General features: G+C 42.6%; 2 protein-coding genes across 3 annotated transcripts; one reads left to right on the top strand and one right to left on the bottom strand.

Moving 5' to 3' along the window:
* Nucleotides 1-22,380: 22,380 nt before the first annotated feature.
* On the bottom strand, nucleotides 22,381-37,837 carry gpatch11 (G patch domain containing 11). The gene is made up of 8 exons (XM_078399092.1): nucleotides 37,742-37,837; nucleotides 35,270-35,478; nucleotides 33,007-33,048; nucleotides 31,803-31,923; nucleotides 28,424-28,514; nucleotides 26,778-26,885; nucleotides 25,668-25,749; nucleotides 22,381-23,491 (listed from the first exon to the last, which is right to left on the bottom strand). Exons 1-8 carry the CDS (start codon nucleotides 37,795-37,797, stop codon nucleotides 23,436-23,438), a joined length of 765 nt encoding a protein of 254 aa, XP_078255218.1. The 5' UTR covers nucleotides 37,798-37,837; the 3' UTR covers nucleotides 22,381-23,435.
* On the top strand, nucleotides 37,651-127,037 carry heatr5b (HEAT repeat containing 5B). 2 transcript variants are annotated; one of them, XM_078399091.1, is made up of 36 exons: nucleotides 37,651-37,706; nucleotides 44,553-44,773; nucleotides 53,492-53,703; nucleotides 55,309-55,417; nucleotides 59,470-59,619; nucleotides 60,097-60,268; nucleotides 62,756-62,913; nucleotides 64,844-65,093; nucleotides 65,934-66,089; nucleotides 67,367-67,617; nucleotides 70,077-70,188; nucleotides 70,997-71,149; nucleotides 72,375-72,474; nucleotides 77,369-77,478; nucleotides 79,888-80,051; nucleotides 85,335-85,510; nucleotides 88,245-88,350; nucleotides 88,460-88,650; nucleotides 89,358-89,517; nucleotides 89,601-89,790; nucleotides 90,587-90,756; nucleotides 92,097-92,241; nucleotides 94,537-94,716; nucleotides 96,222-96,473; nucleotides 98,002-98,183; nucleotides 100,067-100,135; nucleotides 101,710-101,889; nucleotides 103,566-103,800; nucleotides 109,830-110,069; nucleotides 111,224-111,351; nucleotides 113,161-113,308; nucleotides 114,023-114,295; nucleotides 119,564-119,788; nucleotides 120,732-120,883; nucleotides 121,954-122,167; nucleotides 126,254-127,037. In XM_078399091.1, exons 2-36 carry the CDS (start codon nucleotides 44,648-44,650, stop codon nucleotides 126,559-126,561), a joined length of 6,147 nt encoding a protein of 2,048 aa, XP_078255217.1. In that variant the 5' UTR covers nucleotides 37,651-37,706; nucleotides 44,553-44,647; the 3' UTR covers nucleotides 126,562-127,037. The 2 variants fall into 2 exon arrangements, with proteins under 2 accessions (XP_078255217.1, XP_078255216.1); XM_078399090.1 differs by lacking the exon at nucleotides 37,651-37,706 and adding an exon at nucleotides 37,981-38,150.
* The last annotated feature ends 4,675 nt before the right edge of the window (nucleotides 127,038-131,712 follow it).

Raw genomic sequence — 131,712 nt, 5'->3', positions numbered from 1 at the left:
AGTTGGGGTGTAGTTGGGGTGAGGGGGTGTAGTTGGGGTGAGAGGTGTAGGTGGGGTGTAGTTGGGGTGAGGGTGTAGTTGGGATGAGGGGTGTAGGTGGGGTGTAGTTGAGGTGAGGGGTGTAGTTGAGGTGAGGGGGTATAGTTGGGGTGAGGGTATAGTTGGGGTGAGGGTGTAGGTGGGGTGAGGGGTGTAGTTGGGGTGAGGGTGTAGTTAGGGTGAGGGTGTAGTTGGGGTGAGGGGTGTAGTTGGGGTGAGGGGGTGTAGTTGGGGTGAGAGGTGTAGGTGGGGTGTAGTTGGGGTGAGGGTGTAGTTGGGATGAGGGGTGTAGGTGGGGTGTAGTTGAGGTGAGGGGTGTAGTTGAGGTGAGGGGGTATAGTTGGGGTGAGGGTATAGTTGGGGTGAGGGGTGTAGTTGGGGTGAGGGTGTAGTTAGGGTGAGGGTGTAGTTGGGGTGAGGGGTGTAGTTGGGGTGAGGGGTGTAGTTGGGGTGAGGGTGTAGTTGGGGTGAGGAGGGGGGGGTAGTTTGGGGTGAGGGTGTAGGTGGGGTGTAGTTGGGGTGAGGGTGTAGTTGGGGTGAGGGGGTGTAGTTGGGGTGAGGGTGTAGTTGGGGTGAGGGGGGGTAGTTTGGGGTGAGGGGTGTAGTTGGGGTGCGGCGTGTAGTTGGGGTGAGGGGGGGTAGTTTGGGGTGAGAGGGGGTGTAGTTGGGGTGAGGCGTGTAGTTGGGGTGAGGGGTGTAGGTGGGGTGAGGGTGTAGTTGGGGTGAGGGGGGGTGTAGTTGGGGTGAGGGGTGTAGTTGGGGTGAGGGGTGTAGTTGGGGTGCGGGGTGTAGGTGGGGTGAGGGGGTGTAGTTGGGGTGAGGGGGGTGTAGTTGGGGTGAGGGGTGTAGTTGGGATGAGGGGTGTAGTTGGGATGAGGGGTGTAGTTGGGGTGAGGGGGTATAGTTGGGGTGTAGTTGGGGTGAGGGGTGTAGTTGGGGTGAGGGATGTAGTTAAGGTGAGGGGTGTAGTTGGGGTGAGGGGTGTAGTTGGGGTGAGGGGTGTAGTTGGGGTGAGGGGTGTAGTTGGGGTGAGGGTGTAGGTGGGGTGTAGTTGGGGTGTGGGGTGTAGTTGGGGTGAGGGGTGTAGTTGGGATGAGGGGTGTAGTTGGGGTGAGGGGTGTAGTTGGGGTGAGGGGTGTAGTTGGGGTGAGGGGTGTAGTTGGGGTGAGGGGTGTAGTTGGGGTGAGGGGTGTAGTTGGGGTGAGGGGTGTAGTTGGGGTGAGGGGGTGTAGTTGGGGTGAGGGATGTAGTTGGGGTGAGGGGTGTAGTTGGGGTGAGGGGTGTAGGTGGGGTGAGGGGGTGTAGTTGGGGTGAGGGGTGTAGTTGGGGTGAGGGATGTAGTTGGGGTGAGGGGGTGTTGTTGGGGTGAGGGGTGTAGTTGGGGTGAGGGGTGTAGTTGGGGTGAGGGGTGTAGTTGGGGTGAGGTGTGTAGTTGGGGTGAGGGGTGTAGTTGGGGTGAGGGGTGTAGTTGGGGTGAGGGGTGTAGGTGGGGTGTAGTTGGGGTGAGGGGGTGTAGTTGGGGTGAGGGATGTAGTTGGGGTGAGGGGTGTAGTTGGGGTGAGGGATGTAGTTGGGGTGAGGGGGTGTAGGTGGGGTGAGGGGGTGTAGTTGGGGTGAGGGGTGTAGTTGGGGTGAGGGATGTAGTTGGGGTGAGGGGTGTTGTTGGGGTGAGGTGTGTTGTTGGGGTGAGGTGTGTAGTTGGGGTGAGGGGTGTAGTTGGGGTGAGGGGTGTAGTTGGGGTGAGGGGTGTAGTTGGGGTGAGGGGTGTAGTTGGGGTGAGGGGTGTAGGTGGGGTGTAGTTGGGGTGAGGGGTGTAGGTGGGGTGTAGTTGGGGTGAGGGGGTATAGTTGGGGTGTAGTTGGGGTGAGGGGTGTAGTTGGGGTGAGGGGGTGTAGTTGGGATGAGGGATGTAGTTGGGGTGAGGGTGTAGTTGGGGTGAGGGGTGTAGTTGGGGTGAGGGTGTAGGTGGGGTGTAGTTGGGGTGAGGGGGTGTAGTTGGGGTGAGGGTGTAGTTGGGGTGAGGGGTGTAGTTGGGGTGAGGGGTGTAGTTGGGGTGAGGGTGTAGGTGGGGTGAGGGGTGTAGTTGGGGTGAGGGGTGTAGTTGGGGTGAGGGGTGTAGTTGGGGTGAGGGTGTAGGTGGGGTGAGGGGTGTAGTTGGGGTGAGGGGTGTAGTTGGGGTGAGGGGTGGGGTAGTTTGGGGTGAGAGGGGTTGCAGCATTGAGTCCGGAGGATTGTTGCTGGCAGCAGTAAAGCTGCCTTATGTTCATTAAAATACTTTCTTTCTTTCTTTCTTTCTTTCTTTCTTTCTTTCTTTCTTTCTTTCTTTCTTTCTTTCTTTCTTTCTTTCTTTCTTTCTATCATTTTATTTCCTACATGTTAAAAAACTTCAATTAAAAAACAAAATAATTACATCAATTAAAAAACAAAATAAACAAAAAAACAGAAGAAATACAAAGAATTTCATCCATTACTTAACGTCTTTACATGTGCGAAAAGGAGTAGGAAGAAGTGTGAACTTATTTAATCCTACCCCCATTCCTTAATCAATATTTATCAAGTATTATCTATAATAACTAATACCTAAAATACATATATAACTACATATATACTCACTCACCCCTACAATCATATGAATATACCTATTTACACAATAATGGCTATATTAACTACATCTGATATATATACATACATTAGGCCAATCATATATATACATATACCCGACCATTTACATACAAAATATAAATACAAATATAGTCACCCACCCGTATAATAAGTCAGATATTAATACAAAAATACTCATACACCCTTATATATTCATATAGATATACTTATTTAAATAATGATGTGTTATTATATGTAGACCCCTGGTGACTGTTAATCCCCCTCCTCACTGTACCTAGAAAAAATCATGTGTTTATATTTGTTTTTAAACTGGATGATGTTTGAACATTGTTTTAATTCCGCATTCATTCTGTTCCATAGCTTTACTCCACTGATTGATATAGAAAATCTTTTCATTGTTGTTTGAGTATTGCGAATCTTGAAATTTAATGTTCCCCTTAAATTATACCCCCCCCCCTCTCTTTCATAAAACATTTCCTGTAAGTTACTTGGTAGCAAATTGTTTCTCACTTTGTACATGAATTGAGCTGTTTGATATTCCACAATGTCATAAAATTTGATTATTTTAGACTTTATAAATAATGAGTTGGTGTGTTCACAAAAACCGACATTATGAATTATTCTAATGGCTCTTTTTTGCAGTATGAATAGTGGTTGTAGTGAACTTATTTATGTACTTCCCCACACCTCTATACAGTAACTTAAATAAGGTGAAACTAGTGAACAGAACAGAATGCAAAGTGATTTGTTATCTAGGAAATGTTTTGCTTTGGTCAGAACTGAAATGCTTCTAGATACTTTACTGTGGATATGTTTAATGTGAGATTTCCAGCAATTTTTTTCATCTATTATCACCAGAACCAAGAATGTTAGTGTCATCAGCAAATAGGATGAATTTCAATATTTTTGATAATTTACATATATCATTGATGTAGATGATGAAGAGTTTAGGACCCAACACTGACCCCTGGGGGACTCCACACACAATGTCCAAACATCCAGACTGATATTCTCCCATCTTCACGAATTGTTTCCTGTTCTTTAAATAACTTCTAACCCACTCTAAAGCCAACCCCCTAATCCCATATAGTTCCAATTTATTGATTAATATTTCATGATTTATTGTATCGAATGCTTTTTTTAGATCAATGAATACCCCAACAGCATATTTCTTTTTATCTATAGAATTTGTGATTTGTTCAATGAGTTCAGTTAAAGCTAGTGATGTTGACCGGTTACTTCTGAATCCATATTGACTATTAGAGAGTAAATTGTGCTTATCTATGAAATTGTCTAATCTGTTGACGAAAAGTTTTTCCAGAATTTTAGAGAACTGGGAGAAGAGAAACAGGTCTGTAATTTGTGAAGTGGTGTTTATCTCCAGTTTTATACAGCGGAATAACTTTGGCTATTTTCATATTATTGGGAAATTGACCGGTTTGTAATGATAAGTTAAAAATGTGTGTTAGTGGTTTAGAAATCCCATCAATTACCTTTTTTACTATTTTCATATCTGTCTCATTATAATCAGTGGATGTTTTATTTTTGCATTTATTAACAATATCTACAATCTCCATTTCTTCTACCGGTTTAAGAAACATTGTACTTGGATTCGTTTCTATAAGATTATCATTAGATGTCACCGGATCTGGGATTTTTTCTGCTAAATTAGGTCCAACACTTACAAAAAAATTATTAAATTTATTAACCACGTCATCCATGTTATTTAGAGTCTTATCATTTTCTATAAAATACTGCGGGTAATTAATCTGTCTAGAGTTATTTCTAATTATGCTGTTTAATATATTCCATATACCCTTAATGTTGTGTTTATTGTTTTTTTATTTTTATTTTATAATTCTATTTTTATTTTGATTTTCCAGTTCCATACATTCCGCAATGATACACATTCTCATTCACCTTAAACCCTCCGTAGTTAACAAATACTGCATATCCCAAACTAAATCATACCACAGGTATTGGAAGCACTACAAGGATGGGTAATGACTTACTGGACATTTGATCATATCCAAAACTCAACTACACACAAAAACAAAAACAACTAAAACCAACATTTGGGGTATACCTCTATAATATTTCATCACTACTTCTGGAGCGGTATGAAATCAAGGAAAATGAGATAGGACACGGAAGTAGGATATAAAGATCCGCTTTAAACAAATGATGGCCGTACGGGCATGATGTACAACATCCATTTTTCCCACCTTTTCAAAAATATTCCCTGTTGCAATCTTAAAGCAAAAGTTATCCTTTCCATTATAAAAATATCATATACAATGTTAATCCAGTCATCCACATTAGGTTTTCCAGGTTTCAACCACTTCCTAGTAATAGCTTTCCTGCTGGCAGCACTTAAGATCTGGAAAAGATACTTATCTTTAATAGAAGCATTTTGTACTGGTAAAGCACCAAAATATAAAAACTCAAATTTAAATGGAATATCCATATAAAAAACTTTTTGTAAAACTTTATGAATCTCCTGCCAAAATGGGATCACTGATACACAAGACCAAAATATGTGAAAATGGTTTACCTCAAGGCACCCACATTGTCGCCAGCATGAAGAAGAATTTGTGTAATGCCTTTTTTGAACTGGTGTAATAAAAAACCTAATAAGGGTTTTCCAGCAAAACACCCGCCAAACATTTGAACTTGAAGTTTTCCATTGTATCTCACATAAGCTCTCCCAGATTTCTTCCTTTAGAACCAGATTACCTTCCCTTTCCCATTTCTGTTTTACATACAGTGAGTTGCTTTTTCTCTGCCGTAAACCCTTGTATAATTTTGAGATGGTTTTCTGTTTTGAGCCAATAGACAATAGACAATAGACAATAGACAATAGGTGCAGGAGTAGGCCATTCAGCCCTTCGAGCCAGCACCGCCATTCAATGCGATCATGGCTGATCACTATCAATCAGTACCCCGTTCCTGCCTTCTCCCCATACCCCCTCACTCCGCTATCCTTAAGAGCTCTATCCAGCTCTCTCTTGAAAGCATCCAACGAACTGGCCTCCACTGCCTTCTGAGGCAGAGAATTCCACACCTTCACCACCCTCTGACTGAAAAAGTTCTTCCTCATCTCCGTTCTAAATGGCCTACCCCTTATTCTCAAACTGTGGCCCCTTGTTCTGGACTCCCCCAACATTGGGAACATGTTATCTGCCTCTAATGTGTCCAATCCCCTAATTATCTTATATGTTTCAATAAGATCCCCCCTCATCCTTCTAAATTCCAGTGTATACAAGCCCAATCGCTCCAGCCTTTCAACATACGGTAAGCATCAATAAATACATTTAACAAAATATTATCCCATTTTACTTCTGCACATTCCTTTTGTATTTGATCTATTTGGGCGGCACGGTAGCGCAGCGGTAGAGTTGCTGCTTTACAGCGAATGCAGCGCCGGAGACTCAGGTTCGATCCTGACTACGGGTGCTGCACTGTAAGGAGTTTGTACGTTCTCCCCGTGACCTGCGTGGGTTTTCTCCGAGATCTTCGGTTTCCTCCCACACTCCAAAGACGTACAGGTATGTAGGTTAATTGGCTGGGTAAATGTAGAAATTGTCCCTGGTGGGTGTAGGATAGTGTTAATGTGCGGGGATCGCTGGGCGGCACGGACTTGGAGGGCCGAAAAGGCCTGTTTCCGGCTGTATATATATGATATGATATGATATATAATGGCGAATTTGAAGGTATCTATAGAAATCATCATTATTCAAACCAAATTGCCTCTTCAGATTCTCAAAGCTGTTCATAGACCCCTTATTGCTTCTACTCTGGGGCTGTAGAGAGCATCCTGTCCGGCAACTTTACAGTCTGGTTTGGGAACAGCTCTGCCCAGGACAGGATGGCCCTGCAGAGAGTAGTGCGTTCGGCAGAACGCACCATAGGAACTACACTCATCCCCCTGCAGGACCTATACATCACGAGGTGCAGATCCAGAGCAAGCAAGATCATGAGGGACCCCTGCCACCCCAGTAACAGACTGTTCCAGATGCTACGATCAGGCAAACGCCTCCGCTGTCACGCTGCGAAAACGGAGAGGATGAGACGGAGCTTCTTCCCACAGGCCATCAGGACTGCCAATAGACAATAGACAATAGACAATAGGTGCAGGAGTAGGCCATTCAGCCCTTCGAGCCAGCACCGCCATTCAATGCGATCATGGCTGATCACTCTCAATCAGTACCCCGTTCCTGCCTTCTCCCCATATCCCCTCACTCCGCTATCCTTAAGAGCTCTATCCAGCTCTCTCTTGAAAGCATCCAACGAACTGGCCTCCACTGCCTTCTGAGGCAGAGAATTCCACAACTTCACCACCCTCTGACTGAAAAAGTTCTTCCTCATCTCCGTTCTAAATGGCCTACCCCTTATTCTTAAACTGTGGCCCCTTGTTCTGGACTCCCCCAACATTGGGAACATGTTATCTGCCTCTAATGTGTCCAATCCCCTAATTATCTTATATGTTTCAATAAGATCCCCCCTCATCCTTCTAAATTCCAGTGTATACAAGCCCAATCGCTCCAGCCTTTCAACATACGACAGTCCCGCCATTCCGGGAATTAACCTAGTGAACCTACGCTGCACGCCCTCCATAGCAAGAATATCCTTCCTCAAATTTGGAGACCAAAACTGCACACAGTACTCGAGGTGCGGTCTCACCAGGGCCCGGTACAACTGTAGAAGGACCTCTTTGCTCCTATACTCAACTCCTCTTGTTACGAAGGCCAACATTCCATTGGCTTTCTTCACTGCCTGCTGTACCTGCATGCTTCCTTTCATTGACTGATGCACTAGGACACCCAGATCTCGTTGAACTCCCCCTCCTCCTAACTTGACACCATTCAGATAATAATCTGCCTTTCTATTCTTACTTCCAAAGTGAATAACCTCACACTTATCTACATTAAACTGCATCTGCCATGTATCCGCCCACTCACACAACCTGTCCAAGTCACCCTGCAGCCTTATTGCATCTTCCTCACAATTCACACTACCCCCCAACTTAGTATCATCTGCAAATTTGCTAATGGTACTTTTAATCCCTTCGTCTAAGTCATTAATGTATATCGTAAATAGCTGGGGTCCCAGCACCGAACCTTGCGGTACCCCACTGGTCACTGCCTGCCATTCCGAAAGGGACCCATTTATCCCCACTCTTTGCTTTCTGTCTGTCAACCAATTTTCTATCCATGTCAGTACCCTACCCCCAATACCATGTGCCCTAATTTTGCCCACTAATCTCCTATGTGGGACCTTGTCGAAGGCTTTCTGAAAGTCGAGGTACACCACATCCACTGACTCTCCCTTGTCAATTTTCCTAGTTACATCCTCAAAAAATTCCAGTAGATTTGTCAAGCATGATTTCCCCTTCGTAAATCCATGCTGACTCGGAATGATCCCGTTACTGCTATCCAAATGCTCAGCAATTTCGTCTTTTATAATTGACTCCAGCATCTTCCCCACCACTGATGTCAGACTAACTGGTCTATAATTACCCGTTTTCTCTCTCCCTCCTTTCTTAAAAAGTGGGATAACATTTGCTATCCTCCAATCCACAGGAACTGATCCTGAATCTATAGAACATTGAAAAATGATCTCCAATGCTTCCACTATTTCTAGAGCCACCTCCTTAAGTACTCTGGGATGCAGACCATCAGGCCCTGGGGATTTATCAGCCTTCAGTCCCATCAGTCTACCCAAAACCACTTCCTGCCTAATGTGGATTTCCTTCAGTTCCTCCATCACCCTAGGTTCTCCGGCCCCTAGAACATTTGGGAGATTGTGTGTATCTTCCTCAGTGAAGACAGATCCAAAGTAACGGTTTAACTCGTCTGCCATTTCTTTGTTCCCCATAATAAATTCCCCTGCTTCTGTCTTCAAGGGACCCACATTTGCCTTGACTATTTTTTTCCTCTTCACGTACCTAAAAAAACTTTTGCTATCCTCCTTTATATTATTGGCTAGTTTACCCTCGTACCTCATCTTTTCTCCCCTTATTGCCTTTTTAGTTAACTTTTGTTGCTCTTTAAAAGAGTCCCAATCCTCTGTCTTCCCACTCTTCTTTGCTATGTTATACTTCCTCTCCTTAATTTTTATGCTGTCCCTGACTTCCCTCGTCAGCCACAGGTGTCTCTTACTCCCCTTAGAGTCTTCCCACCTCTTTGGAATAAATTGATCCTGCAACCTCTGCATTATTCCCAGGAATACCTGCCATTGCTGTTCTACCGTCTTCCCTGCTAGGGCCTCCTTCCAATCAATTTTGGCCAGCTCCTGCCTCATGCCTCTGTAATCCCCTTTGCTATACTGTAATACCGACACTTCCGATTTTCCCTTCTGCCTTTCCAATTGCAGAGTAAAACTTATCATGTTGTGATCACTGCCTCCTAATGGCTCTTTTACCTCTAGTCCCCTTATCAGATCAGGATCATTACACAACACTAAATCCAGAATTGCCTTCTCCCTGGTAGGCTCCAGTACAAGCTGTTCTAAGAATCCATCTCGAAGGCACTCTACAAACTCTCTTTCCTGGGGTCCATTTCCAACCTGATTTTCCCAGTCTACCTGCATGTTGAAATCTCCCATAACCACCGTAGCATTACATTTTTGACACGCCAATTTTATCTCCTGATTCAACTTGCACCCTATGTCAAGGCTACTGTTTGGGGGCCTATAGATAACTCCCATTAGGGTCTTTTTACCCTTACAATTTCTCATTTCTATCCATACTGATTCAACATCTCCTGATTCTATGTCACCCCTTGCAAGGGAATGAATATCATTCCTTACCATCAGAGCAACCCCACCCCCTCTGCCCACCTGTCTGTCTTTTCTATACGTTGTGTACCCCTGAATATTCAGTTCCCAGCCCTGGTCCTCTTGTAGCCATGTCTCAGTGATCCCTACAACATCATACTTGCCCATGACTAACTGAGCCTCAAGCTCATCCACTTTATTTTTTATACTACGCGCATTTAAGTACAACACTTTAACTTCTGTATTTACCTCCCCTCTCACATCGTTCACAATTGGCCCTGCCCTTAATTTCTTTTCCCCTCTAGAACTTCTGTTCCCATTCTTCCGAGAGTCTTTTGCAATATCTCCTGTATTCCCTTTTACCTCATCTTCATATTCACAATTTGTTAACCCCTCCCCCCCACTACTTAGTTTAAAGCCACAGGTGTCACACTAGCAAACCTGCCTGCCAGAATGTTTGTCCCCCTGCTGTTAAGATGCAACCCGTCCCTTTTGTACAAGTCACCCCTAGCCCAGAAGAGATCCCAGTGGTCCAGAAATCTAAATCCCTGCTCTCTGCACCAGTCCCTCAGCCATAAATTCATACCCTCTATCTCTCTGTTCCTGGCCTCACCAGCACGAGGTACCGGTAGCAGTCCAGAGATAACCACCTTCGACGTCCTACTTCTCAGTGTTTTTCCCAACTCTCTAAACTCCCGCTGTAGCACCTCCTTCCTCTTCCGCCCGACGTCATTCGTGCCCACTTTTATAACCCCAGAGACTAAATTTTTGTCGACACTAATAGTAACTTATTAACTTTATTTATATGCTGTAACTGTAATTCTTTTTGTGCACAACCCGCAGGCATTGCCACTTTCATTTCACTGCACATCGTGTATGTGTATGTGACAAATAAATTTGACTTGACTTGACTTTATGTAAAAATGTGCAATATGATGTCAAACCTTGAGAACTCCATCTTTTAAAACTAGTGTCCTGTCTTTTTGGTACAAAATCTGGATCAAACGTGCACCATCTCAAAACCTTCACAGCATCCCTCAGATGATTTTGGGTAACGACCTTATTCCATACCTTTAGTGATAATCGAATCAATGAGTTTCCCAAATTAATTAACTTATTTGTTAACTCCTTATCTCCGATTGCAGCCTGAATCGGAAATTCCTCTGTTATAGCAATCTCAATCTCCTTCCATCTAGCACAATAGTCGGGGTTGCACCAATAAATTAATGTTCTCAGCTGAGCAGCTGCATAATAGTCTTTCAAGCACGGGAGTGCAACCCCACCTTTATTTTTGGTCAGTTGTAACCCCTGGTATCTGATTCTTGGTCTGTCCCTGCCAAATATACCTCGAGATTTGTTTATCCCATTCTTGAAATTGTTGGTCTGATATATCTAGTGGAAGTGATTGAAAGAGATACAACAGCCTCGGTAACATAACCATTTTGACCGATTCAATACGAGATCCAAAATTAAGATAAGGTATTAGGTCCCACCTCCTAATGTCTTCCCTGATCTTATTGTTCAATGGGAGGTAGTTAAGCAAGTGCAGTTTAGTCAGATCTATTGGAATATTTATTCCCAGATATCTCATGGATTCAGCATCCCACCTCAAATTAAACTTTTCCCTTACTTTTACTGAGGGGTTATATTTGAAACTAAGAATTTGTGTTTTTATAACATTTAACTTATAGCCAGAGAAGGATCCATATCGTTCCAAAACATAAAATAACTGTAACAAAGACTGTTCAGGGTCTGACAAATACACCAATACGTCATCGGCAAATAAAGAAATATTTTGTTCCCCTCCTTTCATTACTATTCCTTTGATATTATTATTCTGGATAATCCTCTGACTCAAAGGTTCGATAAAAACCGCAAATAAAAGGGGGCTGATTGGACATCCCTGTCTTGTTCCTCTTTCTAGCAAAAATGGTTTTGAAACTACTCCGTTAATTTTAATTCTTGCACTTGGGCTATCATAAAGAGCCTGTATTGTTTTAATAAAAGTATTGTGAAATCCAAATCTATCTAAAGCTCTAAGCAAAAAAGACCAATTTACACAATCAAAAGCTTTTTCAGCATCTAACCCAACTAGGACTGCTTCTAAGTTAAATTTTGTTATGTGGTCAATTATGTGCAATGTCCTTCTAATATTGTCTTGGGTTTGTCTCCCTCGAACAAACCCTGTCTGATCTAGGCTAATAATTTGTGGTAGCAAACACTCTAATCGTTTGGCTAGTATGTGAGTAAAAATTTTGTAATCCTGGTTGAGTACGCTCACTAGCCTAAAATGACTGCATACAGATTTATCTTTTCCCTCTTTCGGAATCAATGAGATTACTGCCTCCTTCCAGGAGGGGGGTATTACGTTCTCTTTGAGAACCCAATTGAAAGTGCGTTGTAACGTAGGGACCAATGAGTCCACCATTACCCGGTACCATTCTGAAGGGAACCCGTCTGGGCCCGGGGCCTTATTTGGTTTAAGATGCACTATAGCAGACCTAACTTCTTTCTCTGTTATTTCAGCTACAAGGGACTTACTCTGTTCACTGGTTAATTTTGGCAAATGAATCTCATTAAAGAAATCCTCCATTTTCTCCCCACTGATTTGAGGTTGTAAATATAATCTTTTGAAATATATATCAAAACAATTTTGTATTTCCTTCAATTTATAGTGTGTAAAATTAGTTACAGGGTGTTTTATTTTATGAATTGTATTCTCTGCCTGTTGTTTTTTTAGTTTATAGGCTAATAATTTACTGGCTTTTCCTCCCCCATCATAATATTTCTGTTTTACAAAAATCTACTTTTTTTCTATATCTTTTGTATAAATATCATTTATTTCATTCTTCTTCTTCACAAGTAGTTCTCGGATTTTTTGATCATTTGTATCCTTATGGTTTTGTTCCAGTTGTTTCAGTTCCACTTGCAGCCGATCTAACTTTTCATGTCTAGCTTTCTTTATGCGAGCACTGTATCCTATTATCTTGCCTCGAAGCACCGCTTTACATGCATCCCACAGTATCAGAGGTGAAACTTCGTCATTGTCATTTAGTTCCAGATACTCTGTAATATCGTTCTTAATCTGTTCTTTCATATGAGTCAGTACATATGTATTTAATCTCCATAAAGTGTCTCTTTGGTACCGATCAAGAAGTAGTTTTAAATACACAGGACTATGATCTGAAAGGTCCATGCTCCCCACCTCGCAGCTTACAACCCTATGAAGGTCTTTTACAAAGGTAAGAAAATAATCAATCCGAGAATATGCCAAATGTGGATTAGAAAAATATGTGTAGTCTCGTTTTGACAAATTTAGTTCTCTCCATACATCAATTAATCCAATATCCTTCATTGCCAAATTAATTTTTTTATTTATCAATTTCGGCTGAGCTATATGAACATTTGAAGAGTCCAGTTTAGGATTTAATCTAACATTAAGATCCCCCCACAGATTAATACTCCCTGGGTTTCAGATATTATCAAATCAAACACTTGTTTAAAAAATTTCCAATCCGAGTTGAGAGGAGCGTAAATATTTAACAGAGTAACCAATGAGCCGCCTAAATTACCTCTCATGAAGATATATCTCCCCTCTGGATCTCTCTTTTCAAAGGTGGGATCAAAACTTATATTGCTAGAGATTAATATTGCCACCCCCCTCCTATGACCAACACTATATGATGAGGAGTACTGATGTTTAAAGCCCAGTCGTTTTAGTTTAGCATGCTCTGTTTCAGACAGGTGTGTTTCTTGTAGAAAGGCCACCTCGACTCTATCTCTCTTTATTTTGGTTAATATCTTGCTTCTCTTAATAGGATTGATAAGGCCATTCACATTATAAGTTACTATTTTAACTGCTTGCATTTAGTGTCCAATAAGTAGAAGAAATAAAAGTACATAAACCATACCAGCTCCAGTATCCATGCACGAAACAGCCCCCAAAAAACAACTACAGAACAAAAACACAATAATAACACTAAAGTAAATAAACGGACTTCCAACTGTGGGGTCCTGATTTTGACCCTATTAAAGCCTTGATGGTGAGAGGGCTTTGAGGTGTTGCCTCTCCCCCTGACAGGTGGGAGAGGGCCGTCTTCTAACGGTGGCTCTTCCGTTCCAAAGCTGTCCATCTATCCGGCTACCCGGTTAGAAGAGTCCACCCGACATATACGTAATATCCGTGTTCATAGCCTATACCATGCTCGTTTAATGTAACGAGTAAAAACAAGGCCTTAAAGTCTGTCCTCCGATGGGAGACGGGTCCTGAAACTCCCCAACATCAAAACTCGACTCACCCGCTTCCTTTGGTCACCTCTGCCGTTCGAACCTTTCGGTTCAGTCATTATCCCGAGTCCTGGCGTCTAAAAGCCTGTAACTTTTCCTTGAAATCCACTTTCCTGACCGTTCTCTCCCGGTTCCCCGGTCTCCCGGCACTACGCCACGTGAGATGCTGGATCCGCTCCAAAAGGGACTCCGGGTGTTTGATGACCGACACCGGGAGTCCCCTCTTCGCCATATCCTCCGTCGCCTCCTCCGCCGATCCATATACCACTGTTCCCTCCTGGTAGAAAACTCTTAACTTGGCCGGAAATGGAGTTTGAAATCTGATTTTCTTCTCCTTCAGGATTCTTTTCGCTTCAGTGTATTCCCTCCGGTTTTTTTTAACACATCTGGCGCATAATCGTGATCCAGGTTAACTCTCTTCTCGAGGTATTGAAATCCTCTATTCTGCCAGGCCAGTCTAAGCAGCTCCTCTTTCATCCTGTAACTTGACAACTTGGCCACCATGGACCTCGGTCGGGCATTCCCGGGCGGCTTCGACATCAGAGCTCGGTGTGCTCTCTCTACCCGTAGTTCAAAGGCGGCCGGGAGCCCCAGTCCTTCCCGCAACAAACTTTCCACAAAATCCACCATTGACGGGGAGTTCTCCTCTGCTCCCTCTTTAACTCCATGAATTCAGATATTTTCACGTCTGGAGCGGCTCTCTATATCCGTCAATTTGGCATCTAGGTATATTTGGAGTTGCAGCAGCTCCGTCACCACGTCCTCTGCCACCTGTAGCCTGTTTTCAGCCGCGTCAATCCTCTCTTCCGCCTCCCCGATTCTGGTGTTCGTCTTAGTAATTTCTTCCCGAATTCCGTTCAGCTGCTCACTATTGTCCTTTCTAAACTCTCTCAACTCTTTCAATATGAGGCTGAGGTCCGCTCTCTCTCGTTCCTTATTTGGGTGCATTTGCTTATCATCGTCCTCCCTTGCACTGCTAGCTGAGGAGGCTCGGCTAGCCCCTTTTCTAATAGTTTATTATAATATTCTTTCTTACAATTTCTCATGATATTAGTTAACTTGTTTTTATATTTCTTATATTTATTTTCTGCTTCTATAGTTCTATGTTTAATGAATTCTCTGTATAGTGTGTTTTTCTTTTTGCAGGCATTTAGCAATCCTTTTGACATCCAATGATTGTCTTTATACTTTATTTCTCTCCATATTGTTTCATTGGACAATTTTTATCATATAGTATTTTAAATATTCTTAAAAATTCGTCATAAGCTTTATCAATATCATTTTCTTTATATATTAATTCCCAGTTTTGTGCAAGTAAATCATTTTTAAGTGCAACCATGGACTCTTCTGTCCTAACCCTTCGGGATTCTTGTTTATTGTCCTGCTTATTTTTTCCGTAGTTGCTGTTATAAACTGTAAAAACTGGAAGGTGGTCACTGATGTCATTTAATAATAATCCTCCTACTGTATTGTTATCTATATCATTAGTAAATATATTATCAATTAATGTAGCACAATGGGAAGTAATCCGACTGGGTCTGGTGATTTTGGGATATAGGCTGATACTGTACAATGTATTGATAAATTCCTCAGTTATTTTATGATTATCTGGATTTAGCAATCAATATTGAAGTCGCCGCAGATAAACATAACTTTATGTTTTGTTTTTGTAAAATGTTCCTCCATCCAGTCTTTAAATGTGTCTATATTAGACCCTGATGTTCTATATATACAACTCACAATTACATTTTTTTTTCCCATACATATTTCTATTGTAACACATTCAAGTACATTATCTACCACAGTTGAGATTTCTTCCACCACCTTATAATTATAATTCATGTCTACATAAAAAGCTACACCACCACCATTTTTGTTTTTTCTGTTCATATAAATCAGTTCATATCCTTTAAGTTCAAAATCCATGCCCCTTACACTGTTGATCCAAGTTTCTGATATTGCAATTATGTTAAAGGGCTGTGTAAATTGATTTAAATAATCCTTGATGTCATGGAAATTAGCATACAGGCTTCTACTGTTGAAGTGGATTATTGAAATGTTGTTTTCGGTTTTGAATGTGCTATTGTACTGTTCATCAGTATAATAGTGACAGTCGTTGTTGATGTTCAAGAAAAAATTGTTTTCTGGATCAATGTCATTTTCGATATCCTGTGGCTTATGATTAGTGTATAGATGAGTAATTAACTCCAGATCATCTAGTTCAGCAATCCGTGTTAGCATGTGATTAGCTTCAGGATATGGGTGAATTGTGTTTGTAGTCATATGAGAGTTTTATGGTTCAGCATACCTGTTGTGGATTAGATGTCTCATGGTAGTTTTGGTGTGCTGGTACGTGGATGAATAATCAGTTTGTCATGGCGTAGAAAAGCGATATCCCCCCTCCCTCTGGCAGCTCTCAGCTCTGGCATCAGATCTTTCCTCCTTCGTCTGACAGCGTCCGTGAAGTCCTCGTTAATGTATATTTTAGATCCCTTAGATACAGACTTTTAATGAACATAAAAGACAGAAAGACAGAAAGGGACAAGGCAAGCTTCCTGTGGCTAGTTTAATTTGTATCAATCAAATATAGCAACTTTATGCTATCCACTGGGAAAGCAAACAGTTCTTTTCACAAAATTAATGCTGCAATTTGAACTATACTTTGAATGCTGCAATTTGAACTATACTTGGCCTCCACAGCCTTCTGTGGCAAAGAATTCTACAGATTCACCACCCTCTAACTACAGAAATTCCTCATCTCCTTCCTAAAGGAACATCTTTAATTCTGAGGCTATGACCTTTAGTCCTAGACCCTCCCACTAGTGGAAACATCCTCCCCCCATCCGCTCTATCCAAGCCTTTCACTATTCAGTAAGATTCAATGAGGTCCCCCCTCATCCCTCTAAACTCCAGCGAGTACAGGCCCAGTGTCGTCAAACGCTCCTCATATGTTAACCCACTCATTCATGGGATCATTCTTGTAAACCTCCTCTGGACCCTCCAGAGCCAGCACATCCTCAGAGATGAGGCCCAAATTTGCTCACAGTACACCAAATGCAGCCTGACCAGCGCCCTATAGAGCCTCAGCATTACATCCTTGTTTTGCAACCTCTGAAGGCACCAGTGTAGAATATTCCTGAACCATCAGGTCAGTAAAGTTAAAATGACTGACACCGGAAATTCAGTCTTAATGCGCAAGTTGCTCAGTGAAGAAACCTGCTGAGTCACCCAGGTATGTGCACGACCAGTGGTTCTCTTGGTATGCATTATTAAACAAGGCACAAGGACATGACTAAACAAGGCCATTGAGTCATTTGGTGTTTATATTTCTTTACCGTTGTCCTGCCGTTTGTGTAGTCAAGTCAAGTCAATTTATTTGTATAGCACATTTAAAAACAACCCACGTTGACCAAAGTGCTGCACATCTGACTAGGAAAAAAAGAAACATACAGTGGCAGGCAGCCAAACACAACGGCGCGGCCATCTTGAACAAAATGTTAATTCAATCACCCACAGTCCAACAATAAAAGCACTAAACAGGCACCCAAATTACCCAACCCCAAAAACCCCCCAAAACACAGTCCAACAATAGAAGCATTAAATAGGCATTCAAATCACACACCCCAAAACCCCCAAAAACACAGTCCAACAATAAAAGCATCAAACAGGCACTCAAACCACCCAACCCCAAAAACACACAAAAAAGAAACATCCATCACAGTGAGTCTCCACCAGTCCTCTCTCTCCTCACTGTGATGGAAGGCCACAATGTCTTTCCCTTCTCCTGCTGTCCTCGCCCGCAGTCAGGTTGTTGTGGTTGCAGGCCGCACCGGACGGTCCACAGCGGGCCGAGCCCAAGGCGCGTCGCGTCGCGTCGCAGCCGCTCCCGCAGCCTCCGAAGACGGCCGGCTCCGCTGATGATAAGTCCGATCCGGGGCGGGCGAACACGCTGCTGCCGCTGTTGTTGCACGTCGGGGCGGTCGTGGCTCCCAACATTGAAACCCCCGCCCAGCAGAGAAATATCCCGCGGCCATCTTAGGCCGCGCCGGACGGTGAAATGTCCGCGCCCGAAGCCCCGCGATCCGGGGCGGGTGAACACGCTGCCGCTGCCGGAGCTCCCGATGTCGGAATCCACGCGGCCCGAACCTAAGGCGAGTCGCAGCCGCTCACGCAGCCTCCGAAGACGGCCGGCTCCGGTGATGGTAAGTCCGATCCACGGACTTGGATGGTAAGTCCGATGGAGGCCGCCAGCTCCAGGAGTTGGGCCGATGGTAGGCCGCAGCAGGAACGGAGACACGGCCCAGAAAACAAAGGTCGGGTCTCCGTTCTGAAGGGACACATATTTATAGTGTTACAGTTTCCCCCTCCCCCCCACATACACACATAGTACACAAACACAAAAACACCACATTACAACTACAATTAAGACCAAAAAAACCCAACAAAAACACAAAGACAAATGGACCGCAGGTGAGCGGCAGCTGCTAGGGCAGTGCCGCCATTTTGTAGCTGCCTTAATCAGTGAAGTCAGCCCCCTGAGGTTGAGAATCAGGGCAGTGTGCATCCTGCAGATGCATTTGTGGCCTGTCCATAGAAAATCAGAAAAAAAATTCTCTGGCTTTATGACTCTTTGCCAGAACATAAAAGATTATGGACTTAGTTTTAGTTTAGAGATACCTCATGGAAACAGGCCCTTCAGCCCACCGAGACTATACGACCATCGATCACACTAGTTCTATGTTATCCTACGTTCTTCCCCTCTCTTGTACACTTTAGGGACAATTTTCTTATTTTCAGGATTATTTTACTTTACCCCAACAAAGCCAGAGTTAGGCTGCAACAGTAGTTCCGTGCGAAATTATGTGCGTCACACAGAAACAGTGGATTTGAGTGAGTGCAACATTGGTTGGAATAGTCTCAACCCGAAACGTCACCTATTCCTTTTCTCCAGAGATGCTGCCTGACACGCTGAGTTACTCCAATTTTTTGTGTCTATCTATGGGTTCACTGAGTGTTAAATTCCACAAAGAGAAATATTCCCTGGACTAGTTTAAGTGGTTGAAAGATTGTAATAAAGCCTAAATAATTAAAATATAAGATTTCACATTTTTTTGGTGCTCTGAAGCATCATTGTTTTTTGTACTGCTCGCCCTTTGGAAAATATGCAAAAATGGTCAGAGACATTTAAAACATTCGGATCGTTTACACCTAGAGCTGCATTGAAGCCAGACCTGCTCAGTTCCCACATGGACCAGGCTCAGACACTTTGCTGCACATCAGTATGAATGCCCTTAGACACCTTCCCCTTGGCTGCCAAGTGGCAACAAATAGGGAAGCATGGCAGCAATCTGGAAAGATCAGTGATACGCAGGTTGAGAGTCACTGTGATCTTTGATGGGGAGAGCAGGCCAGGCAGGAGTTCAAATATCAAGATCTTTCTGCAGGATGTCCCACATCACAGTGACGAGGCTTTGGAAAACCTGAGTCTGTCAATACATCGTTTATCGGAGAGGCCCATGTGGGACATGGTGTCCGTGGGAGGAGTTGGCTGCGCCTAACGGCTGCGGCTCTCTGGCAGTCTGTTGTCTTTTTTTCTTGTTTGTGTCGGTGTTGGGATGGTTTTTGTTTCTGTTTTTGGCTGTGTATGTGTGGTGGGGGTGTGTGGTGGGGGTGTGGGGTGGGGTGGGGGGGTGGGAAACCTTTATTTTATTAGGTCTCTTCCCCGGGGCGCGGCTTGGCTGCGGGCCTTAACATTGCCGGCGCAGCTCGGCTGCGGGACGTTTCAGTGCCCGGTGCGGCTCGGCCGCGGGACGTTTCAGTGCCGGGTGCGGCTTGGCCGTTGGACTTAACATCGCCCGGTGTGGCCGCGGGACGTTTCAGTGCCCGGTGTGGCCGCGGGACGTTTCAGTGCCCGGTGCGGCTTGGCCGCTGGACTTAACATCGTCAGCGCTGTTCGGCCGCGGGACGTTTCAGTGCCCGGTGCGGCTCGGCCGTTGGACTTAACATCGCCCGGTGTGGCCGCGGGACGTTTCGGTGCCCGGGGCGGCTCGGCCGGGGGGCCTTCCATCCCCTTGCGGGGGCTGTGCGTGTCGTTTGCCTCGGTAGGGGTCGAGCTGCCTGTCCGTGGGTGCGGGGGGAAGAGAGGGGAAGTTTTGTTGCCTCCATCACAGTGAGGGGGTGTTTGGAGTCACTGTGATGGATGTTTGTGTTGGGGTCGGGTGTCCTGTGTTCTTTTCTTTTTTGCTGTATTTTGTGTGACTGCTGAAATTTCGCTCGGTGTTGTGCCGAGTGACAATAAAGTGTTGTTATGTTATGTTATGTTATGTGATAACAGCGGGAGGAGGTTCCCTGGATGGGCAGGTCTGTGCCTTCTGCCCAGAGGTCCCCGGCTCCCTGACCGGCCACACCCACATCTCCAGTACTGAACGTTACCCACTGAGTGAGCATCTCTTAGGGTGAACGCTGGGAAGAGGTCAGCTGTAGCCCTCTTCATGGACTTTGGAAGTGGTCTGAGCAGTATATATTGAGTTCTGAACTGTTCGGTTAAGTCTCCCGCTGCCACCAAGAGAATAGCAATGAATGGGACGCAGTGGCATGATGTGCTCCTGGTTCTCGAGGAGGGTGTATCCAAAAGCTTCATTCAAGGGTGGAAGTAGGTGTGGCACCTAATATCATTAGATGCACACATGATTCTGTTAATACACTATTTCCATTTTGCACAAATGTTCCTGCCCAATTTCCCAAATTGATGTTATTTTACCTGCAATTAGAAAATAATTATGCACAGGAACAGGCAGCCAATCCAATTCTTGCTCCTGGCCTGGGAACAAGTATCTCAGTGATTTATTCATCCAGTGAATCACCCTCTGATTACAATATTAAACATTTTTATGGGTTTATTTTGTTCTGAATGTTACTTAATAATCTAAGAGAATGTTTGATTGCATTCTGTTACCTACCACCTGCAGACGTGTAGCTTTAATGACAAATAGCAGATTGGCCTTATTTATTGTTCGTATAAAATTACTCTTGGCAGCTGCTGCTTCATTTGAGGTGTTAATTTCTGCACTCCATCAGTCAGATACAGCGGCTCCCTCGGGTTATGAATGACCTGACTTATGGAAATACAATTTCACGCAAATTCTCTCACCCATTTTTCAATTTGGTAATAATAATTGTAAAATGTTTCATGTTATACGATGCATTTCCAGAGTACAATCTGGATAGTTATAGAAGAGGAGACATGGGGAACTGTAGATGCTAGAATCTTGCAAGAATACCAATTGCTGGAGAGAATGGATAGGTGACGTTTTGAGTTGGATTCTTCTTCAGGATTCTGAAGAAGGATCCTGACCTGAAACATCATCTATCCACATTCTCCAGAAATGCTGCCTTACCAGCTGAGTTATATTCCAGCAATTTTTTAGAAAAGGACATTCTTTTGACTTATGGAGACATCAGCTTATGGACGGTTCTCAGGAACAGAATGCTTACATAACCCCAACGCTGTTTTTTTTTTGTAATTTAAAAAACCCTTAATGTCAGCAATCAATAATTTTGATCTCCCTTCTGCTGTGCCAAATGGAAATATGATACATCCGGTAAGACAATTGTAATTGTGGAGGACATTTAACTCTGTAGAGAATGGTCATAACCCTTTGCTGTATTATTTGCTATTTTTAAAATTTATGTATATTTAAGTTTTTGCTTTGATTATATCTTATCACTAAAGATCACATTTCAAAAAGTACCTTATTGCCTTTGAAGTACTTTGCAATATTCTCAGGATGAGAACGTACCACATGTGCAATTTTTTATTCTTTAAATCCAAGTTTATAATTAACCTGTTCTCTGCCGTTTTCCCCCCCACTATTTGCCATGGTATACACGGGGTGGCACTGAAGGGGTTAAATTCTACCCAAATACACCATGTGTTTTTGCATTCAGGTTGAACTGTTAATCCATCAAACGGCACAGACATTATACTAAGGAAGATAAATATCTGATTATTGTGGTGATGGGGGAACTATTGAGCAGGTCACCAGGAGAACTTGCTCTTCTCTAAACATCAATTGTACCTGAACGACTGACACATCACGAATTGATGTCTTGACCTCTGCAAAACATCAATGCTTCAACACTGAAAGAAAATCACATATTTATAAGTAGAGACAAGGAAAGCAGGAGCAACAGAGGTCCCGACCTGAAATGTCACCTATCCATATTCTCCAAAGATGCTCCCTGACCTGCTGAGTTACTCCAGCATTTTGTGTTACTTATATTTATAATCTACTTTAAGACCTCAAGATGTCCTAAAGTGTTTAACAACCAGTCTGTAGTTGCTTCTGTAATGTAGAAAGCATAGCAGCAAGATTTCACGACAACAATGTTACATTGACCAGAAAATATATTTTAATAATTTCGACTGAGGGATATTTTTGGTTCAGACACAAACCTATACTGTTGTTTGTGGTAATGACCAAGGGCTTTTTTATGCCCACTTTGATTTACTGTCACATCCAAGATTCAGCATTACTTTGCATAGTACCATACAAATCAGAGGCACAAGTACACCCCTCAGGCTCTCAAACCTCTAGTGCCATGGCTGATTTGACTAACATCAACTCCACATTCTCATTTGTCGACAGTAACCTTTGCTTATCAATAAAGGTTTGTTTAATTCAGATACCAGTTGTAAATGTGGCAATAACTCTTGGCAGGTCGATGAGGGTAGTGGAGTAAAAAGAAACAAGCTTTAACTTCCATTGTATCTTTCATAAATTCAGGATATCTCAAAGATGTTCACAGCCAATTATGTATTTGGGGTTATTTGTTATAAAATAGGACATTTAAAAGTCAGAGTCCCTGCCATATTACATTCTTTCTGTTACTATTCAGGATGCACAAGCCATGAAAGAAAAAGGTGTTTATTTGTAAAACATAAATATACAAATTTAAATGGCAAAAGTACAGTAGGGAATAGACAGCTGCAGTGGAATTAAAAAATAACCAAATTAATATACATTAATCGAGTCCAACAATCATTTGAGTGTTACTCTTTAATAAAGATGGAAAAATTGTCAATCAGGAATCTGAAATGTAATACTCACAATTAGTCTGAATGACCTTGATACAGTAAAATGGAGACAAGGAACTGCAGATGTTGGTTTATAAATAAAAAGCACAGTGCTGGAGTACCTCTGGGTCAGGCAGCATCCATGGAAGACATGGACAGATGCTTTCGGTCAAAACGTTGCCTATCCGTGTCCTCCACAGATGCTGCCTATTCCGCTGAGTGCTCCAGCACTTTGATTTTTTTTTACTTGACCTTGATGCAGGCTAAGTTTGATGAATATTATAATTACATTACCACTTCCAAATCCCTCAGTGAATAGTTCACAGGCAAATAAAGCTACCTGATATGGATCAATAAATATACTGAAATATTAAAAATGGATAACAAAGATATACTGTAGATACACACCTGCCTGTTGGTCAGAAAACTTGGGAAAATTAGAGACAGTTGTGGAATTTCAGCAGAATTTACATTGTTTATCTTTCCGCAAATTTCTTTTAAAATGGAAGCTGAGAAGACCTGCGTACTTTATGAGCTTGTTTGCATTCAGAACATTACTTAATTCCAGCTTCAGCAAACTTGCTCCGGAGACCATCAAGTGCTGCCATTGGCATTCTGAATGTTGTTGGGACAGTCAGCAATGGTCAGCTGAACAGTTTCCTGGGCAGTTACTGGACAGGTCCTCCTTACCTGGAATTCAAAATCAACAACACCATGTTGTAGAACACATGAGGAAAAGAAAGAATTGCATTTCTGCAACAATGTTCACAGCCTTCTTAGCTTTATGTTTATTATTAACACATGCACTGAGCTACAGTGAAAAACTTTGTTTTGCATGGTATCCGGTCAGATCAGATATACAATCAAGTCAAACTCATGTACAATATATAGAGCAAACGGGAAGATAGAGTACAGAATATAGTTTTGAGCATTGTAGCACATTGCAGCGCATCAGTTTCACAGACAAAGCATTAGAACATTTAGAAATGGTGCGAAACTTACAGGTCGAAAAAAAAAATTAAAAAGTGAAACGATATGATGTGATGGTGGTGAATCCTTCTCTGGGAAGAGCATGCAAAGAATCACCTCACTCCGGCGACATCTTTCCTAAATATGTCTCAAGACATTTTGCAGTCAATGAAAGATGCAATGTGCTAGAGTAACTCAGCAAGTCAGACAGCATATCTGGAGAACACGGATAGGTGGCGTTTCAGGTTGCTCATCCGTGTTCTTCAGAGACGCTGCCTGACTTGAATTTATTAATGACTAAACTACATGTACAAATACTAGTATTAAACATATCTTCTCCTCCAACAAAAAAACCCGCTGCAGGAACAAGAAATACAGATACATTTTGTGTTGGGACCATATTCCAGTCTGAAGAATGGTTTCAAACCGAAATGTCATCTGATCATTTCCCTCCACAGAGGCTGCCTGGCCTGCTAAATTCCTCCAGCAGTTTGTTTTGTTTTGCTCGCGATTCCATCTCTGCAGTCTCTTCTGTCTCCAATGTCTTTTCCTATCCATTGCACCCATTCATTATCTTAAAATTCCTCCATTGGATCACTTGAGGTTTTACCAGTCAGTTCAATAAGTGATAGCCTCTTGCTTCTGGTATTAACACTTTAATTGTTAATGCTGTTGCAGTGTCATAAGAGTCACACAGTATGTCAACAGGCCCTTCGGCCCAACTTGCTCATGACGACCAAGATGCCCCAGTTACACCAATCCCATCTGCGTGCGTTTGGCCCATTTCTTTAAACCTTTGTCCAAATGTCTTTTAAATGTTGTCCTAGTTCCTACCTCAACTATCTCCTCTGGCAGCTTGTTTCATCCACCCACCTGTGTGAAAACGTTGCTGTTAAATCTTTCCTTTCTCACATTAAACCTACGTCATCAGTTCTTGATTCCCCTACCCTGGGTAAAAGTGCAACTAAGTTAGCTATTCCAACTGCCTGTGCATATTTTATAGTAGCAAAGCTCCTCAATGTTTGATCTATGTTTGGCAAAATATTTCAGGTCTTCACTTCTCCCACTTTCAGAAGGAGCTGCAGTGCTTTATTGCTTGAGTAAGGTTGTATGCTAAAGATGCAGCGATATTGTGCAGATGAGAGGAGAGGGAGGAAGCAATGTATCAACGATCATGGAATCAGCAGGTGGCGAGATGAGTGGCATGGAAGGTGAGGATCAGGATAGCCGATGATGGCTGAAATGTGGAAGAAGATGGAGTGAGGGCCATAATAGTGGAAAACACCACATATAGCGAGTGTGACAGATGGGAGAGCTGGGAAGTGAAGCAAACTTAAATTACAGCTGAGATATGATGTGCTAAATTGCCCCCCACCGCTCCTCCTTTTGTTGTTAACCTCCAAGCTTCTGTCAATAGTTTCTGATCACGGCCATGTTGACAACCTCTACCACACAGCTTTTCAGTATTGCTGTGTTCACCAAAGTCTGGCCTCCTGTTCCTTCCCCACCAATGGTAGTCTTGCTTCTGGCTACCTATACTATGTGTTCTATCAACAGTCTTTAAAAAACAATGAAAGTACTTAAGGACATTCCACAGTTATGAAAGTCACTAGTAGATTTTTTAGTGAGTTTAAAACATTCATCACAAACAATCCTTTCAAAGCAGGTGAAAATCATTTGGATTATTTGTTAAATTGTCTCAGATGCATGTCAAAATATGGTTGTATAATATTTAAAGTGGTATCGTGCCTTTAATGGACTGAGGGGCCTTCCTATGACTTAAAAAATGCTCTTAAACCATCAATAAAGATCACAAATCCATTACTTCAGCAAGGGAATAACAAAAATGTGTATTAATCTATAAACTTTCCTTTGACAGCCACAGCAAAATGTTTACCTTCGTAAGAAACTGCACACCAAATACAGTAGAAATAGGTCTTTCTGAGATAGTCTGTCACTGCCTGCAGTTTTTCTTCGGTCTGCAAACAAGAAAGTATTGTATTAATTAAAAATGCTATGCTCTTTACTGCAATCAACAACCTGACAATTTGAATGCACTTGATGTGAGATGGAGCCTTGCCCTGTCAAGTATCCTGCTACGGTAATGATTTTGTGGACACAAACATTAAGATAGAAGCCTAAAAGCCTTTTCCCAACAACCATCGGGCTAGTAAACACCACAACCTCCAAATAATGACCAAACTCCCTACAACTACCTAGACTTGCCATTATTTTTGTCTTTGCACTATTATTGATCATTAGCTTTAAAAAAAAAAATGTACTGAACTTTTTTTGATATCATGGTGTTTACCGAGTACCATGTTTACATAATCTGTTGCGTTGCTTCAAGTAAGCATTTCATTGTTCTGTTTCGGGACATGTGACAATAACACATTCTTGACCCGACACTTTCTTGGCATCCTGACATTTATCTATATTCACTATGTTGTCTAAAAGTCTCCAGAATTAATTCTCTTCCAACTTTTGTACTGACCCAGCTGATTTATTACTATCTTCCTGCAGCCACTTACTTAACTTTCTCTCTACCACCAAACTGGCAATTTTGGGATCATAAGCAAATTTCTTCATTGTAGCTCTTACATTTAAATCTAAAACATTTATATACAACACAAAAACCAAGTCATCTGGAACATACTACAATCCCCAATGACCATTAATTGTTCCTTTTTCAAACAACACAAATTCTTAATCCTTCTCTCCACTTTCCTTTAGATTCCATTAAAAATTTCTTCATCAATCTTCTACGCAAATTTCATGGTAAAAATTATGAGTACTAAATTAAATGTTCTTCATTGGCACATCACAATAACTAAAAAAATTAATAATTAGTCATACAACCCTCTGATCTGTTGACAATTGAAATCAAACTGGCAAAGTTTGGAAAATTCTTCAAGGTGATTTCTTAGCATTGCACATTCAATATTACACTTATTCTGCAAATAGCTTAGTACGAACAGTAAGAAGTATAAAGTAAAATTTGCCATACAGCTTCAAGCTTCCTAATGTCCTGTTCATCCTGGTATGTATCCTTGTCATCTTCCTCCTCCTGATCAGTGGGCACCCAGTACCAAGTTTGCTCTGGGATATCTATACCCTGTACAAAACAGTGAGAGGGACATTTGGAAAGACATGAAAGCTAAACAAATGTACGTTCTTGAACAAATGAACATTTACGACAAGTAATTTAACTACCTGGGTGCACATTGTTTTCCAGTATGTTATAATACCATGGCTGTGCTTGCAATGGGATGTAAATAAAAGGTTAAAAAGACCGGAGAATTTGTAATTTCTTGGTGTCCGAGGGGGCTTTTGGACCTGAAAGCCAGCACTTGGTTCGTGGGTATGCTCGCAAAAAAAGATGCAGAAGATGGAGGGAAAATTATTTACAGTAAATTATGAGAGTTTTATCAGCAAGAGCAAACATGTAGGAATAGATTTTGTCTCTTCTAGCAAAGAGTCAAAAGTGTTTTATTGTCATTTATGTCCCAGATAGAACAATGAAATTCTTACTTGCTGCAGCACAACAGAATATGTAAACATAGTACACTGTAAATAATAATAATAATCTATTGTAGTTCAGAGTTTGAGTAAAAAGGTGCTGCAATTTATGGTGCTAAGGGTAGGTTTCCATTCAAAAATATATTTATTTGGTATCTTTCAAAAGTTCAGTTCATAAAACTCTCTGCAGCTGATGAATTGAATATATTATTCAGCCTTTGGGATGTAGGTGCACTGGCAAGGCCAGCACTTTGCCCAAGCCTAAATGCCCTTGGGAAGGTAGTGGGGAGTGTTCTCTTGGACCACGGCCATTCTTCTGCTGGAGCTACTCCCACAGTGCTGCTGTGGAGATAGTTTCAGGATTTAGGTCAAGAAACAATGAAGGAGTGGCAATGTATTTCCAAGTTAGGGTGTCGAATTTCTTGAAGGTGAACCTGCAGGTGGTGGTATACGTCACAGATTTGGAAAGTGCTTTCTGAGTAGCTTAGGCAAATAACTGCAGGTCACGTTATAGGTGGCGAACACAGCAGCCACAACTCCAGCAGGCATTGGAGGGAACAACTGTTTAAGGTAGTTGTTGGCTGCTTTCCCTTGGAAAGTGTTGATTATTGGCAGGTAATGTTGGGTGACACATGTGGCATGAAATGACCACCTCCACAAGAGGTCGACAATGAGAAATTATTTCCCCTTGCCGGGTATATGAACAAAAGAAATGGAAGCAGGAGTAAGCTGCTTCCTGTACTTTTGCCCATGTACTTACTTTACCGTTCAATAAGTTCATGACTGATCATTTATCTCAGAGTTACTTTCCTGACTAACCTCAGATCCCTTGATCCCCAATCCAAGATCCAAAAGGCTACTAATCTTTATTGATATCATGGATGAGAGGACATAAACTAAAAATCAGAGTTGGTAAGAGGAAAGCGGTCTGGAAGATGCGGTAATCTAGAATTATCTCCCAAAGTTACTGGCAGTCAATTTAAATATTCAACAATGAGATTAATAGACTTTCATCACCTCTGGCTAATAACAGGATACAGATCAGCTGTGAATGGTATGAATGTTTAAATAAACCCAAGCAGCTGGATAGTCTGCACCATTTCTTATATTCAATCATGCAGAAAGTCAGATTACCTTCTGTTCATCCAGTTGTTGACAAGCAAACTGGCTCTTCCGTAAATCACCTTCCATCTGACTTTGGTCTTTTTTGAATCTGAAACGTACTCTAGATGATGAAAAAGGGGGAAAAGACAACTAAATATGAGTTTCTTTTCTATGTATACAACTGGCAATATAAAACTGATTAATAACAACCCACACTTATATAGCACCTCTAACATAGTAAGCAATCCACAGTACTTCACAAGAAACTTTATCAAAAAATATGCAACTGATAAGGAGATGGTAGGACAGGTGACTAAGTACTATCTTCAAGCTGCAGAGAGAAGTCGAGAAGCCTAGAAATTTACGGCGGGAATTCTGCAGCTGAAAGCACAAGTATCAATTGTGTACTGATTAAAATCTGAGATGTACAAGATTCCAGAATTGGAGTACTGCAGTTATCTCAAGTTAGACAGAGCCAGGTTCAGCTTCAGAATGGGATCAGGTTAATGTAGTCAATGGCTTGGCAAGGAAGTTGTGATGACCATTGAACACGATAACTTTTGTGTTTTTCATTTGTTATTGCTTCTTTGAAACTGTTGAGGTTATGCTGAAATTGACAGATTACCTTGTAACAATTTAGGGCTAGGCTTTGGGGGAAAAAAATAATCTGGATAACATGTCTATTGAATTGAATTACAATGTAAAAGGTTGCTAACAAAGAAGAGAAAATGAATTCTCCCAGTGTCCAGACCAGGTTAACATTCATTACGGAAGAAACACTAAAAACAGATCCATTAGTTACCTATCCCATATTTGTATGGTCCTGATGCAAGGTTTCAAGGTCAGTTTATTGTCACATGCACCAATTAAGGTGCAGTGAAATTTGAATTACCATACAGCCATACTAAAAAAAAGCAACAAGACACACAACTACATAAAAGTTGACATAAACATCCACCACAGCAGATGCCCCACATTCCTCACTGTGATGAAGGCAATAAAGTCCAATCTCCTTCCTCTTTTATTCTCCCGCGGTCGGGGCAGTCGAACCATCCACAGTTAAGGCGATCAAAGCTCCCGCAGCCGGCGGTTGAAGCCCCCGCGTCGGGGCGATCAAAGTCGGTCTCTGAGCAGAGACCGCGAGCACCGTGATGTTAAAGTCCCGCAGACTCCCGCGGTTGAGCTCATAGGTCGATCCCTGGCAAAGGGATCGCGAGCTCCGTGATGTTAAAGTCCGCTGGCACCCGCGATGCAGCTCTCGAAATCGATCTCCAGCAAAGGCCGCCAACTCCTCGATGTTAGGCCGCAGTGCAGATAGAGATACGATACGGGAAAAAAAAAACGCATCTCCGTCGAGGTAAAAGATTAGAAAAAGTTCCCCCAACTCTCCCCCCCACATAAAACAAACTACAGAACACTAAAAACATACATTTAATACATACAAACAAACAACAAAAGAAGGAAGGGCCAGACAGACTGTTGGCGAGGCAGCCATTGCTGCCGCCGTCCAATGGTATTTGTAGTAGAGATGCAGAGCCCCTATGTAATCAGTACACTTCCCTATTTTAACTTGCAATATATGGCAGCTGCCATTAGACCAACTGATCCACATTGGTGCCTACGATTCACATGATCCTGTTTCCATCTACTTCATTTATTTCCCACCAGAACAATTTTTCATAACAAAAATAGAAAATGCTGGAAAAATAAAATACTGCAGGTCAGGCAGCATCTGTGGAAAAAGAAACATGGTTAACATTTCCGGTCAAAGTCCCTTCACCAGAACTAATGAAGGAGCTTTGATGTGAAATACTAATTCTGTTTCATCTGTCACAGATGAATGGTTTTAACATTTTCTGTTTTTATCTCAGATTTTCAGCATCTGCAATTTTTCTGATATTTCAGAATAATCTAATATGTCTCCAATTCAATATTACTCCTTGTGGTACTTATCACTTGAGTAAAATGTTTTCTCCGGGATCCCTTTAGCTGGAGTGTCTATGACCAAAGGGCATAGGTTTAAGACAAGGGGCAAAAGATACAAGGGAGATTGGGGGAATATAAGGGAGATTGGGGGAATAAAGGATGGTTAAAACCCATAATACACTGCCTGAGATGGCATATTTAAGAAATATTTGGATAAGGACGTAAAATCAACAGATTGAGGGTTAGCAAATGGGATTAGTATAGAAAGGTATTCGATGGCCAATACCTGTTTTTGTGCTGGTTGACTCAATGACAAACCAAGCTTTGAACAAATGCTTGAGAATAGTTTCAGCAAGATGAAAGCCATGGGGTGAGGAAACCAATGTCTCCAGCGCTGAGGATTGATGGGTTTGATACCGTTAGGCACACCAAACTTGTTTGGTAGGGTGATATAGCCTAATTTACAATTTCTTGTGAACCTGAATATTATCTCTTGACAAACTGGAAGGAGTGGCAGTGGTGAGGCATTGCAGAAGTTAAACTCACAAAGATGATTACTATACAAAGTTGCTGAATTAGCCTTCAAGATCATAATGAATTAAATGGATTATAAGAACTGGAATGGATACAAAAGATGTAATGAGTAATAATGGCTCAAATATGTTCAATAGTTTCAATGTATTATATTGACAGAAATCTGTGCAGTAAGTGCAATGGATCATTACAACTGGAATCTCTACAATAGATCAAATGAGTCATAATTGCTGAAATCTATACAATGGATGCAATTAAATCCCACCTTTACACAGCAATGGGAATTTGTCTTTTCATGTGTTAATATTCCCAGATGCCATGAACTGAAAATTTGGGGTAATTAAGGTAATCCATCAAATGTCAAAGATATATATATTGTTAGTTGATAAGGCATGACCTTCCTTGCAGTAGAATCCACCTTTGTAAACTTAGCATTTTATCCCAAGCTGGTGGTGGTGTGACAAGGCTGGAAAGACACAATTCGAAGGTGACAAGTTTGCTCACAGTTGCCTTTGACTACCAGCACACAGTTTGCACTGACATTCCACTGACATTCTTGCCAAGTATACATGTAAAACTCGGCCTTACCCCTCGGACATTAGTCTTTCCATTACCAACTATCGCTGCAAATGTAATAATCTGAAACGTGCTTCATTCCCTTATCAAATATTTAATAAATTATTAGAGATGGGAAATATTCAACCTGGCGGATAAAGGGGATGAAACTTTATTCATAAAGTACTGAGACCAAATACATGACTCAAAATGTACAGCTGACTTGAAGCTGAATCAAGTAATTGAGTTTTATCTGGTTCAGGATAGATGGCCAATTGAATCGAAAAAATACAAGTTAATAATCATGTTTCTACCTTAAAATATTAAAAATATTGGTTCTATAAAATCATGCTTTGTATTAAATAAATAAGAACCAGGCAGAGGTGTACTATACCTATAATCATTATAGGCGACCTTCTCGGCTTGTCTTTTCACTTGTAACATTTGTTTTCGATGTTCCATCCTCTCCTCAGCTTTCCGTTTCTTGGCTCTCTCATGGCCAATTCCACCACGTCCTTCAATGGTAAAACAACACGTATTCCAGTCAGGCACCAGCACTGCAACAATGGTGTCCTTGTACACCAGCATGAAAGTATATGGTCCTCAAAGACAAGAGGAAACATAGCGCAATTGCATTCTGCTCAGAATGAGCCATACAGGCTATTCCCAGGTAGCGAAAAGTTTTAATTTTTACAGAGGTTCATAGGTTGATTTTAATTGTACGTTGGAAAATACACATAAACTATACAATATGGTAAGCATGTCCCCACAATTTGCAATGAATGGCAAATGAAGAAATCAAAAGTACATAAGACTGATAAGAAAGAACAACTATTAAAAGTAGATATTGAGGAAACATGGGAATTAACATTTGGGCATATGTTGGACCTTTAGATTTAATAATATTCTGGGAGCTTGTTCCTATGTAGGAGTGTCCTTAAATTCATATCATATCATATCATATATCTACAGCCGGAAACAGGCCTTTTCGGCCCTCCAAGTCCGTGCCGCCCAGTGATCCCCGTACATCAACACTATCCTACACCCACTAGGGACAATTTTTACATTTACCCAGCCAATTAACCTACATACCTGTACGTCTTTGGAGTGTGGGAGGAAACCGAAGATCTCGGAGAAAACCCACGCAGGTCACGGGGAGAACGTACAAACTCCTTACAGTGCAGCACCCGTAGTCAGGATCGAACCTGTGTCTCCGGCGCTGCATTCGCTGTAAAGCAGCAACTCTACCGCTGCGCTACCGCTGCGCTACCAGGCTACGTTTGTAACCTGGGGGAAGGCCTGTACTAATTATTCATCACACCATAAGCAACATTTGATAAAAAAGGTAGGATTCTGCTATTTGTACGAATCTCCTTTCTAAAAAGTACCAAATGTTAATTTAACGGGTGAGCCACAAGGTTGCAGCAGTTCAAGATAGCTCACTGCCAACTTCTCAAGGCCAATAGAGTGGTAATAAATCTTGCAATGCCAACATCAACCGCATCCCAAATAAATAAATAAATCCTAAATGTTAAATCCTAAACAAAATAAAATGGCAATCCATCCAAAAAAATCACAGCAAACTACATTTAACTGACCTTTTTTGATCTGTAGTAGAATGGGTTCAACAATCCCAGTTTCTGTAAAAGCAAAGGTGACATTTAGATTTTAAACTTATTTTACATTTACTCCTAACTGTCAAGGTAAAATATTTTTTGAACTCCCTTTGCACAGTCATTTTTCTTAACTTTAAATTATGATGAAAGCATGATTTGCCTGGTCTAATATTCATGGCCAAATAAATAAATGACATTTTTCAGAATGGCCACAGTGTGGTGCTTGTTACCAAGAGGAGTATCTGGAACATCAGATTAGGCTGTAGTTTGGGTTCAGCAGAAATCCTGGCATGGATTAACTGAGATGAAAGGCCTGCTTTTGACTTGTAAAACTGTATACAGTGCCACATTACAAGATTTCAAAGAATGAGGCTTCAATAAGCCCAGAAGCAGAAAATACTTAAGTAGTCAGCTGATCAGAAGTAACCATTGAGGAAACAGGTGTTAATGTTGTGTTGTGGATTTAGTTTTTTATTCATGGAATTCAGGTGGCAAAGTTTGCATTTATTTTGCATCCCTACTTGCCACCTGAACCAAGTACCTTGTTGGATCATTCAACAAATTCAGACATTAGTCAGACATTGATGATGGAATTCACTGCTGCTTTTAATCTATCAAGACAAAAAGATTAATTGAAGATTAAGATCTCAGACCTGCCGCAAGACGTGGTCTACTGGCCTGTTCTCCTATATGCTTCTGAGACCTGGACTACCTACAGCGGGGATCTAAAGGCAATGGAAAAATATCACCAATGTTGTTTCCGCAAAATCCTCCAGATTCATGAGAAAGATACATGAACCAATGTGAGTGCCAGCTTCGAGGACAACATTGAGGTCCTCGTTACTCCCTTTCAGTTGACCTCATTGTTGTCATAGTCAGCACCCACTAGCAGGCACCTCTGTTCTGAGCTGTTGTGACAGATTCCCAGGTGGAAAAGATTCAAGTATGTGCTCAAAACTTTCTTGAAGAAGTGCAACCTTTCTGCCGACTCCCGGAATCTCTGCACCACGACTGTTCATAGTGGAGAAGGAGCATTCAGGATGGTATGAAGAACCTCCAGTGCATGCATCAGTACACTGAAGCCCGCGTAAATTGTGAAAGAAATGCATCACTTCACAGGCTAGCCTCCTGCCCCATTAGCCAGCTCCCACCCCAGCTGCGATTCCCACAATAACCCATCAGCCACTTCAGAATCTAGGAAACTGGAGTGGAAGCAAGTCACCCTCGATTACAAGGAAAGTAGACAAAATGCTGGAGTAACTCAGCGGGACAGGCAGCATCTCTGAAGTGAAGGAATGGGTGTAGTTTCAGGTCGAGACCCTTCTTGAAGAAGATTAGGAGGGACAGCTACATTTCAGGAGGGCTTTTTACAAAAAGGATTGCCAGCAGAGGTTGAGGGGATGCATTAGATCCCAGGTCTTGTGTCGCTTCACTGCTGGGACTCGTGCAAGGTCAGTCAGAACTTGCAAGTGGAGGGGTGAGAGGGAGCAGAGCAGCAGGAAAGGAGGATTAATGAAGAGAACAAGTGGAAGTGGTTAGGGGAACAAAAGAGGCTATGGAAAGAAGAATGTAGGATGAAGGGACTGTATAGAGGCATGCAGAAAGGGAGTTGGGCACAATTGGATGAAGGGGTTGGAAAAGGGGAATGTTGAGTAAGGGTTAGAGAAGTAGAAAAGAACTGGGGAAACCTTAGAGGAAGAGAGTGAAATGTGTGCAAGAAACAATCTATATACAAAGCAAATCCCATTAATGGGCCAACATTCTGAACATCCCTTCATGCAGAGTCACTCTAAACACAACAGGCGCACAGACAACCTCTTCCACAGGTTCTTCCACGCACCCCACTTATTAACCTCCTTCATTCAACAGTCCCCATCCTTCTAAACACATCACTCAAACACATGGAACTGGGGAGTATTCAATCGGATGATGATTGAGGGAGACTGGGGTGATGGGAGTGGTGGAGGGGATTTTGAGATGATTCTGCTCCTGTGACACACCTTGGCATGTTTAACCATTTATGAAAATACATAGTCCAGCTGTTCTTTAAAATAATTAAGCTGCTTCAAATATTACTATATTTCGTTATTTTTAATTGGATTTAAAATTTCAGTTACTATTGATTATCGTCAGGAACTATCCATAATGAAGTAGCAATAAATTCCTTTAATCATAAACCGCATCAGAGACATATAGCTCTTCAAAATTTTTTTTCAAAGATTACAGAAAATGACTGGATACGCACCGTTCCTGCCGAGACCATGGCCTTCTTTATACCCCATCTTCTGAAGCAATGCAAAGCCCCTATTTTCACTTCCCAACGAGCACTGCAGCATGGAGTCACGCCTCTCTTCTTCACGGTTCACACGAGTCGGCGACTTTTTCTTCTTAATTGTTTTCTCATGGTGTCTTTCTGATTTTTCCACCTTAACCAATCCGGGCTTGACATCCTGCCTAGGGATATATTAAAGGCAGCTTTTATATAATCTCCAGAATTCTGCCCATCCCAAATGCCCCAAGAAATGTAAGCCCTTACTCTTGGTCGCAATCAACAAGTCTTCAGCAGGTCCTTCAAGGGAGATACAAGCATGTAACATGTTTGTTTGTCTATGGTGTAGTCAAACTGACACGTGGTGGGAGCGGCTCAGTGGTGCAGTGAGTAGAGCTGCTGCCTAACTGCGCCAGTGAGCCAGGTTTGATCCTGACCTCGGGTTCTGTCTGTGTGGAGCTTGCACATTTTCCCTATGGTAGCATGGGTGTCCGCCAGGTGGTCAGGTTACGTTCAGTATCCCAGAGTTGTGCGCAGCTGTAGATTAATTGGCCTCTGTATATTAACTGGATAACATACAACTAATGTGAATGGGTGATCGATGGTTAGTGTGTACTCGATGGGTTGAATGACCCGTTTCCATGCTGTACCTTTCAAATAGAAAGACTGATACCTTAACAAGTGCATTCCTGTCTGGGGTGATAAGGAACAGGATACTCAGTTAATATTCCCTTCCTTTATCCATGTAAAATTAAAACAACTATTGGCATTCTATCAGTTTAGCAGACTGAAGATGAAATTGGAAGTGAAAGTATGCCTTGAAGTATCTCATCTCCACAATGCTTTTAGTAAGTACCTTAATTCTCTACCTCCAATTACCAACACAACCAACCTTTCTTCACTTCACCAATGGAAATGGTATCACTTTACTTAATTCATTCAAAACTCTGTATACGTTTGAACAGCTCTATTAAGTTTCACCACACCAAACATTGCTCTGTAGAGATCAATCCCAACTTCTCAAAACTCAAGTCTTTCAGCTCTGGTACCATACTGGTAAATCTCTTCCGCATGTTCTTCAAAGCCACATTATCCTGCTTTAGGTTATTCTTTAGGTTATTTTTGGATACAAATCTACATGAAGACCGTAAGGTTACACAGAAACACAGGCAATAAATGCTCACTTGTCAGTGTCCACAACAACCATGGGACAAAATCGGAATAACCTTTATTGTCATCCAAAAAAACAAGTCTTTTGGACGAAATTCCGCCACCCACAGTCCAACAATAAGAGCAACAAAAATAAGCAATAACACACACAATCACAAACCAACACAAAACAAAAAAATAAACATCCATCACAGTGAGTCTCCTCCAGTCACCTCCTCACTGTGATGGAAGGCCAGAACGTCCCCTCTCTTCCCCTGCCGTCTTCTCCCGCGGTCAGGCCGTGGAACTTGCCACGTCGGGGCGGTCGGGGCCCCCGACATTGAAGCCCCCACCGGGCGGCGAAAATCCCGCGGCCTGTTCCTGGCCGCGCCGGACGGTGAAAATCAGTTTAACATATTGAGTATACACAAAAAGGGGGGCTGGGGCTCCTGACAACATGTTCAGCATTGAACTGTTAATCAGCATTGTCGTATTAATCAGCATTGTTTAAACAACTTTTCTTGTTGCTCTTTGTGGAAATTGGTAAATAATCTGCCACATGTAGTTAAATCAAACGTCAAGAGTCTCATCGTTAGGAAATGTTTATAATAACTGAGTTATGTAGGCAAATTATTTTTTCCTAAACACAACACAACGTAAATATGCAGCCTCCAGTAGCTTCAATAGATTAGGGTGACACACACAACGTCAATGCTGTTGACTCACCACTCCAGCATTGAGGATTCGATTCTGACATTGTGGTGTTTGCATGTTCTCCCTGTGCCTACGTGAGTTTGCTTCCACATCCCAAAGGTTGGGAGGTTAACTAACCGCTGTAAACCACCCCAATTGGTGTGAGAATCAGGAGTTAATGGGCATGGGGAGAAAAAGTTTATAAGAGAATAATAAGAATATGGGACCACTCCAACAGCAACCAAAGACTGGGTGGGCTTCTAGTTATATAATGTGCAATGACAACAACCTTTGAGTTAAATTTCGGTTGTCATATCCCTCAGTACTGAGCAACAGGAAACAAACAATGTTTAGGAGGTTTGGGAATACGGCTACGAGACAAAACTGCAAGAGATTTAGCCCCAGGAGAAACTACTTCCCACGGAGCCGTGATGTTAGTGGAAGAGGCAGAATTTGTCAACGTTGACGATGACACGGGGAGGTGGGCAGCCTCTCTGAATACTGGCAGAGGACGAGCCTGCTCTTACTCGGTGGACATCCAACATATTTGATTGACAAAATACCGACTCTGGTGAGGCCCACCGCAGACCCTGAGAGACGTCTTACTGAAAATTGATGAATGCATCCGACATGTAATCGTCTTCCTCCCCTTCAGCGGCCATCTTCCAACGCGGCCGGCACTGCGCCTGCGCACGCGGGAGGGGGGAGTGGCCACGACGTAAGGCGCGAGCACGGTGGGGGGACGCGGCGCCGTGCGTGCGCGGGCACGGACACGGGGTGACGCGTCTATCTACGTGCGTGGGCACGGGGTGACGCGTCTGCGTGCGCGCTCCAGTAACTGTGGGCCGAGGATCGCGCTGCTGGTACCGGTAGTGCCGGTCGTGTGGGTCGTGTCGGCGGCGGCGGCAGCGGGCGGGCAGAGCCTCTAGCGGCAGCGTGGGCGGCGATCGGCACGGTGACCGGCCTCTCCTCCCTCTTGCCTTGGCTGTGGAGGCCGCGCTGTCCCCGCAGAATGGTGAGTAGCTCGGCCGGAGGGGGCGAGGCGGCGGCGAGGCCCTGTCCCGTCCCGTCCTGTCCTGCCCGCGATTGTGCTCCGTAAGTGGCCGGACTCCCGCACCCGATTCCCAGGCCCGCAGGGCAGCCCGTCCATGCACTCTCTCTACCCTGGCTGCCACACGTCCCCAATCCTGCCCCGACACACCTGCCCGACAGGGATTCCACACCCTGCCCCGACACACCTGCCCGACAGGGGTCCCCACCCTGCTCACAGACACACCTGCCCGACAGGGGTCCCCACCCTGCTCACAGACACACCTGCCCGACAGGGGTCCCCACCCTGCCCCGACACACCTGCCCGACAGGGGTCCCCACCCTGCCCCGACACACCTGCCCGACAGGGATTCCACACCCTGCCCCGACACACCTGCCCGACAGGGGTCCCCACCCTGCTCACAGACACACCTGCCCGACAGGGGTCCCCACCCTGCCCCGACACACCTGCCCGACACGGGTCCCCACCCTGCCCCGACACACCTGCCCGACAGGGGTCCCCACCCTGCCCCGACACACCTGCCCGACAGGGGTCCCCACCCTGCCCCGACACACCTGCTCGACACGGGTCCCCACCCTGCCCCGACACACCTGCCCGACACGGGTCCCCACCCTGCCCCGACACACCTGCCCGACAGGGGTCCCCACCGTGCCCCGACACGGGGTCCCCACCCTGCTCACAGACACACCTGCCCGACATGGGTCCCCACCCTGCCCCGACACACCTGCCCGACACGGGTCCCCACCCTGCCCCGACACACCTGCCCGACAGGGGTCCCCACCCTGCCCCGACGCACCTGCCCGACAGGGGTCCCTGCCCCGACACGGGGTCCCCACCCTGCCCCGACACACCTGCCCGACACGGGGTCCCCACCCTGCTCACAGACACTCCTCTACCTTGCTCTGACACTTCCCCATCCTGCTCTGACACATGCCCCCTATCCTGATCCTACACACGTCCCTGACTGTGGCCCTACACACCTCCTCTATCTTGATGTGACACGGGTTCCCACCCTGGCTTGACATTGTCTGTGCTCTGACACACGTCCCCTACCCTGACCCGACACATGTCCTCAACTCTGGCCTGACACCTCCCCTATCTTGATGTGACATGGGTCCCCCTCCCTGATCTGACACATGTCCCCTGCCCTGGCCCAACACTTGGCCTTAACCTGGGCCAACACCAATATCCACTTTCCCCGGGAGTTGACGGGATGTGTCCACTCTCCTCCCAACAACCCCCACCAGCAGGCCATCCCAACTCCAATGCTCACCTGGGCTATGCCTGTAGTCACCTCCTTATCCTTATCCCATGGGCACCACTATTGCTCTCCTCCCTATTGAGGTCCACTTCTCATGTGGCTACATCGTCAACCCACTGACATTTTGCACATCACCATCCTTAAACCAATCACTTAGTCACGTTCCTTCTCATCCCAGTTTATTTTCCGTGCAACTCCCTTGCCTGTCCCTTTACACGCCCTTACTCACTCCCATCCATTTACCATGCTTTCAATTGTACTCTTGGTTACCTCTTTAATAAGCACACCCCATGAGAATCAAACAGGAAGAGTTCTTGAGGTACCAGTTTAAGCCATGGCCTTTAAACAGCCTGGCAGACTTCAGGGATTATGGAGTTTGGTGCAGCACCCGCTGTATTCTGAGCTATCAAGATGAATGTAATTTATTTGTGAACTCCTTTGTGTGATGCAAGGCCAACTTCTGATCCATAAGTATAGACACATGCATACTGGTAGCTTCAGTGACAGTATAGACGTTACACTGAATCCTGGTTGATGATGTTTAAAATTATTAACTGGACCCCAGCAGAATTATCCAAACTTTCTTCATCAATGCCACAGGACTTAATTGCACCACTATTTTTATCAGACCTAACATGGAGTGCTGCCCTTGTTAGAATCATACAACATGGGAACAATCCTTCAGTCCAACTCGTTCACTCTGCCAAAATCCAAAAAAGACACAAAGTGCTGGAATAACTCAGCAGGTCAGGCAGCATCTTTGGAGAACATGGATAGGTGATGTTTTGGGTTGGGACCCTTTTCCAGACTGATTGTACCATGGAGTCATAGAGTCACACAGTTTGGAAACAGGCCCTTCCACCAAACTTGCCCACACCGGCCAACATGTCCCATCTACACTAGTCTGCTGATCGGCAGATGGTTGGACAAAGTTTGGAGATGGGGAGTTAATGGAAAACTCCCATTTGCTAACCATCTTAACTCTCCTTTCCATTCTGATACTGACCTTTCTGTCTTGGCCCTCCTCCATTGCCAGGGTGAGACCACAAGCAAACTGGAGGAACAGCATCTCGTATTCTGATTAGGTAGCTGTTAACCCAATGGTATGAACATTAAATTCTCCAAATATAGGTAACTAATCTACAAACAAAATCCTCCTTTCCCCCTCTGGTCAATCAAATTCGTGAGTCATAAAAAATCTCTCATGCACAAACATATGCTCCCCATCCCTAATCAATGTCTGTCTTTTCAAATGCATGCATATCTTACACGTCTGGAGTCTGATGTCCAAACTCAGGAACAGTTTCTTCCCAACAACCATCAGACTATTGAACACTGCAATCTCCAACTAAACTACAACTGGATATTTATTTATTGAACTATTTTGTTTGTTTATTATGTTATCTATTGAGTATTGTGTTTACAATCCTGCTGTGCTGTTGCATTTAAGAATTTTCCATTGTTCTGTTTCGATACATAAACAGTCTTGACTCTGCAATGGCCAGTCCAATAAAAGTATCCCAGTCCCATGTACCTATCTGTGCTCTGAGTTCATTTGCCTTAACTGTCAAGCCTCTTCCAATGAAAGAAATCAAATTTAATCCAACAAACTTTCCTCGCTCACTGCTATGCTCCTACTTTGTCCTTATCTACTAAAATTGTCGTTATCCCACCACTGTGCATCAACTCCCAGTTTCTTATCTGCTTCACTACTGTCTTGGATCCCATCCACCTGCCAACCTAGTTGACACGGTTTACTAGAATCATTCGCAATTTCCGAATTCCAGCAAACATAGTAACCTGTAACACCTCACATCCCAGAAACAACAATGTTTAAAATTTTGTCCTGCAGTTGGATATGCATCATTTTTCAAAGGCAGTGCAAACTATTTAGTTTTGGTAATGCTCACAGTGAGCCATGCATTGTTTTGTAGGATTTTGAAAAAACGTCTATGCTTAGGGGAGCATTTTTCTTCAGCTTTTATCGAATACAGTCGAGAATTGTAAAATCCATTTTGCATCTATTTTTTTTAAGACAGTTTACTATACATACTCTTGGTATATTTCTGAGTTGTGAAAAGATTATATTCAGTTGGGTTGATTTGAGTCCAATGCAATCTCGGTGTGAATTTCTGATTGAGCTTCTCCACCTCCAGTAAATTCAGATACAGGCGTTATCCACAATAAGGTGCTAATTTCGTCCGTGCAACACATTAACATTCCACATTCAGTTGTGATCGTTTGTCATAGAGTCCTACAGTGTGGAAAAAGGCCCTTCGGCCCAACATGCCCCATCCACACTAGTCCCACCTGCCTGCGTTTGGCCCATATCCCCCATAACCTATCCTATCCTTGTACCTGTCTAAATGTTTCTTAAAAGTTGTGATAGTCCCTGCCTTAATTGTCTCCTCCGGCAGCTTGTTCGGGTGCACCCACCACACCTTTGTGTAAAAAAAAGTTACCCTTCAGGTTCTTATTAAATCTTCCCCCCACCACCCTCATCCTAAACCCATGTCCTCTGGTTCTCGATTCTCCTACTCTGGGCAAAATACTCTGTGCATTTTTCTGATCTATTCCTCTTATGATTTTGTACACCTTTATAAGATTGCCACTCATCCTTCTACACTCCAAGGAATAAAGTCCTCGAATGTTCAACTTATCCCTATAGCTCAAGCCCTTGAATCCTGGCAACATCCTTGTAAAGCTTCTCTGCACCCTTTCCAGCTTGACACCATCTTTCCTATAACATTGTTCTTGCTCGAAACTTTACATTTGGCTTTTCTGTACAGTTTTGTTTTCTAAACACCAGCAATGCACAAATATTTGAACACTAACAAAAAGTCAAAAATGTTTTATTGTTTGCGTTGATCTTTGCTAGATGTAGTGCTGAATTTACACTATTGAATTTTATCCCATGGAATTTAAACAGGAATGTATTTACGCAAAATTCTTACCTTTGTAAACTTGAGTATTACATAGAGTTACAGTTGCCTTTTGATAACCCTGTCTTTAAAATGGACACTACATAGTGAAATACTACCTCATAGGTATATAATGCTTTAAATATATAATGCTTTGGTTGCGGCTTGTCTCAAAATGCTTCAAGTTTTGCTAAAGGAGTAAAGAAACCATGGCAATGTAGAGGGTAAGGTGTAGGGGAAGATGTTGAGCATCACAATTTGTGATTAATCATGGCTTGTATGCGTTCTCCCCCTCTGAGCTATCCACTTGCATCCTCTCCCTTCTGTGATTTCTTTCCTTGAGATTGGAAAATATATCTGACATGCAGGCTCTGCCATCTTTGATACTCATTAATATAACTCCTGGACTATGCACCCATGACCCCGTGCTGATTGCCTGGGTTCAATCTTGTCTTCACTCAATATCACCCATGCCACATTACTTAAAGTAGAATGTCAGATCTCCATCCAATATTAAGCAAATTTACAATCATATACCCACTTTGATGACTTTTGACACAATCAGTGAAGTGAGTTATTTGAAGTATTGTTAATGCATGAAGCACAACTGCCAATTTTCAGAGCAGGTTCCTCTACATGGCAAGGTGACAATACGTTATTCTGTATATTAGATGCTAGTTGAGGGTAACTATTGGCCAAGAAACTAGAGAACCTGCTCTTCAAAATAATGGCACAGAACCGTTTTCATGCATGTGAGAGGGCAGATAGATGTTATTGTTATCAGAAACGGACACCTCCAGAAACATAGCACTTTTGCAGTGTTGCACTGGAGTAATGGCTGTCCTGATTTTCTCTTCAGGTCTTTGGAGTGGGATTTAGCCCTATTCTCTAATACCCAACAGCTTGTACCTTATTTTGATAGGCAAAAACTTAGTAATGTTGTTTTTTCTTTCACATGTCAGGACAATTTACATTTTATCTAAGGTCATAACCCATTAAGTTCCTCCTGTTTACATGGATGTTTGCAGGTAGTTCCTTTATGCCAGCTATTATGTGCTTTAAAAACAAATCTGATCCAAGCCTCCTATTTTTGACGCAATTTACAAAAGCTGTGAATGTGACTGCTGGATATCTGAAATAGACAAGTATCTGCTTGTCTTTAGATGTATTCAACAGCAGTTCTAGGGAGAGAGACAGTTAACATTTCTATATTTGACTTCATTTCACTTGAGGCAGATAGCAAGCAGATGCTCAGTTCATTTGTGATTCACTTTAATCTCCTAATGGCAAGTTATACACTTTTTTTCCAAAGTTCCTTGGTAGGTCACACCATTGCTAGGGAAGCCGGTAGAGAAAGGTCATCAATATAACGTTATTATTGAAGAATAAAGCGAGGGTTTAGATTACATTTCATTACACATGCATTTCAATCTTGTTTGCATCTTGTAGAAGGTGGTGACTGATGTAAAACCAGGAATCCTCAAAGGCAGGATTTACTTTGCTAACCCAGAGTGCCATGTCATCATTCATGAATGATGTAGCATTGTGAAGAAATTATTAAATTGTGGAAGACCACGTTTCCAGCTACAGGAGCACAGGGACAGAAGGAAGGCAATCAATCGTTCCACTCCTCAGTGTGATCAATCTTCCTGTCAAATTCCACAGCTCTAATGCTTGTACTAAATTTAAAAAATCAATTCTAGTTTTGAAATATTGATTTCACCCTAAATAGTCTTAACAGCTTTGGTGGTTGGGGGGGGGGGGGGGGATGCCAAAAATGCAGTACTCTTCTTGTGAAGAGAATACCAAAAGGCCTTGTGAATATCTTTTGTACCTTCTCTGTTGCATTGATATCCTTCTATGATTTGTATACAGAACAGTGCAGCTTGAATGTAACCAGGGTGCTGTATGTTCAGCAAAACCTTAATGTTTTTCCCGCTCGAAAAACAAACTTGTGGTTTTAGGCAAGTAACGTAAACGATATTTACATCACTTTTGGTTTTACTAATCTGAAACCACAGCCAGATAAATAAAGCTGAACTGAAAGGTTTTTTAAACCAGATATTCTTTGGAACTGAATGCTCAAGATTCGGCTTGTTTTTTCTCTCTCCAGGCATGCCATGTATAATGTATAATGCATTATCTATATAATGATAATCAAAATTATATATATTTTTTTAACAGGACTGAATTGTTATCCTGGAAACCTTCCTGGACCCTGAACCCTCAATCAGACTGTTTCTGGGTACTGTAAGCTTCTGGTGAAATTATTTAGTGTGATGGAGTTGGCCCACAGCTTATTGTTAAATGAGGAAGCCCTCACACAGATAACTGAGGCAAAGAGGCCCGTGTTCATCTTCGAATGGCTACGTTTCTTGAACAAAGTACTTGTGGCTGCAAATAAGGTATGTGAATACTGGGATCATTCGGGATTTGCAAAATTAGTTTCAGAAATAATGAACAAAAGAACATATGAAGTTGTTGAGAAAACATAAGTGTGTGAAAAGGAATGTACCAAGGCACATTCCTTGTATGTGTACATACTTGGCCAATAAACTTATTCATGTCCTCGTTTTTCAGAAAACGGGGCTTCCCCTCCTCCATTATAGATGAGGCTCTCACTAGGGTCTCTTCTACATCCCGCAGCTCCGCTCTTGCTCCCCATCCCCCCACTCGCAACAAGGACAGGATCCCCCTCGTTCTCACCTTCCACCCCACCAGCCAGCGGATCCAACATATCATCCACCAACATTTCCGTCACCTACAACAGGACCCCACCACTGGCCATATCTTCCCATCCCCTCCCCTCTCTGCGTTCCGCAGAGACCGTTCCCTCCGCAACTCCCTGGTCCACTCGTCCCTTCCTACCCAAACCACCCTAACCCCGGGCACTTTCCCTTGCAACCGCACGAGATGCAACACCTGTCCCTTTACCTCCCCCCTCAACTCCATCAAAGGACCCAAACATTCTTTCCAGGTGAGACAGAGGTTCACCTGCACCTCCTCCAACCTCATCTATTGCATCCGCTGCTCTAGATGTCAACTTATCTATATCGGCGAAACCAAGCGCAGGGTCGGCGATCGCTTCGCTGAACACCTGCGCTCGGTCCGCATTAACGCAACTGATCTCCCGGTGGCCCAGCACTTTAACTCCCCCTCCCATTCCCAGTCTGACCTCTCTGTCATGGGCCTCCTCCAGTGCCATAGTGAGGCCCGCCGAAAATTGGAGGAGCAGCACCTCATATTTCGCCTGGGCAGTATGCGGCCCGGTGGTATGAACGTCGACTTCTCCAACTTCAGATAGCTCCTCTGTCCCTCCCTTCCCCTCCTCCTTCCCAGATCTCCCTCTATCTTCCTGTCTCCACCTATATCCTTCCTTTGTCCCACCCCCGACATCAGTCTGAAGAAGGGTCTCGACCCGAAACGTCACCCATTCCTTCTCTCCCGAGATGCTGCCTGACCTGCTGAGTTACTCCAGCATTTTGTGAATAAAAAAAACTTATTCATTCATTCATTCAAATATTCAACCCTGCTAACATTCATCTTTCAGCAGGATGTTCTTCAGTTCAACAATGGATTGCATTTATTAATGCATTAATATTTCCTTACAACATAGAAGGTGGCAATACTGTCCACATAATCTATGCCAGTTCTCGGGTAATTGGATCAATTCCATTCTCTCTCATATCATATCATATATATACAGCCGGAAACAGGCCTTTTCGGCCCACCAAGTCCGTGCCGCCCAGTGATCCCCATACATTAACACTATCCTACACCCACTAGGGACAATTTTTACATTTACCCAGCCAATTAACCTACATACCTGTACGTCTTTGGAGTGTGGGAGGAAACCGAAGATCTCGGAGAAAACCCACGCAGGTCACGGGGAGAACGTACAAACTCCTTACAGTGCAGCACCCGTAGTCAGGATCGAACCTGAGTCTCCGGCGCTGCATTCGCTGTAAAGCAGCAACTCTACCGCTGCGCTACCGTGTCTCATATACCCTCTCCACCATTCGCTCTCATATCCCCCCACCCCCCCCCCCCCCCCCCCCCCCCCACACACACACACACACACTGGTTACTTTATAGTAACCAATTAATCTACCAACCATCATATTGGAGAAAACCAGAGAAGCCGGAGAGTGCTCGCACAGTTGTGGGAAAACTCTACACAGATAGTGCCAGAAACCCCAGTTCTTATTGTAGAGAAATACAGCAAGGAAACTGACTCTTCGGCCCAATATGTTCACATTGACCATCAAGCATCCATTTTTACTTTTGTCCTACTCTAACCCATTTAGTATTTCACATGTTCATATCAACTTCCACCTCCCAAGATTCTATGAATCACCTACACATGAGATGCAGTTTGCATTGGCAAATTCACGCACAAACCCATGCTTTTGGGATGGAGGAGGATCGGAGGGAGAACATGTAAGCTCCACACAGACCGCATCAGAGGTTAGGCTTTGCATCTGCATCTTTGTGCAAGATTTCATTCTTAAATGTACTATTTTACTATGCTGTAACTTAAAAGGAACTAGTTGGAAAATTATGAGTTATGTATAATGTTGGGAAAATTTGAGTGTTTGTAATATTCCTATTGGAGCAATTTTCCCCTCTAATTATTTTACAATAACTTCCAATCAGCTTCATAGAATGTTGGTTTTACTCGCCTTAACTTGTAACAAAAATCGATCCATAAAATGTTTTGACATCTATCTATATACTAAAACTCTCGTTTGTCTGTTTGTTTGTTCCTGAACTGCAGCCAAAGCGGTACAAGATAGCGCTCCAATTTTAGGCCCACCTTCGTCCCTTTGGTGCTAATAGAAGAAGTTTCATTGAAATCGGTGTTATATTTTAAAAGTTATTCACATTTTAAAGTTTTTTTAAAACCGAGCATGCGCAGTTGGGGCCCGTTGATCTGATACGTGAGATGGGCGGGACACAAGAGTCTCACACACAGTGATTGTGGGTGGTTGCGTTTGTTATTTGGAGCTTTGGTTGTCAATCGTGTAAAAGTTTAAAGGGAATCGGGAAGTGAGCGAGCACCGCTGTGAGTAAACTGCTGGTTGTATTGAATGATGCTTGCTGGGCAGAAGTGGAATGGATAGGGGAGGGAGGAGGGAGAGGTGTTGTGGAGTGCTGTGTTGGTGAGATATGATTTAAGAGCGTGGGTGAGCCAGGAAGCTGTGTGCGCAGAGCGTGGAATGCCACCAGGTTGTCGCTCCGTGCGCTGTCTGTGGGTGTGGGGACGGTGAAGTGCGGGTGGGCGGTGCCAGGAGCTGAAACGTGCCCACCCGCGGTGTGTGTCCGCCGGCTGCTCTTTCACTCTGCGGTGACGGGTGGGGGGGTGAACTCCCGCTGAAACCGGGACAGAAGCAAATCCGGGCTGAGAGTGGGGCTGTCTGCAACCCAGGGGAGGAGGGAAGGGAGGAGGGGGGAGGAAGAGGGAAGGGGAGTAGGGGGGGGGGTAAGGGAGGTGGTGGAGGGGAGGGAAGGAGGGGGTGGAGGGGGGGTAGGAAGGGAGGGGAGGAGGCGAGGGGAGGGAGGGGTGGAGGAGGGGAGTGGGGGAGGAGAGGGTGCTGCACCAATGCAGGAGTGGTTTGGGCCCAACGAGTCGACTTGGTCTAGTTAGTTCTAAACTTTAAGTAAGCTTGCTCTGCACAACAGTTATTCATTAATAAAATTGTAGGATGTGCACCTTGTGAATGTGCCATTTCAGTCTTCAGAAGTAATTTTGGCAAAATATCGGGTTTCTCTTTTTCTTCATAAGGAGTTCTGTTCCCATGTCAATATTGTATTGTGGTGATGCTTTCGTTTTGAGTAAACGAGTACTGTATGCAAAAATAAAATACCTCAAATGGTGGCAATCAAAACTATATCAGAAAATACTGAAACTGCTCAACAGCCCAGGCCGCAGCTGTAGAGAGATAAACAAGCTTTCAGCAGAATTTTGCTGAAAGATTATCAGCCTGAAATGTTGATTGATTCTTTCTACATAGCTGCCCTTTGACCTGATGAATATTTTCAGTAATTCCTGATTTTATTTCAAGTAAGCAAGCATAGTTTTGTTGCGTTTTGACTTTTGGAGAATTATGATGGTGAAATCTTAGCCTTTGGATCAACTACATTTTCTGTTCGATCTTGGAAGGTAACAGAGTGTGATGGTGGAAGATTGTTTCTCTGTGGCCTGTGTCTAGTGGTGCACTTCGGAGATCTGTGCTGGGCCCATTGCTGTTTATGGTTTATATCCACAACTTTTATTATCATGTCATTTTTCAGAAATTATATACTTTTGGGAGATATTTCCGGGAAACACTCTACGTTGTACAAAAGATCATCCACCCTTCATTCAAGAAAAATGTTGTAGTCCGGGTGCCAGACCATTTGCTTTATTATAGACTATTTATCGGTTAAGATGCAAGATTCTATTAGGGGGTAAAGGTATTACATTTTGTAGTTGGAATGTCAAGGGTGTTAATGAACCAATTAAAAGAGGTAAAGTACTTTCACATTTAAAATCTATTGATGCAGACATAATGTTCCTTCAGGAAACTCATCTAAAAAATGTAGCACATAATAGACTGAAAGGCAAATGGATTGATAAAGTATTTCACTCATCGTTTCCCTTTAAATCAAGAGGTGTTGCTATTTTAATTCGTAAGGGTATACCATTTATACATACTTCCTCTATAGTCGACACTGAAGGTAGATATGTTATATTAGTGGGGGAACTATATTCTACAAAATTGATATTGGTGAATGTCTATGCACCAAATTTTGATAATCCGTTATTTTAAAAAAATATATTTAATACCATTCCAGAATTTGGACAATATAACTTGATAATTGGAGGAGATTTAAATTGTACATTAGATCCTTATTTGGATAGATCTTCAACTCAAAGGAAAATAAAATCCAAGTCGTGTGAATTATTAAACTCTTATATAAATAGTGCAAATATAAAAGATGTTTGGAGGATTGATAATCCTTCAGGCCGAGAGTATTCATTTTATTCACCTGTGCATAAAACTTATTCAAGAATTGACTATTTTTTGGTGGACTCCAAACTTATTCCTTATACGTATAATTCAAAATATCATAATATTATTATATCCGATCATGCCCCTTTAACATTTAGGGTAAAACTCCAAGGAGTAACGGGGAAACAGACTAATTGGAGATTTAATCCGCAAATCTTAAATGAAAAAGCATGTTATGACTATCTTAAATCGCAATTTGAGACTTTTTTTTACGCAAATGACCTTCCTGAAACACCTGCGTCCCTGCTTTGGGAAACATTTAAAGCGTTTGTGAGAGGATGTATTATTGCTTTTCAAGCGTCTCAAAATAAGAAGAAGCGAGCTGAACAACATGACCTAGAAAGTCAGATAAAACAGTTAGACATAACAAATGCCATCGCTCCCTCTATTGAAATACATAATAAAATTGCAGCTCTCAAATATAAGTTAAATTATATCCTCTCAGCTCATATTTTAAGGCTTTTTCAATATACTAAACAAAAACATTTTGAATTTGGAGACAAACCACAGAAATTGCTAGCTCGACAACTCCGTAAATTAGAAGATGATTCTACAATTCATAAAATTAGATCAGAAAATGGAGATTTGCTTAAACTACCTAAGGATATTAATCAGAGATTTTTGCAATTTTATCAGTCATTATATTCATCAAAAATAACAGATACTTCTGCGCAGATGCAAAACTTTTTGCAGGAATGTAACCTTCCTGGTTTGAATGTGAGTGATAGAAATTTACTGGGCGCAGAAATAACTATGAAAGACGTTGAAGAGACCATTAAATCCATGAAAAATGGGAAGACTCCTGGCCCTGATGGCTTAAATAATGAATTTTATAAAAAATTCAGTGATTTGATCTCTCCACGTTTGCAAACTGTATATAGTCACGCCTTTAAACAACAGAGATTACCACAAACTCTGACTGAATCAACAATAATCCTCATTCCTAAAAAAGATAAGGATTCTGAAGATCCTGGTTCGTATAGGGCGATAGCTCTTTTAAATACTGATCAGAAGATATTAGCGAAAATCTTAGCTCAGAGATTAAGTCTAGTTATAGATAAATTGATACACCCCGATCAATCAGGCTTTATAGCCAAACGATATTCATTTTTCAACTTGAGACGCTTGTTTAATATAATTTATTCAAATAGACTATTAAATGAAGATTTAGCAATCATCTCGCTAGATGCTGAAAAAGCATTTGATGAAGTAGAATGGCCCTATCTTTTCTCAGTGATGGAAAAATTTCAACTAGGTGAAAATTTTTGTTCATGGGTGAAACTTTTATATACATCCCCAACAGCTAGAATACTAACTAATCAAATGTTGTCATCTAAATTTCATTTAGCTAGGGGTTGTAGACAAGGATGTCCACTATCACCGCTTCTATTTGCCCTTATTATAGAACCACTTGCTGAGAGTATTAGATCAAATTCAGATATTCATGGCTATAACACTAAACATACAACCAATAAAATTTATTTATATGCGGATGATGTATTAATATATATTACAAAGCCAGAAATTAGCATTCCGAATTTATTAAATCTCATAACTCAATTTGGTTCATTTTCAGGTTATAGAATTAACTGGTATAAAAGTGAAATTATGCCAATAATGGAGCATAATCCGGCCATACTTCAACAATTTCCTTTTAAAATTGCCTATGAAAAGTTTAAATATCTTGGAATTTACGTGACTAGGAAATATACTTCTTTATTTAAATTAAATTTTCCTCCTTTACTCACTAAATTACACAGAAATATCCAATTTTGGAAAACACTTCCTATATCATTAGTTGGTCGTAGTAATGCTATAAAGATGATCTTTCTTCCACAGCTACTATACTTATTTCAAGCAATTCCGATCTATCTTCCAAAAAAGTTTTTTTTTAAAATTGATTCAATTGTTACTAATTTTATTTGGGACTACAAGACTCATAGAATAAATAAAAGACATCTATGTAAGTCTAAAATTAATGGAGGAATTGCTTTACCTAATTTTTTATTTTATTATTGGGCGGTTAATATTAAAAATATAACCTGCTGGTTGGATGATTCTGATCAACAACCGGATTGGTTAAAGATGGAGAAAGAGGATTGTTTACCATTCGATATTGGTGCGATCCTCTTAGCTCCAATAAATTTAAATAAAAAAACATATGGAGGTAATCCCATTATACACAGTGTTATCCGTACCTGGAAACAATTAAAGCTTACGTTAAAATTGAGTAAATTATCTGTTTTCCTTCCTATTGCGAATAATCCCTCTTTTAAACCGTCTGTCTTAGATAGAGGCTTTGCTCAATGGAAAAGTTATGGAATTAAAAGGGTGGGAGATCTTTATCATAAGGGAACTTTTCTTTTGTTTCAGGATTTACAGCAGAAGTACGGATTACATGTTAATAATTATTTTAGATATTTACAACTTAGAGATTATGTAAAATCACACATGCAAGGATATAAGTTTAGAGGTCCAGAAACACTTGATGTATGCCTGAATCGACATTATAATTCAAATAAATTAATATCCTTTATTTACAATACTCTCCTTGACACTGACATTCCGTCATCAGAATCTTATAGACGAGCATGGGAGGACGAATTGAATCAATTTATAATGCAAGATATATGGGATGAAAGCTTACAACATATACATCAATGTTCATTGAATACTAGACATTCCTTAATACAATTTAAAATAATACATAGATTACATTATTCGAAGACGAAATTAAATAGGATTTTTCCTAGTATCTCTCCTATTTGTGATAAATGTCAATTTCAAGAAGCTAATTTAACTCATATTTTCGTAATGTATAAAAATGCAAAACTTCTGGTTGGAGATTTTTAAAATAGTTTCTAAAGTTATTAATAAAAAATTAGATATGGACCCAAAATTAATTATATTAGGATTATCAGAACATACTACAAATTTTACAGTAAGTCAGGTACATTTTCTTGATTACAGTCTAATAACTGCGAAAAAATTAATACTTAAATTTTGGAAAAAACCAATAACCCCCACAATTAAAATGTGGACTACGGAAATGACAGAGACCCTGCATTTGGAAAAAATAAGGTTTGCCTTAATCGACAAACCTGAGTTGTTTTTAAAAATATGGTCTCCATTTATTGAATTTTTAGAAAAGTAAATGGGTTTGGCACAGGACTAAAATAAAAATTTTAAATTAAAAGTTGAAACTTGAGTTAGGGGTTGGATGTACAACTGTGGTTATTGTCTCCCGGATCTACTCCCTTTAATTTTTATTGTTAGATCCCTTTTTTTTTTTAACCCTCTTACTCTCCCCAAGTTTATAGTTTTTTATTTTTATTTTTACTTTCTCTCTTCAAAAATTTAAAATTGAAGCTATGTAAGAACTTTGTAACAAATGTGTTTTTTCTTATTTCTATCTGTACATATGCTTTTCAAAAAAAAAAAAAAAAAAAAAAAAAAAAAAGAGAATGTGCAAGGTATGATTAGCAAGTTTGGAGTTGGCACTAAACTGGGTGGTATTGTATATAGCGAAGATGGGTATCAAAAATTACAGCAGGATCTTGATCAGCTGAGAACGTAGGCTGAGGAATGGCTAATGGAGTTCAATGTAGATAACTGCTAAGTGTCAATTTGGGAAGTCAAACCATGGCAGGATCTTCATAGTGAATGTTCCAGCAGAAACAAAGGACCACAGAAGTGCATTTACAAAGAGAGGCACAAGGTACTGGAGGAACTCAGGCAGCATCCCTGTTGAATATGGATAGGTGATGTTTTGGGTCGGGATCCATCTTCAGACTGAATTATCCAGGTCTGGAAGTGGCCTAGCTGGTGATTATGGTTTGAACCACTGGCGCTCTGGCAGTGCAGAGACGTGGGGAGCTAGAGTTGGGTGTGGAAGATACATTGATCAAATGAAGGCAGCTGACCTGATCTTGCAAGTAGAAGTGTCAAGAATTGTGAAATGAGGCAAGTTAGAATTATGATGAAACTTTGATTAAGGAATGTGGTTTGACGATTATTGTCAGATGCTTTGTTCTTTTAAAAAAACCCATTATTATTTGGGAACTTAAGGTGGACGTGAAAGAAAAGCAGAAGAAGTTGGTCGACCAGCTGACAGACCTGATAAGCAGTTCACCAGGTCCTCCGACACGCAAGCTACTGGCTAAGAATCTCGCTACTCTCTACAGCATTGGCGATGCCTTCACCGTCTTCCAGACATTGGATAAATGTAATGACATTGTCAAGAGCAAAGATGACACCTCGGCCTACCTGCCGACCAAATTGTAAGTACAAAAAGTGCAGCTGGTGCAGGTTGCATGAATTGGAGATTTTTATTGCCATGCACATAACTCTTTGAAAGCACTATCCATTTTTTTTGCAATCCCATGCTATTTCTCTGCAGTCTTGCAAATGTTTTCATTCAAGCATATTATCATTCCTGTATCAAACTAAGCCCCACATCTTGAGATTGAATAAGAGAAAGGACATGCCCATCTGTGTCATATAGTTAACTAGCAGTAGTTGTGAAAGTTGGGAGATTCTTTGTAAGGAAAATTCACAGTTATTCATTTTTGTAACATAAGAATTACTTGATCACAAGGAACTTCTGCAAACTTTAAGCTTGTGCCCTTCACACACACATTCAGTCCCTAATGTGAACCCAGAGAACAAATCAGTATGCTTTTTCCAGTATGACAAGCAACTGCTCACTACAGCTTGCTACTTTCCGTCCTGTGTCTAATCTTGTATCCACGGAACAACTCTCCTTTTAATCAAAGATAGACACAAACTGCTGGAGTAACTCATTGGGTACAGGCAGCATCTCTGGAGAGAAGGAATGGGTGACATTTCGTGTTGAGACCCTTCTCCTTTTAATCAAATGGGCTTCAATTAGGAGACTTCGGTACATCCATGGAGAAGTTTGGGGAAATTTACTTTGCAACTCTCTTTATTGTTAGTACATATTTTATTTAATTTTACAGTGACTAATTGTTACTAAAGAAGAAATTGCTTGCGGGGGCAAGCAAGAAAGGTAGAATTTGAGCATCTCCCGGAGGAAACACTAGTGCATTCATTGTGTATTGAATAGTTGGCTCCTTGAGATGAACGTCCTTCAGTGGGTGCCACTGGCCGTGATCCTTGTGTATTTGTCTGGACTAACATTAGCTTTATCTACTCTTCATATTCCCAAGTGACCTATGTGACTTCTCGGGATTCACCCAGTGCCGATCCCAGTCTACACTGCCTGCAACGTTGTGTTGCTCAAAGGTTCTCTCTGTCCTCTGTGCTTTCAGCAATTTACCTCCTGCAGACAACCAGCATAAATGCTCCTTTCTTCTTCATGCATATTGCAATTTTTAATCCACATTTTCTTTTTCATCTTAATTAATCTGTTTTGTGTATCTCCAGCATTTAGCTTTTCTTAAATACTGCTTTTATTTGTGCCACTGTACTTCACTAGGATGTAACATTCTTGTTCTTGATTCACTTTTCAGCCACCTCTTAAATTTGTCTTTCACTAGATGGAGTCTTTTACTTAGTGTAAGAACATATTTTTCGTTGCATTCACCATGTGAGAGGTAAATTAATGAAGACAGCTAGTGGTCAATTGCAAGTTGCAAATTGCATGTGACTATTTCTTGGATAAGGGAATGGAGGATTAAGAATGAAGAATGTTTATTTGCACCAGATATGAACCGGAAACAGTGAAATTCTTATTTGCTGCAGCTTTACAGGAAATGTAGATGTGTAAACGGAGTTCAAATACATAGCATTGCTAAAGTAGTTGAATGGTGGGGTATGCTGAATGGTTGTCTCTAGTTCATTTGTGCTTCACACCTGCATTAGAAGAGAATGTAACTTCCAGTGGATGACTTTGTCATTGACAGGGCAGCCGTGGCTTGCATTGGAGCCTTCTATGAGAAGATGGGCAGAATGTTGGGCAGCTCCTTTCCCGACACTGTCAGCAATCTTTTAAAAGCCCTGAAAAGTGCGGAGGTAAGTAGTTTGTTTAAAAGTATTTACAGATTGAAACTGTGCTAATTTTAATAATCATTGAAAATTGCCTCAATTGCACAGAGGTTCCGTGCTAAAGCAAAATCTGTATCTGCGCTGGCCTGAATGTTACAAAATAGTTATAGAAAATGGAAATGCTGATGATTCACCTGGTTATGGGAAATTATTACAAGATATTCTGACATTGGACACGTGTATGGTCTTTTGGTGATCTTAAGAAGGGTCTCGACCCGAAATATCACCCATTCCTTCTCTCCTGAGAAGCTGCCTGACCTGCTGAGTTACAATAGACAATAGACAATAGGTGCAGGAGTAGGCCATTCAGCCCTTCGAGCCAGCACCGCCATTCAATGCGATCATGGCTGATCACTCTCAATCAGTACCCCGTTCCTGCCTTCTCCCCATACCCCCTCACTCCGCTATCCTTAAGAGCTCTATCCAGCTCTCTCTTGAAAGCATCCAACGAACTGGCCTCCACTGCCTTCTGAGGCAGAGAATTCCACACCTTCACCACTCTCTGACTGAAAAAGTTCCTCCTCATCTCCGTTCTAAATGGCCTACCCCTTATTCGTAAACTGTGGCCCCTTGTTCTGGACTCCCCCAACATTGGGAACATGTTTCCTGCCTCTAATGTGTCCAATCCCCTAATTATCTTATATGTTTCAATAAGATCCCCCCTCATCCTTCTAAATTCCAGTGTATACAAGCCCAATCGCTCCAGCCTTTCAACATACGACAGTCCCGCCATTCCGGGAATTAACCTAGTGAACCTACGCTGCACGCCCTCCATAGCAAGAATATCCTTCCTCAAATTTGGAGACCAAAACTGCACACAGTACTCCAGGTGCGGTCTCACCAGGGCCCGGTACAACTGTAGAAGGACCTCTTTGCTCCTATACCCAACTCCTCTTGTTACGAAGGCCAACATTCCATTGGCTTTCTTCACTGCCTGCTGTACCTGCATGCTTCCTTTCATTGACTGATGCACTAGGACACCCAGATCTCGTTGAACTCCCCCTCCTCCTAACTTGACACCATTCAGATAATAATCTGCCTTTCTATTCTTACTTCCAAAGTGAATAACCTCACACTTATCTACATTAAATTGCATCTGCCATGTATCCGCCCACTCACACAACCTGTCCAAGTCACCCTGCAGCCTTATTGCATCTTCCTCACAATTCACACTACCCCCCAGCTTAGTATCATCTGCAAATTTGCTAATGGTACTTTTAATCCCTTCGTCTAAGTCATTAATGTATATCGTAAATAGCTGGGGTCCCAGCACCGAACCTTGCGGTACCCCACTGGTCACTGCCTGCCATTCCGAAAGGGACCCATTTATCCCCACTCTTTGCTTTCTGTCTGTCAACCAATTTTCTATCCATGTCAGTACCCTACCCCCAATACAATGTGCCCTAATTTTGCCCACTAATCTCCTATGTGGGACCTTGTCGAAGGCTTTCTGAAAGTCGAGGTACACCACATCCACTGACTCTCCCCTGTCAATTTTCCTAGTTACATCCTCAAAAAATTCCAGTAGATTTGTCAAGCATGATTTCCCCTTCGTAAATCCATGCTGACTTGGAATGATCCTGTTACTGCTATCCAAATGCTCAGCAATTTCGTCTTTTATAATTGACTCCAGCATCTTCCCCACCACTGATGTCAGACTAATTGGTCTATAATTACCCGTTTTCTCTCTCCCTCCTTTCTTAAAAAGTGGGATAACATTTGCTATCCTCCAATCCACAGGAACTGATCCTGAATCTATAGAACATTGAAAAATGATCTCCAATGCTTCCACTATTTCTAGAGCCACCTCCTTAAGTACCCTGGGATGCAGACCATCAGGCCCTGGGGATTTATCAGCCTTCAGTCCCATCAGTCTACCCAAAACCATTTCCTGCCTAATGTGGATTTCCTTCAGTTCCTCCATCACCTTAGGTTCTCCGGCCCCTAGAACATTTGGGAGATTGTGTGTATCTTCCTCAGTGAAGACAGATCCAAAGTAACGGTTTAACTCGTCTGCCATTTCTTTGTTCCCCATAATAAATTCCCCTGCTTCTGTCTTCAAGGGACCCACATTTGCCTTGACTATTTTTTTCCTCTTCACGTACCTAAAAAAACTTTTGCTATCCTCCTTTATATTATTGGCTAGTTTACCCTCGTACCTCATCTTTTCTCCCTGTATTGCCTTTTTAGTTAACTTTTGTTGCTCTTTAAAAGAGTCCCAATCCTCTGTCTTCCCACACTTCTTTGCTATGTTATACTTCCTCTCCTTAATTTTTATGCTGTCCCTGACTTCCCTTGTCAGCCACAGGTGTCTCTTACTCCCCTTAGAGTCTTTCCACCTCTTTGGAATAAATTGATCCTGCAACCTCTGCATTATTCCCAGGAATACCTGCCATTGCTGTTCTACCGTCTTCCCTGCTAGGGCCTCCTTCCAGCATTTACTCCAGCATTTTGTGAATAAATACCTTCGATTTGTACCAGCATCTGCAGTTATTTTCTTATAGTGGGGTAACGTCACTGAAGGTTGCACAGGACAGACTGTCACCTGGAGCAAGACACAAAATGTTGGAGTAACTCGGCGAGACAGGGAGCAGCCCTGGAGAGAAGGAATGGGTGACGTTTCAGGTCGAGGCCCTTCTTCAGACTGATGTCAGGGGGGTGGGGGTGAGATACATAGATAAAGAAGTGTAAAGTGTGAAAATAGGACAAAGGGAATGGAGATCAAGGAAAATGTAGAATAGATCATTGTTAGCTGGGAGAAGGTAACAACAAAGCAAACAGAGATAAAATGTAATCAGAGACAGTAAGGCTGGTCAGAAAACTGGAAAGGGGAGGGATGGAGAGAGAGGGAAAGCATGGGCTACTTGAAGTTAGAGAAGCCAATGTTCATACTGCTGCCCAAGGGAGTGTAAGCTGCCCAAGTGAAATATGAGGTGCTGTTCCTCCTATTTGGGCTGGGCCTCACCATGACAATTAAGGAGGCCCAGAACAGAAAGGTCAGTGTGGGAATGGGAGGGGGAGTTAAAGTGTTTTGCAACCGGGAGATCCCAAGTCAGCTACAGACTTGCCCTTGTTTGCTTGATCAGTAACCTACAGAGAACCTAGATGATGTGGTGTGCTTTTCCCTACACCTGTCTAAACATGTTTGTCCCATGCGTTTATAGATTGAGCTTTCTCCACCAGCTACTCCCCTTTCTTCCTTCCCACCAATGCCAGCAGTTTACTCCTGGACAGCCAGGGAACTGAATCCCTGCCTATCTGTAACAGAAGGTCTTCAGTCTCATTATCAGTAAAACTGCAAATGCTGGAGGTACTTGGAAGGTCAGATAACAAAAAGGGGCTAATCGCCAGGTCCAAAAGGGACTTTCATACAGCTATGAAATGTAAAATGTAAAATATTGTTTTATTTAACCTCTCCAACAATGCGACACTTCCTCAGCACTGCACCGGTCGAGCTACTGCCCCAATACGAGCCGGGTTCTCTCCTGACCTTGGATAGTGTCTGCGTGGAGTTTGCACATTCTCCCTGTGACTGCATGGGGTTCATCTTAGTGTCTCAGTTTTCTCTCACATTTCAAATGCACGTGGATTGGTGATTATTTAATGGCTATACATTGGTCATAATATTTAGATTTGTGGCAGAATGAGAGCAGAATAAAATGGGATTAGTGTAAATGTGTGCTGGATGCATGGTTCAGACTAGGTGGGCCAAAGGGACTGACTCCATACTGTGTATGACTCCAATAGACATGATTCCAGAAGAAGTTTTAAGCTATAGTCATGGCTTGTATTTTGTTTTTTAACTTGTAGTAAATTTCCACTGAAAGTCTCCATTGTAAATGAAGGGATGGGGTTTTACAATGCCACACAAATATTCGGATGGTATCCGTCACTTTAAATTGAAGGTTCAATGTTGTCCTAGTCCAGCCTACTTTTGTGAAGGATGCACATGGTGTTACACGCAGGGGTCAACACAATAAGGGGTCTGCTGCTTTCTGAAGTCTCTGTGTTTTGACCAGTCTCAGGGCCGCAGTGAAGTTCTGCTGAGTCTACAGAAGGTGTTAAATGGTTTGGGAGGTGCAGCTGCTTCCTGCCATCGAGACATTTACAAACATGCACGTTCTGGCCTGACTGACCGATCCATGGCTGTACGGTGTGCCGCAGCCAAGGTAAGGAGTGAATTTCTTTCTCATTTTCACAACGCTCAAAATTCTACGCATTGAATGTTCTTGGCATAAAGAATTATGTCAGCAAGCTTACGCACTGGATGGTCTTAAAAACTAAGAGAAATGATCAATTGGTTGACAGGAATATTGACCAGGTCACTCGAAGAACTCCCTGAATCTTTTTGAATAGATTTGTTGGAAGTCTTGTCAGTCATAGAGGCCTTTCTGGTCCAAAATTGTGAAAACATCAATGATGAAGGGTATGGTGGAAGTGTTTGATTGGATTGTGAGCTCAAGTCTCTGGAGTTGGACGAAGCTGTAACCCACTAACTTGGGCAAAACTATTCACTGAGCTGGAGCTGACACCTGATTGTGTCCACCTTGCTGGACAGGTTCCATTGTGGAAATGTGGCTATTGGCTTTTTGCTGTGTAATCCTAATAACATTGCCCATTCATAAAGCGATCTGTTTGTACCCTAGTGCCTCCTGGAATTGCAAAAGGAATCAGTCTTCATGTGGACCACAGAACTGGAAAACCTGGCTACTCTCTGCTTCAAGGGCCTGGAGGGATCTAATTATGCAGTCCGTGTGGCGGTATCCAAGTTACTTGGAACTGTCATGGCAACAGCTCTGACACCTAAACATGCAGCAGGTGCGAGTTACAGAAAATGTTGTCAAGTCAAGTCAAGTCAATTTTATTTGTATAGCACATTTAAAAACAACCCACGTTGACCAAAGTGCTGCACATCTGATTAGGAAAAAAAAGAAACATACAGTGGCAGGCAGCCAAACACAACGGCGCGGCCATCTTGAACAAAATGTTTAACTAAAGCAGAATGGTGTCCCGCGGCCGCGCTGCACCGGGCGATGGAAGGCCCCGCGGCTGAGCCGCACCGGGCGCTGTTCAGTCCCGTTGTGCCATCGCATACCCAAAATAAAATGATTTCAAAGATTTGCAAAATTATGCAGCATCGCAAGAGACGGAGGAAGCAGATTGAGAAGTAACAGAGGCGGGAAAATATTGGAAAGGAAAAATGTGCAGTACTGTGGGGAAAGAAGTGAGGTTGGAGGAATTACAGTAATTGGATATGACAGCTAGCATTAGCACAGCTTCCTATGTAGCATGAGTCTGGGGGCGGAGAGGAATATTATATGGAATGTGAAATGGAAGCTGAACTCTAAGCTTATGGGTGTTTTGGGCAGCATTCTGAAAACTGATTTATAAGCATCTCTGAATACATTCAATAATCTTGGTGCCTTATATTTTCAAAAATTCTGGAAGTAGTGATCTTTCTCTAAAAAACTGTTTCTGCTTATGCTACTTTATATTTTGTAATTTGGGTATTGCAGTTTAAAAAAAAAAAAGATGCAGGCAGAAAGATAAAAAATATATATTGTATTCAGTAGGGCCAGCATTTATAGCCCATTCTTAATTGCCCTTGGGAAGGTGATACTGAGCTTCCACTTTGAACCAGTGCAATTCTTCTGATGAGGGTACTCTTTCAGTGCTGTTGTGGATAGAGGTCCAGGGTTTAGATTCCACAGCAATGGAGGAACAGTGATGCATTTCCAAGCAATATGTTGTGTGACTTGCAGGAATCTGCAAGTAACGGTGAAGACTATTGGATTAACCTGTGGAGTAACTGGTGCATTTTATAGATGGTACAATATTGTGCGGTTAGAGGGAATGAATATTCAGGTTACTGAATGTAATGTCGATCACAAGTTGCTTTGTCCTGGATGGAGTCGAGCTTTTCGCGTCTTGTTGGAGCTGCATCTATCCTTGCACGTGGAGAGTATTCTATTGCACCACTATTGACTGGTTGATGGTGGAAAGGCTTTAGCATATGAGAAGATGAGCCATTTGCTATAGGACATCTACCTTATACATTAACAGTCAGTGTTTCAGTCTGCATTTTCTTTACAATTTCTCTCCCAACACCTTCCCTTTCCAGTAGTTTGTGTGTCAGGCTTCCTTTGTTCCCTTTATTTGTTCCCTTTCATGCCCAACTGGTAATTGGAGTTAAGCCATACAGCTGATGAAATGTTGGAATATATATGGGGTACATGGCAAAACACAAAGCACTAGAAGAACTCACGCAGGCAGAGAAATAGGGAGGTGACATTTTGGGTTGGGACACTTCTTCAGAATCAGTCTTTTGCTAAAGCTTCCAGCATATGCAGTTCCTTGTGTCTCCTCGGGTACCTTTGAAGTGTGTTCTGCACTTTTGAGTGAATGCCTATTCCTCAGCCAGCTTGAAAATTTCTGAACAACTTGGCATCTTAGAAGTCTTTATTTCCCATGGCACAGCTGTTTTTGTACAATTCACCTTTTTGAGGTTAGATTATCATCTTGTCTCGGAAAACCATGGTGGTTTAATGCCTGTTGCTACGACCTCTATTGCAATGAAACATTTTAACATCAGGTTATAGTTTTCTATGCCAGTGTAATTTGTCATCTATATCAATGATTTTGGGATGAGAATGTACAAGCACAGTTAATATCTTTGCAGATGCCAATAAAATAGGTGGCGTCGTTAATAGTGAAGAATGTTAGTAAGAATTATAGTGGAGTATTGATCAGCTGGGTAAGTGGGCTGAGGAATGGCAAATAGGTTTAAATTGAAGAAGTGTGAGGTGTTCCATTTTGGCAAGTCAAACCAGGGTAGGACTTTCACAAGGGAATGATTGGGCTCTTGGGTAGTATTGTAGAACAGGTGGACCTAGGAGTACAAGTATATAGTTCTCTGAAAGTAACGTCACGGGTAGATGGGAAGGTGAAAAAGGCTTTTGGCTTCTATCAGTCATAGTCATAGATCACGGAAACATGCTCTTCGGCCCAGCTCGCCCCTGCTGACCAAGATGCCCCCTCCAAACTAGTCCCATTTATTCACATGGTTCACCTCAATCATTCCATGTGGTGATGAATTCCATATCCCATCTCTCTGAATAAAGTAGTTTCCTAAATTTTCTGTTGCATAAATGTGATCATCTTATTTACAAACTTTTGTTTTGATGTTCCTGCACAGAAACATCTTCTCAATATCTGTCCTATGAAATCCTTTCACATACTTGCACACTTCTATCGGATCACTCGTCAATTTTCCTGATAGCTTGTCTTTATTTTAACTTGATTCAGTGATGCGGCAGAATGTGAAGCGTGCCACCTTGGACGAGGTATTGGAGTTAATGGCGACTGGATTTCTGCGCGGGGGCTCTGGATTCTTGCGGAGTGGCGGAGAGATGCTGAAAGGTGGGGGATCTGTCAACCGCGAAGTTCGAGTTGGTGTTACACAGGTAAGTACCTGGCGCTGTAGGCGCAGTACATCTTGGAATCAAGGAAAGTTGAGAGTTAATGGAAGAGCATCTTAGACCAGTCTAGAACTTAATCCTTTGACTCAGCACGGTGGCGCAATGGTAGAGTTGCTGCCTTACAGCGCCAGAGATCTGTATTCAATCCTGACTACGGGTGCTGTCTGTTTGGAGTTTGTACTTTCTTCCCGTGATCTGCGTGGGTTTTCTCTGGGAGCTCCAGTTTCCTCTCGCACTCCAAAGACATACAGGTTTGTAGGTTAATTGGCTTGGTAAATTGTAAAATGTCCCTAGTGTGTGTAGGATAGTCTTAGTTTGTGGGGATCGCTGGTAGGCGCGGACTCGGTGGGCTGAAGGGCCTGTTTCCGTGCTGTATCTCTAAACTAAACTAAAGAGTGTTATAACTAGAATCATAGCATCAATAATATAGTTCAATTCAGTGCTCCTATCATTGCCCACTTCCATGTTCTGCCTCTATCCATCTTCTCTTTGGGAACTGCTTACATGGCGTTGCCCATCATTCTGGCCTACTCTGTTTCACACTCTACAGAACTACATGAAGGAAAGCAAAGATTTTTCAAGGCTGAGTGTGACTTGCCAAGGGCAGTGAATTAGGTGGCTATTGCCTAACCTGCTTATTTTTTTCCAGCAGTTTCTGCTTTTATTTCAGATTTACATAATCTGGAAGGTGTTTCTAGTTTATCCTTTTTTTTGCACTGCACTATGCTCTTACTCGACAAATTTGTTCTATAGTCTAGTGGTCTTTCTTTCGTAACCTATAGCCTCTCATTTTGTTTGAGAATTTGGTGATGGCCTATAGTCCACTGTTCTACTCATTCCCTCTGGGTACCCTGTCAACTCCTCCTCCATCCCCACCATAAATATCCTGAGTTTAGAAAGTTCAAATCTATTCCTGTCCACTTTAGCTCCTGAACAATAACTGACCTCTAATCAAAATTAACGATGCACTGTTAATAGAAATGGAAGTGTCCCCCCCACAACCCAGCCGTCATTTGAACCTCTTTCCTTTTTCAGTGGATGCAAATAATCTGGTTAAATTCCATGCAGAACAAAATGCAGGAAGAGTAACTGAAGCTAGCTTGTTCTAACCTCTGGAGTTTATTATTGCTACAGTCTTCATTTCTAATAATGGGTGTCAGCATGATTTTAACAATTAATGGTGAATTCCTGTAAGTTTTTGTTTAAATCATTCAGGTGCCAACCAATGAAATAGTAAACATTCTCAGCAGGTTCAGCAGCAGAAGTGATTAACAATGAATATACACATTACTGAAATATTCACCATCAGTAATTCCTTTCAACCAAAAATCCTTTTTCCATAATATCAGTATTTGTTTTAAATGGAAGCAAATTAAATCATGTTTACATTGTGAATTTATTATAATCTGCTGGAGCTGCTTGAAAAAGCAATGGATATATGATCCATAATAATTTTCACAGTAGCAATTTGTGGGGTTACGGAGAAAAGATAAACTGAATAGTTCTTTCCAATAACAATTACTGAGACAATGGGTCAACTGACCTTCTTGTGTGCTGTCTGATTCTTTAGTTTCATAAGCCCCTCTCCTCACTGAAAAACCGTGCTTGTCTACATCAGATGTTTGTGATATCTTTCCATGATTCAGTTAAGACAAAGCAATTGTTGTGCACGAGAATGTGACGTAGAGAGGAATTATTGATGTATTTTCATAACTTGTCTCTGGCCACTGGCTCCAGTAGGTATAACTACATTGGATTTACTGCTGCCACTGTCCTGTTATGAGCAGTAGCCTTTAATGTGTTTCGCTGGTAAAGCCAGTTAGTTCCTGTTCCTCCATGTTAACGGAGGGATGCAGCTGGGGCAGTCAGAATAGAATGTTATCGTGATCTCTGTTTTTGCATCCCTCTGTTTTAGGCATATGTTGTTTTTGTCACCACTCTCAGAGGGCAGTGGCTGGAACGTAATTTTGCCATCTTCCTTACCCATGTGCTGGAGCTCGTCTCACATCCAAGGGCTACCCAAAGCCACGTGGAAGCAGTTTATTCTCGGCGCTGCGTCTCCTTCATCCTTCGGGCGACAGTGGGCAGCCTGTTGGGTGAGAAATCACAGATTGCAGCTGCAAAGGAGATCTGCCAGGCTATTGCCAAACAGATGAAGGCAGTGGGTAAGAGGAACACATTAAATAGATATTGGATCTTCTATCCCGGTGACATTTGCCCTACTTGCGTAATGATTTTCCATAGGAAATGACTATGCCAGCCCTTTGGAAGAGTTGTTAAAATAGTTCACGCTTCTGCTCTTTTCCTTGAATATCTCCTTTTTGAACTCGCTCTGCTGTTTCAACATTTGTTTTTTGCAATAGGATGATGTTGAGATTTAGTTTGACCTCTTAATGGTCTTTAAATGGTTTGTGTACCTTTAATGGAGCTCATGACTTCTGGAATCCAGCATGGTCGCTCCAGGCAGCAGCTATTTAGTTGGCAGCTGTGCTGTAAGCTAACCTGTTTTATTTCCTACCTCTGACACCATCTACAAGTTTAATGAGGTGGCATACTACTGTGTATTTGTCAATTTGGTGTAGGCAGCTATTTTCATATGAATGAGTGAGTTTCTTATTATTGTGGTTGATCAGCATCTCAGTGGTTATCAAAACCTTTTTAAAAAAAACTAGACCAAGTTGGGCCCAAACCTCTCCTGCATTGGTGCAGCACCCTCTACTCCCCCCTCGCCCCTCCCCCCGGTTTCCTTCCACATCCCAAAAGACGTGTGGGTTTTTAAGGCTAATTGGCCCTTGTCAGTTGTCCAAAGTGTGTAGGGAGTGGGAAAGTGTGAAAGGGTGATCGATGGTCATTGTGGACTAGGTATGCCGAAGGGCCTGTTTCCACGCTGTATCTCTAAACTAATGTTCAACATACATTTCTGTTTTGTTATGGGGAGCACAGATGTTTGGAATGTGCGTCCATTGTAATTATCCTGAGTCAGTGCATTGTTTGTGTTGCGACAGAGTCTGTGATGAACGATGCCAATAACGACAATAAGTCAGGAGCAGCTGATGTGTCTGCGAGCCAGCACGCGATGGTGTGTGCCCTGCAGGAACTTGGCAGCCTGGTCCAGAGCCTGAGTGCCACTGCCTCTCCTCTTCTCCAGGAACCTTCCATTGGTATGTGGTCAGGTAGTTAACCAGCATCTGCAGTTTTTTTCCCATACATAGCTAACAGACTTGGTGGAGGAGGTAAAGATTGCATTGCATAGCACCTCTGATATGGTCAAATGTGTAAGCAAACTTATGAGAAATAAACCCAAAATGCTGGAGTAACTCAGCAGTTCATGCAGCATCTCTAGAGAAAAAGAATAGGTGATGTTTCGGGTCGAGACCCTTCATCAGACCTCTTCTGAGAAATAAATGTTTGCATTTATGTCGTGCCTTTCACAATTTCAGGAAATCTCAAATTAGTTCATAGCCAATTAAATACTTTTGAAATAAAGTTACTATGGTTAGATAGAAAGCAAGGCGGCCATTATAAAGGGCTGATTTCAACTATAGGAGAAAGACATGATACTAAGACCACCCAAGAGCAAGATGGACAGGGAAAGGGGTCTGGCCTTGACAGATTCAGATGCACCAAGTCAGCAGCCAAGATCTGAAGCTTAGGCTGGGACAGACACCAGAAAGTGTATGTGGATTGGGCATATGGGGAGGGGTCAGAATAATGGGTTGCACAGAGGGAAATCAGGTTACTGGAGGGGGAGTGTTGAAGCCTAGCCTCATATCTGATCCAAGAATGAATCAGATTCTGCCACAGGATTTTAATGAATTTGAGTTTTAAAAAGTGCCTTGAAGGAAAAGAAAAGCTGGAGCTCAAGAGCTTGATGCCTCAATAGCTGAAAATTTGGATTTCACGAAAATGGTGAAATGCAAAATGGTGATGGTCCACAGACTTGAATGTGTAAGAATTTAGCTTGTGACTTGTCCATGAGGTGACTGGTTCAGTGACTATTTCTACCGTTTGTACTGCAGCAGAACTCTTTGCATCACTGAATAAACTGAAGTAAGACCAAGAGCAGGAGAGATTTGTTTAAAGTTGACAAAAATTGGTGCGGACCAAATGATGATGTTACAAAAAAAGGCTACATCAAGTATCAAGTAGCTTTTATTGTCATTCAAAATGAATTGAACAAAATTGTCGTTACCATGCAGTCACAAACAATAAAGAACACAAGACACACAACCACACAAGTTTAACACAGACAACCATCACAGTATTTCCTCCAGGCACACCCTCACTGTGATGGAAGGCAAAGAAAAGTCTTATATCCTCCTCCATCCTCTCCCGCGGTCAGGCAGTCAAACTGCTGCCTCGATGCTGTATAATTTAATACAGATCCAGAAAATGTTTGGATGGATTCTTAAGTGGAAATGTTTTTCTCTCATGAAAGGTCTTCTGGAGACGGTGACGTCCGTACTGCTGCATCCCAGCATGGCAGCCAGGCTGGGTGCGGCCTGGTGCCTGCGCTGTGTGGCTGTTGCCTTGCCCTACCAGCTGACTCCACTGCTGGATCGGTGTGCAGAGTGCATCAACAATCTGAAGACATCGCCAGAAGCTGTCACCGGATACAGCTTTGCAATGGCAGCGTTGCTGGGCAGCGTGCACCAGTGCCCCCTCGGAACTTCACACTCCAAAGGAAAGGTAAAGGGGAGAACTGTCATTTAACCTGTCCTTTCCTCTGCCTCCGAATACCCAAGACTACTTTTGAATGTGTTCTTTGTTGTAATGTTAGAAATGTGACCGCCAAATGCACATCAAGGTCTCAAATGGCCACGTGACAACTACCATAATCTGTTTCTGATGATGTATGAGAAGGAACTGCAGATGCTGGTTTACAATGAAGATAGACACAAAATGCTGGAGTAACTCAGCGGGTCAGGCAGCATCTCTGGAGAGAAGGAATTGATGATGTTTCAGGTTGAGACCCTTCACCCTTCAAGTCTCCACACAAAACATCACCTATTCCTTTTCTCCAGAGATGCTGCCTGACCCGCTGAGTTACTCCAGCATTTCGTGTCTGTTGCTAATGATGTTGGTTGAGGAATAAAATTCGGCCAGGACAGCAAGGAATATATCCCTGTTCTAGCGCAGCGTGCTCTTTAACATCCACCTGGTGGGGAGGGGCTGGCCATTGGGGCATCTAGCCACAGGGGGTTCGAAACAGTGCCCGTTCTGGCAGACGGCTCCTACAAAGTACAGCGCCCATTTCTGAGTTACAGCCACTGCAGTGTACTTCATTATCACTTGGCTGGACAGGAACAGGTCCACTAAGTCTTCATGCACACTCAGATGTCGCAGCTGAGACATGTGACCATTGTGTGCCTCTCAGCGATGGCTGGCCAGGTAAGACTAGGAGTAATTGGGGACTAGGGGAGGTGGGCTACTGTGAAATGACACTACATTTCCACATAAATCTCATCCTGCTCGAATGTCCCATTAAAATTTTTTTTTTTTAATAATCGCCATTCAAAAGGACCTCAAACTAATGTTTAGCATTAAATTTTGAATTTCTGGCAACGTGCAGGCTGCATCTGGTTACGCACATCAGCCCCATGGGATACCCACCATGTCCCAGGCTAATCTGACTTTTTATTTACACCAGTATTTATTTATTTTTTTGATTGGTCCGTTTGTCGTTTAGTTCTTTAAATTTTATTACCGATGAGATTTGAACAGGGCTGCTTTAAGTACTGCCTTTGTGAGAATACTGGGGTCTGCAGGTTGAAAGAGATCAATTAAAGGGAGGGAAGATTATTCTCAACCTTGTTTACTGTTCTGAGGCATCAGAGTGATGTGCAAATCCTAGACTAACCTGCTTTCTGCCACAATTCTCAGAACCCAGAAAATTAACTTTTGCTTCATTTAAAGTTTTAGTTTTTGTATCTAGTCTTATTTAATGATTAATCCAATCAGGAAAGACATGTGATAAGCGTTTGATGCCACTGGGCCTCTACTTGCTAGAGTTTAGAAGGGTGAGGGGGACCTCATTGAAAGTTTCCAAATAGTGAAAGGCTTGGGTAGAGTGGATGTGGAGAGAATGATCAGCCATGATCACATTGAATGGCGGTGCTGGCTCGAAGGGCCGAATGGCCTACTCCTGTACCTATTGTCTATTGATTGTTATTATATGATGATGATAATATGATGATGTTTCAACTAACGGGAGAGTCGAGGACCAGTGGCCAGAAAAGGACGTACCTTTAGAAAGGAGATTAATTTCTTTAATGAGAGGTTGGTGAATATGCAAAATTCATTGCCACAGATGTCTGTGGAGGCTAAGTTAATGGGTATTTTTAAGGTGCAGATTGACAGATTTTTGATTAGTAAACATGTCAGGGGTTATGGGGAGAAGGCAGGAGAATGGGGTTGAATGGGAAAGATAGATCAGCCATGATAGAATGGCAGAGAAGACTTGAAAGGCCGAATGGCCTAATTCTGCTCCTATAAATTGTGAAAACACAATTCAGTAAAAGAGGAGTAAGGAGGGTCACTACAGTGTTAGTTTACTTTGGTTTGCTGATAACACAAGATGCTATTTGTTCCATCGTGCCTGTTGCCCTCAGTTTTCATCTGATTCTTCTCCATTGCTTGAAAATCTTTTCTTTATCAAATGTTTTTACATTAAATTAACTTCCAGCTCCCCTTCATGTGCTACATCCCATATCAAGACAACTGGTGGCCTTAAACCAAAATGTTCATCTTCTTTCTGGCTCTATTATCAAGCACCTTAATGGAGCCCGTAGAAATAAAGAACTGCAGATGCTGGTCAGTACACAAAAGGACATTAAGTGGTGGAGTAACTCAGCAGCTCAGGCAGCATCTCTGGAGAACATGGATAGGTGTTGTTTTGGGTCGAGACCCTTCTTCAGACCATAGTTCAGCCACTTCTGGCTCCTGACTGACCCAACCTGCCATCCTCTTCAAAGATCATATCAAAAACGCTTTGTAGTTTTGAGCAGCTCTTCCTTTAATCTTCTCTTCCATAGGAGAACCATCCTAGTTCCTTTCGTCCCTCCACACCTCTAAAACAGTCTTGCATTTATTTTTGGTGTTACGGTTCTCTGGTGAGAGTTGGTTTACTCCATTCTCTATCCCTGCAGATGGTGGTGAGCATTGCAGAGGACCTGCTCCGCACAGCATCTCAGAACAGTCGCTTGTCGCTCCAACGCACACAAGCCGGGTGGCTTCTCCTGGGAGCACTGATGAGTCTAGGTTTGTATGCAGCGATCCTCAGAGTTTGTGCAGTGGTGAGAAAAGCATTGCCACTTCTTTTGCCAGATCACCAATCCGTCCTCTTATTGAAAAGATTTTAACAGGAAAGAAACCATTTCTCAGCCGTTGTTCTTTTCTGCAAGGTGTTGGTTTCGGCGATAGCAGCTTTGGTTCAAGTGTAACACAATTGGGTTTAGCATCGTAACCCCCCATATCTCAGAATGGGATGCTTTCCCTTCTCCAGCGTTGATCATCTATGTGCCAGCCTCAAGTGAGGATGTTTTATCAGCTGCGCCATGCAATTTCCCCCCCCCCCCCCACACCACAAGGTTTGTTAAATGCTTGCTGAGGGATGGCTTTGACATGGTTTAAGTTATCCCAAGCGCAGGTGTATTCAGAATGTTGGATGTACTGTGTAGTATCTTCTTGGAGGGGAGCAGGGCTTGTGGAACACCATTTTCTCCACCAGTAGCCTTGACTCTTCTCAAGAACTTGGGTCAGTTGCTGCAGTGCATATTGTTGGCCTTGAGTATTACCTGAAAATCAGTAGTATATGACCCAAGAACATATTTGAAGTTCTCCAGCGATGAATCGATTCTATTAATTCATAGCTCATTAGATCTGCTACAGGCTGTATTACTATCTGGGAATTTTTGCATGAAAGGTTTGATAAATAGGTACCACTTGACTGCACGAACATTTGGGATGCAGGCCTGAAGTTGTTTTGGGCTCGTCGAGCAGCTGACAAATAATTGTCGGGTTGTGAGCTTCAACATCGAGCTGAAGTGGCTTTTTTGACTTATTTCAGGTCCTTCTGTCGTTCGTTATCATCTCCCCAAGATGCTGCTGCTGTGGCGCAATGTGTTCCCACGTTCCTTGAAAGAGCTCGAGGCAGAGAAGGCGCGAGGGGATTCCTTCACGTGGCAAGTGACCCTGGAGGGCCGAGCTGGTGCTTTGTGTGGTAAGGGCTGCCTTCAAACACAATAGTCCTCTTCCTGGGATGACGATTTGTATGTAAGAAAGCAGCGCAGCTTCCAATGGGGTTCTCAAGAAGATATATTTTAGCAGCAATATCATTGGCGAGGAAGTTCACTTCTGCACCAGATTCCTTTCATGTTGAAAAAACTTCTATTATTCAGTAAATTTCACATCTCCAAGAACCTAAAAACCCTTTATAATCAGCAAAATATTTTATTTGATGCATGTAACGTAGGAAACATGCCATTCTACATACACATAGCAAGGCCTGCAAAGAGAAATGAGATGAAAGAGATTTTATTTTGGATAATGTTAAGTGAGGGGAAATTAAACTTTGTTCAGTGTTAATCTTTTGCATATGAATATGATTGTGTCCTAAATTTACAAAGCATGCAGTATTTTGTAGAATCTAAAATATTAAAGCAGGCCATTTGTCCCAGTTGCTCTAAGTCAAAGTTTATATTTATAGAAGCCTCTTCTAGTCGGCCACTAGGGGCATCAAACCTTCCCTTAAATACATCAGCGTTTTCTGCTTCACCTCTTCATGTGACAGTAGTTTTCCATTCTCTGGGGAATGATGATTGACAAAGATGAAGACCCGAAGAGATGATAATTAATTCTGTTTTTGGTTGCTAGTTGATCATCCTTCAGCCTTGCAGTTACTTTCCATGGCCACGGGTTGGTTTCCCTTTCCAAACACCTCCAGGTGTGGAGTGGGCACTTGAACACACTATATGAGGGGTGGTGGTGTTCAATACTTTTAACAGAGCTGGGCAGGAAGGCGTTTCGAAGTCTGAAGAGTCCCAAGCCAAAAGGTCACCTATCCATGTGGAGGAAGGAACTGCAGATGTTGGTTTATACCGAAGATAGACACAAAATGCTGGAGTAACGCAGGGGGGTCAGGCAGCATCTCTGGGGGGAAAGGAATAGGTGAATTTGGGTCGGAACCCTTCGTCAGACTGTTCCGACCCAAAACTTCACCTATTCATTTACTCCAGAAATGCTGCTTGACCAGTTGAGTAACGTCATCTATCCATGTTCTCCAGAGATGCTGCCTGACCCACTGAGTTAGTCTGGCACTTTGTGTCTATTCTTCCACGGTGTTTAGAAGTTTGAGGTTTGTGTGTGTGTGTATACTTGTTGGGGGGTGGGGAGATACATGGGATGAATATGTCTTTAAAAAGCAAAATCTTGCTCTTTCCTTGCAGCCATGAGGAGCTTTGTTGCTCATTGTCCTGAACTTCTCACCGACGATGTGATTCGCAGAATAATGACCCCGATAGAATGCGCCATGCTAATGTTGTCTCAGTGAGTACTACTCAGATGTCCCCCAACATCTGGGACAAGTCCTAGTACAATTAAATATATTTAAATGGCTTGAAGACAGAGAGGAACAGTTTAGTGTGAGGCTTCCATGATGCAGACAATACTGCATTTTGTATTGAGGTAGACATAGACTTAATTAATCTAGCAGTATAGAAACATTTATCCAAAAGCAATCAAATGATGGAATTCATTGATAGGAAAAGCTTAACGACCAATATCCTTATTTTGAGAAGATGATTTTGAATGGGATGAGGCAGATGTTGATGACAGCAAATTGTTCCAAACAGTTTCTTTGTAATCATACAGACAATGGATGATAAAAATAAATAGTTTAGCTTCTTAAAGGACCAGTATGCATTTCCAAAGGGTAAAAATTCATTTTGTTAAATTAAATAACCATCTTCAACAGAGAAGAGGGGAGAGGTAACATAAACCTAAAAGAAGGAGCATAAGAAAGTGCAAAGAATATTGTGAACCTAGGAGGATGAGAAAATTAGCAAAGGAAGACCTAAAAGGTGGTGAGATTAGTCAACTGAGAACATGGAAAGACATTTGTGAGGAACTTCAAGATTAAACGTCAAGGTCTTGTGTTATTCGAAAAGGGATAAAGGGAGGCAGATGCTGATGCTTTAGCAGTAATCTTCCACAATGTTGTTGATTAAGGAATTATTCTTATAGGTTAGAAAATTAGAAATGTGACCATCATTTATGAAAGATGAGAAGTAAACCAGAAATTTATAGACTTATTAATATAATGTCTTGTAACAAAGATCTTGGAATGTATAAATATTGATCACTGGTGAATTTTGAACTCATTAGTGGGAGGCAATATGGATTTTTAAAAGCTATGTCCAAAAGTTCAATTGAATGTTTTGAAGAATCAAATGAAAAAGTGAATGGCGGAAGGTCTGTGACTGCAGTTGAAGTAGACTTCTGGCAGGCACTCTAAAGAAATGGTTATGACCTGGTTAGGAGATTGGAAAGGTGAAATATGCTGCTTGAAGGAATAGGAATATATTTGAGTTGGAACAAAGGGATCAAAGGAAACAAAAAGGACCCCCCCCCCCCCAATCTCCCAGATGGAACTGTAAAATGCCAGGTATAGAAGGCAGTGGAAATGAGCATAACCGTACAGATTTACGGACAAACCCAGCAAAAACTGACGGATGGATTTCAGCATGAGTGGTAAGTCTATGATATCTCCTCTACACCTCTCCCTCTCTTCTTAAATGCTGAGGCGAAGGTTGCTCCCTTTGACGATGCAAGAACCATTCTAGAATGCGAGGACCCAAAAAATTATGAATCTGAGAATTAACCAAATGACTGAGCAAGATAGGAGACACCAAAATGAGAAATAAGGAAGAGACATAGAAATTAAATGTTTTGTGTTCATCATCACTTTATAATCAATAAGGCATATTTGTAACATAGTCACTCTGTAATGTGGACAATATTCCAGCTGGTGCATGAAAGATAAGCTGCAAAAAATAGCAAATGTGATATAATTAATTGTGGTGATTTAGGGCAACACAGTAACAGAGCTTGTAAGGCTGCAGCATTGTAAATCCAATGCTCTGCTTTCCTAACACAGCAAAAATGTTAATCTAGGTTAATTGACAACTGTAAAGTGTCTATAGTCTGCTTATGACTTGATGAATGAAACCTGTCAGAACTAGTGGAGAACAACCGAAGAATGGCAAAAGAGCAGAAAGAAATACTCAGAGCCTAACAGCGCGTAAACAGGCCCGTCGGCACAACTCATCCATGCTGACCAGGATACCCCTTCTAATGTAGTCCCATACCTTTCCTATCCATGTTCCTCCTCAAGAGTCTTTTGAATGTTCATTGATTCAATGATACTTTATTGTCAATGTACCTAGGTACAGTGAAATTCTTTGTTTTTGCATACAATGCACAAAGTACACAAAGAGTCACCACGTATCTGGTGCCAACAAAGTCACAAAGTACTCGCTCTAGTCCCGATGGTCCCTCTTTGTTCTTGTCGACCCCACCCACTGGGTCCCTCTTTGTTCTCGGTGGCAACCCCCCACCCACCGGGTCCCTGTTTGTTCTCAGCGGTTCAACCGCCTCTCCCCCTCTTATGGTTTGCCAGCTTCAGCCTTTGTGCCCCGAGAGCGAAATTTATTATGTTGCTATTGTACCTGCCTCAACTACCTACTCTGACAGCTCATTCCATATACCCAGCACTCTCTCAGTGAAAAAAGTTGCCCCTTAGATTCCTATTAAATCTTTCTCCTCTCACCGTACACCTTTGTCCTTTGGTTCTTAATTATCCTATCCTGGGATTAAGACTCCTTGCATTCATCCTATTTATTCCTCTCATGATATTATACGCCGATATAAGATCATCCTCAGCCTCCTGCACTCCATGGACTAAAGTCCTAGTTTGCCCTAATACCTTTGAGTCCTGGCAATATCCGCGTAAATTTTCTCTGTACTGTTTCCAGGTCAATTCACGAAACCTTAACACAATATTTCAAATGTGGCCTCGCCGACGTCTTATACAACGGTAACAGAGCATCCCAACTTATATACCCAATACCCTGACTGATGAAGGCCAATGTACCAAAATGTACCATTGTACCAAAAGCCATGTGACACCTTCAGGGAACTGTGCACTTGTACTCCTTGATCCCTCTGCTTTATAACACTCCCCAAGTGTCCACCATTCACTACAAACATTTTGCCCTGGTTTGACTGCCCAAAATGCAACACCTCACACTTATCTGCCTTGAACTCCATTAGCCATTCCTCAGCCCACTTGCCCAGCTGATCAAGATCCTGCTGTAATTTTTAATAAGCCTCTTCACTGTCTATGTTACCACCTACTTTAATGTTATCTCCCAACTTACTAATCCTGCCTTGCATGTTCTCATCTAAATTGTTGATATAAATCAAACAGGAATGAGCCCAGCATCGACCGTGAGGTGCACTTCTAGTCACAGGCCTGCAGTCTGAAAAAAACAACCTTCCACCACCATCCTCTGCTTCCTACCATGAAACCAGTTCTGCATCTAGACAACAAGCTCTCCCTGGATCCCATGCGATCGTACCTTCCAGAACAGTCTACCATGCAGAACCTTATCAAAGGCCGAAGTTTATATAGATAGTCTACGGCCTTATCCTCGTCAGCCTTCTTGGTTACTTATTCAAAAAATCTCCATCAAATTCACGAGACATTATCTCCCACGTACAAAACTATGTTGACTATCCCTAATCAAATTAACTTTAGAATAATTATCATATCATATCATATCATATCATATATATACAGCCGGAAACAGGCCTTTTCGGCCCTCCAAGTCCGTGCCGCCCAGTGATCCCCGTACATTAACACTATCCTACACCCACTAGGGACAATGTTTTACATCTACCCAGCCAATTAACCTACATACCTGTACGTCTTTGGAGTGTGGGAGGAAACCGAAGATCTCGGAGAAAACCCACGCAGGTCACGGGGAGAACGTACAAACTCCTTACAGTGCAGCACCCGTAGTCAAATTGGAGAAATTAGTAAATCGTCATGAACTGATAACTTCCATCTCAGTGTTTTGAAGGAGGGAGATTTTGGATACACCAGCTTTCATCAAAATTCCTCAGATTCTAGTATGTTCTTGCATGTTGAAAGGGAGCAACTTTTTCTCCACCACTGAGAAAAAGGAAGAGGTTCAAAGGGGAAACTATAGGCCAGTTATCTTGATGTGGGTGGAAGAGAAAATACATTAGCTAATTAATCTAGCCCAGAATATCTTTAGTATGTGGGAGGAAACTGGAATTCTCACCAAACATGCAGTCCTGGGAAGAATGTACAAACCACACAAAAAGCATCTGATTTTAGGGTCGAACATCAGTTCTGGAGCTGGAAGTGTTTAAAATGTAAGATAAGAAAAGTGGAATACTCCCTAAAAAGTTACTCCACACCAACTTAGTTCACATTAAGTTCACATAATTCACATCTAAATTCACATTTGAGAAAGATAGATTTTTACTCCCCAAATGTTTTGAGATGTGGGACCAAAACAGTTGGTGGGGTTAGGCTACCAATAAACTATGACCCCATTGAACGATAGAACAGGTTTGATGGGTTGAATGGCCTCCCATTTGTTGGAAACTTGCTAGATGGCTGCCATTGGTGGAGCGAAGGTAATGGGGTTTGCACTGGGTTGAAATTGCACAAAAGGTTTTGGATGGGTGATGGGACAGCTTGAAGGATATTGTAGTTGGGAGCAGTGCAAGGCCAAGGAGGGATTTAAACTTGGGGATGTACATGCTAAATGTTAGGCAGTGGAGGATTAGCAGTCAGTCTGCAGGTATATGGAGTGAGCTTTTTACTATGTTTAGACAGTAAGGTTTTGTATGAGGTGAGATTTGCACAGAGTTAAGAATGGGAGATATGTCCAAGAGACCATTGAAATATGGTGATGTTCCTGGGAGCTTGATGCCTAATGAGCTGAGGTAGATGCAGGTGAAGGGAGTGCCGGAGGTTTTCCTGGTGATTGAATGTGGGCTTAGACTCTTAACTTGGGATGAACAGATAACTGAGACTGTACAGTCTGAGACTACCAGGGAGGGAAATGGATTTGGCAATGAGGATGTGGAACTTGTGGAGTCAAGGATGTAATATACCAGCCAGTAATATACTAATAGTGGACATTATTTTCCATAGTACCCATTGAAGACCTTAGATAGTTTATGACCCCACAGAAGGTAAAATTAAAAGTCAACATGGAAATAGGTGGATTTTAAATCATTCTTGGGTTTTTAAAAGTAGGTACAAGCTAAAATCAATGTGGGATCCTGTAACATTCAGTGCAGCAAATTACCTTCTGGTAACCACTGGTTCTTTATTCTCCAGCATCCCATCAGTCATAAAGGCTTATGGAGCTCAGCTAAAGGCGAGTGCAGCAATGGTGCGTTTACGACTCTATGACATCCTGGCTCTACTGCCTCCAAAGACCTATGAAGGTACTAAAGTGTGATGTAATGTGGGTCATTCTGCCAGTTCAGATGGAGTTATTCAGACTAATCACACATCCCAGCGTTCAGTACTTATATGATGCTTCTGGTATTGTTCAAATGTGATGAGGGTTTTGCCTTTATAAACTGTTCTAGCTGTGAGCTCCTGATACCCAGCACATGAAAAATATTTCTGGAAATCCCCACTAATTCCTCTACTTGTTACCTTAATTTTAATGGTAAGTCCTTCCTTCTCATCCTGGCAAAACCCGTTGAAATTTTATACGTCAAATTAAATCTCTCTGCCTCGACTCATCCAAAAAAACAATCTCAACCCCACCACTTTAAACTGTTCTAGTCCTGGCAATGTCCTCGTAAATCAGTTCTGCAGTCATTGACTGTGACAGTGATGTCCAGGACTGTACAAGATATTCCAGCTATTGAGTGTTTTATTAGTTTCCAGCATGATCTTCCTGCTCATGTATTCTGTACCTTGACAAATACCTAGCGTATGACCTTATCAGTGTTCCTTTACACTGTTCGGTATCCTCCTCCTGCATGTCACTGTATCTTATTTGCCTTTCACAAAAGTGTCACTCCTCATTCCTGTGTATGGAAATTTCAGCTGAATTCTTGATAAGATTTCAAAATGTTTAAAAATTGCAGATGTTAGTAATCTGAATTAAACAGAAAATGTGGAAATGCTCAGCAAGTCCGGCAGCATCTGTGGAAAATTAAAAATAACATACGGTCTGACACCCTTGATTAGAACTAGAAAAGAGAGATAAAGCAGATAATTTTAGATAAACAAGTTGTAGAGAAGGGATGGGATGAATGGATTGGATAAAGGGAAATCTGTGATAGGTCAGAGCAGGAGTGGTCGGGGAATTAAACTGGCCAGCAACTGGAACCAATATTCATGATATTTCTCAAATATGCAGAAGACATGATTGTGAACACTAAATGCAGTACAAAGTACCAGTGATTTGCTGCTTCACCTGTTAAGATCCCTGGATGGTGCGAAGCGAAGCAGTAAAAAGAGACCATAGATTCTGGTTGCTTGGCATTTTAATTCTCCACCTTTCTCCCACTCTGAGCGATTTATGGCCTCCTACACTGTTACACATTTGGGCGTGTTGCAGCCTTCTGGCCTTGATACCAAATTCTTCAGTGTTTGGTAATCTTTGTTTGTATTAGAACTCACCATTTCTGCCTGTCAGCCATCAGTGCTTTTTGGCTCTGTTTTTCTTTCTCCATCAGTTTAGCCTGATCTGCTGGGCATGATCCACAGCCTTGTGATTAGCAACACATTACACAGACAAAGAATTGTAATGTGCCTCTAAATGCCACATTAAACATTTGATCTGATCTCATCTTAAGGCAGATATTCCCTTTGCTCTATACATCCTTCCTGTTATCTTTTCTGCAATTTAAAATTACTAATTTTATCTCTATTTCCCGGTTCTGAAGAAGGTTCTTGGACCTGAAATGTTAGCACTGTTACTCCTCACAGATGCTGTTTGACCCGCTGAGTGTTTTCAACATTTTCTTTTCTAATAAGATTTATTGATGATTCTTTTATTGAACGCATATGGTCTCGAAGTCCTCCACAAGGGTAAATCTTGACTACATCTGCTATGTCAGATCCCTTTAGTAATATCTTGGTGAGGTCAGCTTTCTCTCCATATTTTTAAAGAATAGAGACTATCTATTCTTCCATCTAATCACCCCATCTTCCCTAAACACTCTTTTTGACAGCTAGAAGCTCTAAATTCTGGTATCATCCTGTGAATCCATTTTGCTGCATTTGCTTCTATATCCTTTTCAGAATATGGAGACCAGAACTGTGGACTGTACCAACTAATCAAACCACAGAGGCATTATAGTGCAAAAAGGGCCATTCAGCCCATAAAACCTGTCAATTCCATGTGGAGTGAACTCCTCAGCCTTGTTGCCCCATTGTTTCCCTAAACTGCTGCAGTTTTTGTTTTATCTTGAAATATTTATCGGGATTACAATTGAATTCTCATCCACCACAATACGCCAAGATTGTGCCCACGTCAAGATACCAGTCTGTGTTTGAAACTAATGTTTCACAAGTTAATGGTTCATCAGTCAGGTCTGATAATTGACCCATTTGCTGTGCACCCTGTTTAGCTAACTATATTTGCAGAGCTGTTCCTTCTGACTCAACAGTGGTTTTAAATGATAAATGTAGTTTAAGAGCTGCTGGCACTAAGTACTTAACCACTGTTGAATTGGGGGACTTTGACCTGGTTACATACAAGATAGCGCAAATAATTATGACTAACTGCATAGAAATGGTCATTGTAGCATTTATCTGTAGTTTAATTGAGATGTCAATATTGATAAAACTGGAGAATCCAAAATGATCTTAACCATGTAATTCCTCTTTAGGAAGCTTCAATGCTTTGCTAAGGGAATTGGTTGCAGAATTTACATTGACTGACAATTCTGCCAACACAACCACTTCGCTGCTGCGGTCACTCTGTCACTATGACGACAGTGTCCTCCTTGGTTCCTGGCTTCAAGAAACTGACCACAAATCCATTGAGGATCAGGTGAGCTGTGAAAGAACCAATACCCCTAAAACAAGCTATTTCATATTTTCTGTTGCTGGCAGAGCTCGCAAGAGCACTTGATTAAATTAATAATAACAATTGTAGACATTTGGCAAGATGAAACATCTTGCGGGAGGCCAAAGTTTCTGAAGCACTCTCCACAACTTTGGAACATCTGAGAGCAGGCAAAATGGCAGCCAAGCTCCACACTTGCAAAGATCCTACAAGAGGCAGCACAGTGGCTCAGCAATAGAGCTACTGCCTTACAGCGCCAAAGACCCGGGTTCGATCCTGTCTATGGGTGTTGTCTGTACATTTTCCCCGTCTCCCCGTGACCGCATGGGTTTCCTCCGGGTGATCCCCGTTTCTGCCCACACTCCAAAGACATCCAAGTTTATAGGTTAAATGGCTTCAGTAAAATGTTCTCTGTTGTGTAGGATAGTCCTAGTGTACGGGGTGATCGCGGGTCGGCGGGGACTCGTGGGATGAAGGGCCTGTTTCTGCGCTGTATCTCTAAATTCTAAAAGTCTACAGTCTAAAGTGGACATATTTGAAGGATACCTGCAAGAGTGAATATAGCATGTTGCCTGGTAGTAGAGGCAGGTCAAGTGATGCCCTCTGGGAGAATAGTGAAGCTGGAGCTTAACTGTGTGTTAGCTTTTGGCATTTTAACACTGCAGCTTTTGGCAAGATCAAATTAGATCTCTTAACAAGAGATATCTTTCATCAGTTGGAAGCAAAAATAGGTCAAGGAAATGGGGTGCAATACTTTCAATGAATTGGACCTGGGGTTTAAAGGCCATGGATACCAGGATAAATTTTCCACAGCTCTATATCCCAATTAACAATGGGAAAATTAAAAGTACTGTAAATAGTGTGTGGTTACCTATATGTTAGCTCTTTTAGTGCATGTCTTTCAGCTGGGGATGGAAGGGTGCAAGTCCTGGTAATGACAACTTAATCACTAACAGTGGTAATTATTATTTGCCAGCAGGAGGATAATTACTTGTTGCTTTCTTAATTGTGAACAGGACGGGAAGTATTGCAACTCTTATCAAAATAAACAGCATGTTAAATTATCTTTCTGTTCTTTTCTTCCCATTATTGCCTTGCCACTTTTATATAGTTTAGATTTACTGTTATTCCAATCTGCATTTTTCTTTAGGTTATTTAATATCTAGCAATGTATACCCCAGTCATCATCTCCAGTCACTTGACACTAAATTTCTGTGCTGTGAATGCTTGCAAACAATAATTAGGGTGAATAATCACCTTTTTTTAAACTGTTTAGGTTGAGGAAAGACTGTTGAGCAAGGGAGGGGTGAATTTCCATTCCTTTTCTTGCATCTTAAGAAAGTGAAGAGAGCTTTTATGTCTCATCTGAAGGAATATGTTTGGCTTTGCAATACTCCCTCAGTGTCACACTGGGTGAGGACCCAAATTATGTGGGCAATTTTCTATACTTCCTTTACCCTTTGTATGTTACAGTATAGTTGGAGGTGAACACATAGTGTATGTAAAACATTGCAAGGAAAACTTGGTTCTTCATGGGTACATCAGAGGTTGATGGGAGACTTGATAGAAGTATATTAGATTATGAGATGCATAGATAGGGTAGACAGCCAGAACCTTTTTCCCGGCGTGGAAATATCCAACACTAGAGGGGGTAAGTGTAATGGAGATGTGCTGGGCAAGTTTTTTTACACAGGATGGCGGGGGACTGGAACGCATTGCCAGTGGTAGTAATGGAGGCAGATACGATGGTAGCGTTTAAGAGGCTTTTGGATAGGCACGTGGAAATGGAGGGAAATGGATAGGAGATAGATCTGAAGAAGGGTCTCGACCCAAAGAGTCCGAAGGAGGATCTCGACCCAAAACGTCACCCATTCCTTCTCTCCAGAGATGCTGCCTGTCCCGCTGAGTTACTCCAGCATTTTGTGTCTACCTGAGAGGGATATGGATCATATCATTTTATGGATTTAGCATTTAGGATATGTTTCCACCAGTGACAATGCTAATTGAATCAGTTTTAAGCTTACTGTGCCCAGTGAAAGTTCAAGTTCGTGGTCATGTTCAGCAGCTGCCTGAAGCTATTTTGTAGTCTGGCATTTGTAGATGATTTTTATGTGCTTTGCAGTATTTCTTTTAGAGAAATACTTTGCCCCCCAGGCCAAACCACTGTAATGGATCAGTGTTCTGTGGTGTAGCAGGTAACAGATAGCAGTTTATTCAGATGAGAGAGCGAGGGGATTAAATAAATTGGGCTTGGAGGAAACAGTCAGTTTTCAGAAGAGATGACATGTTGGAACGGATTTCAAACGAGGTTTATATGAGTTGAAATATTAAAAAGATCAATCATTCAGGGAGAGAAGAGCAGTAAAGAAACCTCAGAGAAAGTGAGGAAACTCGCGTGTGGTAATTACCTAATGTAACCAGGGTACTTGGTGCAGGAGAATTCCTAAATAAATTCAGAACTTTTTCTTAACCAGTATGTCTCAAGGGCAATACTGAAAAGTGTTATTTTTAAGGAAGGGGACTGGGCAAGTAAGAATGTAAATGGGTGAGCACTTTTGTATAAGTATGATCACAATTCAGTAAGATGGACAGTATTTATGGAACATGACAAAGATAAAAATACCTTCTAAATTGGAGTGAGGCCAATTTTATTAATGTTACTAGATTTCATTAATGGCTTCATTGATTCATTTTAGAATGATATAAAATTAGAAGTATATAAAATTATGGGAGACATAAATAGGGTAGACAGTCAGAACATTTTTCCACAGGGTGGAAATGTCAAAGACAAGAAGGCCTGGCTTTAAGGTGAGAGGAGCAAAGTTAAAAGGAGATGTGCAGGGCATGTGTGTTTTACACAATGATGGGTGCCTGGATGCAGTTATAACAGTGGCATTTAAGAGTATTTTAGATAGGCACATTGTTATGCAGAGAATGGAGGGATATTGATCATATGCAGGCATAGGGGATTAGTTTAACTTGGCATCATGTTTGGCCTGGACATTGTGGGCCAAAGGGCCTGTTCCTGTGTTCTATGGTTCTGTGTTCCAACGCACTGGTGATTTAGCAAAGGTGGACTGGAAACAACAGGGTGAATATAAATCAGTCTCGGCTGTGGGAAGCAGAGTGTTCAGCAAACAAACTCCAGCAGTGAAAAGAAGTGAAATGCCAGATGTAGTCCTGGATGATAAGATGCACAGGGATAAGTGACCAATAAATGGGGAGCCTTTGTTAGACTGAGAACGACACTGGCAGGTGCTGGAGGAAAGCTGAGAAGAATATAGCGAGTGTTGGAGTGAAATTAAAGGGAACATAAGCAAAGCAAAGAATATGAAAAAATATCAGCAAACAAAATCAAAGATAATTCATAAAGTACATAATGAGCACAGAAGTAATTAAGAATAGCTCCTATTGGGCACCAATGAAGGGACTGTGGCACTGATGTGGGTAATGTTCTCTATGAATCATTAAGTGGCTGTCTGACAAAACACAATTCTGATATTGTTAAGGAGAGAAAATGTGAAATAGGTAATGGAGCAGATATTAATCTTTGAAAGTGGAAAGTAGATAAAATGACAAATCCAAACTAAACTTATCCCGGATGTTTTAAAAAGCAAAGGTGAAGGTTGTGGGAGTTCTGACCATAATTTTTTTCATTTCTCCCTGGCTCCAGGAATGGTGCCAGGGGATTGAGGATTAACATTGTACCATTGTTTAAAAAAGGAATAAAGAATAAATCTAGTTATTGCAGGCTAGTTAGTTTTAACTATGATAGGCACATCATTGGAATCCAGTGAAAGGGATAGAGTAAAAGTACAGATCAATCAGAATGAATTTGTTTAGGCTATGTAATGTCTGACGAACTTCATAAATTCTTTCAGAAGGCAGCAAGGAGGTCAATGAGGCAGTACATTTTATCTAGTTTGTGATTTTAGCAAGGCTTTTGATGAGGTTCCATTTGGCAGGCTGAACAGAAAAGATGCATGGGTTCCCAGGGGAGTTACAAAATGAATCTAAAAACAACAGGAAGTGAAGGGATAGTTGATAGGTATTTGTGGTTTGGAAGACCATTATCAATGGGGTTCAGTATTTGGTATCTTGCTTTTTGAAATAGCTGACAATGATTCGAACATAGAACCGTACAACATGGGACAGATCCTTCGGCCCACAATGTCTGGCCCGACCATGATGCCTGCACATGATCCATATCCCTCCATTCCCTGCATATCCATGTGCCTATCCAAATAATTATTTCATGCCACTATTGCATCTGCCTCCACCTCTGGCTGTGAGCTCCAGGCATCCGCCACTTTCTGCATATAAAAAAAGCTTGCCCGCACATCTCCGTTAAACTTTGCCACTCTCACCTTAAAGCTATGCCCTCTAGTCTTTGACATTTCCATCCTGAGGATAAAGGTTCTGCCTGTCTACCCTATCTATGTCTCCCATAATTTTATGTACTTCTGTCAGGTCTTCCCTCAGCCTCTGACTGAAGACTTAAATCTAGTAGTAATGATGAAAAAGTTGACAGATGTGTGAAATTGCAGGAATGATTAGATAATCTGGTCAATTGGACAAAAAAGATGGCAGATGGAATTTAATCAGAGAAGTATCAGGTAATGCATTTGGAAGATGCAACAAGCAGGTCAATTTAAAATTAATGGGGCAATGGGATCTTGGTGTAAATGACTTTGCACTGGTCCTTTAGATGATTAAGAAGCATGGAGATGCTTTCATTAGCCATAGCATTAGAAGGGCAGGGAGATTATTTCAGAACCGTATAAAGTGCTAGTTGGTCTTCTGCTTCAATATTGTACATAATTCTGTCGCCACAATACACATGTATGTTTCCAGGATTGTAACAACTCTGCTACGAGGCTATAAAGGAGGAAGTTGGAGCTGCATAAGAGGACATGATCAGAAGTTTATATTGATGGTGCCTACAGAATATAGGCTGACACTCCCAATGGTATACAGCACCGAGTGGTACTGCATTATTGAAGGTGCTGTTTCTTGTAAATAAGACGAACTGAGGTCCCTGTTGTGATTCCCACCACATGCTGAGAACTAGAGCATCAGTATCCAACTCACTAATAATCCCTCAATCAACATCAAAGCAATATAGAAGCACAATATTGCAGATCTTGAAAATCAGCATGCAAAGCGGCATTTGCAGAAAAAGAAACGGATTTACAGCTTGTCCAATGGTAATGTGTTTTAGTTGATTATAAATAACAAACAGAAATCTCCTACCATTTCCTTTCCCAGCTCCAGCCAAATAGTGCATCTGGAAGTGGGGCCCTGGAGCACGACCCGTCCTCTATCTACCTGCGTATCCCGGTGGGTGAAGCGGTGCCTGGACCCCTGCCCCTTGGCGTGTCTGTCATCGATGCCTCAGTTGCCCTCTTTGGTGTGGTGTTTCCACACGTCTCTTTCAAACATAGGCAAGTGCTTAATTTAATCCTTTGTGGAACTGGGTATTTATGTCCTTGAAGTTTTGGAGACGAAACATGTTTTGAAGACCGTTCTTGTTTACATCCTGTCCATTAATTTTGCATGGAAATTTTAAACTGCAACTGCATAACAGCCTTGATCATTTGGCATTTGATGTAATTGAAGGAGGAAGAAGCACTCTTCAGACACCACTTTTACACTGCCCTTTATATAGAGAGGTCCAGGAGGTATAAGTGCTTTTACTAAAAAGCAATTCCCACCAAGCATACCGCCTGTATCTGGCACAGGCAATATCCAGTTCATTCTGTTACACCCGCCACCCACCCACCCCCTCCCCCCGCTGCCTCAATCAACAATCTGGTGACAATCTTCCCTGTCCTGTTTTTGTCCAAAAAAAAGCCCTTTTCATTTGCATTGATTTTCAGAAATCCCAAGTCAGTATTGGGGATGTGATTGTTCCATGTACTCAAACCTAGAGTTGCATACGTTTAGCAGTTGGCAATACTGCAAACTTTGTGCCTCCAGTGTACAAAATTGGAAACTTTGGAGAGTGCCTGAGGCCAGTATTTCACTCCAGGATGATTTTACCTTACTCAATGTTGAGTGAGCGATCATGTTAACCTCAATACATGCTGCTGCTCAAAGTCATGCATATGGTCTTGTGAAGAAAGACATCTATGCACATTTGATCGGCTAACTCAGTTGATTAGCAGATTAGGTTGGTATTGCTCTGGGCCTCTCGCTCAATCATGAAAAAAATTAGAGGTTCTTTGGTAGAATTTTCTTTGTTGTTTTCTGCGGGTGTTTTGGTGGTTGTAATGGCCTTGGGTTCCTTGAAATAGATCAAAATAACGTATACTGCTGCAATAAATGTTATCAATTACTGCACTTCTAAAATTCCATCAACAGAAGTCAGCACAATGGTTTATTGTTTCAATCAAGTATTATATTGTTACATTTGTTCCTTGCTAGCTGGCTAGGCTGTCGCAGCTACACATTTATTTTTGGCCATTAGTAATGTGAAGATTCCTGGTTTGGGTTTGACAAAAGCAGGAGTTCACACAGAAAGATAAGACTCTATCTGAAGTGTTTCAAGGGACAGGCCAATTTTTATCACTCCAGTCTTGCATATTTACAGTATTACGATGTTTGAGGTATAAGAAGGTGAACATTTTATGTTAGAATAGTACACGCAGACTTCATCTTGTTGCTGTCGGGAAAAATAGATGTTATTTCCTCTTGTACTGGAAGGAGGTGATATCAATCCTTATGGAGAGCACTAAATGGAGGGGAGCGAGTGAAACCTGATAAAAAGAGCAGTAAAGTTCTGCCATCTTATTTTGATTTAAAACCAATGTGGAGTGTTTTTGAGAACTAAACATGGAAATGGAACTGGTAACTAGAGCTGCTGGAGCCAGTGTCACTGTGTTGTATTTACATCATGGGGATGGACCCCTACTGATGTTTTTGGTCACCCATGGCAACAATTCAAGTCATAGGCACCTGGTTTTGCTGGAAACAGTTATCCTTAATTAAAGATAGGTTATGCAGTACATCAGACTCTACCATAGGGAAATAAATCATTTAACTATGCTGACCTGGTTTGACTGCCTAATCAAATTGAAATCAGTGCTCTTGAATAACAACAGAAGGGTATGAATCAGCATCAGCAGTTCTTTCCTACACAGAAGGGTGTGAGTAATTGGTACTGAGTTCCATTAGGGGAATTGAAGTTGTTTATTTAAAGAAGGAGAATTTTCTGCATAATGTAGAAAAGGAAGATCCAGCCTTAGCATCTTGTTTCCAGGATATTCCAAAGTGCCACAAAGCCATTACATTACTTTGGTCTGTTTTTATGAGTATGATGAGAATGGGCACTTTTGATCCTGGGATGTTGTTTCCTGTGGTGAGATTTGAAATACGCCTAAAGCATTGTATTATGATCAAGAAAATAAGTGAAATGGAACTTCCAGACAAATAAAAGCAAGTGTACCATAAGTGATTACCCAGAGCATTGAAGCTGACAAAGCCAGTGGATAAGAAAGTGCAAGAGATTTCTACATTGATGTCATGAAGGATTCTGGATGGAGTTGGATGAAACGTGAACTCTTTGGACACAAAGATATATTTCTACTGGTTTCCCGATTGTCAAAAGGTTGTGATGGGGATCTGATGCAGAGTGAGGAATGCTGTCCTTGAAAGATTTGTCTTTAATGGCACCAAGGAGCAGAAACAAAAAGATGCTTGAGCGAACGTGGTGGAGAGATGAAGGAACAGATTAGATTGTTCCTGTTTAGAGCTTTCTTTAATTGCCAGCCTTCATATATACATCAAATGTCCTGTATCTGCTGGTCTAGACAGATTAATCATTACCCTGAAACAGCAAATTCACATCTGGCCCAAGCAAACCAAAGAATATAAGTATTTTTGTCAGACTTCTGTGGATTATGAATGAGAGTGTAAATTTATTGTATGCAACGTCGGCCTTTGTGAACTTGGGCTGTCAACCAGTTGCATGTACTGTGCTGTCTTCTAGCAGAGATCCCAGACAACTTTGCTATGGTCAAATAAAACGCTCAGAGCAACAAAGCCATGGTTTTATCACAAGCACCGTCCATTTCTGTGTTTTCAGTAATTTAACCATTGGAGAAATACTTGGCTACATAACTGTTAACATTAAGACTCGTCCCGACGATGCCTATTGACAGGTTACTGTTTCCTCAGGCTCCAAATGTTGGATCATTTTGCTGAGTGCATCAAGCAGGCCAAGGGTGTTCGTCAACAGGCAGTACAGATTAACATCTTCACCGCTGTGCTTAGTGCGCTAAAGGTAGGGCTATTTTGTTGTTGCTCGGTAATAATTTTGTCATATTATTGCCTGTGAATGTGGAACTACAGAGGGCACCATTAACAATTTTTCTTTTCTTTTCTTTCTTTAGGGTTTAGCCGAGAACAAGAGTACTCTGGGCCCTGATGAGGTGCGGAAGTCAGCCCTGGCACTTGTTATGGGAGTTCTTGACAATCCCAATCCAATTTTGCGATGTGCTGCTGGTGAAGCGTTGGGAAGGATGGCTCAAGTAGTCGGAGAGGCCACCTTCATAGCCAGGATGGCCCAGCACAGTTTTGACAAGTATGTCCTGTTGTGACATAGGAGCCTCAGTCATTGACATTCCCAATGCCTTGTTCATTGTACTCCTCTCCTACCTAAACTTGTTCCTTTCAAGAGTCATATTTTACATAATTCGTTAACATTAGTGTTGGTTTATTTTTGTCACGTGCACAAGAAACAGTGGAAAGAAACTGTGTTGTGTGCTAACCAGGCAAATCATACCACGCCTGAGTACAATCAAACCAAAGCCAAGTAAGTAGGTAGTGCAAAAGAGAAAGGAAACATTTAGTGTCACAAAAAGTGCAGATAAGGAAGAGCAAGTGATGCAACAAGGTTGATCAGGCAATCGGAGATATATTCCTTAGATTAAGGGAGAACCTTTCAACAGTGAGATATCAGGGACGAGGCTTTTCTTGAATCTGGTGGTACGAGTTTTCAAGCTTTTGTACCTTTTGCTCAACACGAGAGGGGAGAAGAGGGAATGATTGTGCCCTTTGATTGCACTGTAAATAAAACATCTTCCCAGACCAGCTGGAGATAGCTGATCTACTTCATCTAGATTTAAACTCTGAACCCAGTTCTTCCACTTTATATGAAATCTTACATGGTGCAAAATACAGTTTTAGCCTGAATGAACCAGGTTAATTTAAGAATGATTTATTTCCAGCATTGTCTGTCACTAGATCTGTTGAAGAAGTGTTTTGCCTAAGAAGTTTCTATTTTAATAGGTTGAAATCGGCTCGCGATGTGGTGTCCAGAACGGGCCATTCTCTTGCTCTGGGCTGCCTTCATCGTTATGTTGGTGGGATTGGCTCGGGGCAGCATCTGAAGACGAGCGTCAGCATTCTTTTGGCTCTTGCACAGGATGGCACTTCGCCGGAAGTGCAGGTAAATCATTCAAAGTCCGAATCCGTGCACTTGTCCTGCTTTAAGTGGGGTTGTCAGTGTTGACTGTGTTTCTATTTCTTCAGACCTGGGCTCTTCACTCGCTGGCACTGATTGTGGATTCCAGTGGCCCCATGTACCGTGGGTACGTGGAGCCCACCCTTACGCTTGTCCTGACCCTGTTGCTGACTGTTCCCCCATCACATACAGAAGTGCACCAGTGTTTGGGTCGTTGTCTGGGAGCTTTAATCACCACCGTTGGACCAGAGCTTCAAGGTAGGCTGGCAGGGAAAGAGGTGGGTTGGAAACTACTAAAGGAAACAACCAAAACACCAACTTCTGTACCACACATTTTCAGGAGCAGGAAAGTTACCAAAAGCTTATACTTTAAGTCATGTGTGGTACAATTGGGAGATTTACTGCACTGGGTCAGAGGGTTGGTGTTTCAAGTTCCAAAAGACTTGAGCACTGAAATCCATCACATTGCTGAGAAAGTGCTCTGTTCCCAGATGAGTCTTTAGGATACAACGTAAAGTCTCATCTGCCTTCTTGGATATATGTGAGTAATCCCCAGAAACTGTGGGCAATCCTGGCATTTCACCCAGTCCTCCTCCCCCACACTGCGGCAAACAGATTGTTTGAACATCCAACAACATACAAAATGCTGGATCTGTTGAAAGGGCAGCATCTGCTGAAAGAGAAACAGTTAATTTTTGGGGGTTTGGGCCTCATTTGTGAAAATATATTTTTTGTTTTCCGTTTCTGGCAACTGTAGACTTTATTTTCTGCCTGGCACTTCCCTGCATGAAGACGTAATGCTATAACAGTGACAGCACCTCATAAAACTCCAGTGGGTATTAAATACTTTAAAATTGCACCAGCTAAAGCACGTTCTTTATTGTTCTGACCCTTGTTTTTTTGTAGTCAAAATCCTATTAGTGCACTGATTCATTTTTTGAAAATATATCCATTTATTATAGAAATGTTTGTACCATGCAGAAACTGCCACAGTTGCATGGCATGCTGTTGCAATCTCCACGCAGGCCTTTAAATGGTATTTACTTCTTTCCAGGTAATGGAGCTTCCACATCTACGATTCGCTCTTCGTGCCTCGTGGGCTGTGCCATCATGCAAGATCACTCCGATTCCCTTGCACAGGCAGCAGCCATATCATGCCTTCAGCAGCTGCATATGTTCGCACCACGTCACGTCAATCTGTCCAGTCTGGTGCCCAGTCTGTGTGTAAGTGGAACTGAGCAAAGGTAGTGCCAACAATGTGGCTGTGGCTCGGATGTGAAACATATTTGCCTTCTGGTCATTCCAGAGACTGGAGCAAATGATCCAGTGTTACCAATGGATGACTGAGGCCTCACTTTCAGAAATGTTGTGACCTTCAGTGGTGGACTAATCTTGGTCCCATGCCCATTTTGATGGGAGTTCTTCATGCAGACCTTAATCAACATCATTAAAACAGGTGGTGCAGTGGTAGAGTTGCTGCCCTACAGTGCCAGAGACCCGGGTTCGATCCTGACAACAGGTGCCTGTACGGAGTTTGTACATTTTCCCCGTGACCGCGTGAGTTTTCTCCGGGTGCTCCTGTTTCCTCCCACACTCAAATGACAGATTTGTAGGTTAATTGGCTTCGGTAAAGATTGTAAATTGTCCCTAGTGTATGTAGGATAGTGCTGTGTACGAGGATCACTGGTCAGTGCGGACTCGGTGGGCCGAAGGGCCTGTTTCCATGATGTATCTCTAAAACGAAAAAAGAAGCAAGAGTGACCATTGTACGATTGTTTGAGAACTTGCTGTGCATATTTTTGCCTGCCGCATGTCCTTCATCACAAAAGAGCTTCACCTTTGCTAATTGGCTATAAAGCACTTTAAGGCATTAATGCACAAAATCAATGACTGTGAGGGGAATGTTTCGTGAATCATTTGTTCAATGTTTGTTGGAAAACTGAGAAGTAGGACTATCCTGCTCTATGTTCCTTCAGCATCAGCTGCAGTGATGGACAGAATAGTGGCCTTGTGTCTCTCCTTGTACACACCTCTAACATGGAGCAGATGAAGGAGTCTTTGAGGAGTTAGAGAAACATATGATGATGAAATGGTTCCATCATGTAGACGTTCCCACATAACCTGAGGGCATAATTATAAGATGGTCACTCATAAATCTAACAAGGAATTCAAAAGAGACTTCTTTATTAGACATGGCCGATAATGTAGGCAAACAAAGCGGGTGTTACAAATACATTTACAGGAAACATGATTAATCCGGAAGTGGAAGCAAATGAATGGAAAGATACATTGATAGTCTTACATGAAATATGCTGGGAGGAAGCTTGTTGAATGTAAAAGGACAGCATAGAGCAGTGGATCAAACTATCTTTGTCTCAGTCATAACGTTTGGTGTAAAGATGAATATTTTAGACTCCAGAGTCAAATACATAGATCCATTTTTATGTATATCGAGCTCAGTACCGATCATGGACAGTCCTTTCAGCTTCTGAACTCGCACCATCAACACAGGTAGTCGACGCCAGCTACTTTAGCTGATTGATGAGAGCAATTCCCTTCCACAGGTCCACTTGTGCAGCTCTCACTTGCTGCTTCGAAGAGCAGCAGTCGCCTGCCTCCGTCAGCTCGCTCAGAGAGAAGCAACCGAGGTCTGTGCCTACGCCATGACTCTTGCGCAGAGTTCGGGAAGTAAGGAAAGGAGTGGCATTGGTGAGTACTCCCCAGCTGGGGAAGGGGAGGATCTCCGAATGTGGCTCAGTGTATGCATGTCAAAAACCAGTGCATTGCATGCACCAATGTCCCCATCGTGTTCGGCGATGAATTGGAGGCAGGGACACGGCTTTTGGCCGCATTTCAATAAGTGACTGCAGCAACGTCCTGAGGAATTACTGCCAAATATAGCCACAGTATCCATGACCAGAATTGCAAAATCATCTCCAGATGAAGACAGTGATTCTTTCAGCAAAATGCAGTGAGCGGAGGAAGATGATATCTTACGTATGATGTGTAAAAGCACTCCACCGTATTTTGCCAGAGAAATGCTTCCTGAATTGTGTTTGGTAATTACACGTAGACTGCCTTGGACTCGCAACTTGTCATAGAGTCATACAGTGTGGAAACAGGCCCTTCTGCCCTACTTGCCCATGACAACCATCAGGCATCATCTAAACTAGTCCCACCTGCCTGCTTTTGGCCCATATCGCCCTAAACCTACCCGATCCATGCAGCTGTTTAAATGTTTCTTAAACATAGTGATAGTACCTGCCTCAACTACTTCCTCTGGCAGCTTGTTCTGAACATCCACTACCCTTTGTGTAAAAAAAGGTTACCCCTCAGGTTCCCATTAAATGTTTTCCCCTTCGCCTTAAACCTATGTCCTCTGCTTCTCGATCCCCCATCTCTGGGCTCAAAGACTTATCTGATCTATTCCTCTAGTGATTTTGTACACCTCTATAAGATCTCCCCTCATCCTCCTGCTTGGCTCAGCAACATTAATATTCATAGTTAACCATCTAATGGTTGGTTAACTTCTTCACCTGGTGGTGGAGAGAGTAGTAGAGTCACGCAGCTGTGTACTGATCATTCAGGCATAGATGTCAGCAGTGAACACTGGCCTTTCACATCACAGGGCAATGAATTGTGGGACACAATATATCTGTTGTGTTTACAGTGATGTAAACGGCATCTTCATGCTGCTGTGCGGCTGGCTTGAGTCAAGCCCCAGCTCAGCTTACTGAAGTTGGCCTCCAGTGTGTTTTAATTATTGCACAGTGATGATTCCAAGGGTGTTGTTTTGACCCCAGTTTACAAAGAGTTTAAGAAGCATTTGCATGGGCTGCTTTTGCAACATTGGAAGGCTTCCTAACCCTTATTATTATGGGTTGCACCTCAGCAACAGTGGGATCATTGCCTTCTAGGAACTTTGCTGTGAGAACTTTGGTTATGTGAATGGATGGAAGAAGCTGAAGTTGCACTTGGAACAGAGGAGATTGTTAGGGGTTTGATAAAGGTATTTAAAGTTTGTAAGGGTTTAGATATAATAGATAGAGAGAAACGTTATCCATTGGTATGGAGAATACATAGAATCGAAAATGTTACGAATTGCAACATTTCTTTGTACAAGGGATGGTTAGGTTGTGAAATGTACTGGCAGGAATAGTAATAGAGACAGATTCTTGCAAGTGGATCACAGGGAAAGTCCTTTGAACTTTCCCTTCTCACCTTAAAGTATGCCCTCCATTCTTTGACATTTCTAACATGGGGAAAAAGGTTTTCACTGTTTTTCTATGCCTTTCATAATTTTATATACTTCTGTCAGGTCTCCCCTCGGTCTCTGATGCTCAGGAGAAAACAGTCCATGTTTGTCCAACCTCTCTTTATAGCTAATGCACTCCAATCCAGGCAGCATTCTGGTGAACCTCTTCTACACCTTCTCCAACACCTCCACATCCTTCCTATAATACTACCCTAACCTCTTCACAGCAATTATAAAACCTAAAGTGTGTTTTGAAAACATTCATGGGAGATTGTCAACATTAATAGCTTGGGGATGTTTTAAAATTTTGATTTGACCAAAAACCATACTGAACTTGCTTTTTTTTCACTGAGGCCATTTGGTCCACCAGAATTATGCAATTAACCCCACCCGCTACAATTATTTTATTTTTCAGAGCACCTTTTTGACTGAGAAATGCAGGTTATAACAAATCTTTGCTTAAATAAATGATCTACATCTTCTATTTGGTTATTTTGCCACGTATTAAAATTATCTGTTTTGGTTAATAATTACCGACCCTGCTGGTGGAAATAATGTTTCCTTTGTTATGCAATCAAAATAACTATTAGAATTCTAGACATGACCGTTCAATAGGTAGAATTCAGTGCATGCATAGTTCCTGTGTTTGGTTTGGTAGCCTATCTCTGTTTTAAAGATATAAAGCAGCTCAACAGGAATTTCCTGGTAATAACTGTGATGTGACTAATACCTGTGTCTTCTCCCTTTAGATGTGAATATCACTGAAACGGGCCTGGAAGGGGTGTTGTTTGGAATGCTGGACCGTGAGACTGACCGCAAGTTATGTGCTGACATCCATGACACTTTGGGCCACATGCTTTCATCCTTGGCAGTTCAGAAGCTTTCCCACTGGCTGAAGCTATGCAAAGGCGTCCTGGCTGCATCAACAGGTGTGTGGCCAACATGGTTTACAGGAAAAAAAACAATGTTTGGATTCGTTTCTATTCCTTGGCCTCTTCCCTTCCAACACCCTTGCTGCTGCCAACCCAGCCAAGGGTGCCATGCATGGCATACACAGTGCAAGTGGGAGAATTCGGGACATAGGAACAGAAGGAGGTTATTGCGACCATTAAGCCTGTTTTGACATCCATTGGGATCATTCCTGACATATATGTTATACTCACCTTAGTTCACACTTCTGCTCAACAAAAAGCTAAAGAAATTTAGTTGACTCCAGGACATACATCTGTTGTAAGAACTGGTATGTTAACATGGCTTGATCTTGGGTATTGACATAATTATTGCCAGACATAAAACCAGCTTTTTTTCCCACGTAGCAGCTTTACTCAATAACCAAAAGTCTGTAGTGTCTTTTTGCTCTGGTTAATTTCACTCACATGTTTAAACTGTAAGGTTGTAATCTTAATGTTTTAATGTTTTATGCTTTATTCTTAATTGTTTTACTGTATGTTCATGTTGTTACTTGCAAGCGGAGCACCAAGGCACATTCCTTGTATGTGTACATACTTGGCCTATATACTTATTCATTCATTCATTCATTTTTTTGATGGTCCCAAAGTGTGTTTACAGGTTGATGTTTTTATCTCCAAGGTCGCTTCCATGTTTTGCATGGTCATTGGTATCAAAAATAATTTAGCAATCCTAATTCTTTGCTCTTTTTTGCCGAGTATTACTGTAAACCTCCAGTAACACAGGTATTGGCCCTTTGAAACTGTTCCACTTTCAGTAAAGGCTGATCTTAACTTCATCTACTTGATCCATAACCTTTAATAACCTTGTCCAATACAAATCTATCAATCCATTTTGACATGTTCAGTTGACTGCCTATCTAAGCAGCTTTTTGTCAGGGAGCATTCCAGATTTCCATTTTTTTATGTAATGACATGTTGCCTGTTATCATCCTGAAAACAGTTTACGTCTTTCTGGCCCATTGTTCGAGATTCGGGCACAGCTAGAGAATTTTTTTAGCTGCCACATCAACATATTTAAGCAATGTAAACACCTCAGTTAGATTGTCAATACTCATACAAATCTAATGGTGTGACGTCATCTAATTTAACTCTGTTGGATCTGGCTTTTGTGCACTTAAGTGGTAATTCCTCTACTTACTGAGGGTTTGAGAGGAGATATAGTCTTTGCTCAACAATTTACACACAATAATCTGCCAACCAGCATAATGATAATAACAATATTATCTATTTTAATGATGTTCATTGAATGATAAACATTAGTCAAGCCTCAGGAAAGAATTCCCTTGCTCGTTAAATAGAGCTGTGGGATCATTTTCGTTCCCACCTGACGGGGCAACTGGAACCTCACTGTTATATCTCATTATAGTGAGGTGGTGTCAGTGCTTTACAGTCGTGTTGTCCTGGATTCTATATTCAGCTCTTGAATCTATTTTAATTTAGGATTTTCTCCCACGACTCTACAGATGCAGGTGCTGCAGGTCCGTTGGAGGCAACAAGGGATGAAGATGGGGAGAAGAAGGATGAAATGGACGATGAGATTATGTTCACTGGCATAGGCGACGATGAAAAATCGAAGCCTTGCGTTGCCCCGAGGTGGGCCACTCGCGTGTTTGCCTCTGAGTGTCTCTGTCGGATCATCCTTCTGTGTGAGAACACAGACAACACACACTTCGATCTCGCCAAGGCCAGGGCCATGAAGCAGAAGAATCCCAAAAGTAAGTCCTGTTTGGTAGCCATTCTTTCCCACCACAGTGTACCTTTGCAGACTGGTGACTAGCACAAGTAATTCGGCAAAGGCATTGCATCAACATGGCCGTGCTGGCCATCAAATGGCAATGTTTAAAACCGGAATTATACATGCTTTACTGCACACACACATTTTCACATTTGTTCCTTCTATTAATTCCATGATCAGCCTTCCATCTTGTATAAAGCTGAACTCGTGTCAAACTGTTGCTAACATGTGGTGACATTTGCTCTTTTAGTCACTGGCGTGTGTTGGAGCCCAATATGCCTCCATTTAAAAAAAATCACTTGCTTTCAAATCTTTCTGGTGCCCTGACCCGCCCATGTCTCGGCACCACCACCAACCCCATTGTCGTACAACTTCTTTGCACAGTTTTCACCACTGCACCATTGCTGGCTGCACCTTCAACAACCCAGGTCCTAAACTCTGGAATTTCCTCTCTAAGCTTCTCTGCCTCTTGCTTTGAAACGTCAGACGCTGGATTCAGTCATCTGTCTTAATTTTAACTTGTGTCATTTGATGTTAAATATTATTTGACTCGTGTGAAGTATCTCAGGGTGTTCAACCAAAAGCATGAGAGGTCATGAGAAATGGGACATGAGTTGGCCATTTGACTCCTCAAACTGACTCTGCCATTCAGTAAATAAAACTGATCTTCCTACCCTATACACATGATTCTATAAACAACTGCGGATCTATCAATTTTTGCTTTAAATAAAAATACTAAGACTAAGCCAAATTTACGAGTAAAAAATTTAAAAATCACCACACTGTGTGAAGGAATTTCTCCTCATTGCACTGTGAGCCCTTGACTGTGACCCTAGGTTCTCGACTCATTACCCAGGGGCAATATCCTCTCCGTGTCTATCCTGTTGAGCCGTCTAAAAATGTTGAATGTTCCATTGAGGTCATGTCTCATTCTTATAGATTCTAATGAATAGAGATCTAGTCAACTTATTCTCCCTTTGTATGACTGGCGAGCCTTCCCAGGAAACAGTGCATTTTCCTGTTTTCTCTCTGGTGCAAATGTATTTATTTTTTGGTAATGAGACCAAGATTGTACACAACATTTCAGATATCTGTTTGACTTGAGGTCCTCTATAAATGTAATAAGACATCTTTACTCCTGTACTTAAACCATATTGCCATAAAGGCCATCATGGGATTTGCCTTCCTAATCATTTGCAACACCTGAATGTTAATTTTCAATGACTTTTGTACAAGGAATCTTTGAACATTAACATGTCAATCTCTCACTATTTAAAAAGTTATAGCATTTTTTTTTTTCAAATTCAATGTATTCCATGTTATAAGAAAGAAATGCAAGTTGTTTATAATGTGCAGAACAAAAATTTGAGCTACTCGCATCAATATAGGAAATGATTAATGTAGCAGTTGAGGTGGAGCTGAGAGACATGTTGGAAGACGGGAATTGAAGAAAGGGATGTGGAGTACATTGGTGTTATCTGATGGTCAGCAATTTGCTCTTTATACAGGTGACCTGTTGGTGTTGCACCTTTCTGACCTAATTCGCATGGCCTTCATGGCTGCCACCGACCACAGCAACCAGTTACGAATGGCTGGACTTCAGGCACTTGAGGACATTATCAAGGAGTTTGCTTCTGTCCCAGAGCCCGAGTTTCCAGGCCACGTGATCTTGGAACAATATCAGGCAAACGTAAGTTCACATTACCAGAAAGCGCACATGTATCATACCTTTAAAGGTGGAGGTGTTAATGTTAACTTCCTCCCAACTTCTGCAATTTCAAGTTCTTGTGACCACATTGAGAGTAGGAGCTGTCCATGCAAATTTCTCAATTACAATTGCAACTTCCTGACTCACCTGGAGAGACAGGGCACATACGTGAGGATGCTATTTATAGACTATGGCTCTGCCTTCAACACAGTCATCCCCACCAAGCTCACCTTCAAACTCCACCAGCTAGGCCTCAGCTCGCATATATGCAACTGGATCCTGAATTTCCTGTCGAAGCGCCCTCAGGCACCTGTCCTCCACCACCACCCTGAGTACCGGCACACCGCAGGGTTGTGTACTGAGCCCCATGCTCTACTCCCCCTTCACACATGACTGTGTCATTGCATTCGCCACCACCACCCTGAGTACCGGCACACCGCAGGGTTGTGTACTGAGCCCCATGCACTACTCCCCCTTCACACATGACTGTGTCATTGCATTCGCCACCAACACCATCGTCAAATTTGCGGATGACACAACGGTGATCGGGCTGATCTCCAACGGCGATGAATCAGCCTACAGAGCGGAGGTGTAGAACCTGGTGAGCTGGTGCTCAGAGAACAACCTGTCCCTAAACACAACTAAGACCAAGGAGCTAATTATCAACTTCAAGAAGGTCACAGAATGAGAAATACGCTCTAGTCCTCATCAACGGGGACGAAGTGGTGAGAGTGTCCAGCTTCAGGTTTCTGGGCACACACATGGTCCACCTACACCGCTGCGCTAGTCAAAAAAGCACAGCAATGGCTGTTTTCCTGAGAACACTAAAAAAGGTCAGTCTGCCACAACAACTTCTAATGACCTACCGCTGTTGTTTTCATTTTCGTGGTGATTTATTTATATACTTGATTTGATAACATCGATATGGAAGCGACAATCAAAATCTCGTTGTACTTGTACAATGACAATAAAGGATATTGTATTGTATTCTTACCAGTGGAAACACCAAGAAACTACAGCACACACAAGTTTGCATTTTCTATCTAATGGATAAAAAGAGAAATGTATATGTTTACAATAAGCATTGAATTATATGGATGCACTCTTAATATATTCCATCCCCTATTTAGTTTCACCAAACTGGGATTTTTGATTCTTTTGATAAACAAGAGATCCATTATTTTCAATTTGCAGAGATTATGGGGCAATTTGGATGGGTTGATCTGAATGCCTTACTTGTATTTTATAATTCCTTTGTTCTGTGTATCATTATGTTGATAAAATTGCCGCAAATCTCCAGTTTATATTCATAGGGTGTAAAGTTTTGTGCACACTGTAACTTAACCCTCTATGAATATAAACTGGAGAATTGCTGCAATTTTATCACTTGTCATTTGCCTAGCAGTAAAGTTCTGCATCAACCATAAACCCTCGCAAAGTTTCAACTTAGTCTTTCTGCATGGTTTAATTTGAACCTCATGTTTCAAACTTGGCTGTTGCTGATAAAGAACACCACAATGAGCTGAGAGGAGCACTATCAAATCTTTACATAATATGAAATAACATCAATATTGGATTATAGGTTTGCACCATGATCACATATTCCAACTCCTGTTCAAGTGGGTACAGAGTTCAAATACCTGAAGTGTAAGTGTAGGATCATCAAAAAGATGATGGGTCGCTCTGTTACTCAGCAAACCATTTCTTACATGTGCTGATCAGAGGATACAGAGAATGTATGGTGCTCTTGATAACACCGATACTGCCTGCCTTTAACTTGACGTTGAATGACTTTTAGGAGATGTTATTCTGCTATTGCTTATCAAATTATATGTTCAACATCGTTACATTTTGTCCCAATTTAGGTTGGAGCAGCCTTGAGGCCAGCTTTTTCCCAAGATACACCATCTGACATCACGGCCAAAGCCTGCCAGGTGAGCAGTTACCCTAGTAATCTCTGCTGCAAATGAACTGACCATTCGCTTGGTCGGACCTCACGGAAACATAATGGTTTCCATGTGATTTTCAGGCACTGATTTAACATATTTCTTTCCATAAATAAATTGTGTTATCTGTTAATGGTTCACGGAGGCAACAGTTTATCTGTTTGGCAGCATGCATATTTGCACCATGCTGTTGCAATATCGGGAATGGATCTACCTCAGCTCCTATTTATTGGCATCAATTACATCCGAGATATCTTGTGTCAGTGTTGGTCAATGCGTAAGTACTTATCGCTTTCTTAGTGAAAGCATGTTCCACTTGCATTTCCTTGCCTTAAAAACAAGTCAAGGTCATTCAGTCTCTTGAGTTGGCTTGGTTATTTTGTAGCAGTATTTTACCTTCACTTATTCTCGTTTTTCTCAATTTTTAGTTTTGGAGATACAGTGAGAGATACAGTGAGTTTTAGAGAAGCATGCCCTTCGGCCTACCAAATCCACGCTAACCAACGATCACCCGTACACTAGTTCTATGCTACACACACACAAGGGACAATTTACAGAAGCCAATTAACCCCAAAAAACAGCATGTCTTTGAAATGTGTGAGGAAACTGGAGTACCAGAGAAAACCTGCGTGGTCACTGGGCGAACGTACAAACTCCGTCCAGACAGCACCCGTAATCAGGATCGAACCCGGGTCTCTGGCACTGTAAGGTAGCAACTACTACTGCGCCACTATGCCACAGTGAAATTTATTAAATTAGTTCCTGAAAATTTCTGAAACCTTGAACGAAAAAACCCAACACATTTATCTATTTGAAAACCTCCAGTATCCTTGGCCTTTGGGAGGAGTAGGTTGAACATTCCCAGCAACATTTTGTATGAAGATTTGAATCGTGCATTATTGGAGGTGGTGGTGGTGGTGGGGACGGTTATCATTAACCAGCAACTTACGTGGACTATCCACATACATAAATACTATAGTTACAAGCGTGGGTTAGTCACTGGGATTATGCAGCCACTGATTCATCTCCTGACACTATAAAGATTTTCCTCACAAGTCTGTAGTGCGATGGATTAATTTCCACTTGCCTGGATGAATGGAACCCAAATGACAGACAAGAAGCTCAACTCTATTGAGGACAAAACAACCTCTTGATTGGCAGTCCATCCACCTCGAAATGTTTATTCCTCCATGTACCACCCACAAAAAAAACTCTGCAGTAACTTGCCAAGACTTCTTTCACAACACCTCCCAAACCCGCAACCTCTGCTGTCAATGAAGACTAGGGCAGCAGTTGCAAGGGGAAACCATTTGTTCATTCCTGTATATTTCTTGGAGGAATGGAGAGAAATGTATCACTACTCCTTTATTGTCACTGCAATAAAATCCTGGGACAACCAGCCTAACAAAATGGAGGGTGTAGAAAAACCAAAGTGCTAGAGGATCCCAGCGGCTCAGCATCTGTGGAGGAAGATAAGATAAACTATGAACTTGAGAAACTATAAGAGAAAGATAAACTATGTTTTTATCTTTGCATGAAAAGTAACTAGTTATCTTTTGCAGGTTTGTAGCACCTGGATTGGAAGTGGTGTAGTCAGTGACTTGAATGATCTACGTAGGGTTCACACCCTGTTGGTATCTTCTTTGGACAAGATGCAATCTGGAAAAGGCTCCTTGAGCCAATTGTACAGTGAGAGTGCTACCACAATGGAGAAGCTGGCTGTGCTGAAAGCTTGGGCAGAGGTAAGCTTGCAAGGGATGAGAGGGATTATGCTAAAACTTTCACAATTACATTTGGACCTTTCCTTCCCAACAATCAGTGGCAGATTCTGGGTGTAGCCCGGCAGCAGCTCTGCTGTATGACCCCCCCCCCCCCCCCCCCCCCCCCAGTTGAGGGAATGTATTTTGTTTACTGTAATGCATCAATCATACATTGAAACAACATTTGGTTTTAGAGAGAATGGGTGTGCCTTGAGAGCCGGATTTTGGATAATTTTGTTACTGCCACACGATGCCGTCTTAAAGTGTTCTTCACTGCAGCCTCGGTGTAAGTGCTCAAAGCATATTGGGATGTTCACTCTAGTGAAAGTGCAGCACTGGTTTTATTCTTTATAGTAATTCCTGCAATGATGGGGTTCTTTGCTGCAGCAATCCATCTATTGATGGGAGGCAGCAGTAATTCATGGTTCATAATGAATAAATAGATTTCTACAACAACTGCATAGTGCTGTTGTTTCCTTCATAACATATTCACCCTATTCCTCGGCACTTTCACTCTCCCCCCTCTGCACTAAACCCACCCATCGTCCCCTTGTCTCATCCATCCTCAGTCACCCTGCCCATTCCAATCCATTGACTCTTAAAGAAAAATGTAGGAAACCTACCACTGTACATAGTCTTTTTTTTTTACCTCATCAGAACCTTCAACTAGATAAACCAAAATGGATTATGGATGAATCCTTGTCAAATTTGTCTGTCCTTATAAATTTGATACCACTCTACATCAGCTATGCAGTAACATGCTGTTTGCAATTCTGACACCACGGCCTTGGAGCTGAGGTAGACAGTATTCTGTGTCAATTCTTAGTCCGCCTCTAACCAGCTTCTTACTGGAGTGGTGTTAATCTACAGAGTGAACATTCTCCTTAATTTATGGGAATTCCTGGCCATGACAACTCAAAATGGAGGAGGAGCATTGAGGAAATGGAGGAGGGCTCTGAGAACGGTGTGTCTTTGTGATGGATGCACACAGCATGCTTGTGCAGACAGTGGAATGAATGTGCAATGTTCCAATCTACCCATCCATGCAACACCTGTAGCACATCTGCAGATTCCGCATGGGAACTCGGAACTACAGTGCAAGCAAGCAATCCTTGATCCTGTGAGACTCCTTAAAAAGTGACAGCATAGTGAGTGTCCCTGGCAATCTAATAATGGATTAGTAGCCCTTTTAATCCCTTTTAATGCAGCTTCTTTCTGGAAAATATAGATTATTCTCTGGGAAATAAGATTCCTCTGTAATAATCCATTCCCCTTAAGGTTCCTCTATAATAATCTACTCTCCTCAACATAAGATTCCTCTGTAATAATCCACTCTCCTTAAGGTTCCTCTACAATAATCTGCTCTCCTCATCATTTGTCTGTAACAATCCACTCTACATAAAATAAGATTTATCTGTCACAATCCACTCTCCTTACATTTTCCCCAGGCCTATAATTTTATAACAAGGTTTAACTCGGGAGAATCACTTATGCCAGTGAGCTCTGGCTCACTGGCATAAGTGATTCTCCTGAGTTAAACCTTGTTATAAAATTATAATCTACACCTCAAGGATTGACATGTCAAGTGTAAATGAAAAGTGGCCTGGGGAACCCCATTTCATGTGTTACTTAATCTAACGTGTCTTTCCTTTGTGTAGGTCTACATTGTTGCTATGAAAACCAAAAAAGAAGCAGAGACCAAGCCGGAAAAGCCTGTGAAGAGTAAGGAAGACGATGATGATTTTGGCGCAGTGGACGAGCTCCCTCCAGATAGTTTGATCACGCTAGTTCAGCCAGAGCTGCCTATTCTCAGCCGTCTCTGGCTTGCTGCACTAAAGGACTACGCGTTGTTAACTCTGCCCTCTGAATTTGCGAGCCAGTTGCCATCTGAGGGTAAGGTATTCCTTGAGCTCTAGTCTGGTTCTGAAGAGTCTTAGATTTGCTTTCAGCATTCTCCTTCATACCTAGTGTCCGGTTGACTATAGATTGGACTCCAGCCTGGATATGCCCTTGAATCTCTGCAAAAAGGTTCTGTTGCAGCATTCGATTCTGAATGTGGATCTCTCCCTATCTAGCTTCCTCCAGCCCTGCAAGCCTTTATGATCTCCGAGCTTCTTCAGTTCCAGCCTCTTGCACATCTCCTGTCACTGTTCTGTACTCGCATCTGCAGAGCTCTCTGCCTGATTCCCTGTATTTTTGTAAATGGGCCTTACTAAAAGAAGCACTGCTGACAAAGATTTTCAATTACCTGTCCCAACAGCTGTTTGTTGGTAACATATCCAACACTGTTGCATTTTCCGACTGGGAAATGTCTTGCCAAGTTTTACTACCTTTAACAGACAATATGGCTGCTTTTAGTCACCAACCCATTTTATTCAGTTGAAGATAGTTCTAGGTCATCAGTTTGATTAGCATAATGAGAATGTGGTGTATTTTTATCTCACTTAGACCTGGCCTAGTTTTGTAAGCAGTCTTTGTTATACTTCAGTGAACCTGATATTTCAGAAATATAACAATGTCAATCATAATTGCTCTCGGTTTTTATGTTTAACCTGTGCACCAATCAATTGCTCGGAAATTATGATTGCCATGGAGGGGTTTTCCAAAACGACTTGTGGCATGGTATCAACAGAAAACCAGTTTCTTCATCCCAGTTTCAGAAGCTAGCGTTACGATCTGTGGAATTTCTAATATGTATCCGGAATGTGGGTGGACATGATTTAACAGTGGAAAGTCAATGCGCATACAAGTAAACAAATTAGGAGCAGAAGTGGCCTCCCTGCCCTGAATTCTTCTCTGCCATTCAACAGAAAGTTATTGGCTGATCTGAACTTTGCATTGCTATCTACTTGTGGTAATCTTTCACTCTTGCTTATCAATCACTCTACCTCTGCTGTTTCAACAAAATATTCAAATACTCTACTTCCACTGGTCTTTAAGGAAGAGTGTTCATAAGTGATAGCAGAATTAGGCCACTCAGCCCATCAAGTCTACTCCACTATTCAATCATGGCTGATCTATCTTTCCCTCTTAATCCCATTCTCCTGCCTTCTCCCCATAATCCCTAACACCCATACTAATCAAGTCAAGTCAAGTCAATTTTATTTGTATAGCACATTTAAAAACAACCCACGTTGACCAAAGTGCTGTACATCTGATTAGGTACTAAGGAAAAAAATGAAACATACAGTAGCACGCAAACAGTTCACAGCGCCTCCTCAATGAGCCTCAAACGCTAGGGAGTAGAAATAGGTTTTGAGCCTGGACTTAAAGGAGTCGATGGAGGGGGCAGTTCTGATGGGGAGAGGGATGCTGTTCCACAGTCTAGGAGCTGCAACCGCAAAAGCGCGGTCACCCCTGAGCTTAAGCCTAGACCGCGGGATAGTGAGTAGCCCCAAGTCGGCCGACCTGAGGGACCTGGAGTTAGAGAGGGGGGTTAGAAGATTTTTGATGTAGGGGGGGAATGTCCATTTAGGGCTTTATACGTGAATAGGAGGAGCTTGAAGTTGATTCTGTACCGTACAGGGAGCCGGTGGAGAGAGGCCAGAATCGGGGTGATGTGGTCCCTTTTACGGGTACCCGTCAGGAGTCTCGCTGCGGCGTTTTGGACCAGTTGCAGGCGGGACAGGGAAGATTGGCTGATCCCAGTGTATAGGGAGTTGCAGTAGTCTAGGCGGGAGGAAATGAAAGCGTGAATGATTTTTTCTGTGTCGTCGAATTGGAGGAAAGGTTTGATTTTAGCTATGGTTCGAAGTTGGAAGAAGCTGGCTTTTACCACAGCGTTGACTTGCTTATCAAATTTTAATGCAGAGTCAAATATCATGCCGAGGTTTTTGACATGCGATTTGACTAGGCAGGATAGACTTCCAAGACTGCCTGTTATCGATTTGATGGAGTCGGGGGGGCCGGGATGACCTCAGACTTGCTCTCATTTAATTGGAGGAAGTTCTGTGCCATCCAACATTTTATGTCCTCAAGAGATCTATGTATCTCTGCCTTAAAAAATATCCAGTGCCTTGTCCTCCACAGCTTTCTGTCCAAAGGCTCATAACTGAGAAAACATTTCCCCCATTCTTTAATGGGAGATCCCTTTAAAACAGTGACCCTTGTTCTAGATTTTCTCGCAAGAGGAAACATCCTACATTCACACTGTCGAGAGCTCTTGGGATCTTGCATGTTTCAATCAAGTCACTTCTCAGCTCTAAGCTCCAGTGGATGTAAGCCCAGCCTGTTCAACCTTTGGTGATAAGGCAGCAAAGCCATTCTGTACACCTTCTCAGAACTGCTTCAAATGAATTTATATCCTTCTTGGGTAAGGAGACAATCACCAGACATAGTAGACAGATGTGGTCTCATTAATGCTCCATATTACTGAAACATAACTTCAATTTACTAGCCTTTTGTGAATTCTGCACCAAAACACCCTACTCCCTCTGAATAACACTCTGCAGTCACCATTTAGATAAGAGGCCCCTTTATTTTTTCTCTGCCAAAATGAACAATTTAACACATTACATTCCATTTGCCAGATCTTTACCCATTCATTTATGACATTGATATCCCTTTGCAGCCACAACTGCACAACTTCACAACTTACTTTCCTATGATCAGCAAATTATGCAACAGACTGTTGCAGCCTTCACCTTAGTCGTTTATATAAATTACAAGTAGCCTCCGCACTGATCCCTGTGTCTTGCCACATGTTACAACTTGGCAAGCAGAAAAAGATTCACTTAGGCCTACCTTGTTTCCAGCCAATTCTGTGCATATTAACTCTTACACCATGAGCTTTTATTTTCTGCAATAATCTTTTTAGTGATACCTGATCAAATGCCATTTAGTTCAGTTTAGAGATACTTCTCAAAATGTAAGCACAATACATCCACCAGCTTTCTTTATCCGCAATACCTTACCTTTTCAAAGAATTCTAATGAATTTCCATTTCAGAAAACCATGAATTGAAAGTGGTGGATTTTTTTAGCTTTGTTGTTAGCCATGGCATTTATTACTTTTGGGATAGGAAGGTAAAGTAGACCAGATTTGCTGAAATAATTGCTGGTCTGTAGCTTGATGTTACTATTCAGTCAGGAAGTCATGTGGCAACTTTATAAAACTTTAGTTAGACCGTGTTTAGAGTATTGTGTGCAGATCTCATTACAGGAAGGACATAATGGCTATGGAGAGGGTGCAGGAAAGGTTTACCCCCTAATACCCCCTAGATTAGGGGGTATTAGTTATAAGGAGTAGTTGGACAAACTTGGTGTTCTCTGGAGTGTCTGAGGTTCAGGGGAGACTTGTTAAAAGTATATAAAATTCTGAGAGGCATAGATAGGGTAACAGTCAGAACCTTTTATCTAGGGTAGAAATCTCAAATACTAGAGGAAGTAGCTTTAAGATCAGAGGGGCCAAGTTTAAAGGACAGATGTGGGGCAAGTTCTTGGGTGTGGTGGGTGTCTGGAACACATTGCCAGTGGTGGTGGTGGATATGATACGATAGTATGATCGATAGTGGTGTTTAAGTAGTTTTCAGATAGGTACATGGATATGCAGGGAATGGAAGAAAATTAATCTTGTGCAAGCAGAGATTAACATGCATCATGTTCAGCAGAGGGCCTGTTCCTGTGCTGTACTGTTCTTTGTTCAGCAACGGGCAAGAGGAAGAAATGTTGACAGTTAAGATTTGCCAAATATTGTTGATGATTTGCACTGCTCTATTATTAACCTCACAGTATCCAATGATTTTCAAGGAATTGCAGAATTCATACATTACTTGTCCACAATAAATGTAGGGCCCCGGAGAGTGCTATAGAGCAGATAGGGGTTATAGGTACACAATTCTCTAAAAATGAGTACAGAGATGGACATGGTAGTGAAGGTTTTTGGCATGATTGCCTTTGTTAGTAATGGTATTGAGTTGTGATGCCATGTTACTGCTGTACAAAATGTTGGTGAGACCATATTTGGAGACCACATTATGTACACCTGGTTGCCCTGGATAGGAAATATGTCATTAAATTGGAAAGAGTGCAGAAAAGATTCACCAGGTCCGTTACCTGAATTTTAGGGTTTGAAATATAAGGATAGGCCAGGTTTTTTTCCCTTGAGTGTAGGAGGTTGAAGGGTGGACTTGTAGAGATACAAAATCACGAGAGGCATATATGAAGTTACAGCCAATTAAGTGGTTTTTTAAAATGTTTTAAAGAAGGAAGCCTAACAGGCAGTAGCCACAAATGGTGATGAAATAAATGATGGGATCATCTTCTCCACTGATGTTTGTTGAGGACTAAAGATCAGCTGGAATACTGAGCTGAACTGCCGTCCTCTTGAAATATGTCATTTGTGCATCGATTGGTCGCCCTGCACCTCTAAGCCAAAGATTTAGATTTGAGTTCCCTTCCTGACAAAATCGAGCTGATGTTCCAGTGCAATGGTGACCGATTGCTGCACTGTTGGAGAGGACATCCTTTATGTGAAATTTTAACCTGAGACCCAGTTTGCTCGATAAGAAGATAACTGCAGATGCTGGTACAAATCGAAGGTATTTATTCACAAAATGCTGGAGTAACTCAGCAGGACAGGCAGCATCTCGGGAGAGAAGGAATGGGTGACGTTTCGGGTCGAGACCCAGTTTGCTCTCACAGGTGGATGTTATAAATCTACAGTATAGCTTTGTAGAAGAGAGTGAATTATTCCCAGTGCATAGCTGGGTATTTTCCTCAACCAACATCATGAAAAACAGCTTAACTGGTCATCATTACAATGATCTTCTTTGGGAATTTGTTTTATGCCGATTGGGGCTATAGTTTGAAATGTTTTGCTTATGAAGCACTTTGGTTTCCCGCAAGGCCAGGGGTTCTTTGTAAGTGAAAGTGTTTAAATGAGTGTTGCCATTGTGGATGTGAAGCTGAGTGCAGCGTTGGCAGCGTTGGCACTCTCATGTCTCTCCTGAAAGACTGTATTCGTACTGTACAGCTCTCCTACTCCTCTCTCTCTCTTGCACCGAATTAGTCTTGACTTTTCTGTTCAGATCTCTGGATTGAAACAGGAGCCCACAACCTTCAGATTCAGAGTTGAAACAGTTGACTGCTGAATCGGGATTAACTCCTGATGGGAAACCGACTGCTTTGAAATTCCTGCCAATCCACCTGATTCAAGCAAATCTGGATCAGTGAGATTTGGAAACCTGATTTCAACATATCGTTTGATAACCATGCAATCCAGTAGTTTTTGAAGCCGCAATAATATTAGGCTTTATTTCCTTAAACAAAATGATTTTCAAGTTTTCGAACAATTATTTTACAGCAAACAAAAATTTGACGAAAATCGTATTGTGAATTTGATCCGGTTTTCATCCCTTGAGAGTGGGATGAAACTTAACACAATATATCTAGACAACTTTCAAGTGGTAGCTGTGAGTTGGAAGTTGAAGCTTAGTTTGTGAAATAATACAGCATACGAGAGGATGTTTTGTGCCTGTGTTGGTTCTTTGGAAGAACAAGCATAGGCACAAAGTTCCTTGCTCTTTTTTCATTACCTTCTTACCTGTAGAAAATATCTCAAAGTACTAGTAAATAGTGTGCATAAATCACCAGTTGTGAATAATTGCATAAATGTAATTCTCTCTTTTTTATCATTTCATCATTAAAGGCTGTCCCTTCAGCTTCCTGAGTGCTATAAACACTCAAAATCACTTGCTTGCTATCACTGTCTCATATCCTGGTTTTCCATAGGACTCTCTCTAATGCCTACTTCATTAACCAAGGTTTTGGTGATCCATCTGATCATCTTCTAAAATGGTTTGATGTCGAACGGTGTTTAATGCCATTGTGAAGTTATTTTAGACTAAGTTAAAGGCAATTATAGAAATTCAAATAGCTGGAATATCTTTGCATGTTTTGTTTAATGCTGCCTCTTTGTTACAGGAGGAGCCTTTTATACTCCAGAAACAATCGACAGTGCCAGGCTACATTACCGCACCTCCTGGGCTCCAATCCTGCATGCGGTAGCAATTTGGTTGAACAGTACTGGGTTCACTATTGCTTACGAGCCTGCAGTTCCCAGTGGGCAGAAAAACCAAACGGGCACCATTCTCAATCAGACATCCGGCGGTTCAACCAAAACACTGCAGGAGATCAACACAGACCGCCTCCATCTTATTTTTGGTAAGCAAATGATAGGCAGAATGATTCAAACTATTGCTGATGGTTTATTTTGTCAGTCTGTTCACATGCATCATTGAACCAGATAGCAGAGAAGGAAGTCATTTGGTTGGTCATGTCAGCACAATCTCTACGAAGGGGGTTTCTAATTAGCCCCACTTCTAATTTTCTTCTCTTAAACTTGTAAATATTTTCTCTGTGAGCACATATCCAATTCCTTTTTCAAAATTCTATTGAATCCATTTAATTTATCTTTTCAGGTAGTGCATTCTATATCGCAACAAGTGGGGTTGTGAACTAATTCAACTCTCCACCAGATTGTTTGCCAATTATCTTGAACCTGTCATCTTCCTGTAGATTTAACCAAATACTTTCATAATTTTGGACATTAAAGCTCACAAGTTCTTCGACCTGAACCATTAACTGTTTCTCTTTCCACAGATGCTGCATGAACTTTTAAGTGTCGCCAATGTTTTTGATTTTAATTCCCATTTCTAGCATTTGGATTTTTTGTTTATTTTTGTCTCCCATGACAGAGGACGAGCAGGTTACTAACTTTCTATACACAGCTATAGCTGTAAGAAATGTGGGAAAAGGTTAATTTTGGAGCAATCCAAAAACTGAATGTGACAAAGGAATAAAATGAGCGCAGGAGATACCCCTTCTGCAGAAAGCAAATTACACAATGTCTAATTGCAATTGGAACCAAGCTCAAGGATCAATTCAGACTGTTTAGTTGAGTTTAGAGACACAGCGCGGAAACAGGCCCTTCGGCCCACAGAGTCTGCGCTGACCAGCGATCCCCACACATTTATACTATCCTACACACACCAGGGACAATTTACACATACACCAAGCCAATTAACCTACATACCTGTACGTCTTTGAACTGTGGGAGGAAACCGAAGATCTCAGAGAAAACCCACGCAGTACACTCCGTACAGACAGCACCCATAGTCAGGATCAAACCCGGGTCTCTGGCGCTGCAATCACTGTAAGGCAGCAACTCTACTGCTGCACCACCGTAACTGTTGATAAGTTTAAAGTGAAGGACAAGAAGAGAAAAATCACCTGTTCTGCACATATGTGGATAAATGTGTACAAAGTCAATTTGTAATCTAAGAAAATAACAAAAAATTTGGGCCTTGTGATTTCAGGTATTAGCATTGAGTTCCTGTGTTCTCCACGGCCAGAGAACCCCTTGGAACATGTCACATCTTGCCTGAAGGCTCTCAGCACGTTGCTGGACTCCCCTTGTGCAATATCATACATTGGAGAAGATCGGGTATGATAGTTATATGCCAAGTAATGTTAATTCCTTAAATGTTGTGTTTGCACTACTGGATAAGACCGTGTTTTACTGAATTGTAGCGCAGTTTAATGTTGCCATAACCTATGTTCACTGGGATCTGGATTGAGACCAAGAAGTCAATTGTGCGTTTAGATTGAAGCTGATGTGGAAGTAATTCAATCTCGTCATTCTAGTCTATATTACATAACTAAGTAAAACAAACACGGATACTTCCAGCTAGGTATCCATAACAAGCACGATTTTATGAGATAACATATGCACAACAAAATGGAGTATGATATATAATGGTTTGAAACCATCTTTTTTACCTTTTTCATCACTGTTTGCTTTTACTGTATTAGTTAAACTCTCTAATTGTAGTTATCAATAAATTTACAATAGGACAATAACAGGAAGTGACTTAAAGCTTGGTTTAAGAGGCAATTTTAGAGGGAAATCCTATAGGAGAGGTGAAGAGGAAAATTTGGGATAGAAATTCTGGTTCTTGGAGCCTAAATGGCAGAGGACAGCAACAGAGGTAGGTTAAGGAAGTAGGGGATCCTGGAGAGATGGAATTCTCAAGAGTTGCAAGGCTACATGAAGCTAACTGCTGCAAAACCAACAGATAATTAACCCTGGCAGAATATAATTAATGCTGCTGATTAGTTTCTGTTAATGTACATGAAAACAAAAGCTAGAAATGGGTCAAGTGTCCAGATAAATTTGGCAATACAATCCTAATTCCTTATGACTTGAGAACCATCTCCAAATGTGCCTTCCAGTTCTCGAACACCTTCTTGGCCATGTATAAATTATAAAGTGCGAGATGAAGATGTGTCAGTGTTACAGAGAGAAAAGTAAAAGTTCATCATAATTGAAAACCCAGTTCAATAATCATTTAATACTTTATAGTTAGTTAGTTAAATTTAAACTGTGAAACAATTTTCTGATGAAAGAGTTGTTCATTGTTAGATTATTAGGTATCTAGTTGTAACAGGAGTATCGGGACCAGGCTGTTCCATTTTCTCATGCAGAAGGGATCAGGCTGGAGGCACGTACTCGTGCATTTAAAAAGTATTTGCTCAAGCACATGAATCGCCAACCCATAGAAGGCTAGTACTGGTAAATGGGATATGAGTGCCAAGCCATAGAAGGCTAGTACTGGTAAATGAGATATGAGTGCTTGATGGTTGACATGCACATGGTGGGCCAAAGGGCCTCTGTGGTTTGATTCTGACTCAAATAGATTTACCAGCAACAAAATTATCAAGCAGACCAATGAATAATTAAACACACTACCAAACGAAAGGAAAAGCATGTGCTTATATTGCACTTTTCATATCCATGAGACAGTCCAAAACACGAGTCATTTCATGTTAACATTAGAAGCGTATTGACTGTAATGGGGAATGTGCTGGGCAATTTTCACATAACAAGGTACCACAAAGAGCAATGAGATAAATGATCAATGCATACTTTTGAGATATTGATTGAGGAACAGTGTTGGTCAAGACACCAGGAGAACGGTCCAGAGCTACTTTGAAATAGCATTGTGGGACCTTGTGTTCATGTGAGGGCAGAAAGCTTTGGTTTAGATTCTTATTTGCAAGTTTACACCTCTGATGGTGCCACAGTAGTTATGGTGGGGTGTCAGCCTAGAATTTGGCTCAGATGGCTAGAATGTGAACTCAAGTGCAAGAGTAGAACAAAGGGGACGATACAAAGTGTAGAATGTAGTTCTCAATATTGTAGCTGTAGCATTCTAGCTTCTTTGCTTTATTAAAATAGTATCCTTTATTACAGATGCTTATGGTTGAGCTTTTTAATGTATTGCACCGCCTTCTGCTGACATGTGGGCCTTCCTCTGTTCAAAGACAAGTGACAATGGTTGTACAGCAGACAATTCGAGCTGCTCAGGATCACCTTCAAGGGCTGGTGAAAAAAGCTCATGGTAAGTTGGTCTGCAAGTTGTTTCTGCTGTTTTATACAAGTCAAATGCAATCCAGTGTGTTGTGTCGAAGCTGTAGGGTGACTGTTATGTGCAGTGCTCCAACTATGGAAATTAATCTTTGCTGTGGACCTGTATTGAGGAACTGTACAGATGCAATCCACTGAATTTTCTGATTGTACTACTGCAAAAATGGCCATCAGGATTTTGTCACGTTTCATGTACTTGACGAGGAGAAGCATAGAGACCCATCTCCTTCAAGGTCTTTCTCTCATTAGTGAATTTGGACATAATTAAATTGTGTATTCCTGACGATTAATAAACTAAATTTGCACTTTTTAACTTTGTTAGCATGTTTTGACTCTTAAGTTATGATTCATAAAGAGTAGGTGCTCTATATTGCTTTTCAAACTGGCTCTGTCTTTCAATATTATTGTGGTTGGTCTTTTCCCATTTTCCATCATATATGTGCCTTTATTTCCACGATGTCTAAAAAAAATCCAACTCTGTCTTGAATTTATTGAAGACAGTTCAATAATCTACAGTTTTCAGATAGCAAATTTTAAATTGTGCAGCCTTTCTCCCCATTTCAATCCCAGAAAGTTGCCCTTCATTCTGAAATTGACCCTCTGACTCTCCCTTCATTTCTCCTTCCACTGTGGGGAAACCATTAGCTTTAATGGTGCTTCATTTCAAGTGATGATGGTTGTCTTACAGAAGAGGATGATGTTGCTGGGGAGGATTTGCTGACTGCCTTGGGGGAAGGAGGAAAGAGCGGCGGCTTGATTCCCGGTAGATCAATTGTGTTTGCCGCCTTGGAGCTGCTCATGTTCATCCTGGTACGACATCTTCCACAACTGAACCCTAAAGTGACTGACTCTCCTAGCCACTTTCTTCAAAAGACATCCCCGTTGGCTGAGGAAAGTTCACAGCTCATTGCTGTCACTGTTTCCATCCTGGCTGATTTACCATCGCTGTGTTCTCCTACAGGTAAGAGCGCGACTGTAACAAACACCATAATCCTTATATATTTGAAGCCAATTAATTTCAATGTTCAATTCAACGATACTTTATTGTCACGTGTACCTAGGTACAGTGAAACTTTTTTTGTATACAGTTCAGTAAAAGTCTTACTATACATAAGCACAATCATACTTAAGTACAAGTGTAATATAGTAGATTACACTGAGGCAGTGCATAAAAGTCACCACACTTCCGACCTCTTGCACCCTTTAAGTTCAGTGTTGTTAAAAATGTTAGAGTATTAAGGGATTGGACACGCTAGAGGCAGGAAACATGTTCAGAATGTTGGGGGAGTCCAGAACCAGGGGCCACAGTTTAAGAATAAGGGGTAGGCCATTTAGAACGGAGATGAGGAAAAACCTTTTCACTCAGAGTTGTAAATCTGTGAAATTCTCTGCCTCAGAAGGCAGTAGAGGCCAATTCTCTGGATGCTTTCAAGAGAGAATTAGATAGAGCTCTTAATGATAGCGGAGTCAGGGGATATGCGGAGAGGGCAGGAACGGGGTACTGATTATGGATGATCAGCCATGATCGCATTGAATGGCGGTGCTGGCTCGAAGCGCCGAATGGCCTACTCCTGCACCTATTGGCCATAATAAAGTTCCATTGCCCTGACAGTGGGTTGGAGTACACATAGAAACATAGAAAATAGGTGCTGGAGGAGTCTATTTCGCCCATCGAGCCAGCATTGGTAACATTTTTCCTGCATCTAGCCTGTCCAGTCCATTTTTAATTTTATACGTCTCTATAAGATCCCATCCTTCTAAACTCCAGTGAATACAAGCCCAGTCTTTCCAATCTTTCCTCATATGACAGTCCCCCCATTCCCAGGGATTAACCTCGTGACCTACACTGCACTGCCTCAATAGCAAGGACATCCTTCCTCAAATTAGGAGACCATAACTGCACACAATATTCCAGATGTGGTCTCACCAGGGCCCTATACAACTGAAGAAGGACCTCTTTGCTCCTATACTCAAATCCTCTCGTTAGTAAGGCCATTAGCTTTCTTCACTGCCTGCTGTACCTGCACGCTTACTTTCAGTGACTGGTGTACAAGGACACCAAGGTCTCGTTGCACTTCCCCTTTATCTAATCTGACACCAGAGATAATAATCTGCCTCCTTATTTTTGCCTAAAAAGTGGATAACCTCACATTTATCTACATTATACTGCATCTGCCCACTCACTCAACCTGTCCAAGTCACCCAGCAACCTCCTAACATCATCTTTGCAGTTCACACTGCTACCCAGCTTTGCATCATCCGCAAACTTGCTAGTGTTACTTCTAATTCCATCGTCCAAATCATTAATATATATTGTAAATAGTTGCGATCCCAGCACCGAGCCTTGTGGCACTCCATTCGCCACTGCCTGCCATTCTGAAAAGGACCCGTTTATTCCTACTCTTTGGTTCCTGTCTGCCAACCAATTTTCTATCCATGTCAACACCCTACCCCCAATACCACGTGCTCTAATTTTGCTCACCAACCTCCCGTGTGGGACCTTATCAAAGGCTTTCTGAAAGTCTAGATACATTACATCCACTGGCTCTCCTTCATCTATTTTACTTGTCACATCCTCAAAAAATTCCAGATTAGTCAAGCAGGATTTTCCCTTGATAAATCCATGCTAACTTGGACCAATCCTTTTACTGCTATCCAAATGCACCGTTATTACCTCTTCAATAATTGACTCCAACATCTTCCCCACCACCGATGTCAGGCTAACTGGTCTAGAATTCCCCGTTTTCTCTTTCACTTTCTTGAAAAGTGGGATAACATTAGCTACACTCCAATCCACAGGAACTGATCCGAAGACAGATTCGAAGAACCTGTTCAACTCTTCCGCCAGTTCCTTGTTACCCATAATAATTTCACCCGTTTCTGCCTTCAAGGGACCCACATTTGTCTTTACTAATCTTTTTCTAACATACCTAAAGAAGCTTTTACTGTCCTTCTTTATATTCTTGGCCAGCTTCGCTTAATACCTCATCTTTTCAGCCCGTATTGCCCTTTTTGCTACCTTCTGTGTCCTTTGAACGTTGCCCAATCCTTTGGGTTCCTGCTACTCTTTGCTTTGTTCTACATCTTTTCTTTTAGTTTTATTCCATCTCTAACTTCCCTTGACAGCCATGGTTACCTCTTACTCCCCTTTGAATCTTTCTTCCTCTTTGGAATTAAATGATCCTGCATCTTCTGGATTATGCCCAGAAATTCCTGCCATTGCTGTTCCACCATCATTCCTGCTAGGATCCCTTTCCATTCGACCTTGGCCAGCTCCTCTCTCATGCCTTCATAGTCCCCTTTGTTCAACTGCTACACTGACATTCCTGGTTTAACCTTCTGCCTCTCAAATTGCAGATTAAAACTAATCATATTATGGTCACTACCTCCAAGCGGTTCCTTCACCTTGAGTTCCCTTATTAAATCTGGTTCATTGGACAACACTAAATCCAGAATTGCCTTTCTCTGGTAGGCTCTAGTATAAGCCGTTCTAAGAATCCATCTCGGAGGCACTCTACAAACTCCCCTTCTTGGGGTCCAGAACCAACCTGATTTTCCTAGTCTACCTGCATATTGAAATCCCCCATAACCAGTGGCATTACCTTCGTTGCCAGTATTAACTTCTGCTGCAACTTACACCCTATATCCGGGCTACTGTTTGAGGGTCTGTAGATAACTCCCATTAGTGACTTCTTCCCTTTCCAATTCCTCAACTCTATCCACGGTGACTCTACATCGTCAGTCCCTGTCACCCCTCGCAAGGGACTGAATTTCATCCCTCACCAACAGAGCTACCCCACCTCCTCGGCCCACCTGCCTATCCTTTCTAGAGGACGTACAACCCTGAATATTCAGATCCCGATCCTTCTGCAACCACGTCTCTGTAATCATGACAATGTCATACCTACCAATCTCTAACTGAGCCTCAAGCTCATCCACTTCAGTTCTTATACTTCGCATTCATATATAGTACTTTTAATCCTTTGCTCATCTCACCTTTCACATCAATTGCTATTACACTTGGCCATTCTCTCCTATTCCTTCGTGAGCTTTCTGTCCCGTTAATTCTGGGGTCATTCTTAACTTTTCCTGTACTCTCTTTCCCTTTAACTCCATCCTTGTCTATCCCATTTGAACCCCCCCCCACTATTTAGTTTAAAACCACCCATGTAGCAGTGGCAAACCTGCCTGCCAGAATGCTGGTCCCCCGACTGTTGAGGTGCAACCTGTCCCTTTTGTACAATCCACCTTACCCCAAAACAGATCCCAGTGGTCTGAGAATCTAAACCCCCGCCTCCTGCACCAGCTCCTCAACCACAAATTCAGATCCCGTATCTCCATGTTCCTGCCCTCGCCAGCACGAGGAACTGGAAGCAAACCGGAGATAACCACCCTGGAGGTCCTGCTTTTCAGCCTTCTTCCGAGCTCTCTAAAGTTATGCTGCAGAATATCTTTCTCATCTTCCCGACGTCGTTTGTGCCGACATGCACTACCACTTCCGGCTGCTCACCTTCACCCTTGAGGATGCACTGCACTCTGTCCATGACGTCCTGGATCCTGGCACCAGGGAGGCAACACACCATCCTTGAATCCCGCTTGTTGCCGCAGAAACCCCTGTCCGTGCCTCTCACGATGGAGTCCGCTACTACCTCGGGGGTTGTTTTGTCCTTTCGATGCAGGGGTTGTCCTTCAGCACTGCTTCGCCGCGGATTATTGCCTTCTACCTGACCTCTGTGTTCAGCACTAAACCTATTTGAGTTTTAAATATACATAGAACATACACTGTAGAAGCGATTCAGCCTATCTCATCAGTGCTAGTATTATGTTTATAAAAGATCATGTTTTTCCATACTCTGCTTCTCACCGTATAATTTTTCTAGCTCCCCTTTAACTAGATTTTGGCTGAGGGTTCCAGTCTCACCACCATTTTGTTGATTAGTTCCTTTGGCCTTTCCTATTGCTTTTGTCCCTAGTCTCCCCCACAAGTGAAGACCATTTCATAATCGTAAGAACCTTTGTGGTCACCCTTGGCCTTCTCTTTCCTGAGGAAAAGATCTTACAATATTCACAATGTCTTGGTTTTGTTTTAATCCTGAAATCTTTTCAGCACTTTCTCTAACATTACCAGATCATTTAGAGTACAGAATTTGCATGATAGTCCAAGTGTGATGGCACATATGGGCACCAGAATTGCTCTGCAAACATCTGTAATTTATAAACCCACAATTTAAGATTGGATTGGATTAGAGATAAATGAAGCAAGAAGAGACCAATTGGCTCCTCAAACCTGCCCTCCATCAGCTAAAGTCATGGCCAATCTTCTGCTAGCTTCAGCTCTACTTACTGTTTGTCCTCCATAGCCCTTTATTCTCTCATTGACAAAATCAGAATTTAATCAAAAGGGGGGTGGACAATGATTCACTCTTCGCTTGACTATCAGAGAGGGGAAATCTTCCTCATTCCGGTTGTAAACAGGCAATCCCACATTGTGAAACCATGGCCGCTATTTCTGGTGCCTTACATGTGGGAAAACATCCACTCCGTCTCCGGAATCAATCTACCCCAATTGTCCCCTAGAATCATGCTGGTAGAAAAGACCAAAAGCTTACAGGGAGATAAGTGAGGGAATGAGAGTGAGGGGATTTTTTTCCTGCATCTAGCTTGTCCAGTCCTTTTATAATTTTATATGTTTCTATAAGATCCCCTCTCATCCTTCTATATAATTTTTTTGTCAGGTTATCTGATTTAGTACTGTATGGAATTCTGACTCTTGGGGAAAAGAGGAAGAAATTTGTGGAATTTTGTCCTATCACTCATTTAAACCAATTTCAGCAATATCTTTTCAAACATAGTAGCTGTAAGCAGTTTTTTTCCAGGTGGTTCCAGTCGTTCAATTATTAACCCATGCTAGATTTATTCAGATGAAAAAATGTTTTAGTAAGTATAATTTGATGTCTTGACCTTATTTTACGCAACAAAATAAGACAATGAAAATGTTTTAATCTCCAAGTCAGAGGCCATTCAGCCCACAATATTCTATCTCTGCCAATGGAGTTGTGTATCGTAATCAGAGTTCCCTTTTGCCTGCAGTTGTTTGTATGTATTTTTCAAACAGTTAACCCGTTCCGTTAAAAAATGCTTAAGGTCTGCCTCAGTCAATTGTGGGAATGTGCCCCTTATCTTTATAAAAGATGTCTACTAAAGGCTTGTATTGGTTCAATCTTCCCAGGAAGCATGACTGTGCTGCCCACAATTCTTTACCTGATCACGGGTGTGCTGAGAGAAACTGCTGTGAAGTCAACAGATAACCTTATGTCGCTCCCGGCCAGCGCAGCACTGCAGGGCATTAAAACCATCATCACTTCCCCGCTCGCCAAATCGGATCAAATCCATAAGCAGTGGAAAGACCTTATTTGCAGTTCGCTGGCTTCCATCTTGGAATATTCCAAACCAGGTATGACACCCAACACGCACCCACGGGTCAGGTATGACAATATCCCTCTCTGTGCATCCTGGCAGAGCTCCCCGAGAGCCATGAATCCTTTCATCTCACCTATGTTTTGGACGACTGCAACCAGCCCCTTCCTCTTCATGTAAGCTGTGAGGTGGAGGTGCCTGGATTGTTTCAACTAAGGGGTCCAGAGAGGCACAGTATGAAGTAAACTGTACCCAGTGGAGAAGCGCATCACACTTTTAATACACAGGTTGATATTTACACAACAAAGTGTATAAAGAGATTAGTGCTTAAACACAAGCCAAGTACATCCACTGTGGATCCTTGTTTGGGCACCCAGCTCTCCCAAGCCTCCAGGTTTCTCTACAGTAACAAGATGAATAATGTTCAGCAACCATCATTGACCTGAAATCCCCACACTCGGGAGACCTCAACTTCTGTCACGTCTGTCAGAATGTGATGAGGGGGACAGTAGGACCTGGGTGGTCTCTGCCCTGGATCGTGCTGCTGGTTTCTGCACTGAGGAACAGAGCGTCCCAGCCGCTTGCCCTGACCCTCACAGGCAGCCTCTGTACCATGCCTCGGCTGTTCACTCCACAGTGAACCGCCCCACTACCAGCCGACTGTCTCGGTGTTGAGTGAGCACGGGGTTCCTGGAACTGAGCAGATGCCTTCACGTTGTGGGCTGGTGCTGATTTCATGAGAGTTTTTGAACTCTGGGACCAAAAGTGCGAAAATGAATCCAAACTGTGGGGTTGCGCTGAGCAGGTTCCCTGTACCTTGCGCAGTAAATGGTTAGCACACTGCTGCGATTTGTGATCAATGTCCTCGGTGAAACAAGCTGATACCATGATAATTTGTATTGATACGAGTGTTGTGCCATCCACTCCTCGATTCATCCTGTGTCAATTACACAACATGACGCTCAGTTCCTGCTTTACAGATGAATCAAAATCGAGCACAGATGAGGTGAGCATGCTCACAGCAATTGCCCTCTTCCTTCTGTCTGCCAGCAACGAGGTAGTTGGGATTTCATCGCTGCAGAATGGTTGCATTGAGAGATTCAGAAATGCTTTAAATTCCAGTGATCCCTGGGTAAGGCAAACCGTCATCCTCTTTCTCACCGCTGCTTCTTAATCAAAGCTGTCTGAAAATGTTCCCAATTTGGATCCTGTTCTTGATTGTGTCGGCAATCACTAGTCTTTAGCACATTGCTGTGTGTACCATTGCTACCTCTTGCCTGTTAGCAAGACCGAAGTGTGGTGATGATGCTGGTTTTACATGCACGCACACACACTCTCTCCCAATCTAGCTGATGGCAGGTGTGATGAGCCAGAACCGGCAAAACCAAGAGAAAGCTCCCTTGTCGAAGCTCAGCTCTTCACTGCATCACCCTACCCTTACACTCACTTGGAAGGATTCGGATGAGTAGAAACTAATGAAGTGCTGTTTGTCGCCAGACTGAGCTTTCACATTCGTTGAATTCTGCCACCAAAATGAGCCACGACTCCATTATACAGCAGGTAGACACAAAATGCTGGAGTAACTCAGCAGGACAGGCAGCATCTCTGGAGAGAAGGAATGGGTGACGTTTCAGGTCTCGACCCTTCTTCAGACACTCCATTATACAGCATCCATCTTACTCTGACCTGAAACTGCCTTACTGATTCAAGATCCTCAGTCAAGATTACCTTTTCCCCTCTGATCCGCTCTATCTGCTTAGTCTATGTTCCTGCAATATCCCCCCTTCCTCACTCTTCACTCCCCATCCACAGGTTTATTTACCATCTCTTTCTCCCATTCCTCACCCCTGCCCACTTCCATTCCTTCATTTCCTACTTTGTCTAATCCCTCGATGCCATTCCCATCTCTTCCCCCGAATCCACTGCTGCTCAAGTTCAGATAGAATTATAAATTCCACTCCCCCAACCAGAAGAAAGCCTTCAGCTTCCTTGTTACATACATTCATTTCTTCTTGTTCTGATGAATGATAATTAACATCATATGTTTAACTATTTCTCTCTCAACATGTTGCATGACCACAGTATTTTCAGCGTTTTCTGTATTTGTTATAAATGTATATATAGATGTTGAAAGATGCTTGTGTATATACAGATGCTTAATATCCCAGAATAAAGGCCAGTTGTTCCTCTGTTTTCCTTTAGGTTCAACAAAAATGTTACCAGCTAATGTTCTCAGTATTCCAGCAGCCAAACCGTGCACTTTCCACCCCATACATCCATGCCTTGGCTCCGCTGGTGGTTGAGAAATTAAAAGTTGTGGAGAATCAGAAACCGATAAACAATGCTGAGCTTCAAGCAGTACAAGAAGGAATCAAAGTGCTTGAGATCCTGGTTAATCTAGGCGAGGAACAAAACAGTAAGTAGCCCCCTCCTGTGACATAGCCTCAACTAGAGTTGAATTTACTCTTATGAGTTACGCCACAGAAAAATGCCCTTTTGGCCCACCACATGCATGCCAAATAGCACATACATATCTACATTTATATTGCAACTTCCAGAACGTCTGGATATCTGAAAGCAATTTTCAGGTAGTGAAGGACTTCAGACTTGCAGTGATTGTCGCAGAAAATATGGTTGAGCAAGATTTTACCAAGATGCTCTGTTTTAATATCATATCATCATATCATATCATATCATATATATACAGCCGGAAACAGGCCTTTTCGGCCCACCAAGTCCGTGCCGCCCAGCGATCCCCGCACATTAACACTATCCTACACCCACTAGGGACAATTTTTACATTTACCCAGCCAATTAACCTACATACCTGTACGTCTTTGGAGTGTGGGAGGAAACCGAAGATCTCGGAGAAAACCCACGCAGGTCACGGGGAGAACGTACAAACTCCTTACAGTGCAGCACCCGTAGTCAGGATCGAACCTGAGTCTCCGGCGCTGCATTCGCTGTAAAGCAGCAACTCTACCGCTGCGCTACCGTGCCGCCCAAGAGAATCATTATTAACCCCAATTCTGCCCCACATGGAACATTACTTACAGCTTTTACTTACAGCTGAGGCCAATAAGTCCTTAGTTTCACGTCTCACCCAAAAACTGGTGCTTCCAAATGTGTGACATTTTCACAGGGGTGGCATCAGGTGTATCATCCATGATTCGTGCACTGAATTAGGGCTGAAACTATGAACGCAAGTGCCCCACAAAGCCATGGATGTCACCTATTTATTCTTAATTAGCCAATCTTGAGTGCTTGGGTTTTGGCCATGGGTCTGATCTAAATATATTGTATTCAGGCTGAGAAGTGCTCATCTAATACTTGCATTCCTTTCTCCCTCACCTCTCCATGTGAAGTGCCTTAAAGGCATCTTTGTTGTTTGTCCCACTGCTACAAAAGACTTTCATTCTCTGAGGGCAACTGCTGGATGCTACACCTTTGAACTGTCAATCTTCTCTTCACTTTGTGGCAGCCTTGTTTTCAGATTAACCGCATGGGTTTCCTCTTGCATCCCAAAGACTGTGTTTATGGGTTAATTGCCCCTGGTGTGCAGCAAGTAGATGTAAAAGTGGGATACAGAACTAGGGATTGGACGCTAGATGCAGGAAACATGTTCCTGATGTTGGGCAAGTCCAGTAGCAGAGGCCACAGTTTAAGAATAAGGGGTAGGCCATTTAGAACAGAAAAACATTTTCACCCTGAGAGTTGTGAATTCGTGGAATTCTCTGCCTCTTTCATCTTCATCAGTCATGCAGCATGGAAACAGGTCCTTCTGTCCAACCTGCCAATGCCAACTAAGATGCCTCCTCTACACATCCCTCTAACCCTTTCCTATCCATGCAAATAGGATAATAATCCATTCCTATTAAATGCATTCATTTAAAATGAATTTGAAATGCTGTTGTAGTACTTATCTCAACTACTCCCCTCTGGCCACTCGTTCGATATATTCAGCGTCCTCTGTGTGAAACCCTCTGTTCCAGAACCTTTCTGGATTATCCGTTTACCCAGACCAACGGAGGACACGCGGTAATGAAACAACAATACACCCCTGGCCTGCTAATGGCACCTCTCCCATGTCTCTAAAGCACCATGGAGTGCCAGCAACTTAAATAGAACAAATATAAAATGTAAGCTAAATGTTAATGGAATGAATGATGAGAAACATTAGCACAGGTATAAATGAAACAAGTTTATTTGAACAGTAAACATTTACAGCATATTTGCAACGATATATATATATCTATATATATAATGGATAGATTATCACATGCTTATGCAGTTTTTCAGTGTGCAATATCCATTTCATTGGCCACATAGCCTCTATCTCCAATGCATATTCACCTTAATCCTATTACTGCCAATGAGAACAGAAATACTGTAAATTCACCGAGATCATCACTTCCAAACTGCACTAAGCTGGTGAATGCGGCATTTCCTCACAACTCAGGAATTCTTAGAGAATCTGAGGCTTGTGAAATTTGGTAAGACGACATTTTCATTAGCAACACTTGGATTTATGAAGCACTTTTAAGATAAATGTCCCAAGGTACTTCTTAGAGGATAAATGGATACAGTAAAACCCTCGTTTTCACTGACCCACTTGTAAAGGATTTTGGATATAGCGGATAGACCCAACGACCCATCTCCAGCTCACACCCCCTCCCCAGCTGTTTACAGCCCTGGCTTCCAACCCCTTCCCCGTCTTCACCCACTGCACAGTGCGGTGACACAGCTGTTGTTGTGCCTCATGTTGTAGGCCCTGGGGACAGTGCTTTCCTTGGGCCACCACTACCGACAGAACACAGTCAGTCACCATAGTGCTCCCTCCCCTCATCTGCTGCTGTTTCTTGCTGTCGGGAGTGGCTTTGTCCGCTACCCGCTCGACCGCCACTGCCTGCATCTCCTGTCGCTCTGTCCAATCGGCCTCTTTTCCCTCGTCCTCTCCTAACCGTACCACCTGCTTATCCTGTCGCTCTGTTCAGTTGGCCTCTTACTTAGATCCCAATGGTCCAAAAGTCTGAATCCCTGCTCCCTGCACCAACTCTTAGCCACACATTCACCTGTCATCTTCCTTTTCATATGCTCACTTGCACATGGCATCGAGAGTAATCTGAAGATCACTACCCTGGATGCCCTGTTTTGTAGCCTTTTGCCTAACTCACTATAATCATTTTGCAGGACCTCATGCCTTTTCCTACCTATGTCATTCGTGCCAACATCTTCTGACTGCACACCCCTTCCCCTGAGAATGTCATGCAGCTACCGTGAGACATTGTGGATTCAGGGTGGCAACACGCCATCCTGGTCTCGATTGTTGCCACAGAATCTCCCCCCTCCCAAACTAGCAAGTCTCCTGCTATAATAGATCTGCCTAGCATTACCTTTCCCTGCTGTGCCTCAGAGCCAGGCTCGGTGCCTTGGCACCGTCTGCTACTGCTGCTCACCCCTGATGGGTTATTCCCCCCCCCCCCCCCAGAAGTATCCAAAAGGGTATAACTGTTTAAGGGAAGTGGCTACATGTGTCATCTGCATTCTGTCTACTCCCTTACCTCGTGATCACCCATCTACTCTCCTCCTGTAGTTTGGGCATGATCACCTCGCTTTAGGTCTTATTTAAGAGGCTCTCATTCTCCAGGAGGATTCAGAGGTCATCCAGCTGTAGCTCCAGTTCCATAATGCAGCTTGTAAGGAGCTGCACCCAGACACAATGCCCACAGGCATAGACAGGATTCAGGATATCTTTATTTGTCATCCAAAAAACAAGTTTTTTGGACGAGATTTCGTCACCCACAGTCCAACCATAAGAGCAATAAAATAAGCAAATTACACAACCCCAACCAACACAAAACACAAAAAAAATAAACATCCATCACAGTGAGTCTCCTCCAGTCCCCTCCTCACTGTGATGGAAGGCCAGAATGTCTTTTCTCTCCCCCTGCCGTCTTCTCCTGCGGTCAGGCTGTTGACGGACTCCAGCATTTTCCCTGACTTCCCACATTCTGCAAGGATATATTTCCTCTTTGTGGAATTTTAAACTGTTCTGCCTATAATGCTATGGGGCAAAGACATTTTCTTAAATTTCTGATATTTCTGGTTAATTACCATCCAAACAATCAAAGAGCAATGCAGTTATCAAATGTAGAAAGTGAACAGATGGGATGAAAATTGATGCAGAATATGAGGGGGTGGAGATGGTGTTGCCAGGGAATTTAGGGAATTTCAACAAGAAATATTTCTTATTGGATTAATTTGCGATTTCACAAAGAACCTTACCCCAGGTGGTGAGAAAACCACCAGAAATAGTGCAGAAAAACAGATACATTCAGGGCATTACCCAAGGCATGAGGAAGAAGGAATTCAGTGATATGCTGCTAGGATGAAAGTAGTCAGTTGAGCTACAGGTCCTGTATATTTGACTATGTATGCACTAACTAGAGTATATGTTAGTTCAGGAATATTGCTCTAATGTAAGCTTTCTCTTCCTCCTTAGGACCACAGCTGCTTGTTCTTTTGGTTCCCACTCTTATCTCGTATCTGCTGAGCGAGCAAACGTACAGCTCGGCTCTCACAGCCTCCATGAGTCTGCACGAACTCGCACTGCAGAATCTAATGCGCATCGGTCCCCTCTATCCTAGTGCTTTCAAGGCAGTGATGGGAGCAGCCCCTGAACTCAAATCAAAACTAGAGGCAGCGATCCGTGCCAGCCAGGCTAGCAGCCAAGCCAAGGCTGCAGCCCAGCAAGTGAAGCCAGCCATGCAAGCTGCACCCACCATCAAATTGAAAACAAGCTTCTTCTGAAAGGTGGAGATTGTGCAACTGACTTAAATCCATTGAACTGTTCCGCCTTCCCACACCTGCTGTGAATTGGCTCCCTTGGTGTCTTATGTACAGGTTTATGGTTTATGTTAGGAATGTAAATTGCTCCAAAAAAAAAGATATTGAATTTATTGTCAAAACTGTATAGGAATCACACTTGTGTCACAGGTTTTAGAATATCACTAGACCAAGTGGACCCATTGGGCCCATTCCTCGTAGAGGGGGGAGAGGGTGTGAGCGAGTGAGCCTTGGACCCAAAGCCTCTCCTGTATTGTAGCACCCTCAACCCCCCTTATCCCCCCCTCCTCCCCCACTGACCTACTCCATCCCTCTACCCACCCCCACTTGCCCCCCCCACCCCTGCCTACACCCCCATTTCCCCCCCACCCCTATTCCCCACTCTCCCTGCCCACCCCCCATCCCAATCTTCCCTCCTCCCCACCCCCTCTTCCCTTCTCCCCACCCTGCCCTCCTCCCCACTCCCCCACTCTGTCTTCCCCACCCCCCCCACTCTCTCTTCCCCACCCCCCCCACTCTTCACCCCCACTCTCTCTTCCCCCCCACCCCCCACTCTCTCTTCCCCCCCCACCCCCCACTCTCTCTTCCCCCCCACCCCCCACTCTCTCTTCCCCCCCACCCCCCACTCTCTCTTCCCCCCCACCCCCCACTCTCTCTTCCCCCCCACCCCCCACTCTCTCTTCCCCCCCACCCCCCACTCTCTCTTCCCCCCCACCCCCCCACTCTCTCTTCCCCCCCACCCCCCACTCTCTCTTCCCCCCCACCCCCCCACTCTCCCCCCCCACTCTCTCCCCCCCACTCTCTCTCTCCCCCCCACCCCCCCACTCTCTCTTCCCCCCACTCTCTCTTCCCCCCACCCCCACTCTCTCTTCCCCCCACTCTCTCTTCCCCCCACCCCCCACTCTCTCTTCCCCCCATCCCCCCCCACTATCTCTTCCCCCCCCCACTCTCTTCCCCCCCCACTCTCTCTTCCCCCCCCACTCTCTCTTCCCCCCCACTCTCTCTTGCCCCCCCCACTCTCTCCTCCCCCCACTCTCTCTCCCCCCACCACCTCCCCACTCTCTCTCCCCCCCACCCCCCCACTCTCTCTCCCCCCCCACCCCCCCACTCTATCCCCTCCCCCCTCTCCCCCCCCACCCCACTCTCCCCCCCCCCACTCTCCCCCCCCACCCCCCACTCTCCCCCCCCACCCCCCCACTCTCCCCCCCCCCACCCCCCCACTCTCCCCCCCCCACCCCCCCACTCTCCCCCCCCCACCCCCCCACTCTCCCCCCCCACCCCCCCACTACCCCCCCACTCTCTCTTCCCCCCCACCCTCCCACTCTCTCTTCCCACCCCCTCTCTTCCCACCCCCACTCTCTCTTCCCACCCTCACTCTCTTCCCACCCCCACTCTCTCTTCCCACCCCACTCTCTCTTCCCCCCCCCACCCCAATCTTCCCTCCTCCCCACCCCCTCTTCCCTTCTCCCCACCCTGCCCTCCTCCCCACCCCCACTCTCTCCAATCCTCGTAGGGGGGGGGGGGGGGGCAGGGAAGGGGAGAGGGTGACTGAGGAGGCCACTCTCTCCTCCCCCACTCTAACTCTTCCCCTTTCCCCATGACCCCCCCTTTTCCCCACTCTCTCCTCCCTCTCCCCACCTCCCCTTTCCCCACCCTCTCTTCACCCCCCCACACTCTCTTCCCCCCCACCCCCCACTCGCTTCCCCCCCACCCCCCACTCGCTTCCCCCCCACCCCCCACTCGCTTCCCCCCCACCCCCCACTCGCTTCCCCCCCCACCCCCTCACTCTCTTTTCCCCCCCACCCCCCACTCTCTTTCCCCCCCCCATCCCCCCACTCTCTTTCCACCCCCCCACTCTCTTCCCCCCCCCACCCCCCCACTCTCTTTCCCCCCCCACCCCCCCACTCTCTTTCCCCCCCCACCCCCCCACTCTCTTTCCCCCCCACCCCCCCACTCTCTTTCCCCCCCCACTCTCTCTCCCCCCCCACCCCCCCACTCTCTCTTCCCCCCCACCCCCCCACTCTCCCCCCCCCCCACTCTCTCTTCCCCCCCACTCTCTCTTCCCCCCACTCCCCCACTCTCTCTTCCCCCCCACTCTCTCTTCCCCCCCCCACTCTCTCTCCACCCCCCCCCTCCCCCCCCCATCACCAACCCCCCCTCCCCCCCCCCATCACCAACCCCCCTTCCCCCCACATCACCAACCCCCCTTCCCCCCACCCCCGCTGTCCCCCTCCCCCGCTGTCCCCCTCCCCAGTTGCACTCTCCCTCCCCGGTTGCACTCTCCCTCCCCGTCCCCCCCACTCTTACTCTCCCGGAGCGGCGGACTACTGGAGACAGGCAGCGCGGCGGCGGCTGTGGCCTAGCAGAGCTGGGATTACTCGCGGCGTTTGTGCGGGAGAGAGGAGAGAGAAGCGAGAGGAGAGGGGAGCCCCTGATTGCGGGCGGGCGGCTCCGCTAACGGCGTCCATCTTGTTTGTGCAAGTGAGGAGAGAGTCCGTGCGTGCACTATTGGGAAAAGGTGTTTAGAAATGAAGTTTTTGAACTTTAAAAATGTCTCTAACTTAAAAAAATAAGATCAATTTAAATGAAACTTGTTATAAAGAGTCGCCAAGAGAGTGGTGATTAAGGTGGCGCAAAAATTGTGGCGCTATGGTTTACTGTTTTGGCAAAATCACAGAAAAACATATATTTACATACGGATATATATATATATATATATATATATATATATATATATATATATACACACACATATACAAGATCTGAGTTTTAGTAGTATATAATAATATATTATATATATATATATATATATATACTAGACCAAGTGGACCCGTTGGGCCCAAACCTCTCCTGCATTGGTGCAGCACCCTGTCCTCCCCCCTCTCCCTTCTCCCCACCTCCCTCCCTCCTCCCCTCCTTTTAAACTTAAAAATGCGAATAACTTTAAAAATATAACACCGATTTCAATAAAACTACTTGCATTATCACTAAAGTGACAATGGTGAGTAAAGTGGGCCTAAAATTGTCGCGCTATTGTGTACCATTTTGGCTGAAGTTCAGTCACAAACAAGATAACAAACAAGAGTTTTAGTATATAGATATAATAGATAGATAGATGTAATTTTTTTTCCACATCTACAGTGATGAGTCTTCCTCTATAAATGTTCATCTTTGCTAATCTCTAAATTATCTGGGTCTTTGAAAAACTTGTAAAAATCATGATTTCCAGAGATTTGCCATGAATTCCTGGCATGGTTGTTTTATTTTATTCTGTTCCTGACAATAACTGAAATTTTCCAATTTCTAAAATAGTTGAACATTTGGAAAATTCAACGATGCTAGATTTCATCATAAACACTTTATCCATTAAATTGTATTTTTTATCTATTGAATGCCTCCATTGAAAATACTTAAGTGACATATCCCCAAAATCCAGAGCAATAAATGCAGTCAATGCAACTTCCCAGAGTATCAGTAACTTGGCTGAACCAAATCTTCTATGATGTTTAATATTTCATGCTTATTAAAGGATAGGAACCAACTTTCAAAAACCTTATTATAATGACATGCATTTATAAAATAATGTTAAATATTAAGGCATTGAAGGTGTCATCCCTAATTTTATTGATCTTCAAATAAACATCAAATGAAACTTGTCTTTTTTTGATCTCGAGGACAAGATCAAAGAGTGCATTTAAGACGATGTTTCTGAAACAAAACTTTGTGTAATTGGATATTGGGACATTTCAGGTCTGGTCACATCTATTTGGACAGAATTGAGTAATAACCCCATAATAAATTGTCCTCCGGTTTTAGGGGGGGAATAGCAGCAATAGATTTTGTCACACAAAATTAAAAATTCTAATTACAAGACTAGAGTCTTAAATGCAGGTTATGGAAATTACAAAGGGTTGAGCTACTAATTGTCTACAGTAGAATAGAAAATTCCATTAAAAATCAGAGAAAACGGGCATTTAAAATTACTCAGAGGTATTTATTCACAAAGTGCTGGAGTAACTCAGCAGGTCAGGCAGCATCTCGGGAGAGAAGGAATGGGTGACGTTTCGGTTCGAGACCCTTCAGACTGATGTCAGGGGGGGGCGGGACAAAGGAAGGATATAGGTGGAGACAGGAAGATAGAGGGAGATCTGGGAAGGAGGAGGGGAAGAGAGGGACAGGGGAACTATCTAAATTTATATTTATAATATAAATCTAGATTTAAAATTACTCTATAGGATTGCATTAAAAAAAAAAGACCTCATGGAAAGGTTGTCCGATTGTGGCAAACAAGTGGAGGATGCAGGAAATACTCGGTAGGTCAACATCGCTGTGTTTCTCGTATCCCTCGGGATGTTAAACAATAAATTTATCTTAAAATAAACTAAAAGAGTAAGAAAATAGCCAATGGGAAAGAATTAATAGAAAATGCATCACTAGAGAAAGTTTTCTAGAAAATCTATAGCATTTAAAATCCAGTAAATCCTCTGGGCACGATAGTCAACAAATTGGAAAATAACAAATGTTATTATACAAGATAGGAAACAGGGAGAAAAAAACTACAGGCCAGTTAGTCTTATTTCAGATGTCAGTAAAATGCTGGAATTTATTTTTATGGAAGGAATAACTGAGTGTTTTAAAAGCCACAACTTGAGTAGGTCGTCATCACAATTGTATCAATGGAAAAAAAAACGTTCAACTCATTCTCTGTAGATGCAACCAGGGAGATAAATGGTGTTGGTGGATGAAGTATATTTGGATTTGCAAGAGGCACCAAGTTCAGAAGTGTACGTATGGCTACAATCTTATTCAGCCCTGACTCTATAATCAGCAGATCAGTGGTCATCAATAAATTAGAAGGGAGAAATGGCTGTATTTATTGCCTTTTGTGGGTACGGTGTTGTTTGAAAGTAGTTTCTCGGACTCGATAGGGTACTAGGAAAGCCTTTGCATAAAAGTCATATTGAAAAGTAACAGCAAATGATAAGTTCAAGAATAATAATTATCCTGTTTTTGTATGGAAGGTGATGACGTCAACTCATTGCCAAATTTAGCATCTCCAGCAAGGCCATGAGCATTTTAAACACATTTCTAGATACACGACAGGTGAAGCTTTTC

The sequence above is a fragment of the Rhinoraja longicauda genome, chromosome 5, assembly GCF_053455715.1.
Source record: "Rhinoraja longicauda isolate Sanriku21f chromosome 5, sRhiLon1.1, whole genome shotgun sequence".
Lineage (NCBI taxonomy): Eukaryota > Metazoa > Chordata > Chondrichthyes > Rajiformes > Arhynchobatidae > Rhinoraja > Rhinoraja longicauda.
This window is presented reverse-complemented; position numbering and strand designations above follow the sequence as displayed.

Excerpts from the sequence above, each read along its gene's own strand:
- heatr5b (XM_078399091.1), top strand. The coding sequence starts at position 44,648 with ATGGAGTTGGCCCACAGCTTATTGTTAAATGAGGAAGCCCTCACACAG. Across the intron at positions 77,479-79,887 it reads GCCTCCAAAGACCTATGAAG|GAAGCTTCAATGCTTTGCTA; the intron begins GTACTAAAGTGT and ends ATTCCTCTTTAG. Across the intron at positions 92,242-94,536 it reads TAAGGAAAGGAGTGGCATTG|ATGTGAATATCACTGAAACG; the intron begins GTGAGTACTCCC and ends TTCTCCCTTTAG.
- gpatch11 (XM_078399092.1), bottom strand. The coding sequence starts at position 37,797 with ATGGCCGCTGAAGGGGAGGAAGACGATTACATGTCGGATGCATTCATC. Across the intron at positions 35,479-37,741 it reads GATGCATTCATCAATTTTCA|GCAGGATGTCAAGCCCGGAT; the intron begins GTAAGACGTCTC and ends ATATATCCCTAG. Across the intron at positions 23,492-25,667 it reads GTGTGCAGTTTCTTACGAAG|GTAAGGAGGACCTGTCCAGT; the intron begins GTAAACATTTTG and ends TTTGAATTCCAG.